At 43.3% G+C, this 131,943-nt stretch overlaps 1 protein-coding gene across 3 annotated transcripts; it reads right to left on the bottom strand.

Annotated features, from left to right (window-relative positions):
* Positions 1–30,225: 30,225 nt before the first annotated feature.
* On the bottom strand, positions 30,226–111,859 carry Jph1 (junctophilin 1). Of its 3 annotated transcripts, none has more exons than XM_050132436.1 (6): positions 111,222–111,859; positions 105,040–105,799; positions 55,416–55,534; positions 38,383–39,020; positions 32,234–32,329; positions 30,226–32,084 (listed from the first exon to the last, which is right to left on the bottom strand). In XM_050132436.1, the coding sequence occupies exons 1-5, from the start codon at positions 111,598–111,600 to the stop codon at positions 32,249–32,251; spliced, it is 1,977 nt and encodes a 658-aa protein (XP_049988393.1). In that variant the 5' UTR covers positions 111,601–111,859; the 3' UTR covers positions 30,226–32,084; positions 32,234–32,248. The 3 variants fall into 3 exon arrangements, with proteins under 3 accessions (XP_049988393.1, XP_049988396.1, XP_049988394.1); XM_050132439.1 differs by having other exon boundaries at positions 30,226–31,818; XM_050132437.1 differs by having other exon boundaries at positions 30,226–31,677; positions 111,222–111,858.
* Between the last annotated feature and the right edge of the window lie 20,084 nt (positions 111,860–131,943).

Raw genomic sequence — 131,943 nt, 5'->3', positions numbered from 1 at the left:
ATATACACACATATATATATATGTAAGAGTGTGTGCACCAATGTCAGGGCCTGTGTGTAACAGGTCAGAGGACAGCTTATACCAGTTGATTTTCTTGTTTAACCATGTGGGTTTGGGGGTTGAACTCAGGTCATTAGGTTTGGTAGTAGGCACCTAACCTATTTCCTGCCCGCCAAAGAATTTTATTCTTTCTGGTCTGTCCACTGTCTATTAGCCAGATCACACCTATTGCTGGATAGATTGTTGGGAAACCAGTATCAACGGGACAAGGGAAGTATAAGATTTATGGTCGAGAAATTTGGGGAAGCCTAAACCCTTTTTAGTAAGTTGATAGGATTGGGCAAATAGATAGTATTCTAGCAAATGGCAGAAGGTTCTGAAGCACAAGTAGTTGACAACTCTAGGACCAGCTCTCTGTACTGGGTTAGGCAATAGAATTCCAAGTTATGCCGCTTTGCAGAAGGGTGTGTATGTGTGTGTGTGTGTGCGCGCGCGCACATGTGTGGTGTGCATACATCCATGTACCCCAAATATCCTTGAGCGTTTCACTACCCAAACCTACTCCTCAGACACACATTCTCCTCTGGATTTCCATAACTCTTCCTTTTTATAGGTCGCAGCAGCATCCTTGGTTCTGTACTGTCTAGCTGGGGCATCTTGAAACTGTGCCTGCCTGAGCCCAATTCATTATTTATGAAACAAGAGGGCTGGGGTAGATGTTTGTAGCTATAGACTTATCTCTAAACTTTATTGTGAGTCTACCATACACTGGGTACCTTCGTGGTGCCTCCCTAGCAGTCCCTTTCATAGTGAGTCTCTCTGGACACACAAAGTGAAACTGTAGATAAATTTCCCTGATGAACATAGTTGCAAAAATTACTTGTAAATGTAATTCAAGACAATATCACACAGAAAGATCATTTTCATCCTGGGATACAAGTATGGTTCAACAACACACATCAATATATATAGTATAGCACATAAATAGGCCCAGGAAAAGAAATCACATGGTCATTTCAATGAGTACAGAAAGGCCTTTGACAAGGTCCAACATTCCTTTATGATGAAGTCCTGAATAGACTAGGAATAAAAGGGCCAGGCCTCAGCACAACAAAAGCTATAGATAACAAATCTAGAGACAACAATACAAAAAAAAATCAGGAAGAAGACTAAGGTGTCCACTCTCTTAATTTTTATTCAATATAGTAATTAGAATCTTATCTGGAACAATAAAGTAAGAAGTAAAAGAGAAGAGTAGAAAAGGAAGAAGCAAAATTATCCCCATTTGACTTTTTACTTAAAATATTCTAAAGATTTGACCAGAAAATGCATAGATCTGATAAATTTTTAGTAAAGCAGTGTGATTCACAATAAACATAAAAGTTAGTAACTCTTGAATATACTTGTAACACTTGGTGTGAAGGAAACTAGGAAAACATTCTACTTAGGATAGCTTCAAAACTGTCCAGGAATGGACTTAATCCAGAGGGCAAAGGACCTTTGCTGCTGTAAGACCCTGAGAAATAGACATTGAAGGAGACACTAGAAGATGTGAGGCCTTCCCATGCTCATTGATGGACTGAATTAGTATTGTGAAATGGCAAGTGATCTAACTTCAAGGTAGTGTCCCTCACTATTTCAAGGACATCTCGCCAAACTAGAAACAACAATCCTATACTTCATAAGAGCACAAAAGATCCCAGGTAGCCAAAGCAACCCTAATCTGAAAGAATAATGATATTAGGATCAGAATAGAATGCCTGATTACATATTACACAGCAAAGCCATATATGATTATATGCATATGCACTAGGATGCAGGCACATAAATGAACATACAGAACAATGGAATGGACCTAGAAATAAGCCCATACAGTAAAAACCACTGAAGTTTTTTTTTAAACAATAATATAGCCTCTTTAGCAAATAGTCCTGGCTAAACAAACTTGATACTCACACGTAGAAGAATAAAATTAGATCTACACAAAATCAATTCAAAGTAGAGCAAAGACCTTAATTTTATACCTCAAACTGAAACTGCTAAGGGGAAAATGCTTTAAGACATAGGCATAGTCAAGGTCTTTTTGAAAAGGGTTCTGATAGTTCAGGAGAAATTGCAAGACTTAACAAGTGAGGTTGCATGAAACTAAAAACAACTTTCTGCACAGTCAGGGAAAAGGCAGAGGGAAGAGGCAGTGGACAGAAGGAAAGTGGGTATTAACACTGGACAGGGTTAACGTACAGAGCTCACAAAGACCTAAGAACATTGTCAAACCTGCAAATCATCCAAATAATAAGTGGGCAAGTGAATTCAAGAGATCCTTCTCCAAAGAGGAATCACACAGTAAGTAAATAGATCAGTAAATCTATGAAAAAGTTCAGTTTTCTTAGAGATCAGTGGATGGAAATCAAGGCTAGTTTGCTAGTGAGAATGATTAACATACAGCTCAATAAAAATGAAAACAGAACCAAGAGAATGCTGACAAGGCTCTAGGTAGGGTGGAGGTGAAGGCACCCTTGACTAAGTATTTCTGATGGCAGTGTTAACTACCATAGCTGTTAGCATAGGAAAACCATGGGACCCCGACACCTGACGGGATCTAAGCCAGCGTATCACAGAGACACGTGCAGGTTGCAATAAACAAGATGTCCAGCTGCAGATCCCCGCATGTGGCACATATACGGGTGCAGAGCCATGATGGAAAATAACGTTATATGCAAGAAAATGGATGGAATTGGAGACCACATGAAACAACAACAAAAAGTCAGACAAATATCCTGTGCTTCCTCTCTCGAGTAGGATCTAGATTAAAACTGTATATGCACGTGAGGACTATATGGAAGAAGAGAGGGAGTCTCCATGGAGGTGAAGGGGAGGAAGAAAAGACGATAGGAGGGAAAAGGACACATACTATATGTTGTCTCTCATACGAGAACCTAGGTTTAATGTGAGTATAATACATACATAAGAATATAGAACATGGAAGCAGGGGCGAATTTATAGAAAGAGCAAGGACAGGAGTGGGTGGAGGGATGAAAGATTGAAGGAAAATGAACAAGGGACAATAATATGAAAGGAAGAAATTTGCAGGAAGAAGCACTTGGTTTGGGGTAGGAAGATGGCTCATTGGAAAACGTGCTTCTTGCAGAAGGGCGAGTTCTGATTTTAGCACTCACACAGAAGGCAGCAGGCACGTGGGTACCTGTAATCCTGTGCTCTGCACAAAGACACAGAGCTCCTGTGGCAAGCAGACTAGGTGAACGAGTCAGAATTGGCAATCTCTGTGTTCAGTGAGAGACCCTGTCTCAATAAAGTGGAGAGCCACCGAAAAAGACTCCACGCCTCAGCTCTGCTCCACCTGCTGCCTGTAGTTTCATCATCTATAAAGTGTGGTGACAGTGACAATTATTTCATCAGCTTTAGTAAAGGTCAGACGGCATATATGGAAATGCAGGGGCTGTGCAAAGTGCCGAGCGACGTTTGTTTGCGTTTTGTTCTATGTCCTGGGTTGTCCTTGTGGTTGGGATTAAAAATTAAAAAGGGCACAATCCTGAATACTAAAATGCCATTTCCTGGTGCCCTTGTAGGCAGAGCTGCCTCTGACTTGTGTGCAGGCTACACCATTTTCTACTTCTCAATGTTCTGTTCCTCATGATTAATATTATACATTGAGCAAACAGTTTGTCAATGGGATAACCCATTTCTTCTCATGCAAATCCAAAACCTCTGCAGATTCTCTCATTAGACTGCATTTCTGATACCTACATTCTTTTGCCAGTGACAAAGCACAGCTGGGACCTGACTCAGGGGAGTCTGACCAATTGTGGATTTACCTAGGGGTGAGAACATAGCGGACCGTCTGCTTGTAATAACTTCCTTTTTTTAGACAGAGTCCCTGCTTTTAACTGGGCACACAGGTGATAAGTTCTATTATGCCTATGTGAGTTGTGAGACTGAATTGTGTGGTGTGAAATGTATAACTTCCAGACTATTCCTTTGGGTCAGAATGTTGGTATAATGGGAGGAGCTCTGCATGCTCACCATAGCAGAGCGTCATTGAAAGAGTCTGTGTTCCTAGCCCCATGCAAACATCTTACAGGAGAACTCACTTCTAATGTCCCATAGTATATTTTCTTAGTTATGAATGCCTGGCCTTAGTTTGGCTTGTTTCTTGCCAGCATTATTTATTTATTTATTTATTTATTTATTTATTTATGTATTTTTTGGTTGAAAATATTTCTGCCTCCTCCCCACCTCCCATTTCCCTCCTGCTCCGCCCACTCCTCTCCCCCTCCCCCCCCTCCTCTCCCCTTTTTTTTAAATTGAGCTATATATTTTTCTCTGCTCCCCTCCCCTCCTCCCCCTTCCCTTTTACCCTCTCCTATGATCCTCACACTCCCAATTTACTCAGGAGATCTTGTCTTTTCCTACTTCCCATGTAGATTAGATCCATGTATGTCTCTCTTAGGGTCATCTTTGTTGTCTAGGTTCTCTGGGGTTGTGAATTGTAAGCTGGGTTTTCTTTGCTTTATGTTTAAAAGTCTTCTTTTAATTGCCTTTCTGGGTCTGGGTTACCTCACTCAATAGGATATTTTCTAGATCTATTCATTTGCCTGAATAATTATATATTTCAATGTAGTTAGGAAAGAGAATGTTCATGCACCCAAAGGAGCGGAGTGATAAATACTTGAAGTGATAATATGCTAATTGCTCCCGATTTTATCATTACATATAATATATACATATCAATACATCACACTATGCCACATAAATAAGTGCGGTTATGGTGTGTTGGTTAAAACATAGACTGGTTACACATAGAAAGTTATCTAAGGGAGAAGTAGACCTTATTTTGCTCTAGCTTCTGTTCTCTTTCACAGTGCTTGTATCCTGATAAGTTCCCAGCAAGGATGGATGCCTACCTCCATGCATAGGGAGAACCATTTGATGGGTACCATGAGATGGGGTTGTAAGTTAGTGGGAGAAGCTCAGTTGCTGATATTGAAAGACTAGCTTGGTATTGCCACATTATAATTTCCAGGCAAGGTGCCAACACCTCTGATTCTGCTCTCATACTTGTAAAATAGTAAGAATATCAAACACAATGGAGTCAAAGTCTGACATTTTATGAGCAACTAATTTGTATTGGCACCACATAAAGCTGAAATTAGATAAAATAAGAGCATTCTGGGTCACCTATAACACTATGTAAATTATTATTTAATATCACTATGCACTGGTAAATACAGTTATTTGATTTTCCCATATTGATTTCTTATTTACACAAATGCTTTAGGGAATTGACAATTCCTGAGATTTTGCATCCATGCATAGGTCTTGAGAAACCTAGTACAAAATTTAACTCAAGAAAGATACTGAATAAATATATGTTAAAGACATAGTCTATTTTTTTTCTTTCAGGTGGTACGCATGAATGTTTGCATATGTATGTAGGTATGTGAAGGCTTAAGAATATTGGGAATTTCCTTCCATTGCTTTGAGGCAGGATGTCTTTTTCATTTTTATTAAACTTTTGAGTATTTCATGCAATATGTTTTATCATATACTTTTCCACATAGTCTCCCAAGATGAGCACATTTAGTAGTCTTAAATTATTTTATCTATTAATAACTGGACAGTATGTCTAAATGTATGCTACTCTTGTGTCTAACCTGTTACAGGCCTGAATTTGTAGACCAATGTTCCATCTAAGACTTGCATGTTTGTAGCGGGTTGTAAGTGCCAGTATTGCTTCTGTCCTATGGTGGGTGAGCCAGCCATGATTCTTGCTCTCAGAGCTACATTCTAACAGGGAGATCCACAGTGAATATAACATTATGTAGGGAAACTCTACTGCAAAATAATAGCCATGGCACACAGATACAGTATGTAATTAAATAGTTACTTAATCAACACTATTTACAGTTACTTTAGCTATTTACTTAAAAGTGAAGAAGTACTTTTATCAAAGTTTACATATACTTGTTAGGAATTTCAATTTTTTCACCATTTTTTCTTTTATAAGTTTTTTCTTTTATTGAAATAGATCTTTTATATAATATATCCTGAGTATAGTTTCCCCCACCCTCAATGCCTCCCAGTTTCTCCTCACTTACCCTCTTTCTGGATCCTCTCCCTTTCTGTCTTTCATTAGAAAAGAACAGGCTTCTAAGAGATAACAACCAAACATGACAAAATAAAATATGAAAATATGAAGTAAAAACTATCATATGGGAACATGGAAACCCAACTGGAGGAGAAGAATCCCAAGAACAGGCACATTCGAGACCCACTTGTTCTCACAGTCAACAAGTCCAATAAAAATCCTGAGTTAACAGCTATAATACATATGCTGAGGAGCTGGTGCAGACTCGTGTAGACCCTGGGCTTGCTGCTTCAGTCTCTGGGAGCTCATATGAGCCTTGCTTAGTTGATTCAGAGGGCCGTGTTCCTCCTGGTGTCTTCCATCAACTCTGGTTCTTACAATCTTTCCACCTCTTCTTCCAAGGGATTTATTTAGCTTTGAGGGGAGAGATTTGATGGAGATCCCCCATTTATACTCTCTTTTCATTTAATGTGTGGTTGTGCGTCTTTGCATCTGTTCCCGTCTCCTGCTGGAGGAAGCCTCTCTGATGATGACTGGATAAGGCATAGCAGAAAACATTTATTGATTTTTTTTTAGATATAAGTAGTGTTTAGTTTCACCCTAGGTCTCTGGACTGTCTAGTCTCTGGTTCTTGGTTATCAAGCAGTGCCAAGCATGGGTTCCTTCTTGTGGAGTGGGCTTTAAATCAAATCAGATATCAGTGTCCATATTTATTTCCTTCACTTCGGCTCCACTTCTCCAGGTTCAACAACTTGTGTGGGTGTTGTCCTCTGCAATGAAGGACACCGTCAGTTTGTGGAGAGCAATTATTCATCTTAGCAACAGCATAGGTTGCTTGGGAATTTCCATAGAACCCCAGTGGCCAACAACTCAAATGCAAATCAGTCCCACCACTGGAAGCCTCCAATGATGGCTAGAGATGGCCAGTTGAGACTCTGTATTTTTTGTTATTAGGACTTATTATTAGGATCACCTTCATACATTCCAGGAAGTTTCCACTGTACTAGGTTTCCACACTATCTCCAAATGCCCCCCCCAGCTGTCTCTCCCCACATTCCCTCCCTTGCCACTAACCTGATTCCCTCACTCCTGTCCCCACTCATTCCTGGTCTGCTAATAATAATAATAATAATAATAATAATAATAATAATAATAATAATAATAATTCTAGAAATCCCTCCGAGGGAGATCCCTACATCTCCCTAGACTTTCCCTCTTTTTCTAACCTCTCTGGTTCTATAGATTGTAGCTTTGTTATCACTTAGTTAATGGCTAATATCCATTTATAAGCAAATACATACCATATTTATTTTTCTGGGTCTGGGTTACTTCACTCAGGATGCCCCCCCGCCCAGTTCTATTCACTGAGGCATGGTCTCTTAAGCAAACCTAGGCTTACCAATATAGCTAGTCTAGCCAGCCAGCTTCTTCCAGGGATACCCTTTATCATAAAGGGGTGTTGAATTTTGTCGAATGCTTTTTCAGCATCTAATGAAATGATCATATGGTTTTTTTTCTTTCTGTTTATTTATATGGTGGATTACATTGATAGATTTGTGTATGTTGAACCAGCCCTGCATCTCTGGGATTAAGCCTACTTGATCATAATGGATAATTTTTCTGATGTGTTCTTGAATTCGGTTTGCCAGTATTTTATTGAGAATTTTTGCGTCGATATTCATGAGTGAGATAGGCCTGTAATTCTCTTTCTTGGTTGGGTCTTTGTGTGGTTTTGGTATCAGGGTAACTGTAGCTTCATAAAAGGAATTTGGCAATGACTTTTCTGTTTCTATATTGTGAAATACGTTAAGGAGTATAGGTATTAGCTCTTCTTGGAAGTTCTGGTAGAATTCTGCGTTGAACCCATCTGGTCCTGGGCTTTTTTTGGAAGGGAGATTTTTGATAACAGTTTCTAGTTCTTCGCGACTAACAGGTCTATTTAGATCATTCACCTGGTCTTGGTTTAGCTTTGGTATATGGTACTTATCTAAAAAAATGTCCATTTCTTTTGCATTTTCCAGTTTTGTGGCATACAGGCTTTTATAGTAAGATCTAATGATTCTCTGGATTTCCTCTGTGTCTGTGGTTATGTCCCCCCTTTCATTTCTGATTTTATTTATTTGCGTGTTCTCTCTCTGTTGTTTAGTTAGTTTGGATAGGGGTTTGTCGATCTTGTTGATTTTCTCCAAGAACCAACTTTTTGTTTCATTGATTCTTTGGACTGTTTTCTGTGTTTCTATTTTGTTGATTTCTGCCCTCAGTTTGATTATTTCCAGTCTTCTACTCCTTCTGGGCACCTCTGCTTCTTTTTTTTCTAAAGCTTTCAGGTGTGCCATTAAGTCCCCAATGTATGCTTTCTCTGTTTTCTTTAAGTGGGCACTTAGTGCTATGAACTTTCCTCTTAGCACTGCTTTCATCGTGTCCCATAGGTTTGAGTATGTTGTCTCTTTATTTTCATTAAATTCAAGGAAGACTTTAATTTCTTTCTTAATTTCTTCCTTGACCCAGGTGTGGTTCAGTAGTTGACTGTTCAGTTTCCATGAGTTTGTCGGCTTTCTGGGGGTAGCATAGTTGTTGCCGTCTAACTTTAATCCGTGGTGATCTGATAAGACACAGGTGGACACTGATATTCTTTTGTATCTGTGGAGGTTTCCTTTGTTTCCGAGTATATGGTCAATTTTTGAGAAGGTTCCATGAGCTGCAGAGAAGAAGGTATATTCTTTCCTATTTGGGTGGAGTGTTCTGTAGATGTCTGTTAAGTCCATTTGCTTCATTACCTCCAATAATTCTCTTAATTCTCTATTAGGTTTCTGACTGATTGACCTCTTTGATTTAATTGTCCTGGGGCGATCTGCTCTTGGTGTTGCACTGGTCCCTGTCGCCTGCGTTGTCTGCCACTGTGTCAGTACCCGCCGGTCCTGGCCGCTGTGCCAGCTACGTCGCCCGCCGTGCGCGTCCGGTTCCCCTTCCAGGGATACCCTACCTCTCCCTTCAGAGACTGGAATTACAAGGGATTTGTCACACCCATCCAGTATATATGTAGGTTGTGAAGATCCTCTGGTCCTCTTGCTTGCAGGGCAAGTCTTAACCACTGAGCCATCTTCCTGACCCCAACACAGATCATTTTAAAGCAGATTATCTCTGTTCAAATAATGCTTTCTGTAAACCATTATTAAAAGATTCATGTTAAATACATAACAATATTTACTGCTAATATTTTTAAGTATAATTCAGCAGCACTATGTACAATCATCCTGTTATGTAGCCTTCACTATTATTCATTTCCAAAATTTGCTCATCATTCCAAACAAAAACTTTAGATTCACTGCAGTAAACTCATTCATTTCTTGGGCTACAGCAGGGAATCAACACTGAGAGAAAGGATTATCGACCAGTCACGACCCACTTGGTAAACTCTATTCTACTCTCTGCATCCACACATCTCTCTATTCTCAGGACCCCATTGAGGTAAACTCACTTAATATTGGTCCTTTTCTGCTTGGCTTATTTCACTTAGCTGAATGTCTTAGAAGGTTTACTTAGTTTGTAGCACATGCCAGAATTTAAATCCTCTTCTAATTCGAATTATGTTTATTTATGTAGCACATTTATTGTATTCATTTACTGGTGGGCATTCGGGTGTTTCCATCTTCTGGCTGTTTCACATAGTAATACCGCTATGAACATGGGCTACAAGTTCTTGACTTGTCAAGGCAGCAGTCTGACCTCCTGGCTCCAGCAGGCACCTGTCACCACACAGGGATTGGCCTGCAGTGTTTCTGTTGGAGCCATGCTTGGAATTTTGGAAGGCTCATGATTGCCTAGACTCAACAGCTGGTCCCTGGCACAGTGGCAAGAATGTGGACAGGGTGCTTCCATGTCCTCTCTGTGCAAGGAAGGACTCTAAGGGACAGAGAGAACAAGACAACAATAAAATTGTGCTATGGGTATAGCATACGTTTTAGCAGTGAATTTCTCTCTGTGTCTTGATACAAATTCCTGTTGATATTCCTGGCTTGAATAGAGAGGTGCTTTGGTTTTTTAAATAGAGAATCAGAGATGGGAACCTTGGAGCTAGAGGTCATGGCCTGCCATGCCCCAGCCTTGCAAAGGCTGTGCATGTGTTTGGTCGATAATCCTTTCTCTCAGTGTTGGCTCTCTGCTTTAGCCAAGAAGTGAATAACTTTGAAGTTTGTTAAGGAGAAGTGTGTGGCTATTCCTTTAACTTCTGAGAAATGCCACCATGAGGATTCTCACTTGGGTCCTCTAGGCCAGAACTGGTTCTCTACGCCTGCACTTTTTATTGTAGCTGCCAATAAATTTTAGAGTTGGTGTCAAGGTAAAAACCACTGCATGGCTTTGGAGTCTCTTAGCTTGAGCCTGCAGTCTGAGAGATCAGATTCCAGGGTGATAGGATTCTGACTGTCTCTAAATTCCAGACCAAGTCAGATGAGGACAGCCTAGGCAGTCATTCTCCTGCTCTTTGAATTTGGGGCTCTGTCCTTTTAAGTTTCAGTCATTAAGAATTCAAATCTTTTATATATTGTGCTTTAATCTTTGTGTTTTTGTTTCTTGCTAGATTCATAAGGAAAATAAAGGTATTGGATTGTGTTAGAGGAAATGGAGTTGTACTTAAAGTTTTGGTTAACCGAAGAAATAAAAAAAAATATAGACTAGGATAGTTCCAAGTTCATTTGCATAGGTCCAATTATTGCCTTTTTTTCTATTCAACTGACTTCTAAAAAAAATTAGCTGATACTCTTTTTTTTTTTTGATTTTTGAGACAGGGTTTCTCTGTAGCTTTTGGTTCCTGTCCTGGAACTAGCTCTTGTAGACCAGGCTGGCCTCGAACTCGCAGAGATCCGCCTGCCTCTGCCTCCTGAGTGTTGGGATTAAAGGTGTGCACCACCACCGCCCGGCTAGCTGATACTCTTTTTAACTGGAAAAAATCCTCAAACATATTGTCTTAGCCTAGGAAACAAGATCTGGAGAAAAGCTAAACACTGCTGTGCAATCAGACTCAATGTGTGTCGGGGGAAGGGGGGCACCTGCAGGTAGGGAAGGGTTGGACGCAAAACACAAGGTGGATGGCGCTCCAGGTGTGCCAATAGACTGCCTGATACCTCACAGATTGTTCTAGGCGCACTACAGCTAGGGGAGGGTGTTCCCCACAGCAGTCCATGAGGGAGGTCTTGGGGTGTTCTCTGCTGCAGTCCATCAGGGAGATGAGGAAACAAAGCCCTTGGCTCTTTCCTCTCTTTTACCTATCTCCCAACTCTTGTCTCTTTCCCGCCTTACTGCTAAGCTTTACCCCATCCCATGGGGTGTAATAGCTCCTGCCCAACCTGTCAAGTCACTTTACTCCTCAGCAGCTGCTGATATGGTTAGTCTTGCAGAATGGTTCTTTATCTGAGGCTGTGTTCATCTTACCTTCTGTCTAGGTCTCGCTCTTGTTGTAATAAGGGCGGTGGGCCGCTTCCTTCCATCAACACGCTCTCTTCTCCAGCTTAGGCAAGTTCATATCAGTATATTCCTCTCCATCTTCTTTACTCACTGGATGAAATATACACATCATGGTACTGGCCATTTAAAGCATTTGTGGGAGTTCAGTTCAGTGTCATAAAATAGATGTGGTGTTCTCTACCCATCCGAATGATTTATCTACCCAAACTGAAACAGCCCCGATAAAACACTGACTCACCCCACTTCCTCCAGCTCCTGGCAGTCGCCATCTTGCTTTCTGAACCTATGAGTTTGATTACTCTTGATCCCCACTCGTATACATGCAATCAATCATACAATGCTTGTCCGGTGTTCGGCTTATTCTATCTATCTGGTATATTAGTATTTTATTCAACTTTATAGCTCAGTCATATTCCATGTTATGGATTTCCTACTCACCTATCATTCTGTTGATGGACTTGTGTGTTTCAGCCTTTGGGGTAATGTGGCAAATGTTTTCATAAACATTGGTGGAAAGTTCTCTGTTTACATCTTTGCTTTCAATTTGTGTTTCTCTGTGTGTGTGTGTGTCTGTGCAGGAACAGAATTAAGTCATAGGAATTTTGTTTCTACCTTTTTAGGAACCACCATACTGTTCCCCAAAGTGGCTGCTATTATCAACAAAGCATCAGGGTTCCTATTTCTCCAAATTCCCATCAACATCTGTTATTCTCTGATTGTATGAGAACAGCCATACTAACGTGTGTGAAGAAGCATCTTAGTTTGCATTCAACTCTTGTTCCTCCAATGACAAGTCATACTGAAGATCTTTAAGTGTTTAATGATCATTGAAATATCAATCATTTTTTGAGAAAACATCTATCCAAGTCCTTTGCACGTTTCTTGAATTGAATTATTTGTGTTTGTTATTGAATCAAAATAAACATTGAAGAATATATAATCACTCAAATTGTTGAATGTCTTCTGCTGTTTACCAAAGTTACTAGGTTCCTCTTCTTATTGTCTCTTGTTTCTAGTCTTTTCAGAGGCTATCATAAGACACCAGAGAAAAGAGTAATTTTTGAGCAACAGAAATGTTATGTTCATAGTTCCTGGGGTGGGACGTCCAAGTTGAAGTCAGGGCAGATATGGAGTCTGGTGACAGCTTGTTTTCTGCTTAAAATGACCCTTTATTGTACTGTTGTCACTGGAGAATCACTGCTGCCCTTTCATCTGAGGCCATGAATACTCTCCAGGTGGGCACCACTCAGAACTTACATACCCTCAATGCTATCAAATAGGTGACTGAGGACACGAACCTCAGGGGGACACACTCAGAACTTGCATGGATGCTCTCCCTCTATTCATTCCCCCTATTCTTGAAGGAAGATGTCTTGCTTGGACTCATATAGTGCTCTCCATTGCCTTTTCTACCCTCTGATAACTCTAGGTGACTCTTCTAATTCAAATATTTCATTTTTTTTCAGAATTAGGGTTTATTTCTTATGTAACAATAATTTTGAATCAATATTGACCTTTGAAGTTAAATTTTACTCAACTTTACACATCTAAAAAAGTCTTTTTCTTTGGTTGTGGTGTGTGTGTGTGTGTGTGTATGCAAGCATGCAAATGCACACACACAGGTATGTGTGCCTCTGTACAAAGATTCCTGAGGCTATCCAATGTCCTGCTCTATCCCTCTACAGCTTCTTCCTGGAGACAAAGTTACTCCCTGAACCTAGAGCTCACTGTTAAGGTTTTCTCCCCAACTGGAATGCCTGGCCAGCAAACCTAAGCAGTCTTCCTGTTACATTTCTGATAGTGCTGTGGTCACACGTGTGTGTGGCCCAGCTTTATGTCATGTGTGTGATGTGGACTTAGATCCTAGTTCTTGTTTAGCAAATGCTCTAGCTCAGTGAGTCATTTCCTCAGCACACACACATTCATGCATCTAGAATTCACTTATGTGATCATCATATTCTTTTCTTCAACACCCAAGTCAGTTCCATGTACTAGCTAAAAGAAATAAACCCATTACTATTGAAGAAAATAATGTTTTTTGTTTGCTTTTGATATCATTATTTATAAATGTGCATACTGTTAGCATCCAGATGAACCTGGCCGCACCTCTTAAGGACCTGACCGTGTGTGTCAGCCTGCAGTACCCTGACTCTTTAACAAGGCAAAACTCAGTCTACTTTCGTCTTCTTTCTGTTTCTCTCTCTGCATCTCCCCTTCTCTCTGTCTTTCTGTCACTTCCTTTCTCTCTGTCTGCCTCTCTCTTCTACGGCTCTTGTCCCCAGAGACAGGTCACTGTTCTCCCCTTCCATCTTCTCTCAATAAACTCTCCACTTAATCACTTGCAAGGTAGAGACAGGCGGATCTCTGTGAGTTCGAGGACAGCCTGGTCTATGGAGTAGGTTCCAGGCTACACAGAGAAACCCTGTCTCAAAAAACAAAAACCAAAAGAACAAAAAAACGGTCTGTATGGCATATTTGTCTGTCTTTCACCCCCACATGGGCTGTCACCAGCTGTGGTTTGAACTCACCTGCTGCTAAAGTCCCTCTTACACAGAATTATATCACATTCTCTCTCTCTCTCTCTCTCTCTCTCTCTCTCTCTCTCTCTCTCTCTCTCTCTCTCTCTNCTCTCTCTCTCTCTCTCTCTCTCTCTCTCTCTCTCTCTCTCTCTCTCTCTCTCTCTTTGTTTGAGACAGTCTTACTATCTAGCCCAGGCTCACCTTAAATGCCCAAGATCCGCCTGCCATACTGGGATCACCAGCATTCACTCTCATGCCTGACCCATGAAATTGTATTTCAGTAAGATTTTCTTTGCACTTCCCCAACAATAAATTAGGTTGGGCAGTTTCATGTACTTATTTGTGTATTTTTCTTTAATGAAATGTATATTCAAATATGTTGCCCCACCCCCTTTTTTTTGGATTTTCGAGACAGGGTTTCTCCGCAGCTTTTGGTTCCTGTCCTGGAACTAGCTCTTGTAGATCAGGCTGGCCTTGAACTCACAGAGATCAACCTGCTTTTGCCTCCCGAGTGCTGGGATTAAAGGTGTGCGCCACCACCGCCCGTCCCCTCCCCCCTTTTGTTTTTGACAGGATCTCATATAGCTGAGGCTGGCGTGGAACTTGATAGGTAGTTGGGATGTTCTTGAACTCCTGATTCTCTTGTCTCTACTTTCAAGTGCTGGGATTACAGGCATGCCCCATCATACATGGCTTCACCCACCTCTCAGATATTAGTATATTCTACCTGAGAGAGTTAAGAGAGTAAGGAGTATATTCTGACTGAGTTAAGAGAGTAAGGAGTATATTCTATCAGCGAGTTAAGAGAATAAGGGTTATATTTTATCTGAGAGAGTTAAGACTGAAGAAGGGACGAAGAAGCTCACAGTTACTGTAGGGTCTTCATGTGGTGCTGAGCTTTTGGGAAGGTTATAGGACCTTTAGGAGGTGGAGTCTTATTGGGAGCAATAGTTGCTAGGGGCTTTGAGGGTTTATAGTGTTGCCCACTTCTCTGTTCTCTCTCTCTCTCTCTCTCTCTCTCTCTCTCTCTCTCTCTCTCTCTCTCTTCTCTCTCTCCCTCTCCCTCTGCTTTCTGAACATCCTTTTGGCAATCGAAAGCTAAAATGCCTAAATGTACCCTTTCTTCCCTGTAGCACTTGGTCATGTTATTTTAATCACAACAGAAAAGTGACTAAGGTGGGCACTTCATTCAGGTTGAGGCGGCTAAGGGAACAATAATAATTGATTATTCTTTCAGTAGCTTATGCCACTCAATGAATAATGGACAATGATAGTAACTGATTGAAGGTGAAGCTTATTGAGTAGGCAAGAGTGGTGATGGAGAGAAAGATGGTTGGCAGACCATCAAAGTCCTGTAGCCCACAGCAAGCACAGCATACCTGAGTGTGTGAAATGCAGTAGCTAACCTTAGAAACACCAGCCTGGAAAAGTGTAATAGCTACATGGCAGCACTGAGCGAAGCTGAGTAGCCCTTGCTCAGACCGGCTTTGCAGGTGAATGTCAGCATCAATCCAGCCTCAGCTAGATTCATGGGAATCCATGAATTCATGGGAACTAAATGAGGAAGTTCAATGGGACAACAGTTGGGACATAAAGTCCAGGGTGCACTCTAACAATGGCAAACAAAGAATGTTTGGGAACGTAGAATTTAAAGGAAAGGAGATTTACTACATTTGGACAGTGAAAAGGAAATGTCTCAAATACTAGATTTGGGAAGCTGGAGGCTAGGGGTATGGCTTGTGTGGTACATGAAGGTGGCACATTCAGTTAGGGACTTAAATGTGGTTTGCAAACCTCTACCTGTTTCCAGTTACCTTTGACCACGCTCAGAGTTCTGAAAGGCTTTGTGATGGTTTGAGTAAGAATGGCCCCCACAGGCTCATATATCTGAATGCTTGGTCAGCAGGGAGTGGTACTACTTGAGAGGGATTAGGAGGTGTGGCCTTGCTGGAGAAGGTGTGGTCTTGTTAGAGGAAGTACGTCACTGGGGGTGGGTTTGAGAGTTTCAATAGCCTAAACCAGTCACAGTGTTTCTCTTCCTGCTGCCTACTGCTCTGATGTAGAACTCTCAGCTCCTTCTCCCATCACTGTGTCTTCCTGCAGGCCTGCCGCCACGCTCCCTATCATGCTGATAATGGACTAAAACTCTGAAACTACACACAGGCCCCAATAAGAGTTGCTGTGATCATGGTGTCTCTTCATAGTAATAGAACAGTGAGACAGACTTCACAGAAGGCTGAATATTCGTTTTCAAAGTCCAATTCAAGTTTCCCCCATTTTTTAAGAACTCTAGATTGAAGCCAGGGCCCTGTGCATGTGAGGTAAAAGCACCCTGCAGCTGTGTTCCAATCTTTAAATCTTTAAGTGCTTAACTACGTAAATACTTAAATTAGTTCTTGCAGTATTCATGGATATAACAATCTTTAAATCCTTAAGTGCTTAACTATGTAAATACTTAAATTATTTCTTGCAGTATTCATGAATATAACAATCTTTAAATCTTTAAGTGCTTAACTATGTAAATACTTAAATTATTTCTTGCAGTATTCATGGATATCACATATCCATGAATGAGATGCCTCCCTCCCTTTTGTTTGCCTTTTTCTGTCCATCTTTTCTTCCTAACATGCTTAGAAACTTGTATGAAACCAGCCTGTTGCTGGCCAGAGAAGGAACACAGGAATCTTGACTTCCTGCCCAGCTTGTTCCCATTGCCTGCTTGAGTGTGGGTTCCTGCCTGGGCTGAAATACGATGGATGCAAAAGAATTTTCTTTCCTGATGGTTTCCCTAGTGAAACTATTACAAGGGAATGTCTCAGAGGAGGAAACACTGCTTGTTAAACTAGGAAATGCAGATCACTGGCATGCTTCCTTTTGCTTGCCAACACTGGCCTGAAACCAAGACACTGATGAGTGTGGTGGCTTGTGGCACTAAGGATCCGTTCTCTGGGAATGAGGAACAGTGATCTGAGTTTGAATTGCTTGTGGCTATGGACAGTGCAATTGCATGTGTCATCTAGGTGGCCCTCACTAGCACACTGTTTGATTGTTGGGACTGTTCAGGTGATGCTGGGCCAGCAAACGTTAATTGTTGCTTTTGAACATTTGTTGTGCACATGAGCCTCATCCTGTGGCAGGAGGCAGTTATTTTGCTGAGCTATATCAGCAATGTTTGTCTTCTTCAGTAGGTGGAGGAGGAGGGCCTGCTTCTTTACCCCGGCCACCCGCCTAGCTTAGCCCTGAAATAACCACACAGAAACTCTATTAATTAAAACACTGCTTGGCCCATTAGCTCTAGCTTCTTATTGGCTAACTCCTACATCTGTATTTAACCCATTTCTATCAATCTGTGTATCACACGAGGTCGTGGCCTACCAGAAGTTTCAGCACGTCTATCTCCAGCCGCAGATCCATGGCATCCCTCTGACTCTGCTTTCTTCCTCCCAGCATTCAGTTCTGTCTTCCTCACCTACCTAAGTTCTACCCTATCAACAGGCCAGGACAGTTTCTTTATTCATTAACTAATGAAAGCTGCACATGTACAGAAGGACCTCCCACACCAAGTAGGGTCTTAGCTATCTGATGAGAGGAGAGTTGCTCTTGTGTTTCCCATAGAACCTAGCATAGGCTTCTTCCAGGAGACTAGCTAGCTCAAATCCACTCTCTTACCAAAGCAGCCTTGTTCTGAGAAGTTAGCATGTTAACTACCTCCTTGCTCATTCTCTGGGGAGAAACTGGGGCTTCGGGAGGGCATCTCAGCTATGACCTTCAGGATCTTAAGGAGAGCAAACATCAGATCTCCCTAATTTCTGGCAGGAAGGGGTTATTGAGGGACCAGAAGAAAAAAAAAAGAGAGCATGTCTTTCCTTGAGGCCCAGGCAGATGCTGAGCTTTCCCAGTGCCCCAAGGAGGCTGAGGCTGGAGAACTGTAGTGGATACTAGTTTCATCTGGCAAGGCCCAGGACCCTTCCAGACATGCTGTGATCCCAGGACCCTGCTGGGAGAGCTGCTTCTGTGAGCCTCAGCCCAATGACTGGCCTGACACTCTCATATGTGACTAGCATGGACACAAAATCATGAAAAATCAAACCCAAACAGGATGTCTGACCCAGGTGGCTCTTTCAAACAAAGCTCCCTCTCTCAAAAAGGGGCTTTAGCAAAACAATCCTGAGGACTCCTAAGGAGATAAAATCAGAGCTTTGAAAGGGCTTTCTGAGGAAGCTAGAGATCTATTTTTTCGAAGAAATTCCATTCATCAGGTGCATTTACATACTTACCTTCATATAAAAATATCCCTAATGCCGAGTACTGTGAGGGGGGTGAGGGGCATGACGGGCCAGACCACCCCTTTTCTCAGGAAGTTTACAATACTGAGGAAGAGAGACATGAATAAGAAGACAGGGTACAAAGGAGGGCAGGCCAGGATCTTAGAGGAAGCATAAGCACGCAGCCTTTGTGCAGAGAAGGCGGCAGTCAGGGGTGCATGCATGACCAAGGGGCTCCTCTTTCAGCTGACCCTGAAGATGAGGATGCTCTCACGGGGGTACTGAGGTTTTGACATGTTATGGAGGTGCTGATGAAAAGTGGTTTTGTTCCTCAGGTGGAGAAGCATCAAGTCCCAGACTTTGGCATCAGGTGTAGTCAGGTCTTGGGGCCTGTTGTACTGTCCTCAGCTATGCGACCATCTGTAATGGCAATGTAGATTTAATCAGTACTGAGGACTAGGGATAATGTAGTTAGAGCTATTGGACATTGTGACATCTTGGTGTAGGTACGTTGGCTGTCAGAACAAGCAAACCAGAGAGGCATGAGTAGACTGTCTTCATTTGTCAGATGAGGTATTTGGAGAGGAAAGTGTGCCCGAGCTGCCCCAGAAAGTAAGGCTACTTGTGGGATTTAAGTTCAAAGCTCACCCTCTTCCTTTCCCACCACACCGCTGCTTGGAGACAAGGTAGGGGTGAAGGCAGTGTCATTAGTGGTATTTGTTCTGCTTCCAGAGAGTGTGCAGTTGGCTTTGGCTAAAGTATCAGAAACTAGACCTCAGAGCAGAAGGGCCACAGAGTTCAGATGTAAGACAGGCCCCAGGGAGCTATAGTTCTGTGCATGGAAGTGGTGTGGGGCTGCCCCGAAAGAGTGGATTTAGCTAAGAAGAGCAATCAGAGAGGGAACTGTAGATGCCCAATGCAGGACTTAGCTCCTGGCTGTGGAGTATGCTACCAGCTCCCTGGAGAGGACCACAGCTGAGAGACTAGTCTCACCCAAGGCGGCACCTCCTTCTGCCCGCCCCAGTGACTGACAGTGTCCAGGACTACTCACAAACCTGGTGTCTCTCCTAGCTTGAGCTCACCCGGAAGGCTCTCTAGGAGCTCCGGTTCCCCATGGGGTCTACTGAATCACGGGCCACCCTGTCCTAGTTCTGCCCCTGTCCCCTCTTTTGCTCAGGTGCTGGCCCAGGATCTCTCCATAGTAGATGTCTTAGGTGCATACGTCTCAGTAAGCAGAATACAGAACCCAAATGGTGATAACTGAATATTGGTTTCTGTCCCTGGTGTTATATGGCAATGAATGAATATAGATGGCTGGAGGAAACCCAAGAACCCACTAATGTTCTCATAGAATCTGAGGCTTGTGTTTCTTACCTTCCATCTAGCTTTAACAGTCTTTTTTTTATTTTTATTTTTTTATTTTCGAGACAGGGTTTCTCTGTAGCTTTTGGTTCCAGTCCTGGAACTAGCTCTTGTAGTCCAGGCTGGCCTTGAACTCACAGAGATCCGCCTGCCTCTGCCTCCCAAGTGCTGGGATTAAAGGCGTGCGCCAACACCGCCCGGCTTAGCCTTTAACAGCCTTGTTTGGAAGGGGCATACTCCATTATGGCAGGTGGGCAAGAGCTGAGAGTTTGGAGTGTACGTGTGTGTGTACACACACACACACATACAACACACACACACACACACACACACACACACACACACACACACACATAGAATGTGAGTTTGTAATGCAGTAGGCCTCTATGTTCTAAATGCCTTTATGGCAGCCCCCTGGATGAGGAGAAGAGGGAGGAGGACAGAGTATGGGGAGTCAGGAGGACTGAGGGGAGCCATGTTGAGAGGAAGGAGAATAAATGCATGTCTACTTTCTTCCTTCTTCATCCTCAGTGCTTGTGATGGAATCCAGGGCCTTTTTCACCTTGCCCACTTTTGATATATATGAAAACATTTTTAAATATGACATTTTTTCATGCATGTGATTATTTTCTATATTGTCTTTTTAAAATTTTTATTTATGGTATATTACATGATGATGTTATGAAGTCTTTCTGTATGGGGAAATGGTTATTATGGTGAAACAAATTCATATGTGCATTAAATCAAAACCCAGTGAAACAGGTTTAAGTAGGGTATCACAAAGTGTTGGGGGGGGGGAAATGGAGGAGGTACAGAACCAGAAGGCCAGTTTCCGAGAGTGGTCACTCCCTTGGGATTTCTTTTCTGTAGTTTTAATTATGTGAGAACAGTTAATCTTCAGTTTAACTTCGGAGTATGCAATGACTCTGCAAACTTGAGTGTCGCCATTGCAAGCGCTATCCTTGGAGGAAGCACAGCATTCTGGCCGTGTCCACACAAAGCAGGAACAGGGAGGTGCTTGGGTCTGCAGGGGTCTCTTACAAGCTGAGCAGCCCCTTGAACTCAGAGACCCCAGGGAGTAGTCTTGTCTCTGAGTGACAGGATGCAGGAGGACAATTCCTGAGGGCTGCCTGGCTGGCCTGTGGCTGAGTGACTGCTCTCAAGTTTCCTGTCAGCTTTCGGACTGGTCAAGGTCTCCCTGGAGTTGCTGTGGCAGAGTCCCCAGGACCAGTGCTGGCCAGTTGAAGAGGCAAGACTAAGCAGGGGGCTGACACCCATGACAGGTGACCATTCATTAGGCACCAAACACCTTGTAAGAAAAAATCAGATGTGGGGCTCAGTTTCCAGTCTCTTCTAACTGTGTGGGCAGCAAAAGAAGCCAGTGTGCATCTTTGAGTAAGTGCTGGGCAGGGTTCAATTAAAGACTTAACATGGGGCTCTGGAAAGTTACTTGCATGATTGGAACAGGAGGAAGTACAAAGACATCCATTTGGGCGTGTCAGAGATCCCTCAGCTAAGAAACTAAACTAGGGTAGGAGCGATGGAAATGGAAAGAGGGGCCCCTGGGAGACGCCAGAGGCAGAATGTGCAGAGGGAACAATGGCTCTGTCTAGAGGTTTAGTGCTGGTAACGCTGTTAAACCGGGAAACCAGTTCTCACAAACCCTATGAGATAGGCTTCAAAAATAGAATCTGGTTTCAGATTCCAGCTGTGTTACTTACTACAGCCTGTGTAGGTGCCCCTGGGGATGTAAGCCACCCTAAGCTATTTGACTGGTTTTTTAATTAGTAAAAACTGAAACGGTGATGGTTATTTCATAAGTTACTTATTGCAGTGATAACTTAAATGATCAACCATCACGAATCATTTATATATGATTGACCAGCCTAAAATCAGTACTTGGGGAATGGTACTATCTTCACAGGGTGTGGTTACTACCATTTCCAGGGTTGTAGCAGTAGCTGGGCCTGCTTTTCTAGTTATGCTGCTGGGGAAGGGCTCAGGGAGGAGGCCGATTTGGATCTTCTGTTTTAGAATAGCCCTTTGCAGCATAGACAGGAGCTAGGCCATAAACAGTTTCAAAGTAGTTTTCAGTTGGGTGCAAATGAGAAGCATAAATATGACTGATAATTCTTGTTTTTCCTTTCTATTTTAATAATAGCTAAAACTTTGGAAAAGGGGATTAGACCGCAGTGACACGAAAAGTTCCACACCAGAATTAAAAGACCCAGGTTTTTTCCAGCTTTCTGCTTCCCCAGTCTCTTAGGTTTGGTTCTACAATTGCTGCCTTGGTTGCAAGATTAACTGTCATGGCAAAAGGCACATCTCCATTCAAGATAAGAGAGGACAAAGGAAAGGAAGGAGGAGAGGGAGACAGAGAGCAAATATGGGATGGTTTAGCACCACTGGGTCCTCTGATGGTCATCTTTCTCTCAACAGAGAAACGAAATGTTTTCCAGGAGACGCAACTGAGTTTGGCCAGAATTAGACCGCATAGTCATGACCCCTGGATTCAAAGTCTGCAAAATCAAGTTACCTGCTAAGGAGGACCAGGATTACCCAGAGATGGTTCTCTACCATAGGGAGGTAATTTGAGCAGTTGAGATTCTAGCAGCTTCCCAGTGGTATCTTCTGTAGATGGTGGACTTCTTCAAGCACATGAAGAACGTGGCTCTCCTCTAGGGGTGAGAACTAAAAGGCCTTTTGAGAAGAGGAAGTTTTGATATTTTTGTTTTCCCATAGCCTGAAGGAGATCGAATTCTCTTTTCCCAACTCCTTCCTCTATCTTTCCCCCTTTTATGTGGCTAAGTTAGAGGCCCTGAATAGATGACAATTGAAAAGTACTGACGGACTTCAAGATTAAACTGCTGCTGCCTTCAGCAGTAGGCTCAGCTGCACGGGAAGCCGAGCGCACAGGATGGAGACTGTCCCCAGTCCACCTGGAGCAGGACGGAGCCTGGGCATGGAGATTAGCAGGTGCTCCTTTGAGGCCCGTGTTCCTCCGTAGCAAGAAAGCTTTCTTGACCCTTCTCAGGTCAGTGGGAGCCAGACATCCACAGCCCTTCACAGTGGCTTCATTTTCAAATTCCTTATTACAAAATGAATTAGAAAAGTTGTGCAGTTGTGTTTAGTGACAACAGCTTCAGTGATAAAAAAATAGGTTATTATAATAATTTCAAACATTTCTATAGTAATAAAAGCCTATAGTAAGTACTATAGATCTTTCTTTTTTAAGCAAAGCAATAAAGCTGGGCACGGTGGCATATGCCTCAGAGACCTCAGAGACAGGCAGGTAGTGCAGATCTTTCTGAGTTTCAGCCCAGCCTGGTCCAGACCCTGAGTTCTAGGACAGGCAGAGCTATAAAGTGAGACCTAGTTTCAAATGAACAAATAAATAAACAAAACAAAATGCAAAAAGACAATGAAAACAAACTCAAGAAATCCACTGAGGATGGATGGCGGTGACAGCTAGGAACAACATGAAAATACTCAGAACTGCAACTTGAAAAGAGTTCAAAGTGACGGTACGTCTGTGCCACCATAAAAATGTAGGCAAGCCTCAGGAAGGGACCTGCTTAAATGAGTGTGAAGGATGTGCAACAAGAACAAATAGTAGCCCTTAAATACATGCTTTTGTGCTACGTCGTCATGCTACAATACATGTCTGAATCACAGAGTCCCCTTCAACAGTGGACTTGTATAGCCAAAGGCATTCCATCTGGCTGACGTGTCTCTCAGACACCTCAGGTCCATGTCTAAAGCTGACTTCAGTGTCTTCGGTTCACTGGAGGACACCTGCTCCTCCCCTCCTGCTCCCCGTAGTTAAGGGCACCAGCAGGTTCAGCTGCTCAAGCCAGAAACCCAGATGCCCTTCTTGGGGATCTTTCTTTCCCCTTACTCTCCACACCAGATCACTCATCACTCTGATTGAGTTCTCCCCCACGTCACTTTAGTCTGCCTATTTCTCTCCAGCCCACAGTTGCCACTCTGAAGTAAATAAAGACTTGGGATCTCTTGCCTCTGAAATAAATTCCCAGCATTGATTTCACCATCTAACCGTTTTAATGTAATGTCTTTTCAGGGTGCGAGCAATCACTGTTGCAGCCACAGAGGGTGGTCTGCTAGTCCTCTTCACAACAAGTTGTTGACCAAACTAATTAGACAAAAGCACTCAGCCACACGTTTTGAAAAGTCTTAACAGGACTTTTATAAATGCTCAAGATGTCTTTCTTCTCAAGTCAACACCCCCCTCTCGACATAGCACAGGGCACTGACAATGAAAGCCAGAACTATCGAGCGAGGTCCTCAGAGCATGTTATGGAAAATGGCTACTGTGCAGTAGCCCGAACGTTTAAGGGCAGACTGTTTTATTAATGCATGCATCAGTTAGTTAATGCTGTATGTGTGTGGACTGTTGGAGACAATGGGACACACAGAACAGACTCTGTCTCTTAGATAGAAAATCTGATGATTGTTTCACGGAGTTGGGAGCCTACAGGGTACAGTAGCCAGGGGTCTCTAAGGTGGGGATTCTCCACAACCTGCAGTGACCAAAGACAGCTTCCTGGCCCTCTTCTTCCATATCTAGCTCTCTTCAGAGCCCTTTCTTTTGCAGCTAAGAATACAATCAATTTTTAACCATATCATTTATATTTCAGAATGAGCATCTTTTCCTGGTTATGGATCCCACACATTTTCCTTTCTGTATGTGGTCTGTTATCATTGGACTGTGGAATAAACATCTCAGGACCGACAGCTAATGCACTGACGCAGATGGGGAGCTTGTGTTTGCTCTCCAAAAGATTGACTTCCTAAGTCTTACACACATCTGTGGACAAAAATAAGGGTCAGGATGTTTTCTCAAAAGCAGACTCGCTTCCTGTCAGTGTCTGCCTTTCTCTGACAATGTCGTTTCCTTTTCTAGGCTGGTGGTCACTGAGGGAGGTCAGCAGGATGTGATGGAATTCGCGCACGTGGACACCGGAGTCGTCATTAATGATGTTTTGCTTCTTTAAAAAAACCAGTCGAAAGCAAGGGAGAAAACCTACACAGATGGACAGAGGGAGTTGTATGTAGGCTGGGCAATGTGAGAACTGTCTGATCAAAGCAAAAGATCTGAGCGTACAAATCTTAAGAGGATGAGGGCCAACATCCTATCTGGTTTGAGAAAAATGTCTATAGAAAAACTGCTGCATGTGTTTGAGAACGACTTCTTCATGTGCAAACAGAAGACACACCACCATCAACCTCAGATAACAATGTCATGTTGCATCAACACCAAGAGCTTTCTTGCTGAGTCTGTCTGATAGCCATCAAAAGGGCTCTGTGCCTCACATTTTAACCATTCGGTGACCAGAGAACTGAATCCGCACCGCCTGAGACACTGAGTAAGGTACACCCAGGATGTGAAACTTGGGTCTGTAACTGATCAGCTACACTCTATAAAGCAGTCCTGTCTTCTGGGTCTTGGTGTCCTCATTGGCAAGCAGGAGAAAGTTATTGGCTCCTGAAGCTACTGTAAGCACGAAGTAATATGTTACTATATATGTCTTCTTTTCAGTCTTTCCTCTTGCGTCATTTACATAGCCAAGCAAGGTCCATGAACGCAGGTACTCACTGGCACTTGCGCATAGGAGCCCTGTGGAGAACAGACTCATAGACCACTGTAATGGGATGTGCCAGAGCAGAAGTTCTCAACCTCGGGGTCGTGACCCCTTTGCCAAACCCCTATTCCCCCAAGTATTTACATTATGATTCATAACATTAGCGAAATTCCAATTATGAAGTAGCAACAAAATAATTTTATGGTTGAGGGTCATCACAATATGAGGAACAGTATTAAAGGGTCACAGCATGAGGAAGGCTGAGAGACACTGAGACAGAGTCGCCACATCACCCAGGGCACTGTTAGAAATGCAGATCTTCTAAGCCAGGCTTGCTTGTTGGTAAAGGCAACCTCAAGGTTGAGGTAGGAGGATCACAAAAATCAAGCCTGCTCTGGCCGCAGGGTCAGTCCAGAGCCAGCTGGACAATAGACTGAGGTTCTGGCTCAAAACAGAGGACTGGGAGACAGCTCATAGCAGCACACTTGCCCAGTATAGTGAGACTCCTGGGTTTGATCCCTAGTGCCTACCATCACAAAACAAAGCGAACACAACAATAACCAACACAAAAAGGAAAGGTATGAAGGCCCTCAGACTTGCTCTTTAGGAACTAAGCAAGTTCTCTTGCTGAATCCAGAACTCTGCATTTTGGCTAGATTGGATGGCCCGTGAGCCTCTGGGACCTGCCTGGCTGTCCCCATTCCCAGCTGGGTTACAGACATGTCTCCAGTTCTAACTTCTGTGCAGGTCCTGGGGATCTGAGTGCAGGTCCTCATGCTTTTGTGGCAAACACTTTACCTAATGAGTAGTCTCCCCTACCCAACTTCTTACACTTTTTTTATTCAAAGTGATATCCTCCTTATCTGACCTATAGGTCAAACTACCTTGGTGAGTTGTATGTGGAAGCATGTAACTGGCTTGGGAGACACATAAGTCACTATGGTTAGGGGCAATGCAGAGTCAGGTTCTGCAGGTTTGTATTGAACACACAGCAGAGTTAAAATTTCTGAAAAGTTGGGAGGGCTATCAAGAAGGTTGGAGTGCTTCCTTGGTTACAAGTATTCTTTAGACTGTCAACACAAAAAGAGGTGGATTGTTAATAGTTTGGACAAACCACTAGAAACTCCAATGTATGCTATAAGAAAACAATAGACAGGATTATCAGAAAACAGGGGAGGATATTTTATTTTACAAACATTTTGATAGAAAAAAATCAAACCACAAGTAAGGAAATAGTGAGGAAAGCACAGTGCGCACTAAGGAACGATGAGACATTAAAATAAATCCTTCACACCATATGCATCCTGACAAGTCAGATTCTCTTAGTACTTTTCTATTACTGTGATAAGACACCATGACCAAGACAATTTATAGAAGAAAGTTTGTGTTTACAGTTTCAGAGGTTTAGAGTTCACGACCATAATGAGGGGCAAGACTTTCATGGCACTGAGGTAGTAGCTGAGAGCACACATCTTGATCCACAAATGTGATGCAGAGAAGGGGAACAGGAGGTTGTAGGCTTCTGAAATCCCAAAGCCCACCTCTAGTGACATGCCTTCCCCTCTAACAAGGTCTCACTTCCTAATCCTTCCCAAATAGTTCCACCAACTGGTGACTGAGTATTCAAATATACGAGTCAATGGTGGGCATTCTCATTCAACCCACCACATTCTTCTCCTTGGCCCCCAGAGGCTCGTGGCCATATCATAATGCAAAAATGTGATTACTGTGACTTAAGTGATATGTGTATACTTTTATATGACTGATAGACTCGAATGTTTCTAACTCCTAGTCACTTTTTATGTGATCCAAGCATTTGACATCAAGCTGCATTTACATATTTAAAAGAACATTTTGAAATATGATTTTGCTATGTAGCTCAGGTTGGCTCTGGATTCTCTATCATCATACTTTAGTCTCCTGAGTGTTGGGATTATAGGAGCTAAAGCTGCTTTTAAAATGCCATTGGTAGTTCTTTAGTCCTGGCCTTTTATCAATGTTAGGAGAGGCCATGTACCAATTAGGCACTTGCTGTACTAGTGAGATGTAGTTATCCAAATACCCATGGAAAATGAGAACATTAGATGACCTTTGGCCTCTTCTATTGTGTTTGCCTTCACTGCACAGGATGGTGAAACTTGTATTTATTTTCTTTCTACTGTGTGCCATATATGACAAGGATGTAACATACACAGTCCTGAAATAGGACTTCATTGCTTTTCCTGGAGACAACATGAATTTTATTGAATGCTCAATATTCTTGGCATTTCTGCAGAGTTTGCCTGAGACAGCCACTCTGGAAATAAGTGTGGCAGTTCCTCAGGAAGATAGGAATTGATCTTCCTTGGGATCTCTCTATGCCACTCTTGGGGATGTGCCCAAAAGTTGCTTCATTCTACCACAGGGACACTTTCTCGGCCATGTTCATTGCTACTCTATTCATGATAGCCAAAGATTACAAATGGTCCTGCTGTTCCTCAACAGAATAAATTGATATAGTAAATGTGATACATTTACAAAATGGAGTATTACTCAGTCATTAAAAAATGACACTATGAAACTTGCAGGCAAATAGATGGAACTAGAGAAAACTTATCCTGAGTGAGGTAACCTAGACCCAGAAGGATAAATATGGTATGTATTCACTGTTATGTGGGTACTAGCTGTTTAAGTCAATGATAACAAAAGCAACAATTTATAGAACCCCAGAATGTAGTTATAGATTAAAGGGCTAGAGGATACAGATAGATCTTGTTAGAAAAGGGAAATAGAAAATATAATATACAATTATAATTATGGATGGTGGGGTGGAACAGAGCAATCAAGGAGGGAGAAAATACAAGTAGGAATAACTAAAATTTAAGGGTGCTCTAGGGGTAATATAAAAAACTAATACAGTAATAACTTCCTAAAATATGCATGTAAGAAGGTGATCTAAATGAAACTGACAAACATGGGGGAGATGGAATCACATCTTTTGTCATCAAATAAAGTTTCCAGTACTGGGATTGGGTTACATCTAATTGAGTTGTTGGCCAAAGGAGTACCATGGGAACTCCCAAAAGACCCAGAATGTTGCCAAGATGTTTCTTTCCACAAACTGACAGCAAGATCCCATTGCTGAAGACAACATCTATACAACTCATTGAACATGAAGAAGTAAGGCTGGTGCCTACATGGAGTCTTCACCCCTGGTACAGGAACATACTTCCAAAAATAAAATATAAATACTAAGCCAGCCACACACCTTTTGATCTACCATGGTGTCCTGTCTATAAGATCTGCTAGTACAATGGTGGCATAAAGTCTGTGGGAGTAACCAACTAATAACTGATTTGGCTCAAGGCCCACTCCATTAGCTGGAACCCATACCTGATACTTGGATGATCAAGGATCAGACTAGCCCAGGGACCTAGGGTAAATACTAATGGTCAAAAAATAAAAAAAAACAAACAAACAACAACAAAACCCTTAAGTGATACAATGACTTCTATTGATATTCTGCTACATTCACAGCTCAGTTTCTTGTTCAATTGTCATCAAAGATGCTTCCTCCTGCAGCATATGGGAACAAATAGAGACCCACAGCCAGGGAGTGAGAAAATTAGAACACACAGCTCTAAATGGAGTGTCTCTATCAAATCCCTCCCCTCAGAGCTCAGAGAAGCCTGAAGAAGAGGAAGCAGAAAGAGTGTAAGAACCTGAGGGTATGGAGGACACCAAGGAAACAAACTCAACGTGGGCAAAGCTCATATGAACTCACAAAGACCGAGGCAACACGCACAGGGCCTACATGGGACTGCACCAGCTCCTGGGTACTCGTATTATTGTTTCCAGTTTAGAGTTTTTATGGAATTCCTGAGTGTGCGAACAAGTAGGTGTCTGATTTTTGTGCCTTTTTCTTGGGATCTTTTCCTTCTGTTGGTTTGTCCTAGCCAACTTCGATGTGATAGCTTTTGTTTTATATCATCTCCTAGAAGCCTGTTCTGTTCTAATGAGAGACAGAAAGGGGGTGGATCTGGATGAGAGGGGAGAAAAGGGGAGGAGAGAGAAGGGGAGAAAATGGGAGAGTAGAGGGAAGGGAAACCATAATCAGGATATATTATGTGAGAAAAAAATATATTTTCAATAAAAAGAGAAAAAGTGTGGAGCGGTGTGCTTACCTTCTGCCCACTGCTGGGTTGGACATTTGGGGCCCCTTCTGTTGTTAATTTTTCAGCACCTATCTTTTGTAAATTTTCATGAGATTTCTTTATTTGGCATTTGTGTGGCAATAGAGGGCAACTGTCAGGAAGTCTGTTCTCTTCTTCCACCACGTAGGCCTGGGACTGAACTCGGATCATTAGGCTTGGTAGGAAGAGCCATCACCTGCTAAGCCACCTCTCCAGCTCCGCGGTCTCTCTTTAATATTGTCACCACTAACGATCCACATGCTTCAGACAATAATTTACTCACAAATGAAAGACGCAACCAACTTTATTAATAACCAACATTTTTATTAGAGCAGTTACAGTTGTGGAAACTGTACATTATACATTTTGGTTTCAAGGATTATAAATTAAGGAACTCACCGGTAGGGAGTTCTTTTTCACAGCAAGAAACTTTAAATAAACAAAGTCATGTTTTAAAGTACATTGGCAGACTTCATGTGCTGTCCAAAATGTAGAGTACAGTATAACAACCTATTAGAAAGATCCTTCATGGAAAATACAGCTGTGCACGTTTTAGAAAAATACCCACAATTTGAGCTTTGTTTTAAAAAAGCTTATAAATCATATATATATTTATAAATGGAGCCAACATGCTCACTTATAAACATCCTTTAGTTCTCTGTTGCCCATTATTTTCAAAGCATTACACATTTAAATAAAGACTTAATAAGATTAAATATTCTATTTTCTTAAAAAAAAAAAAAAAACAGCCTTCCCAGCATAAAGAGCTACAGGGGTAAGGAAGGATCAGGGGGAGTGTGGAAACCCACACAGGGATTTAGTTTGTTCTTGAGTAAAAACGGACTTTCTAAATTTAAAAGTCAAAGCAAAATGTAAAAAATAAATATACAAGTTGTAATATCATTTTCATTTGCTCTCTTTCTGCCTTATTTAATCCATATTGGTCACACCCAGGAGTCTTAATATATTGCACTTCTGCAGACAAAGAAAAACCACCGCTGGGTTACTGCGCTGCAGGTGACGAAGCATGCATCCCACACCTGTGCTGACACAGGGTCGCACCGTCTCTTTTGCAATGAGAAGGCAGCTAAGGGGGAGACTTGGCTGACACCATGACATCATGGCTAACATCTAGGAAGAGTCCCCCTCACGTAACACCTTCAAGACACTCAGGCATACCCTTCCTCCCCTGATTTCTTTTTAAATAATTATTTTTTATAAAGATCACATGATTTCTCTAGGTAAGCATGCTTTTGATTAAATTATATAATAGAAAAAAATTTCAACATCAGAACAAAACAGGACAGCAAGAGACAAATATTTAAAACAAAACCGTCTACATCTTTAATATCTAAAATAAAACTATAAAACAGGTTTGAAAAGTATTGAAGGCAGAGAATCGAGGAGCAGCGACTTAACAGAGCTTCACCATCTACCTGAACGCATTCACCCAAAATTTGAGGCGGGGAGGGTGAAGAAAGAGAAGAGGAGCTATTAATAGCATCTTGCTTAACTTTCATGGGAATCAACATAGCCACTGACAAGATTTTATTTGGTTGTAACATACGTCAGCAATGAAACCGAACCCTCAACCGCTGATTACTGCAGTCCATGCAACTACACTTCTTAGTATGCTGCTGTCTCTCCGCTTTTAAAATGAAGCCCCTCCTGAGGGTGCCAACCATTACCTCAGCAATGCTGAAAACACTTAAAATAAATTATTTCTTTGGAAGATATAACACCTTCAGACCACTACATTTTAAAGATAAAGAGCCTTGTACTGGTTTAGAAAGAATAAACAACATGAAAATGATGTATTGCTATTAAAATAAACACTATTTTTTTTTCTCTTTCTTGAACTAGTCTTTCGTTGTTGCTTTTCCTTGAGATGCAACCTGTGTGTTTTCGTCCAGCCAGGTCTGCGGGTGGAAGATGACTATACAACATATTTTAAAAAATACAGCAAAAAATGAGCAGAGTCGTGCACAAGCAAATGAAACGTTCCCTCCCAGGACATTCCAGGCGACGCTCAAGCAGCAGGTCACTGCAGAAGAATCACTGCCAGGTGACGGGTGATGCTGCTACCTACTTCTTCTAATGAGAAAGGAGCGAACGTTGGAACCACGCCCACCGCAACACAATCTTCAGACCGCATTCCTTGGGCCGTCTTCTCTCCCCAGCTCCCTACTAAAAACGTCAGATGGTAAAATAGTAAGGCAGCTGTTGACTTCCATCAAAAAAAAAATTGCAGGTCCATACATTTCCAGTTTAGTCACACTCTGCTAGGACAGATGGAGTAGCCGATGCCAAGGACTCCGCTGGATGGGGCTGCTTCAGCAGATTTTAAAAAAGAATCGGTATCAAGCTTTGCTCTCCAACACGGCTGCATGCTTCAGCTCTCAGAGGACCCCCAAAGACACAAAGCATTCCCGGGGGGAACTGAACAGGTCCTCTGGCTGAATTTTCCAAGTGTCATCTCTCTGGTGAGCCCATCCCAAGCCTCCTTGCCTGAGTGTGACTGGGGTGTGCCGTTTTAAGGGCTGAGGACACCACGGCAGAACTGTGGGCTAACTCCACTAGTTGTCATGACTTCACTGAAGGGTCAAAACAGTTACAGCATTAAATAACCACAGAGTCACATTCAGGCACAGTAACATGAAAGACAACTGCTAAAAATTGCAAATCGGAATCGGAGAAAACAACGCTACTGTAATTTTGTATAGAAATTAAGGCTCGTGCTTACCTCTCCTAATTCCAATCAGGTCAGAAAGTGAACGAAAAGAATGGCCAGCCCGATATTCAACAACATGACCAGGACAATCATGATGGAATTAGGGCCCTGAAGGAGAAAACAGAACAAGACAAGCCCAGTGTTTCCATCTCAGTATGACTGTTTTACCCAAACCCATTTCTAGAACCAAGTACCAGAAATATAAGCATATGAGCATGGATGAAGAAACTAAGGCATGAAAGACAATCTGCCCTTCCACAAGGTGTGAGCTAAAGGCAGTAATGCTACGCTTAGGTGGCCTCACTGTACAGCTTCCCCTTAAAATCAATCTAGAGTTGAGCTAGGTTAAAGAAGTGTTTTCAAGTTGGGTGTGGTAGCGCACACCTTTAATCTTAGCACTGGGGGCAGAGGCAGGGAGAGGTCTGTGAGTTCGAAGTCAGCCTAGTCTAGTGAGTTCTAGAATACACAAATACATCTCAAATTTTCTTTTTCTGCTGTAACTCACTCTACTTATCTCACACGGTTGGTGGCCTCACTGGGAAAGGCCTCTGGAGAGCTGGGAGCTCGTGGGACACAGATGCACAGTTGTCCTGTGGGTACAGCAGACTCAGAAGAGAAGGGCAGTCCCTTATCAAGGCAGTTAGAAAATAATAAAACCCAAAGAATTTATTCCTCCAAGGAAAAATTCAGGACAACACTCAAGAGAGGTGTATTTGTTTTTTTATAGGACTGGTGTATCCTAGCCTGGCCTTGAACCATGATGTAGCTGAAGGTGACGTGATGATCCTCCTGTCTATACATCCCTCTGTGCTGGGATCAGGTGTGTATCACCGGGCCTGGTTTATGTGGTGCTAGGGACTGAACCCAGACCTTTGCCACGCTAGGGAAATTAAATTACTAAAGGAGTTATAGGCTCAGCCCGCAGTGAAGTTTTCTTAGCTCTTGATTTTTTTTCCAGAACGTCCTCCGGGTCCTACTCCCTCCTTTAAAACCACAAATGAGAAGTTGAACACGTCAACCTCCAGAAGCTATTTTTCCAAGTCTAACTCTTTGTTTCTTGACTCATAAGCAAATCCCTGTAGAACTAAGTATACTTAACCCAACAGTGGAGTCCTATCTCGATAAACATTACTAGAATCAGTACCAGTCTGGTTCCACAGGATTCAGCAGTCAATGGTAGTTCAATCTTTGAGAGTCTGACCTTGAGTAGTTTATTTTAGGAATATTTAAGCACAGTACAATTTGGAAAAGAGTTTCCTGATGATAATGAACTCAATCTTGTATGCACAACAAAGCTTACGACTTAACCACATTGAAAAACTCTTTCTGCAACCATAAACGATGGTTTCAGTAGATGAACTGAGAAGAAAGGCTTAGGGTAAGGGTCTGGGGGAGGATCCAGTGTGGCTGCAGCCACTCAAGATAGTGCAAATGGTACCAGTCACATCCACTCTTAGCCCCCGGGCAGAAAACTGTGGATACACCTCTCCACTAAAGAGACAACCCTGTGTGTTTCACACTCCTGAGCTCCCAAGGACCTCCGTGCCACCTCCTCTGCCCATGTGTGTGCTCAGCCTGTAGATACCATAAGGGGTCATTGGATCTACTGGTGTTACAAGTAGTTATGTGCTGCCGTGTGGGTGCTAGTAACTGAACCCCTGTCTTCTGCAAGAACTGCTGAGCCATCTCTCTAAGTCAAAATGAATTGTTCTAATTAAGTTTACACAAAAGGAAGCAGTTACACTCTGTGCAATAAATACGTTTCTATTGAGACAAGGTTACAGGGGCGTCAAATGTGCCTTCTCTGACGACAGGATTGAACAGTTAATTAGGAAGTCTGGGCAAATGTTCATCTTCCAGGCCAGAGCTTAGCTTAGGTCACCCATCACTGACTGAAGGACATCCCTACCCTGTGCTCATGGCCACGGCTCTCTGGGGGAGGTCAGGGTGCCCGGTGTCACATTCTGCTGCCATCTGTTGTGGCACTGTTACCGTTCCACCTAGACTCAACACCACAGTATTTGACTTGGTCCTCACTGTGTTCTAGTGCCTGGCTCTTGGGGTGTCCTCTTCACCCATGCAGCCAGTGCTTAAGGAGAACCCACAACCTCCCTGCACCTCTCTAGGTGCTGGTGGTCTGGATGTGGAACAAAACAGGTGACCTCCCTGCATTAAAAAACAAATGAATTGCTAGTAAAGTATATGGGGACTGAAAACAGGGCCTTGTGAAGGAGGGACTGCGAGGAAGAAGTCATTCCCCCTTCTTAAGACCCAAGTAGATGGAAGAAAAACAGAGTTAAATGCCAAGCAGTAGACTAAGCATCTCTAAGTAGATTATCACTTAGTTTTTAGTTGTTCTTCACATGAGATTATTAGTTCCATTCTAGAGGGCTTCAGGAGGATAAGTGTATTAGAATATTTACAGACTATTTATGAACCAAGGATTCTTTAGAGCCAGAAGTAAATGTCAGGCTGTTCACTTGGGCGATTAAGGCTGTTTTTCTCTAATTCTGCTAAAGCTCAGGCCTTAGTTTAAAACACAACTTCTAATGAAGTTCTTCTGTGCAACATTTCCCTCTATACCCCACAGCTCTCAGAGGAAGAAAATCTTCCTAACTTCCAGCTACTCAATCAACAGGTGAGCCAGGCATGATGGTTTGTGCTTAAAATCTTAGCACTTGGAAGGCTGACGCAGGAGAAATGCATCAGTTCAAGGCTAGACTGGGCTACAGAGTGAGGCTGGCTGCAATAAAAGAGTTCTATTCTATGCAACTTCTCAACCAGGACAAGCTTAAGAGATAGACACTCGTAAGAGCTCAAAATACTGGAGGCAATCTTCCAGTATCCCATTTGAGCACAAACAATACAGAAATGTTATGGCTACTATATGCTTTGATTAGACTGTGTTCTTAAGTGTGCAGACAACTTGGGATTTGCTTCAATTTTGGGCGAGTACATTTAATTCCTCTCACAGATAGTGGGTGCATGAAGGATGAAGAAAAGTCTATTGGGTTAGAACAAAACGGTATGGAGTTCAGGATCTAACGAGGACCCAGTACAAACAGAATCAGAGTGCCTTTGAAACCAGCATCAAAAGCTGAAGACAGGGCTGGGTGTGTATTGCAGGGCAGAATTCCTACCTAGCCTGTATGTCCAAGGAAGGCCTTGGGCTCGATGCTCAGTCCCAGTAGCAGGAAAAACAAAACAAACTGAAGCTGTGCACGCATCTTTAACTCCCAGTTCACAAACCCTGGTATGGGGCTGTGAGTTTCCATGAACTCTTCTGAATTGATTAGTATTCGGCATTTGTAGACAGACTGTCTTTGGTGGAATTTAGTAACTTATTTACTATTTTTCTGCAAAGTTTGGCCCACATCGCATTGTACTTGTAATTTGGCATCAAAGAATAAGAATAAATGCTTTATCTAGAATGAAAAATACATTTGTATTTCCTACTGAACACACACATATTTTTTCCTGTGTATGCACTCACTAATACTCAGGTATAGTTAGCCTACCAATAGAGCTCCACTTAGGAAGCAATTTTAAAAGCTGACTCAGCAAAGATGAGAGTAGACCAGCAATGGAGACTCTAGCAGCAGCAGCCGGGTGAAAACGAAAACCTAGCATGCTGTGTTTAAGTAGCAGCTACCAAGCCGCAACCTTGGTTTTCTCCAGACACCTTAGGCAGGACACTGGGCGAAAAGCTTTACAGTGAAGTCCCATAAATACGGCTGTGGTGGCCAGTGGTGGCTTAAAATAGCAGAATGAAGGGAAGCTCAGTCCTGTTTGCCCAGACTGACTGCGGCAGGTGCAGCACAGACGCTAAGCACAGATCAGACGAAACCTTCAGGCAGTTAGGAAAATAAAACAGAGGATGTAAAATATGAGACGATGCCCGGCTCAAGTTGACTGTGCAGGGGCCACAAGTTTCTTCGGGAGGGCTGCAACTCCTGCAGGAGACTACCTCCTACTTTCTATGTTTGTTAAGTCATTAATTCCTTCTAAGTGTTAGTCTATGTTCCCGAAGATTTTCTACATTTCCAAGGTGAACATGGAGAAATGGAATGTACTGAACCATTTATTAACTATTTATATTTCAGCCAGTATGTTGTTGATAATGATAATAATAATGGCCCTCGAACATTCACTCTGCCCAGTACTGCATTAAGAACATAGCAATTTCCCCAGCTGCTCACCAAAAGTACTGGCTGCTTTAATATGGGCATGCTCTACATGCCTGCTTTTGTGTGGGTATTTCTGTGAATTTCAAACTGCTCAGTATAAACTCTGAACTTGTACAGTGCTCTCGGTTTCTCAGAAGAGCAGGCAGCACTCTGTTAGTTCAGTGGCCATTCACTGACGACTCTAATAGTGATGCGTCACTTCCTAACTCCAGACGAGGGCTGGCACTAGAAATGAAGGACGGCTTCCGGATGCTATTCGGAAGGCAGCATTTTCACACCAAGGGCCAAGTCCATCTTGCCTTCCAGATCTGATGGTTATTCACAGGGCAGCCTACAGTTTAAGGGAGATGCAGGGCTGCTAAGGCCATCTCATATGTATGTAGCTTGGGTTTTGATCAGTGAGCCTGAGTTGGACGTTGCATGGCTTACTTCATGAACCAGTAGATTGAACACATCAGTAAAACCTATGCTCTTTCTAAATACAGCGGTAGTGCATTTACAAACACTGCTATAGAGAAAGGTTTATAGGTAGTAGCAATATTTTTTCCTCATCACAGATTGATGAGGGAGATGTTGGGCACATGTTTCCACTGTGGCATTTGAGAAATTAAATGTCCTACTGGACAGGCAAGATGTAACATTGATGAAATGACACTGTTCCGATTTGCCCCTTGCTAATCAGGCAAATGGTATATCCATGAAGCCCAATTCATAAATATTCATGTTGCATGTCGGAGAAGTCATTGTTTCATGCAATGAATCAGCAGTGGTAGAATTATACAATCAGATAATGAGGTGTATCACTGTTTGAACATTTTTAAAAAATAAATGCTTGCTAAATACTCAAATGTCCTACATTGGTCTGTCTTAAAAGCCATTTATTTCCACAGAACTTGACTCTTAGGAAGTTATTAGTCTAGCGCGATCTGATTATATTTAACTAATGAAAAAGTGAAGAATGAAAAAAAATCAATATTATATATATATATAAGCAAAAATTAACATAAGTTCATTTGAAAGGTGAATTTTAATTTTTTAACCCTATGAACAAATGAAACACAACTAAGAAACTGATGGCTAGTCTATAATCTATCTACTTGGCCAGGATTCCAGCTTAAACTTCTGTATACATGTTTTTGAAACTGCTAGTACCCATCAAGAGGCCATGTCTTACTTTCTGTGTATTTCACAGTGAACCTGAACACCCAGAGGCATATAGGACTAAGCTAATACATTAATTTATTTAAATCAGTCACTTTAAAAAGGATTCTAAAATAATTCAGATCCCATAAATTCTACAGAACATGATAAAAATCTCAGCTCCATATAGTTCTCACCAAATCCATTTCATGTCAAAAACATGTAGTAGTCATTTATCAATAACACAAATCTTACTGGCCAAGACACATCAACAAAGACTAGTATCTATCAGACTGCTGAGTCTGGGAATACTACACCCGGAGAAAGTTATAAAGTAATTACGCTGTTATAAAAAAATTCTTATTTGGGAAGAAAAGTGTTCTTATTGCAGAGCCAGGCTAATTAAGCAAAATACAGGCCGCACATTTATAAGAATTTCCAACGGTTGCGAGTGCTGCTCCTGTGTAAAGGGCCAAAGGAAGACTCAGAGCTCCTAGCTGCTACGCAGAGAGGCACTGGCTGTGGGCAGTGGCCATGTTTCTCTTCTAGGGGCCACTGAATAGGTGATTATGAACTTTGCCAAGACATGCTCATAAATGCTTGCTAACTCTGAGACCATCCTGGGCTGGACCAATCTGAATTCTCTACAGTGGGTGGCTGAGTAGGCTCAGGATTCCTGCCCAGAGAACACTGCTATCTTGAGTTATAAACATCTTCTACTCTGCTCTAACAATCCAGTGAACCTTTGTCACCTTGGCTGTTGTTAAGATGTAAAACCACCCACCCCACACTGCTCCCTCAACCACCCAAGGGAAGGGCTCTGGCGAGACTTACTGAATTGACTTCTTTTTCTGAAGAAGGGCAGGAATCACTGCTTGCTGGGTTCTTTGGTATAGCAAGTTCAGACTTCTTGGCTTTTGGCTCAGCTTTGCTTTCTTTGGCAACTGATTTTGTCACAGATTTAGGGGGACTCCACTTGTTAGCCGACGGCCTGTGTACCAATGCTGAAGAAGACTGGCTGGCTCCACCGTCATTTTCCCCATCTTCTGGAGGATGCTGAGGCGTGTTCAGTTTCACATAGTAGCCGTGATACTGAGAGTGCAGCTCCCCGTTGCTGGGGTTGGGGACGTGATGGCGGCCAGAGAACTTGGTTGCTCCGAGTTCCTTTGAAGGAGCCTTTGATGTCAAGGGCTTATTGACAATGGCTGTCACCTGCTCCTCAGTCATGCTCCTTTTCTCTTGACTGAGTCTTGCCCCTGAGCCGGGGTTTTGTTTCTTCATGGGTTTTGGGGAGGAAGGCTGGGGGGAGTGGCTCTGTTTGGGACTTGCTTCAGGGGACCTGGGGGGTGTGGTGCCCTTGCGATAAAAATGCGGGGATTCCTTTGGGGATGGCGGCTTTTCTGGTACCTTCTCTTCTGGATTTTCTTTAACGTCTACCCCCTCCTGAAATCTTTGTTTGATATAATCAGGGCCTGGAAATGAGAAGAGAAAGGAAAGGAAGGCGATAAAAAAGTAAGTTGTAAAGGTCTACAATCTGGATGGCTATTGTTTTGCTAATGGAGATCAAGGCCCCTCCTTTTAAAGGTATTTAGAAGGTGTGAGCACTTTTCAGTGTCTAAGGAAAAGATTATTGCTGAAAAGCACTTTCAAGATAAAACTTGTCACTATTTTAGAGTTTACTGACATCCGTAAGAGGTAGAACATCTTAGACTTGTCTAATACTGCTATCATTTCTTACTGGAAGAGCGTGGTGCTTGGTGTAGAGCAGAACTCATGTTGGCAGGACTGCTAAGCTGTATAATGAAAATACAGACAGCATGAACTCGAATAAAGAAATAAACTTCCTTTCGTGTGATCGGAAGTCTAAAGGGATCTGCACTGTGCAGGGAGAGCCTGCTGAGAGGAATTTTTAACCATGACTACAACCTTCTGGTCAGGAACAAGCTCGGCCTTTATTCTTTAGAATAACTTCCGTGTAGTCCATTCACAGCAGGGACATGTTACCGGCAGTGTCCATGACAAGACGGTCATCTCTGGCTCTACACGTTCAGGTTTTGTGTAGCATTTTGTAAAATATACTTCAGGAACATTTATAATACTTTTTTTTTTAAAAAATCAATTCAAAATTATTTATTTTTGAAAGTAGAGACTAGAGAAATGCCTCAACAGATAAAGTGTTTGCTACGAAAGCATGAAGACCTAGGTTCAAGCCATCAGAACTAACATCACAAAAGCTGGGTGTGGCTGTGTGAACCTATAGTCCCAGCACCAGAGAGTTATGATAGACAGACTGGCTCCTGAGGCTTGGCTTCGCCTAACTGGTGAGCCCCTGGTACTAGTAAGACCTTGTCCCAAAAGGTGGTGCATGGTACCTGAGGGATGACATGATACTGGTCTACACACACACACACACACACACACACACACACACACCCCACACACAAATTTTATAAAAACCCAGCCCTACTCTTTCTTTCTTTCTTTCTTTCTTTCTTTCTTTCTTTCTTTCTTTCTTTCTTTCTTTCCTTCCTTCCTTCCTTCCTTCCTTCCTTCCTTCCTTCCTTCCTTCCGTCTCTCTCTCTCTTTCTCTCTCTCCTTTCTTTTCTTTCTTTTGGTATTTGAGACAGGGTTTCTCTGTGTAGCCTTGGCTGCCCTCACTCTGTAGACCAGGCTGGCCTCGAACTAGAGTGCCGCCTGCCTCTGCCTCCTGAGTGCTGGGATTAAAGGTCTGCACCACCACTGCCCGGCTCCACTTTTTCTTTATATTGAACACCCCATGAAATAATTGTGTGTGCGGCATAATGGCACAGGCTGTAAGAGCTTACTGATGCCGAAGGTGTGTGTGTGGGGGCAGCTAGGGAGTCCAGACAGCTCTCAACTGCACTGGCTTCCTTCTGAGCGTGTCAGTTCTTGGCCCTTCCCATAACCACGACATGTGCTACCACTCTAAATCTCACGAAGTGAAGTCAAAGGCACACTCAGTGGACCTGCCATCTTCTCGTAAATGGGCGGGAGGTGACACACGTTCACACATTAGTAGGAGAGAAACCAGAGCCCCTGGTTTGCCCAGCGAGTCAACCAGCTCTTGTCAATACTTCACTTTCATTCCCTCCCTGTGTCTAACCCCATCTCATTCCCAACCAACCAAAGACACACAAAGGGGCCGAAGACAAATTATCCTTATCATTAAAATACACATTTACACTTCGACGTGTTCTTCCCTGAGTTAGCAAATCATAGTGATATGGTTGCTATTTATCTTATAGTTTTTTTTTAATTTTGTTTTTCCTTAAAATGTAAAGCCTTGTCCAAGTCACAGGAAGTAACTATTATCCCCATTCTCCTGATGTGGAAACAGCTCGGATTGCTGAGAAACCAGGTCACACAGCTCCTGGGATCCTTTACGATAAAGCACAATGCCGCATGTAAGATGGCATTTTTTTCTTTTTAATTTTTTTGAGATTATAATCACAACATTTCTGCTTTCCTTTTCCTCCCTCTGAGCCCTCCCATATACCTGTCTCTAGGCTCCTTCAAACTCGTGGCCTCTTTTTTCCACAAATTGTTATTTCATACACATATGTATATATCCCTAAGTATGGTTAGATTGAGAGCTGTTAAGTCTGTATAATGTTCCTTGTGTTTATGTTTCAGGGCTGACTGTGGCACTGAACAACCAATCGCAGTGCTCTTCCCTGGGGAGGACCTATTCCCAGCCTTCTTCAGTTACCTGTAGTTCTCTGTGTAGGGGTGAGGCCTCCTGGGCTTTCTCCATCCAGTTTGGCATGTCTACTGGTGTCCCCCTTGTTCAGGACACTTTTGGGCTCACATTGGTGAGACTTTCTGAGAATGTACCCTTGCGGATGGATTCAGTCGTCATAACAATTTAACTTCCACTCTGCAGAAGATAAACCCAACCCTCAGCCTTCAATTATTCCTAAACTTGCCAACGATTGCGATTTCTTTTTTGAATTTGGTAAGTACCTTCTTTTCTTTTCTGTTGGAGACACAGTCTTACTATGAAGCCCTGGTGGCCTGGAGGTCACTATGCAGACCTCCTTGCCCCCTCTTTTGAGTGCTGGGATCAATGGTGTGCACCACTATGCCTGGCAGTTCTAATTCTCCTATTTAAGTGGGAAGGGGAACAAGTTCCTGGTCTAGAAAAGCATTTCACTGAATGAGGAAACGGGGTGACTAACCATGCAAAAGGCCACGTCTTTGTTTCTGAATTCATCCTTGGTGTCCCTGTTGCTCTACAGGGAGCACAAGCAGCCTGGGCACAAGCAATACCATTCTCCATTGACAGACTCCTGATTTGTTTATTTTAGTTGCTGAGTACTGAGCCCAGGGCCTCACGCTGTATGCAGAACTATAACCCTACAAGCTCACCTGTACTTGTCCTGCACGGAGAAACCTTTTATAATTCTACTGCATCTGTAGTTTTACAGGCCCTCCTCCTCTGTGATCTCTGCTCTGAGCCAGCCTGACTCTTGCACCCTACCTATTTTTCCCTTTGCCAACCCTCCATCCTTCTATTCAGTGTCACTAAACTTGTTTTTACTTGGGCTTCACTGCGACTCGATTTTATAGCATTCCTGAACATACCATTATAGGCACCGTAGTGAATGCACCGTGCAAGGATAATTACAATAGTCAAGATTCTTGGAGCCAACAGTTCTAATTTAATCTACACAACACGGAACGGATTATACAAATGACTAAGTACTTAGGACTTCAACCCAACAGATAAGCAGAAACTTATACTTACAAAAAGAAAACTTGCCAATATCTTGATATCAAAATTAAGGCCTATTTTAATAATAAGGCCTATTAGCATTTAACTTACATATACATACAAGAAAGAGTGGAAGATACAAGAGACACTGGCAAGCATCAGTTACACATTCTAAAAGATGGAAGGAAAACACCAAGAGTCACTCGACTTTGAGAAGTAAAGGTGTCAAGAAGTACAGGCTTCGTTTGGAAGGTGTGAGGCTGTGACACTGCCCTTAAGGACTGGATTTCTCTCAGGGACCACTGATACACTTTCATGTGTCACAGGCAGCTGATCTGATCAGAAGTAGACAAGGGAGTTCCCTGATACATCCTAGCAAAATGACTCCCCATGGAGGATGGGGTGGTGCCAACATCCACAGCTGCAAGAGACTGTTTATTGGGGGAGAAACTTGGCCCATTTAGCAATACTGGTCCAAGACCACACTTAAAGTTATATACTTTAGTTTGAGTGTGTATAATATATGGATGTATATATACATATATCCACATATATATACACGTACATATAAAACATTTGAATATGAACATATTTTCAAATGCTTTTTATAAACACTTAAAAAGCAAAAACAAAAAATGCAACATTCTTTACATTTATACTGAATTGATACCTATGAATCTTATTAGGAGGTTAGGTTGAGGAAGCTGCAATAACCGTGAAATTCAAAATGTGGACTACACTGAGTGTACTTCCTGAATTAACTCCCAGAAACCGAACAAGTCCCATCTGTCCCCTATAGAAGCCTGCCTACTGTTTCTTCAGACCGCTGTCTCGGGAGTACTAGGAAAGGTGTGTCTAGCATGGCCCCTTGAGACTACTCTAAAACTTTTCAGAGATGTTGAGCTGTGTCTATCACCTGGGCTGCTGGTGTTGCTGAAAACCTGCTGCGTTTAACGACTTAGCAGAATGGTGGAAACACATTGGGCACCAGTGCTCAGATTAAAACTGCCTAGCTCTGTGCATTGGAAAAGGACTGCTCAAGGAACACATCGCTGCAGTCCCACAGTGGTTCCTACACTCGCGTGGTCTATCAGACATCCCAGAGGTCTCAGTGTAATGGAAAGCAGAAATCTGAGCATAGACATTTGGATTTGTGTGTTCCAGGTGGTTCTACATACCAGCTACAAGTGACTGAACGCATGCAAAAATTATGGGTATCGAACAGGCCTCTACATCATGCCCGCCTTACATGGCTACATCTACATGGGAAACGGTTCCAACACGGCACCGTCATGTGAGAACTGGCCAAACGTGAGGATACACAACTAGATCTTTCCAGAGCTCTTGCTCATTTTAAACAAGACAGTAAATGCAATACAGTGGACAGAGGTGTCCCCTGGACTCTTTTCTCTTGGAAAGTACATGCTGTGCCTGCTGCCCGCTTTGTGTGATGTGTGTTACGGACTAATGCCAGCTACACAAAGCTGGTGAGTGGCGGCGGCTCACGACCAGGGCCAGCCATTATTGCCAGAGAGGGAAACTGTACTAAATGTTGAGAGTTTGGCAGTGGGAATTGGCAGTCATGGTTTTATAGGCAGAATCTATGAGTCCTGAGAGATTTTCACCCCCTTGAGGGTTCAAGGGAAAAGTCACCTAGTCCACAGCATTCCTCACGTGAGTCTGCCATGCCACTCACATTGTGGAAAGGTGAGTCCTCACAGGTGGCACACTGGCAGATGGTGGCCGCAGGGAATCCAGTTTGAACTTTAGAACTGAGCCTCGCTGGGCTGCCTGTGAGCAGAAGAAGCACCACCAAGACCAGCCCCAAACCAATGTCTACACGGGCAAGGCCCCTGCCAAAGCTTAGCTGCAGCAATAGGAATCATTCAAGAGAAACCAATCATTTTCTCAAGGCTGCCAATCAGGAAAACATGACCATACTGGAAGATTCTAAAGAGTTGACATCACCGGTGGGAAGAACGCTGTTTTCCCTATAGGACCTTGCAGCCCCCTCAACAACAGTACCGCACTGTCTGTGACCACACTCAGTGTTCTCAGCTGTGAGCCGAGGATGTCCACCCTGACACCCTGCAAGTAGCTGTCACACAAGATACGTCTTGGAAACTGAACATGCAGGAGTGTGTGGTCAGGACAACCCGAAGGCTCGGCCATCACCACTTGCACGTCCACTAGCGGGCTGCTCAGTTTCCCGTCTTCATGGGAAAACAAAAAGGTACTTAGGATTTAAGGTTTGGAAGGTGAGCTGCTCAGACGCCATCTATTCCTGGGTGCCTCCCTTTACTTAACCAAAACAGTGACATGTGAGTGACTGGTGCGGGCCTTTCATAACGAAGAATGCGTTGACTTCTAAGTCATGAGAAATGCAAGCACAGTTAACACGCAGTCATGTACACACAGGCTTCTCTTTCATTGTAAATAATCAGGGGTGCTGTGTGTGAACACACACTCAACACAAGGAGACAAAGCTTCTTGAGGATGCTGCCTAGGGACGCAGGCTGACGTTCTCCCAAGAGGGCTCCAAGTCATAAATTTACCACAGTCCAACACAGGGTTTCAATTCATTTAACTCCTTCTCAGGCTTGCTGATGAAGGCAAAAAAAAAAAAAAAAAAAAAAAAAAAAAAAAAAAAAAAATCTATGCCTTACTTAATCTGACTTGGAATTAAAAATGAGATGAGGGTATTTATGGAAGCAGCTGTGGAAATGACTCAAGGGCTTGCCACTCATGTTCAAGAACCTGAATTCGGATCTCTAACATCCATATAAAAAACTGGGTGTGGTGGCTTAGGCCTGTGAGCCTAGCACTGGGAAGGAAGAGACAGGTGGATCCTCGGAGCTTACTCGTCAGCTAGTCTTGCCAAGTTTAGGAGTCCCGGGTTCAGTGAGAGCCCGTGTCTCCAAAAAGAAGGTGGCGAGTGATGGGGGAGCTATCTGCTATCAGTCTCTAGCCATTGCTGACAAACACATGCACATATTACACTCCCCCAATCATGACCTAAAGCAATTCAGATAGTGGGAACGGAGAGCCAGGTATACAGCTTCTCAGTTGTCCCCAGTCTCTGGTCTCTTCTGCTTCTTCCTGATCACCCTCAAGACTCATAGCACAGCCCTCCTGAGTTAGGAACTTGATTTCTTAGCACACTGACGAAACCCTTTATGACATATATGCCGCACTGTAAGCCCAATTCGTTCATTTACAGTGGGGAGTATGAAGGTCACATAAGCTACGCGAATACTATTGATACCATCAGTATATGTCACTCCCGAGGGCAGAGCTTCATGACTTCCTAGTCACTGTGAAATCAGGATGAGGAATAGGAGATGACAAAATCTTATCAAAATATGAAATATGAGAATTGACTGTGTAGTGGCATCAGGTGAGCTAGCCTGAGGCATCTATTCCCTCAGTGAGAACAATGAAGCCAGTGCCTCTTGGCTATGGTTCCCTGCCTTCTGCCCCATAATCAAAACATCCTTGTCAAAGCAGCTGCACTAGTTCAAGCTCTGGCCCAGGCTCTAGACAGGGTCTGCATGGACAATCCAGGGTTTGCCTCTGAGACTCAATCTGCTTCTATACTTCCTATGCTGACTGATTCTTTAGATGTTTTCATACACCCAGCCATGCCACAGGGAGCTCCTTAAAACTGTGCTATCACGGAGGCCTCCTGACTGTTCTCAGCAATATTATGGCTCATTTGCAAGTTAAGCCTTTAGAGGGCCAAGCTCTTCCCAAATTCTTATCGGGTTAATCACTATTCTTTCACACTGATTCTAATTTAGCTTTCTCCATGTGTATGCAACACACACCTAAGAGGGTGATTTGGGGGTTAGAACTTAGCGCTTTGAGAATTTAATATCCCTATAAGGGTCTGTTTTTATCTTGCAATTTAATTGACTACATAATACCAGATTTCTGAATTAAAGCTGTGAGATTTAACAATGATGAAAATACTGCCAGCTCCTCAAAGTAAGTAATTTGCCATGAAAACACTCAAAATGTAAGCTACCAGACACCGTTCTTCCAAGGGCTGCAGCATACGCCTCCCAAACAATGGCGATATGTGTACCCGAGACGGACAAATTAAGCGGGCAGGCTTAGGAGTGGCATTAAAAGTCTTTTTGCAAATGCCTATCTGATTTGATCACCCTGTAAATGCAGATTGGAAAGCATGAGTTATGTTCCCTTGAGAAGATCCATAACACCCAGCACAGAACAGGCCTTCTATACAGCTGCTGAAGGAAGTGTTGGCTGTGGGTCAAAGGGTATTGCAGTTTCCCCCTTAGCTCTGGTCTCAAAGAGGCTCACTGTTATCTCAGGCTACTAGGATGTTCTCATTATTGATGAACAACTTGCCTATATGAATCTGCTTGAACTAAAGAAGGGTGGAATTACATTTTCCCACAATATTTCTTTTCCCTCAAATGCATTTTCACCGTACAAAGGCTTTGTAAAGCATTCAGTCTGGGAAACCGAGATGGCCTTCAGTATCATTTACCACTTGGTAACACCTAAGAGAAGCCTACGGGGACCCCGCTCCGCAGCGGAATTAACAGCATCTGCAGACAACAATGGGGAGTTTATTTGCTTGTAAAGCAGTTCAAGCCCATGGTCTCCTGAGTGTCTAGCTTCTCCAGATGGGGGCATGGCTTGCTGATTTCTTCCTGTGGGTTTCACACCCTGGAATAGCTAATCCACCAAGGTCCTTAGATACCAGGACAGAGGGAATTTATTCATCAGCGGTCACTTCAAAATATGCAAAAAGTCCCTTTCTTAGTAAAATATACATACGTATTAACTGTTTTAAAACAGATGTACGTAAAAGAAAACACCCATTATCACTGTTGAAGAAGTCACTCTGCCAAGACACATCTCAGCAAACCTGTGGGACACCTCTCCAGAACGGTATTTACTGGGTTTCTTCTTCTCTCCCACCCTCCTTGCCCTTGCTTTCCTCTCTGTGGGGACCAGGTGTGTGTGCATGCACATTTGTGCTCATGTGTGTTGAGACTGGAGACTGATATACTGACGTCTTCCTCAACTGATCTTCACTCCTTAGTTTTGGAGAAAGAGTCTCTCATGGAACCTGGAAAGTGTTAATTCAGCCTCAGGTAACGTCCTGTTTTCTCCCACTTCTTCTTTAGTATTGCTGAGATTAAAACAAACAAACAACAATGACAACAAACCCCACTGATCTTTAAAGGAAAAGATACAGCGCCGATTGCTCCCAGGGGCCCTGTGCATGCTGCACGTGGCACAGGCCTGGTCACCCTAGTGGGCTTCTCCTTGCTCCTTCCTCTTCCATTCTAGTTGCTCTGGTAGGGCAGCATCTTCCTTTTTTTGGGATTCATCCATCCTGGTCCTGACTGCTCCCAGGAACCCTGTGTTCACACATTCTGTGCTGAACACTGTATGACATCTGGAGGTGGACTACCTGTACTTCCCTTCCCTCCTCTTCCCCTGCAGTTGTCCCAACCTCCTGGCCTTGCTCAGGCTGGTGAGTTCTTGGAACTCTAGCCTGCCCACAACCTCTCCAATACCCATTCTGGTCACTCCCTCCTGTGATGTGGGATTCCCCTCTGTATGCTGTGATTACCAATAATGAATAAAGAAACTGCTTGGACCTATAGCAGGGCAGAATTTAGCTAGGTGGAGAAAACTAAACTGAATGCTGGGAGGAAGAAGACAGAGTCAGGAAGAAGCCATGGAGATGCCACAGGAGACAGATGGGTTGAAACTTTGCTGGGAGGCCACAACCTCATGGTGATGCACAGATTAATGGTGATGGGTTAAATTAAGATGTAAGAGTTAGCCAATAAGAAGCTAGAGCTAATGAACCAAGCAGTGATTTAAATAATATAGTTTCTGTGCGATTATTTCAGGGCTGAGCTGCCGGGTGGCTGAGAAACAAACAAGCAGCCTCCTTACAACACACCTGTGCTGTTTCTACCCCAGGCTCGGCCCAGTCACACATCCTGTGTGCTGATCAGTCTGCTGAGTCCCCCAGACACTAGTATGCCTGCACTATATCCAGCCCAGGCCTGGGTCACACACCTATTCAACGGTCAAGCATGTTAAGTCTCTGTAACATGACCAGCCTGCACCATTCCCAACCCATAGGCCTTGCTTTAGCTGCATGGTCTGAGAAGCCTAGCATGATGCATCACCAGACTCACAGCCAATAAAAGAAACCCACACGCCCAGGTCATATTGTGAAAATACAAACAACCTGCAAGAGCAACACTGGGTGTATGTCCCCAAGCCTACCACTCGGTTGGATCTCCACTGGGAATTACTCAGACGATACCCAAGACACAGAACTTAAAAGAACAATCTTAAACTTCATCAAATCATTCAAGGAGTTTAAGAGGCAAACAAATGGCTCAACAAAGTTAGTGAGAATACTAATAACTGTCTGAGTGAAGACCAAAAACACAACATATGGCCAAATGAGATGACAAAGACAACCTAGGATTTAAAAATTGAATTCGATAAAGAAATAGAAATATTGATGAGAACACAAGCTGAAATTGACGGTGGGATTGAAACACTCAATAGCCCAATTAGAAAACTCAGAGGTAAAGACTCCCAAGAAGAAGAGCTCAACAGAAAAAATATTGGGATGGGAGGATAAAGTAGAGAATTTATAACGTACAGGCAAGAAATATGAAAAATTAAAAAAGCAATTAAAGAAACATGCAGAAACTGTGGGATACCATGAAAAAGCCAAACTTTCTAATTATAGGCAGAGTTGAAGAAGAATCCCAGGTCAGTGGTACAGATTAGATTTTCAACAAAATCACAGACAAGAGTATCTCCAAATCAAGGAATGAAGGAAAGACAATTCAGCTAGACATAAGCAGTGAAGAGACTCTGGTCAGCTGAGCACGGCTCTGGTAGGCCTTGATCTTTCTCCTTTACTCCCTCTACCTTGCTAAAACCCATGAGATGACATTCCTAAAGCTAGCTACCAAAGTCTAGACCCTTATTTGGTCACTTCCTCCTTCTGAGGCTGACTACCAAGGTCCAGCTATCAAAGCATTGAAGTTCAGCAATCAGGAGTCCCCTTTGGCTCACCTAATTAACATGCCCAATTAAAATTAAACACCTTATCCTAACATGAGATTTCCCATTTTGTCTTTATAAATTGTCATTTTCTTTCTTTCTTTCTTTCTTTCTTTCTTTCTTTCTTTCTTTCTTTCTTTCTTTTTTTTTTTTTTTTTTTTTTTTTTTTTTTTTTTTTTTTTTTTTTTTTTTTTTTTTTTTTTTTTTTTTTTTTTTTTTTTTTTTTTTTGAGACAGGGTTTCTCTGTAGCTTTGGAGCCTGTCCTGGGAACTAGCTCTTGTAGACCAGGCTGGCTAAGCTGCCATTTTCTTATGTGCCATGTCTGCCCCCTCTCTACCCAGTGGCAGTCCTTTGTCCGTCCGGGACAAACACCCCTGCCTCTCTCCCTTGTTCCCTTCCTCTTCTCTTTGTCTACTATCTCCTGTATTTTTCTCCTATTTCCTGCCCTTCATTCCCATGGTGCAAATAAATCCCCTTTGTTCTGAGAACTTGGTCTGGGGGTCCCAAGCTGATGCCGTTCCTTTCAAAAAGCACACAGAACACCAACCTATCAGGACCAGGAAAGGAACACCCCACATCTTATCAGGTCATAAAACTAGGCACACAGAATGAAGGATGAGCACTAAAGGCTGCAAGGGAGAAAGGACAAGTCACATATAAAGGACAATAGCTAGTTTCTCAATACAAACTTCGAGCATAGAGCAATCACTCCAAGTTCTAAAATAACAAGGCTGTCAACCTAGACTACTGTGCCAAGCAAAGCTATCAGCCATAGCTGAGAGAGAGAAAAGAATTCATGATATAATCCATGTCCATCGAACCAGCCATAAAGACAATACTGGGAGCGATATTTCAGACTGAAGAGAGGAATAAGCACAGTCAAGAGACCAAAGAAAACAAATGAACTAGTAACTACTGAAACAACAATAAAAACGACTAAGAACTAAGAACACACACAAACCCAGCAAACAAGCAAAATGATTGCAGCCAACAAACACTTTAAATATTAATGCCCTCAACTACCCAATCAAAAGACAGGTCAGCTGAATGGATTAAGAAACAAAATCCATCTTTCTGCTGCCTACAAGAAACTCATCTTAGCTGTGAAGGTAGGCACCACCTTACAGTGAAAACAGAGAACGAAGTACCCCTAAGCAAATGGTACCAGGAAGCAAGCAGGTGTCACCATCCTTATATCTGACAAATGGCTTCAAACAAAACTACTTAGAAGAGATAAAGAAGGAAGGACACTACATTTTAATCAAAAGAACAATTAGCCAAGAAGACATCACAATCCTAAACACATATGAGATGTGGGATTCCCCTCTGTATGTTATGAATATGTTTTATTACCATTGGTTAATAAAGAAGCAGCTTTGGCTTATGGCAGAGCAGAATACAGCTAGCAGGAAAACTGAACTGAATTCAGAGAAATAGAAGGTAGAGTCAGGCAGATGCCATGTAGCTGCCCAAGGAGCAAGATGTGAGATAACAAACCATGAGCCTCATTATGAAATATAAAATAATTGAAATGGGTTAATTTAAGATGTAAGAGTTAACTAGGAATATCCCTGAGCCATTGGCCAAATTATTGTAATTAATATAGTTTTTGTGTGATTATTTGGGTCTGAGAGACCGGGAAATGAAAGTGCAGTCTCCATTTACATCAATGAATCCAACTTCATCAAAAGCATGCTACTGGAGTTAAAGACCCAGACCAACACTAAGTTAGTTAGCAACAGACAGGTTACCTAAATAAACAGAGAAACATCAGAATTGAATGATGCTGTACACCCAACATATGTGTACAGAATATTCTGTCAAACACCAAGAAATATGCAGTCTACTCAGCAGCCCACAGAAATTTTTCTAAAATGTATTACACAGCCTGGGACACAAATCTTAAAAAAAAATCAGAAAAATTCCATGTATCCTTTTGAATTGTAATATAATAAATCTTAGCAAAGGAATCTGTATACGGATTTCATGAAAATGAAACCACAGCACGCACGCGCGCGCGCGCGCACACACACACAACCCTCCAGGACACATTAAGCGCAATTCGACAAGGAAAATTTACACCTCTAAGTGCCCACATTTAAATATCAGAACATACCTAAGCTGGGAGTGGTGGCACATGCTGTTATTCCAAGCACTCAGGAGACAGGAAGATCTCTCTGAGGTCAGCCTGGTCAGAAAGTTCCCGGTCACATGAGGGAAATTCCCAGGAATCCAGAGGGACGACCCCAGCTAAGACCCTGAGCAATAGTGGAGCGGGTGCCTGAACTGGCCTTGCCCTGTAAGCAGATTGACGACTACCTTAACTGTCATCATAGAACCTTCATCCAGTCAATGACGGAAGCAGATGTAGAGACCCACAGCTAAGCACTGGGCTGAGCTCCTGGAGTCCAGCAGAAGAGAGGGAAGAATGATAATATGAGAAAAAGGGTCAAGACCATGATAAACCCACAGAAACAGCTGATTTGAGCTAGTGAGAGCTCACTGACTCTGGACTGACAGCTGGGGAACCTGCACAGGATTGAACCAGGCCCTCTGAACATGGTTGACAGTTGTGTGGCTTGGGCAGTTTATGGGCAGTGGGACCAGCATTTATCCCTAGTGCTTGAGCTGCTTTTTGGAGCCCATTCCCTTTAGAGGGATGTCTTGCTCAGTCTAGAGAGAGGGAGAAGGGCCTTAGTCCTCCCTCAAGTTATGTGATAGACTTTGTTGACTCCTCATGGGAGTCCTCACCCTCTTTGAGGAGTGGATGGGGGTGTAGTGAGAGAAGGTGGGGGGAGGGTGAGGAAAGGAGAGAGGGAACTGGGATTGGTATGTAAAATAAAAAAAGATTGTTTAAAATTTTTTTTAAAGATTCAGGTCAGCCAGGGCTTTGTAGGGAGACCCTGCCTCACCCCCCATTTCCTCTACCAATCTAAGAAAAAAGAAGTAAGTAACTTATGATGCAACTCAAGAATTTGGAAAAATAAAAACAAAACCCAAATCCAGTAGACAGAGGAAAAAATAATAAAAATAAAAGCAGGAATGAAACAGAATCAATGAAAAAACAACGTCCCCCCCCCAAAAAAAAAACAAGCCCAAGAGCTGGTCCTTTGAAAAGATAGAACAAGATCAATAGATCTTTGGTCTAATTAGACAAAAAAAAATCTACAAATCCCCCATCAAATTAACAGAAGAGGGAACAGGGAACTACTACATCAGGCACCAAAGAAACTGAGACTACTGTAAGAGAATACATTATGAGTCTATAGTCTATAAGTTAGCAAACCTAAAAGAAACAGACTTCTAGATACACCTGAGCTACCAAAGTTAAACCAAAAAGAGAACATTAATGTAAACAAACTCATCACAAACCTGGAGCTCAAAACAGTGATGAAAAGCCTTCTGACTCAAACAAAACAAACAAACAACCTAGGCCCAGATGGACTCAGTACAGATTCTACCAGACTTTCAAAGAGTCAACCAACTTGGAAACAGAAAGAACACTCCCAAATTCCTTCTACAAAACAAATACCCAAACCAAGTAAACACACAACAAAAGCAAGAAAATTACAGGCCAATATTTCTGATGAACAGACTCAAAATTACTCAATAAGATACTTGGGACTAGAATACAGACATACATAAAAAACAAATACATACCATGACTGGGCTTTATCCCAGAGGTGTTTCAGCAAATAAGTCAATAAAGACAAAAGCAAAACAAAGAAACCCTGCATATAATTATTCCAATAGATGCAAAAAAAAAGAGAGAGACCATACCTCAACTTAATTAAGGCTATCTATGACAAACCCACACCCAATGACATCCTAAATGGAGAAAAATTTGAAGCAATCCCATTAAAATCAAAAATAAGACAGAGCTGTCCATCTTTCCCACTCCTTTTCAGTGCCTGAAACACTAACAGAAGCAATGAGGTAAGAGAAGCAAGGTAAAGGAATACAAATAGGAAAAGAAGTCAAATTAATTCTACTTATAGATTATATTTTATACACAAACATTCCGAAAATCCCACCAGAAAGGGTCTAGAAATAATCAACAATTTCAGCAAAGTGGCAGGATACAAAATTAACTTAAAAATTATATACTAACAAGAAACATGGTAAAGGAGATGATCTTGGAGAAACTCTTATTTGTGATAAAAAATAAGAATAAACCTAATGAAGATGGTAAAGACCTCTTCATTAAAGCCCTCAAATAAAGATACTAGAAAATGGAAAGATTTGTCATGCTCATAGATTGGTACTATTAATATTGTGCAAAGGTTCTTCCTATCAAGAGCAATTTATAGATTCAATGGATTCCCAATCAAAATTCCTACAACATTCTTCAGAGAAATAAAAAAAATACTATCCTAAAATTTATACAGAACAAAAGACTCCAGATAACCAGAGCAATCCAGAACAAAAAGAACAGTGCTAGAATTATTATTCTAAATTTCAAGATATTTTACAGAACCATGGTAATAAAAGCAGCAAGGCAATGCCACCAAAACAGACAAGTTGGCCAATGGAACAAAACAGAAAACCCAAATGAGTGCGCAGCAATAGTCATTTGATAGTTCACAATGACAAACAAACAAACAAAGAAAACAACATCAGAAAACCAAAAATAAACCTCCAGCACCTCAAAATGATGGTAGGGAAACTGGGTGTCCACATGCCGAAGAACGCATCAGGCCCATCTATTATTAACATTCAGAAAAATCAACTCCAAATAGATCAAAGGCCTCAGTGTGAAACCTGAAACACTGAACTGCTAGAAGAAAACACAGGCAATGCCCACAAGACACAGGGTAGGAAATTTCTGAATAGGACTTCATTTGCTCAGGCTTTAAGGCCAACAATTGAAAAATGGGACCTCGTGAAACTAAAACGCTTTTGTACCACAAAGGAGACAACCAAGTAAAAAAGTCCATAGAGTGGGGGGAGAATTTTCGTCAACTACTCATCTGATAGAAGGCATAGTTGATAGAATATCCAGAAAATATATATAAAAAAAATCAATGAATCTAGAAAATAAACAATACAGTTAAAACATAGGCTACCGATCTGAACACAGACTAAAGGATCTCAATACACGTTCACCATCCTTAGCAAATAGAAGAATACAAATTAAAACTGAGATTTCATGTTTCCCAGTCAGAACAGTTAAGATCAAGAAAACAACTGAACTTCTGGTGCACAGGCCACCCTTTCCTGGCTAAGTGTAATGTCCACCCCTCATCGAAGAAGATTACAAGGTAAGAGAGTGTGCTACTAGCCTCCCACTAACCTAGCATAATTCCTAGCCACGCTGCAAATCCTCATCATTATTCCCAAAGGCAATGAAACTCTCACTCCTCATGAGAACAGCTCCTTTTGGAAACAGGTGGAGACCATTACAGAGGTCCACAACTGGTCAAAATGTAGAGAATAAGTGGGGATGCCCAAACACAACTGATGAAAAAAAAAATCTCAAAAGAGAATATGGAAAGGTTTTAAGAGCCGAATGTCCAGGATGTCTGCTGCTAGAGAGTGGTTTCTAGACACGTAACACCTACATATATATGGGGAATGCACCCATGAACTAAAATAACCGAGACCATCATGATGACAACAGAAGTTGACGTGCTAACAGGGACAGGGGCCATTCCACGTGGACCCACACCTAGATGAAGAGGGACCTAGATGAGGTCAATGGCTGCTGAGATTGGGGTGAATCAGTTTCCTCCATGGGTGCGCTCCCATACAGGTTGTCCAGTCCCAAGTGGCTAAGCCCTGGACAAACAAGCAAAGCCAAACAGACCCAATAGGTTATAAATATGCACGTGTACATCTATGTAACACACATTTATACATGTACAACAATAATAATTGAAGAGGTCGTGAATTTTGGAGGAGAAACAGGAGGAGTTGGGGGAGGGCAGGAGTGAAGTAGAGGTCTCGCTCATGAATGAAGTTCTCAGTGATATAAATAAATACATACATACATACGTAAAGGAAAGGGAAAGCCCCAACTGTCCCAGCAAAGGAAGGAAACACGATTTACCTGGCTGGTAGAAATCAGGCGACAGTTCTCTGGCCACGGCTCTCGCAATGTCGCACTCCTGGCGGGCAGCCAGGGCAGCCTGGTCAGCAGCGTCAGCTTTCGCTCTGGCATGTGCAGTCCTACAGGGGCACACAAAGGCTAGTGAGTAGAGAAAGCACTGTATTAGCGACCCGTGGGCAGGCAAACCATGATGTAGGGACAGACATGGTCATTATGATCATGGCTCGTCGCCTGGGAATAGCAATGGTTAGCGTCACAACGCTGAGACCTCAGCAACAGCCACATCATAGATGAACCCACCTGTGGTCCTTCCTCTAGGGAGAAGGCAATTGTGAGGAAGGTCTCTACGGTCGGACACTGTGTCTGTCTGGCTGTCAGAGCTCACTGGACCAACTCCTCTGCTGATTTTGCATCGCACTCTCCCAACTTCAAAGTACAACCGACTATGGAGAGTAGAATTTGACCATACGAATTAGCCTAGTGCTCACTGACCAAACTCCACTGGCGGAATTAAGTAAGAATTCGACTAAGGAACTTGGCCAGTGGAAGAAACGAGCAGAAGTGCTACCATCGGCGCTTGCTGATTTCCATGTGTGGAAACTCTTGCTCTAAGATCTCAGGCCATCAGCATGATGCTTTGGATGAGTATTATAATGGGAAGAGATGCACACCGCAGGTTCTCACCAGCAAGCCAAGGAGGGCTAGTGAGGTGTCTACTTAGCTAATTTAAAATGTCTTTGCCTTTAACTTTTTCAGAAAGTTATTTTTGTGTGTATATGTGGGGTGCCACTAGGAGTGTGGAGAGGTCAGAGGATAACTTGTGGACATTGGTTCTCTTTCCAAAGCGTGGGTTCTGAAGACCAAACTCAGATCATGATGTTTGTCCGAAAGTGTTCTTACCCGGTGAGCCATCTCATTGGCCCGCGTTTTACCTATTTTTTTTTTTTTTTGCATGGATCTTATATGGAACAGAAAGAACCCAGTGAAGCAGAGCTGGTGAGGATGGAATGGATCTTTCGGTCTGCTATCCCCTCCCTGGTCCACCCTCATACATTAAAAGCCTTACCCTTTAGAGGAGGGAACAAGGGTTGGGCTTCCTGGGCTGGGATGATAGCTTGCTTGGTAATGTGCTTGCCCTGCAAGCATGAGGATGTGAGTTCAAATCCCTAAGTTCACATTAAAACAGGAAAGAAAACCCTGCTACACCTGGGCACATACCTGCAATTCTAGTGCGGGGAACGCGGAAACAAGTGGGTGTCTGGGGCTCGCCTGGCAGCTAGCCTGGACTCCCTGCCATTCCAGTTCAGTGAGAGACTAGCTCAAAAGTAAGGTAGAGGTGTGTGTGTGTGTGTGTGTGTGTGTGTGTGTGTGTGTGTGGTGTTTCTTGTGCCTTTTTTTTTTTTTTTTTTTTTTTTTTTTTTTTGAGAGTGAGAAAGAAGGCATGGAGTTGGATGGGCGGGGCTGTGAGGAAGATCTGTGAAGACAGGGGGGGAAAACTGTGATCAGAATATACTGCATGAAAAAAATGATTCCATTTTAAAAATTGAGGTGGAACAACAGAGGACTATCCTCTTGTCTCCATGTATACAAGCATACCTGAACACACATGCTCACCTGTATGCACAGACACGTGTGCACACACAAGAACTGAGTCTGAGATAGCTCAGCACTATCAAGAGAACTACCTCCTGCAATCTGTGCTCTGACCTTCCTGCATGGTGTGTTACATACATACACAGACACATACACACAGACACACACACACACACACACACACACGATAGAAAAAAATTAGGCTCCTTACGGTCAGACCAAAGAGAATCTGGAGATTATAGACAGAGAACTGGGCTGTGTGTGTGTGTCCATGTTCCAAATTCAAACGACTTGTTCAGTTAGTGTTTAGATGGCGTGGGCATCCACTCTTACGCCTCTGTAGACATCCTGCCATATTCTATCAGCTCCAGGCAGGACTATGAATAACTGGTATGCAAGTCTGAAAGCAATGCTCACACTAATCTCGGACAATAGGGGAGGGCGATCCAGGAAATGGCACTATACTCCAGCTGGTCTTTGGGGAGACAAAGTGGCAGCTGGAGATGACCAGGAAACTTGGCTCACCAGGTTAAACTAGATTTAAAACGGAAAGGCAGGGTCTGACCTGAGGCCAGAGTACTAACTAGGTCCCGCTCTCCCGTTCCTCCTGGACTCTTGCGGGCTCATCTCATGCCTACCTAGAGATTTGTAAGCTTTGCAAAGACCACAATCTTTTGCCTTTTGTTCTTTGCTGCACCGAGCACCCAGTATTTACCGAGAGTCTAACTTATGTATAAATGATGATTCTTTAGGAATAGCCGGGCTGCCAGTTAATAATAAGTGAACTAAGGAATATATTGCATGAAAAAAAAAACCTATTTTCAATAAAACATTACTGAACCACAACACTATAGAAATGGTAAAGACAGAAAGGCTGCCAAGGGTTCAGCAGGGAGGGGGACAGGTAGAGGACATGGCTAGGGGAGGAAAACAACTTGGTCACACTGCAGTGGATGGATGGTACATGTGTTGAAGTTTGTAGAATAGACATCACTGGGGGGAGGTCTAATATAAGCAATGGATTTTACATAACCAGGGGTGGGCAAGAAGATGAACAATGGATTTTAGTGTAAGTGAGTCAACATTGCTTCAGCAATTACATCAAATTTACCCAAGACGCCAGAGAAGGAAGCTGTATGTGGGCCCAAGGTGGGGAGAAAATGTGTGTGAGAACTCTGCAGTTTGGCCAACTTGAAAACGGCTTCAAAAAACCATCATTTACAAGTAAAACTTACTGACTGAGAAGATTTTATATATATATATATATATTTAGGGAAACCATATGTATGTGTGTATCTATCTATCTATCTATCTATCTATCTATCTATCTATCTATCTATCTATCTATCTATCTATCTTCCATCCATCTCTCTTCCTCTCCTCTCTTTCCATACATGTATGTAACAACAAAGATGGAGGAAAATGATATTATAACTTCAAAAACCAAGAAAGCATTAAAAACAAACAGATCATCCTCCACATATCCAAAGACTATTTCTGCATCATGTGGGAAATTCCTAATTGCTTCTGTTGATAGCGCATTATAAATCTGAGATGAAAATGAAACAGGAGTCTACGAGAACAGATTCCTAAGTGCCTGGCTGTCCTGACCTTGTAAGGCACTATCCTTGGCAATTTGAGGAGGCGGATTGACTAATTCTATGTCCAAAAACCAGTGGGCACCCCCTGTTCACAGGCTTTCAGCTTTCAATTCTTTTTTCCCTTCCCAGAAGGATTTTCCATTTTATCTCCTATTCTTAGCTAGAACCTAATTATGTCTAGGTACCATAATTAATGAAGCCGTAAGGGTACAGTCATGCTGCCTTATAATGTGATTTCCTTGCTCTTCAATAAATCTACAAAACTAAACAATGTATACGGATACAACTGCAACACATTTCTGTCAAGTCAAAGAAAATGGAAGTATTATCTCTTCGCCATATTATAATCCAGCAAACTGGACAATGCTGTACAGTGTAACTCTCCTGTAAACAAACTATGGATGCTCAGAGTCAGTGAAACCTCATTCACCACTCTTGTATTATATGTCCTTGCTCTCTTCTGAAGGTCCCGACAGATGGCCCTTTTCATCTAACCTAGCTACAGCATTAGTCAGGACTACTTACAGCTGGTCAGATGAGCAAGACCACATCCACCCCTTAACCCAGGGGGTGCTGCCTGAGAACTTCTGGTGGATCTGGTCATGAGAAATGGAGAAAGGAATGTTCTCTGTGTTATGTTCCCACCAGCTTCATGGGGTCAAGGTCACTGGCATGGCTAGACTTTGGGGTTGCCCTGGTTCATGTTTGAACTCATTTATTTAAATCCCAGGGCCAGTTCCCAACCCACAGATGCCTGGTCAGACCTGACACTGTTGTTGGGGTTGGGACTGAGAACACATAATCTGAGTAAATCAGCTAAAGCCACATAGCACAGGTTCTTGCTGCAGCTGGTCGTATGGAATCTCTCTCTCTCTCTCTCTCTCTCTCTCTCTCTTTCCCTCCCTCCCTCCCTCCCTCCCTCCCTCCCTCCTTTCTTACCTGGAAGCTAAGTATTATTACAGTTAAAACTAATAATTTATTTTTTTCATCAACAACTTGAGTTTTTTTCTTTTAATAACTGAAATATTTTACAAGTTCTTATGTCACTTTTCTGTGAAGAAAATCATCTAGTTTCCTCATTTTCTTGAATGTTTTAAAAAGTATAATTCATGGCATGTTCCTTCGATTTAACAATGCTTTTACAAAAAGTACATTCAGCAGTACCCTAGGCAGGCTCAGGGCACACTCCTCTAAGGAATGCGCACGGCCCTTTAGACGTCTACCCTCTGTCTTTCATGGACAGAGTTGATGAAAATTTGACTCCAGAAGGCAACATGACTCCATTAAAGGTGAAACTACATCTAGCATTTACTGAGTTTTCTACCTGCACATCTTATTCATTTTCTTCCCAACGATAAAGTGTTTTGAAAATATGCTGCTTTTGGTATACTTTAAATTTTATTATATGCGGGGCTGGAGAGATGGCTCAGTGGTTAAGAGCATTGCCTGCTCTTCCAAAGGTTCTGAGTTCAATTCCCAGCAGCCACATGGTGGCTCACAACCATCTCTAATGAGGTCTGGTGTCCTCTTCTGGCCTGCAGACATACACACAGACAGAATATTGTATACATAATAAATAAATAAACATTTAAAAAATTTTATTATATGTGATGGTTAATTTATGATCTGATTCTTAAAACTTAATGGTAGAGCCCACAGTCTAATAGGTTCAGGGGTCTTCCTTGGGGTTTGCTATGACATTCAAATAGTTAAAGAAAATTATTTCAGGTAATTAAAAAACAGAAGCAATTGGTTGTTAGAGACCAAAGTCTTAGTTCAGGACCACACTGCTCTACCAGATGACAGAGCCAAAAGCGCTTGTCTCCCTATGCTGATTTGGCAGAGTCAGACCATCCAGTTCTCCACCATCAACACCCAAGCAAATTCTCTTTTCCTTCTGGTTCTCTTGAAAGTGCCTGGCAATAACAAGATTTTTTTTTCAGGGGGGGGAGGGGGTTATGGCATTGTGTGTAATAAAATGAAAAAAAAAAAAAAGACCTGTTAGCCTTTCTTTGGGACTGTGACATTACTCATTTATGTGAGACCTAGATTTGAGAAAACCAATTATCCCATGCAGACAGCTGCAGTCTTTTCAAAGGAGAAATTAGTCTGCCGAGCAAGGAACACTGGCTAGGGACAAAGGCAACTGGCTCTGCAGACTCAGATACAACTGGAGGCTTGATTCTTAGGCACTAGGACCAAGTAAGAAGGCCACATCTCAGTCTTGATGTGGGTCTCTGAAAAGACTGGTCCAGCGACAGTCAGCATGCCCTGACACAGAGGAGTGACTTCCGCGCTCTTAGACACTTGCTAAGTGACATGACTGATGAGGATTTCAATCCAGAAGTTAAAAGAATCCACCCTCAGTTAACCTGGCTCAGAAGACCGCATCGCAGGCGTCTCCCACCTATGAGTTCTTGAATGTTAGTGTTCTCCACAAAATGCCTTAAAAACAAACAAATGAAACAGAGTAAGACCTAGGATGGTAACTTCAGGACTGAGTTCTTAGGCTTTTATTTTAAACAAGTAATACTAACAGTGACTCACTGACACATTTTCCAGTGTTGAAGCTGACAGCTCTCTTTTGTCTGAAAATGATAGCAAGTTATTGAGATATAACATGGCCATGAAAGGGCATGCAATAGAGCTATTTAGATCTAACATGGACATGAAGGGGCATAATATTGCTAGTGAGGGTTGGTGTTTGATGTTTCCAGAGCCCAAACCTTTGTACACATGTTAGAAATCAGGCTTCGAAAGCATTAGAGTCAACCATTAGCCCAGCTCTCCTTAGAGCCTCAAGTGATCCTTGTCAGTGAGCTCACAAAGTAAAGCACATTTCCTAACAAAGAAATGCCTACACACTCCAGTAATTAGGACCATTCCCCTGGCTTCTGGTCAAGAGGAAAAAGGAGCTACGATTCATCTGAAAAAAAAGTTTATACACCTTTGACAAAATGCTGTCCATTGTGTCTTCATTGTCATTTTATAAAGAGCCAGAGGAGACAACACTCTCATTGTGTGGCGGCAGGAACAATATGGCCTCTGATGATAAACTGGTTCTGTTTCTCCTTTTGTAAAAGCTACCAGGAAACTCGGAGTGAAACGATCCTCAGTCCCCACACACAGGTACCGTCTGATGTTTCCGGGTTCTGAGCCGACTGCCCATGCCGGGAATGCTCATGCACACCACTTCCCAGCATGCCCTGTAGATGCTTTCTGGAAACTGGCAGGATATTTAATCAAAACAGCCCATTCCTCGACCAATGATCTGCTGTTCTTACTAAGGTTTCTCAGCTTTGGCCCCACAGCCTGCTGATGCCCTGGGGACAGATGTAATAATTCGGGGATCTTGGAGGTGACTGTTCGGTCTTCATTTATAAGATTTTTTTATCTCTAGAACACGTTAACGTTTATAAAATAAGTCCTCGTTATTAAGTGCTTTAAAAACTTCATTCCCTAATATTTTCCTAAAGACTTAATGAGTTGAAAGGCTGTATTATCATTTTTAATTTATGCTTGATTCTGTGAACATGTATGCACATGACAATGGCATGTTATTCCCATGGAGGCAGAGGACAACTTATGTGGAGTTGTTTCTCTTCTCCTGCCATGTTCCAGTGATCAAGCTCGGGTTGTAGGGCTTGGCAGCAGGCACCTTACCTGCTGAGTCATCTCGTCAGCGCCACGACAGACCCCACGTTCTTGATAGCCAGGTCAGAAGCACCTCTCTACTTCTCTGGATTATGTCAATCTTTCTCCTTTGCTTTTGCTGCTAGAGACTGAACCCAGGACCATGCATATGCTAGGCAAGTGCCTCGCCACTAAGCTATTTATTTATGGATTTATACAGACTCTTGCTTACAAGAGTATATAGTCTGTATACAGACTATAGTCTAGGTTGGCCTCCAACAATCCCCCTGCCGTAGCGTCACGAGTGCTGAAATGAATGTCATGCTTTACCATACCTGGTTCACTTAAAATTTTTTTGTGTGACATTTGTCTAAGATTTATCACTAGAAATCTAATACAAGATTGGGATGCTTTATTCTTAAAATTGTTTTTGAAGGGAATTCCTTTCAGTGAGGACCACTCAAGTTCAAGAACACTGTCATTAAATTAGATTAAAACACCTCTTTAAAATGCAACTACCTGAATTCCATTAGATGAAGGAGGCTACATCAAATCAAAAACAGATGCAGGCATACAGACTATATAAAGTAATTCTCAATTCAAAAAAGAAATTTTAAAAACCGATAAAGGACTTAAAGAGACAGTTCTTTACAAATGTACAAAAATAATTAAATGCGGAAAAAGACCACGCTATTCATGATGTATTTATTTTACATGATGCCCTGGCTCTACTGTCAAGGAAAAGCCCAATCAAAGCAGTATCTCAACAATTTTGTTGTTGTTAGAGCCACGATCAGAGCATCCTTTTAGTAGAAAACCACCCATGGACCAAGAGATGAATAAAAAAGCAATAATAATATAAGCACATTGTTCAGTCGTTAAGAAATGGGGATCTGTGATACTGGATGGATAAACCTTGAGGATCTTAAACAAAATGGAAGAAGTCACAAAGAGACAGTTTTATATGAGGCACATACAGTAGACAAATCCATATGAAGAAAACAAAAGATGGTTTCCTAGGGGTTGAAGGGAGGGAGAGGAAACGGGGAAGGGTGCTTTTTCTAGGTGGAAAAACCCAAAGGAGGGTTGCATGACAAGATGACTGAACTTCTATTGAACACTATACTTAACAAGGTTTACTTACACTACAAACACTTGACAATTAAAAAGAAAACCAATGTTGCGTAAGTATCTACAGAGAATCCAATGAGTCCAGAAGCTGAAGAGGGGACTCCAAGAAGGTTTTGCTATTAGTTGAGAAGTCACTGTGCTAATCCCAGCCAAGGCTAAAATCCTAAGGAGGGGGACAGCTCTGGTCAGAAGGAATCTTTAGTGGACAGGTTAGGAAAGGTATGTCGGAGCGCTGAAACACATTCATTTATCTAGCTTTGAACAGAAAGCCTGACATAGAGGTTGCCTGCAAAAACATTAGCAGAGGGGACAAACGGTTGAGGAGAGAAGCGTCAACGATTACCCTGAGATTTGCATCTAGGTGTCCGGATGAATGACTTCACCACAGGGAGACATTGTGCAGGCCCTACTATTGGTTGAAGGTGACGACAAGCTATGTTTTAGACAAGTAGATGTTTACACGACACAGGCATTTATGGCTACAAATACAGAGCTGTGACGCAAACTCCAGGTCTAAGTTACAACAGAAGTATGAAGACTATGAGGGGCTCAATGAAAGGTGGATGAACCCAAGAAAAAGTGTATCAAGAAGCTGAGACTGAACCCAGAGTGACCTGGAGACCCAATGGGGTAAGGAACAGTGTAACTGATAGGTGGCTGCAGACAATTAGATGGTGAGTTTACAAAGTAAATTCCTTACCATTTCCTTGGTAAGCCCTGTACATCGTCCGGTAATTAATGGCCACAGGCAAATCTGTCTTTTCTCTCAGGCAGCTGTAGTTCTCTCAGCCCAAGTGACTGGTTAATGAGAAGGCTCTGGGCACGAGTGTGGACAGACTCACGGGGAGGAATGGCCTGTCAATCCCGGCATGTGCTGGGAAGAGGCCAAGCAAAGGCATCTGGGCTTGATAAGACCCTTTCGAGGGGGCAGTCTGAATAAGGAGGCCACTGCTGAAGCCAGATGGGAGGGAACTGCTGAGGAACTGGGCAGAGGGAGTAGAAGAAGCAGGTGGAGGCCACAGACTAGCCGGTTCTGACCCAGAAAGGAGGGAAGAAAATTGGACAGGAAGCAGAGGAATTAGCTGGGTCAAGGGGAAAGATGATTTGCTCACATTTTACAAACGAGAGCTGTCGGGCGAAAGATGCTTGATGAATAGGAGAACATGAAGGAATTCTGAGAAGAGGACAAGTGGAGTCACCTCTCAGATGGGGTAGAAGGGTGAAGGGGAAAACTGCGATGAGCTGATCCAACATTTTACAGCTTTTAAAAAAGGGTCGTAAGGTTTAAAGAGAGGTTGTAGCAAGGGCTTTGGAACTAGACTTCATCAGTCAGCCCAGCTTACCTCATGCTAGCTGCACCTCCATGTCCTTACCTGCTTTTACAGGTGGCGATATTAACTCACAGTTGCCGTGGAATCAGGATGGAGCTATTTGAACTCTCAAGAGTGAATCGAGCGTATTTAGAATGTAAGTGCCCATTATTCCATTCTGCAGAAATTAAGAAATTAAGGGACAGCGTGGGGAAGTGGGGGCACTTAAAGAGCTGAAGATTTGGAAGGAGAAGTAGAGAAGTCAAAGGTGGCCTTTGAGCAGAGACTTGGGACAGAGATTAGGGGACAGGGTGGCACTCTCCCTGGAGTCCTGGCAGGAGAACCCATCCACAGCCACCAGCAGCAGCCTCTAGGCCAGAGGCAGTCAGGGCTGCAGAACACAAGCTGATGAATGTCAAAGTCATACAAATGCAGAGCTCAGGGTGGGGTCACTTAACTGCAGCACAGCGTCTGTCCTTTCCTATGGAAGATTTTGTAGAAACTGCTTAATTTGAACGTGGCTTTCTTTCGGAAGCTTTATAAGTTCAAATTGTCAGTCAGCAGGCTTTTAGAAACAGGTGAACTAAATTACTTTAAAAAATGAGTGCATATTCTACAAAAATCAAACTGCACAGAATCATCAAAACCATTTCCCCTTGACACTTTATACGAACATCTGGATATCCACGGTAAGCGCCTGGCAACCTTCAGAACTCAGGTAGCAGCTGGGAATTAAAATTGTCAACACGGTGTGTATTTCTACCTCAATGTTCTGCTTCTCCTCCTTTGCTGATGGTCCACTGTGGGTACAAGTTAAGGAAAGGGAGCATCAGAAGATGATATAGGTCACGAGTCAGGAATACAGGCTGGTATCTGAGAAATTCAGTCAACGACGAACTGACCAGGTGATTAGTTCAGAGTTGCCCTAGTCCCTACTTATTCCTGTTAATGCTTCTACATGCACACTCTGCAGTGCTCAATAGCTATTTAAGCATTAAAATATTATCGGCCTGGAAAATGACTCGGGCAGGCAAAGTCTAAGCATGAGGACCAGAGTTGGAATTCCCAGCTCTCATGTAAATGCGGGGAGTGGCTGGTGGCCCACCTGTAATCCTAGCTTCAGGAGTGGGTTGAGCTGGGCAGGGTATGGTCTAGTTAGGCAGACTAGCCTGATCAGTGAGCTCTGGATTCAAGTGAGAGGCCCTGGCTTAATGTATAAGGTAAAGACCAATCAGGAAATATATCTGGGGCCTGCAGAGATAGCGCAGGAGTCAAGAGCACTTGCTGCTCTTCCAGAAGTGCTGAGTTCAATTCCCAGAACCCAGATCGGGTGGCTCACAAAGCCAGTAACTCCAGCTCTAGAAGTATCCACGGCCTTTGACGTTCAAGGGTACAAGTGAGCACTTGCACACACACACACACACTTTCACATTCTCATCTTCCCTACACTGCCCACCACTTTACAATAATAAAAATACCTGTCATCTGGTAAGTAAAGGTAGGCAGATCTCTATGAATTTGAGGCAGCTTTGTCTATACAGTGAATTCCAGCCAGCCAAGGCTGAACAACGAGACCATTATTCACCACCACCCCAATAATAAAAAATAGTGAGAGAAAACCTTTCAATAAGAAAGATATCCAACATACCTATGGCCTCCATATGAACACACACACATGAAAAGCGTAAGCCACCTCCTTCTACTCTTTCAAAATGATGATTGAGAACATCTTAAGTTCACAGTTCAGATATTCTCTTAGGGAATAAAATACAGGGGCCAGTGTCCCGGCTTGCTTAGCTCCACTGAGACAGGACCAGGTCTGTTCCTGAGCTATTGAAATTAGTTACATAAAACCTTTCTTAGGCACTTAGCCCTCAGTGTTTCCAAGGCATGCACTTTGCAGCTGCAGAGTTTAAGGAAGTGTTGCCTTGTGAGAAATTCCCAAACGTGGGGTACGGTTATTCTCTCACGAACGGGTTTTTTCACTTTATATTTCCTGGTCGGAGTTGTGGTTCTGCTACTTCTATTTCACAGCTGGCCCATGAAAAGGGATCATTTGGAGGTTTAACCAAGAAGTCCTTGGCAACATTTGCTTTAAAACCCCAGCCTTTGATGTAATTGTCTTATGGAAAATAATCAAACAACGTAGAGGAATTATTCAGACATATTAACTCTGATTTTGAAACAATGCTCAAAACTTGTTCTGCTAGACATACTCAGAAACACATTTGAAAATTGGAAGGGTATCTGAGAATCCCAATGGCCGCCCCATAGACCAGGTAATTACTTTACCTTCTGTTGGAATCTGAGACTCAGAGGGCCTAAAATACATAGTCATCCCATATCTCCTGGATTCTTAAAAAGTTCTGTCTGATTTTTCTCGTGGAAATCAACAACCTTCTATTGTGTCTACATGCTTTCATCATTTGTGATGTTACTGTCTTGAGGACAATCTTTATCTTGACCATCAACAGGTAAGTTTGTCTTAACAACAGGACCAAGTTTGTCCCAAGATAATGAGAAAAGAAGGGTGGAAATGAATACATGAACAAAAGCGACCAGTTTGCTCCTCAGACTTCTAAGTGAACATAACATTTGTAATGTGGGGGGCAGAGGTAGTTTTTAAGATGAATTCATGGACATCAAAATAAAACTGCATGCTGCCTCTTAAAAGATGGCGATGAAAATGAAATTTTGTCACCTTTCTTTGTCTTCATGGGGACTGGCAGCTACTGGGGCCTGCCAGCGGGAACAGATGGACCCCTTTGTGCAGGCACAGAGGAATATGGGGCCTGCATTCTTAGACTCTGTGCCATAGTGAGAGGTGGAAAGACACTCGTGGATTAAAATTCACCCGTGTGAGAGTCAGCCCCAGTTCTCCATAACGCTCGTGAAGAATTCGAGGCACAGGATTCTGACATCCTCAAGAGCAAAGGGGAACAGACACTGTTGCTTCCATAGAGGTTAAGGACTCAGAACCTGATTCTTATCCAGCACAGATGACAAAGGTCAGATTGAACCCTGGAGAGACAGGGAGCTACTTAGCATCAAGGTCCAGAGCCAGTCTGCTTCATGTGGTACCTGACAGCTTTTCTCAGGCTGATGAATATCTAAAAAAATTGTTCATTTCCCCTAGCAATTAGGGAATACAAATCAAAACAACTATGAGATTTCATCTTACTCTAACAAGAGTGGCAAAGATCAACAACAACAACAAAAAAAAACTGACAGCAAATGTGGAGGAAAGGAACCTCTCAATCACTGTTGATGGCATTGCTATCTGGTGTAGCCACGGGGCAAATCAGAAAACCAAAAATAAAGTTACAGTATGATCCATTAAGACCACTTCTACTTCACAGATACATGCTCAGCCATGTCCATTGCTGCTCTATTCACAAGAGCTAAGAAACAGAAACAAGCTAACTGTTCTTAAACCAAAGGATGGACAGTGAAACCCAAATACGCTATGGAATATTATTCAGCTGTAAGGGAAAATGAAATCATGAACTTTGCAGATAAATGGGTGGAACTAGAACAGATAACAGAGAGTGAGGTAATCCAGGCCCAGAAACTCTAACATCACATGCTGTCTCTCATCAGAGGCTCCTAGCTCCAAATCTCCCGATGAGAACATATTCTAGAGAAACTGCAGAAACCAGGAAAGTAAAAAGGGACCAATGTCAGGGTAGGGAAGCAGGGGAGCAATAGATAACGGGATAGCAGGGAACAATGATCTTATATCAGAGAAATGGGGAAAATGGAGTAGGGGCTCAAATTACAGAGGAGGGAGGGAAATAAATACAGAAAATCGAGAATAATTTAAGAGGAGGGATGCCTGAAAAAGTCATACTATTAACTATTTACTAAAAAACAACTACAATGTAAGTTAAATCTGTGTATAAGTACACATAGATAGTTATGAAATGTTCTCATTTGGGTTAACAATGCTTTCTCCAGGATTTAAAGATCACCTAAGAAACCTCCAATCAGACACGAGAAGCCCTCTTTTGAACTGTTAATCAGGGTTGTCCAAGAGATTCCCCCAAACATTACAGGTTATGGCTACTGTACTTGTGTGCTCCTCAGAGATGGAACATGAGTCTTATTGCTGAAGACACCATGCATTTCAAACCAGTGGCCCAGAGACTGCTGAGTTCTAACTGACCCGACAGAAAGTGCACGCAAATATCCAAAGGACTGAAGACACCAACATCTATCTATTCAGCTCTGATGTCTAGGACCCAAAGACAGCCAGCACGACACGATCACCTTAAGGACGCAGTGGAGACATTAACTAACAGTTCTCTAATTGGACTTAGAAGCTCTTCAACTGAAGGGAAACCACCCCTGGTACTGGAGACATAGCCAACTATCCAGGGCTAGTGAAGTCATGGATTCTGGAGGAAAATCTGCAACCTTCCCTTTACTAAACCAGAACAATTTCCAACTACATTCTAAATATTTATCTTTACTCTCACAGATAAGTCTAGTCCTTACCCCTAAACAAGGAAACTTCTTTTTGCAGTAGATGGAGACCATTACAAAAACTACAACCAATCAAAATGCAGTTATAGAGTCCAGTCCTAACTGATATACCCATAACAAAATTCTTGCAGCTAAGTCTCAGGGGTCATCTCAGAAAAAGGGGTGGAAAGACTTTAAGAGCCAGAGAATCAGGAAGTGTTCTCCAAGGCTGTGTTTCCGAATATGTCAGGAACCAAACCCACAGTCTCATCAACATGACTGCTTTAACATGATCTGAACAAAGACAACAACGACAGACATTCCAAAGTGGACAGGGCGAGGGTGTCAACCCTACAGTAAGAACTACAGGCAACAACAGAATACTGAGAACAGGAGACACAGTCTTCTCCAGGAAAGAACACACCAACTGGTTACCCTACACAAAACAGTTCTGAAAACATACCTACCTACAAGTAAGATTATATACACTGAGCTTATATTTATGTATTTAGGAATATATATGTATATATGTAAATGTATGTAATAATAACTAATGAAAAGAAGGCCATGGATTTGAAAAAGAGCAGGGAATTATATATGGAGAATGATATAATTATAATCTCAAAAACAAACCAAAAAGAAATTATTGAAAAACCTGCTTTGTAATCATAACCGATTTAAACATATTAATTGTAACTATCAAATGCTGTAAGATAATAAATTGTTTTCATTAGACACCAGCTACTGTAATACGGGTATTTGAAGATGGTTTATTTCCATTTGGGATAATACTTAACTATATATTCTCCTGTAATAAAATGGTTTTTTTTTTTGAGTGTCAACAGAATAGGACAGAATTGGAATTAAAATTCTAACAATCAAGCACAAACATTTTAGGAATTGGGGGTCTAACCGGAAGATTCCGAGATGACTGCTCCCACGGTTCTGGCAGATCATTCAGCCAGGGCTGCTCAGACTTTCGGATTATTTCATTAGTGACAACAGTAGGTTCTTTTGTCCAATAAGTCTTCATTACAGGGCGACTGTGTAACTCAATTCATGGGTTAAGCACGTCTCCTCTGCCTGGAAACCTAAATGCAACAGTACTGCCCCTGACTGCTGATGTGAAATCATTAAATTGGAATTCAGTCATGAGATCTTATTTTTAAAATATAGCCTCGTTTTGCTCAGCTTTGGAAACAGCCTTGGGGGTATTTAAGCATGTAACCAAAGTTCTTATATGCGCTGGGAACCCATGCTGACCATAAGCAGGACCCCACCCTGCTGCGTTTGCACCCTACGATCTAGCTCAAAAGCCTGTTTTCCCATCCCTTTGCCATCTCCTGGCAGAGAGGCTCATTCCCTGCCAATTGCCACTTGTTCTGAGCTATTTTAACTCTGGACAAGTTGTGGTAGTAGGCTATATTTAAATTGGAGAAACAGCTAATGCATGTGGCACCTTTTCCCTTTTTGACATAATCCAATTGTGCTCTGGTGGCAAGTCAATTTGTGAGATTCTGTATCTTATACCCCCATCACACAAAACACCTCCACCTCTGTCCCCGCCTCCCCAGGCATTTACCCCTCAAGTGGGAGCCGTGGGAGTCTCCTGGAAAGATGAGCTGTGACAGGTACCCACAGAGTGGTTACCAGCTGCTTCCAAGAGTAAACAGAGAAACGGGCAATAACGAAAGAGAAAGCAGAGACCCACTGGCTCCAGGCTGAGTGGCTAGAACATCCGCAGAATAATTTTCCAAGGACCGAGTTCCAGATACGGATTTCATGAAATACAACGTATCCATTGGGAGTACATTTGAGGACACTGCACACATATGCAGAGCCAGCTTTCTCAAGTACCTGAGCCTTGAGAAGTGGCCATAGGGAGTGTGACTCCTAGCTTGGTTCTCTGCATCTGACCTTTTGCATGGGGTCAGACTAGGGGTCAGACTAGACTTATATGCCAGGCAGGAGCTGGACCCCCTCACCTGGAGTTACACTGTGGCTTTGTAAAGGAAAAATATTAACACTTCAGGAATGTTCTCAAATAAGTAAAAGTTAAAGAAAACATAAAATCAAGCACCTTTGAATGGAGCAGTTATTCAGTTTCAGTCCCTATCAGCCTAAATTCAGACTTAAGACTCCATCCTGAGGAATCAAGAGATGAGTTCAGCTTTCAGCAGTATTTCATAGACCTTGAGTTTTGTCAGGCCAAAACTATATGATGCTGGCATTGATACGTTAGTGTGCTTAGTGAAGTACCCCAACAGACAGATCCCCTGACAGGTCTAGGGGCGCTCAAGCCGAGATCAGGGTTTCTGCCCATTTGCTTTGGCACTACCCACTTGGACTGCTCGGGCTATGAGAATTTTCCTGCCGTAAATCAAGTTTCTACCTGGTTGGCTTTGCTGAATCAATTTACAATTAAGCTGGGATATAGCTCAGTGGCGGGGCTCTTGTCTAGCACTGATGAGGATGAGGCCTGGGTTCAATCTTCAGTACTGCCCCCACCAATATATATATAATATCTTTATATATATATATATATATATATATATATATATATATATATATATATCAACCACTTTACTACTCAAACAGGTAGTGACAATAGCCTGTGCTCTGTCTCCTAGAATACGCAGGAAAACCACTTTAAAATGTTGTATGTTAAAAGTGTTCATGCACAGACTCACCAATTAACTCCAACCACTTCTAACTGTCCTCAACAAAGGAAGAGCCATTAGCAGACTGTTTGCTTAGCCGTAGTCAGGGATACAAACTTTCATACTTATCTCTGCAGTGGCAAAACCGAGATGAAGAAAATGGATCAAAATAGAGATGCCTGTTTTTCCTGGAAGGCACGCAAGTGGTACCAAATATAATTATGATTTGAATATCAGCAAAACACAACTCAAAACAAACCCCATACATTCCTCAGTGCTCTGAGGTTCGAGATAGCTAATTCCAACCTAGATAAGATGCCATGTCTTCTTCCTGAGCGCACGTCTAGTAAGAAAGTGACCAGTTGTTCTGCTTTTCTCTTCCTTCTCTGAGGTACTATGCCAGCCTTTGCTCCTCTTATGCTGATGATAAAGCACAGGCTCACGTCGTTTGCCAGACGCTTACGTCTGAGCCACATACCCACGTACCTAGCTGCAGGCTTATTATTAAAGGCAGTATGACAGTGAAAACCATGGGGGACTCTTCCACGTAACTATGATTAGCGTTCAGCATCTAGATCAAGTCATACACTTAAGGTCTGGACCCAGAACTAGCCATGGAGGTGCTGCTCAGGGGAGATAACCGAGGCACCTTTACAACAGATGACTGGAACGTAACAGCCCTAAAGAGACCTCAAATGCTTCCAAGCAAGTTCATCAGCAGGCATTAGGCTTTCTTCAAAAAGCAAGACACAAGAGACCCCCTCATTCTTTTCTAAGAAAAGGTCTCAGGGACTTAAAAAGAAATTGAGACACAATCAAGCATGAAACAGATGGAAACTAATTCTAGTCTGGAACAAAAATGCTGGAATGATTACCATTAGAACATATTTATATGTGTGCTAATATATATGAGTATATATCTCTCCATTGATTCTAATAATTTCTTTGAGTTCACCCAGCCGTAGTTCACCTTCTATCAACTAATGCACATACACAGGTTGGTGATGATAAGGTTGGTTCACTTTTTTTAAAAAAAAAAAAGTTTATTTTCCACACAGCATCGCTTGCAATCTACCTGTTCTCTCAGTGCTGGGTAATAGGAATGGGTTTGAAGAAGCCATTGCACTCACGTGCTCACACACGCAATCTTGGTCAGGCTGTATGTACGTTTTCCCAGGTCAGTCCAGTCTTTCTCTCTACTCTAACTGTTGATACCTGAGTTTCTGGATCATCTGAATGTGAGAAACACTCTCTTCTAGGTATGGTTTTTGAGCTTTTTTTTCTTAAACTAGCATAGCCATTCTTATTATTGTCTGATTGAGTTTCCACACAACGACCTTTCAGGACTAAGCAAGTTTTAGAAGTCCAAGAGATAGCATGAGGAAATGAGTGACTGATGGCTACACTTGACTTGCCACAGGGCTTTATGTCGGGCGAAGGAGCTCACTGGCTGAAGCACCCCCCCTTTAACCTCACAAGAGGCTGTCAGTCTGGATTTCTTTTCTCCTACTGGGATGCAGCAGGTGGCACTTGGCAAACAGGCTGCAGCAGATACTCCATGCTCTTGGGGTGCCAGGCCACCCCGAGGCCAGACTTGGGTTCCATCCTGGTGTCCGCAGTGCTCAGGCCATCTGGAGGCTCTGCTCATTGGTCCCTCCCACCTACTGCCCTGGGCACAGAGCCTCAGGTGTCTCTGCATTGGTATACACGGCACTGCAAACCTACCTCCTTTTAAGCCACAGCATATTGTTATCACCATGGCACAAAGGTGATGCGGGGCTAGATTAGCGCAGCAGGAATCCCACAGCCTTGCTGGGTTTGCTCTGGGATGCAGACACATTACTTAGGAGGCACAGGTTTCAAAAACAGGCTAAACTAAAAATATCTTTCCTGCTGGAACCAACCCAGAGCTGAGCTTCCTACAGTTTGCCTGATCTGTTCCCATCCTTCTGCCTGATGTGAGTGTAGTTCTAACCATTGACAAGCCCGTGACCAGGGTTATTTAATGAGTTTCACTGGGTCGCAGATTCATCATCTGGCAACGTAAACAGCAGTAGAATCTGCTTTTCCAGTTTTTACAAGGATGGCAGGTGTTACATATAAAGTCCTATCAGATTGCACAGATTCTCATAGAGAGGATGCACCCCTCCATCAACCAATGGAAACATAAAGTAAGTTTCCAGATAAGTAAATAATTACTTACTGCATGATTCAAGAATATTATTAAAAAAAAACACAGGGTGGATAGATTCACTAATACATAGCCACAGCTAATCGGTGCTGGAAGCAGAAAACAGTGAACAAGCAAAGTCTAAGGTAATATATTGTGACAAACACAACCCTTCACCTTTATGAAGGAGAACATTAAATCTAGGGGCATAGGTAAGCAGGGCAACAGGAAGTGATGAAGTTGGAATGGGTTATCAGAATGTGGGTCCTGCCTTGCACTTTGAAAGCTGTGCAACCCTGGGAAGGTTGTTTCCATTTTAGAGGTATGGGACTGGTACTGCCAATCTAAGTGTGCGTGCAAAAGGAGACAGGCGTGTGCTCACGCCTGTGCAAACACTAATAGGCGTGTGCTCACTCCTGCGCAAACACAAGGAGAAAGGCATGTGCTCATGCCTGTGCAAACATGATCAGATAGGTGTGTGCAAACACGATCAGATGACAGGCATGTGCTCACGCCTGTGCAAACACGAGGAAAAAGGCATGTTCAAACACGATCAGACAGGCATGTGCTCACGCCTGTGCAAACACTGATAGGCGTGTGCTCATACCTGTGCAAACACTAATAGATAGGCGTGTGCAAACACGATCACATAGGCATGTGCTCACGCCTGTGCAAACACTAATAGATAGGCGTGTGCAAACACGATCAGATAGGCATGTGCTCACACCTGTGCAAACACGAACAGATAGGCATGTGTTCAAACCTGTGCAAACATGAAGAGATAGGCATGGTACTCACGCCTGTGCATACAGGAGGAGGAGACAGGCCTTTGCAAACACACAATAATACAAGTTAGAAGTTATATAACCCAAAAGATCATCTTTCTCCTCAGGATAAACCAGGATTAGAGAAGAACCCCTGATCTGTGACTCAGTAGCTGGTTAGCTAGAAGATTCCCTTATCTATAGTCACAGGTCTGTGTTTCCTTGAGCAACAAGACTTGGGTGATGGTTCTGTCTGTGTCTACATCAAACAACCATGTCGGTGTTTTAGTGTAGTTTCAGTTTCTTTGGAAACTTGGTAAGCTTTATCTGACTTTAGCTTACGGTCTGAGAAGGTAAAGAAGTAAAGCAGATCCCACCAAAGACTTCCAGGCAGCCCTGGCCAGAGTCCCGGGGAAGCTCCTCTCAGGGGCTCTCAGTGGTTTACATCAGGGCTCTTCCTGTCACTCACACCTTCTATTTACTATGAGCGACTTTTTAACCTGCCTGTGTTGTGCATCCTGCAACTGAAAACTGTAGCGTCTAGACTCAGAACAACTAATTGGCTTCTTGTGAATTTAACATAGTGTCTGCCCTCAATGTAAAAGCAGACGCAGTGCGGCTCACAAATCCCTCCTGGCCACTGCTGATCTACCTGGGAGCTCAAGCGCTTTGAAAACCACAACACAGTATTTGGATGGAGTATTGGGTCGGGTGTTGAAGATGAGGCCATCAGAGTTAGTTGAGGAGTCAACTTTATCCCATCACCACAGGGCGCGAGAACTTCATGACCCAGAATGGAGGGAGAAGCCCCTTTTAAAGCAAAAGCCACAAGTGGAGGAGGGTGCAGGGATGATATAAGAAAGAACTGTTACAATCTGAGGTGAAGTCTTGGGTGAGAGTACATTCCAGGAATTCACACCTGGTGATAACACTTGGCAACTGTAGTACAATTTGTGATAACACGGTGTTTGTACAGATCTAACGGGGTTTGCAAAAGTGTGTTCACACATGTCGGTGGTGGGCTTAACACAGCTCTCGACACAGCTGGGGTCCTGTCTTAATTGTTAACCAACTGTTCTTCTCTTAACTGCAGAGAATATGGGACAAGGGTCATGAACAGAAGAAGCAGGGTAGGTGGCTAAGGTTTTTGAATTATTGTGGACTCCACAGGAGGAAGTAGGAAGCCAAAAGTCAAGGCTGTCTTTGGTTATCCTGGGAGTTGAAGCCCAGCCTGGGCTATTTCAGACCCTATCTCCAAAACACACACACTTATACACACCAAAAACAAACCATTGGAATACTGAAAAAGTACTGAAAAGCCTTCATTTTTTTGGGAAAAATGATTTAGTATATAAACACAAGCTAGACACCCACTTTAAATGATTATCTTCCTGTTAAATGAGTCCTTTTACTTTAGTAAATAATGGAAGAGGCACTTTACGTAGGAAAATATACATTCTAATAGAAACTTCCCTGTTATCTGAATAAAATCCCAACAATGGGCCCATATACAAATAATCAAATAGTGTGGTAAATAAAAATGAAGTTATCTAAATTTAATCACTATACAGCAAAAGCTTCACAATATAGGTTTGTGTATAGGAACATTATAATAGAAAAATCACAGCTCATCACTTGGATAAGTGTGTTTTTGGTAGTAGTATAAGTCTTTATCTTGTAAGCTTCTGATTAAACCAGTATTATTACAATGAACATATTCTTCAAAATCTGGAAACCAAGGCAGAGCTCAGAAATGACTTAATTCTGATTCATTATGTAGCCCAGAAAGCTGAGGCCCAGGGCAGCTAGGCTTGCCGTCTGCCTTGTACACATCACTAGTGTCTGCATGGCACACAGTTGTCCTGTATTGGGATACAGGCATCTCAACTAAAGCTGCTCAGCTCCAGCATCCAGACAGCATGGTGGGAGCATTGCAACAGTCATGTGGGATACAAAGTACAAAGATCCCTAGTGGGCTTGGGAAAAGGCACCACTTTCTCAGCCCCAGTAGGACAGCTTGGGGGGACTTGCTCTCCCCATGTACTGTAAGCTCATACACCAAGGGTGGCCCGTTACATGACTACCAAGAACCAGCTACTCTCCAGCACACAAGCTTTCCACATAGCTGTTTTTATATTTCAACTCTATTACTAATGTATTCACCTTTCTTGTCAGTAATAGAACATATGCAGTTGGAGGAAGGGAGGGCTCAGTCTAGGAAAAAAATGGATGGTGGAAAGCTGAGGGGGAGAGGGAGAGAGATATATTGTCTCCTGTGATTGTAACATGGATAAGGGCACCCACCTCAGAAAACACTGTTAAGCTTAACAATAAAAACAAAACAAAACTATCTCAGGACCACAAAACATGAAGGTTAAAATATTTATATAACAAGCATGAAGTCACAATACTCTAATAGTATAGGGACATAAAAATACGATGCTATATTTATTAGCCATCACTCTGCAGTCTGTTAAAACCTTACGAACAAAACTATTATGGTGGACACTCACAACGATACCTCAGAGTTATTTTCCACTTCATGTGTGTGGAAACATGCTCTGGGAGGCACTGGTGTTCAGAAGAACCAGGACTGAATTCACAGGTTCCATATAAACCCACCCTCTTCTTGCCACAGCGTCCTACCAGCCAGAGAGAACTGGAATGTCACAGGGCAAATCCCATTTGCTTACAGCGGCTTCGTATTTAAGTCTTAAACATCTTACGCTTTTGCACTTAGCTCTTACAATAGAACGAGCTTTCATTACGCCGATCACTTAGATAAAGAGGATTTGAATCAATTCTAAGACTCATAGATGGAAGCTGACTAGCATTTGAAAACTCTGCCTGCCAGACCCTCCCTGGGGGAGAATGTCCCCAGTGGCCACATGGGCATGTAAGGCTTGCCTTAATATAGTAGGAGTCAAACCCCCGCTGATCCGCAAGTCAACCAATTGGGTTAAGAGGGCTGAAAATATTAAGTGGGCAGATGTGTTTGCCTGATTATTCCAGTCAACCAGACCACCCCCCTGCACCCCACCAAGCATCCAACACACTGAGGTGAAGCTCATACTTCTCTGGGAGTGTCTACCAGTGACTTCTAACCCAGGCTTGCTAAGAATGTTCTGTTTTGTGAGTGCTGGAAATCACCAAACCCGGATCAAACGATCGTGTTCAGATTTGTTCGCATCTTCACTAGGTGGCGGTGGGAGCTACCCCAACCCCGCCCCAGCTCATTCCACACTTATCCCCTCACATCCATCCTTCTGTGCTCTTAGGTCATAGGCTAAACCTTGGATTTCCCCCTCCCACACCCTGCCCTTTTATACAACCACTGGTACCACCTACTCCCAGCCTCCTCCTGCCAGCCACTGCTGACATTGTAACCGACAGGACTGTAGGGGAGGCAACACCAAAATAGCCAAGCTGACTTCAGAACTAGGGCTGTGAGGCCATCCAGCCGAACCGAGGTTAGGGACTGTCTAGTGCTTTTTAGTTACCACCTTTGAGGCTCATGACGTGACCAGTGCAACTCAAGATCCAGCTCATATAATCACCTTTCATCTCCTACAGTGAGGGCTCTTGTAAGTCTCTTACTGTTACCGGTAAAGACACCAAGGCCAAGAGAGGTTAACTCACTTTTATTTTGAAGCACACATTCCTCACACGTCCCACAACCTTAAATCACAGTGTGCACCGGCTCTCTCCTTACTTGTCTACCAGCCTAGAATCTTCCAAGTTTTCCCAAACTGTGATTAGGGAAGATGTGTGAATATTTGATTCTAAAACAGAACACCCAGGAGCCATCTGCCCAACCACAGAACACTCTCTAGAATATTTCAATATTTCTTCGTACCCTGAAGATAGAAACCTTAATAACATCTGTCAGTGCCAGTAGTCCACTGTGGGAAAACATTTTAAATTAGGAAATTTGCAATGTATATATTTGGTGTAAACATTTTACAGAAGGCACTTGAATGAATAGCATCTTTATTTTTAAAAGATACACGCAATGGTTAGTTACTAGGGTACTGTTTGGGGTAGAGGAATATTTAGGAATGTGGGTCCACTGAAAGTAAACGTGTTAAGTGAACACAGAGCATATTAATTTTTAGTATGTGACAGGTAAGATCAATGGATCAGGAGCAGACATGGTAAGATGGATAAATTTTAAACACGTTATACACAACATGGGAGTATGTGTGTATGTGTGCATGCACAAGACACACAAAAAGTTAATGAACTATTTTTAAAATCACAATCAAAGTCAGCAGGATAGCATCATGTATATAAATTAAACAATACAGAGACCACCACTATCGTTTCAGCTTACACATAGTAAGGAACCATAATAGACATATATTACTTGGAGCACTTAAAGAGAGGAAAGAAATGGGCTCTAAACGGATGGATGGCTGTGTACAGAGGTTAGGGACTGGGGGCTGTGAAGCTTTACCCTTCCACGGGGATGGTTAAGAAAGGAGGAAGCGGGAGGAAGCCAGAGAGGGGCACAATGTATGTACAAGGATGATGGAGGATGGACACAAGCCACAAGCTGGCCTGGAGCTTGAACCCACACATTCATTTGTATTGTTAGCTGCATCTGTCTTAGCAGTGGTCTACTGGAAATCTTACTGCCTAACCTTCTTTAGCAGAATCCCCATACACATATAGCAGTTCTTCCCCTCCCAGGGCCTGGCTGGAAGAGCAGGTTGTAGCTCCCACATTGCCAGGAAAATGGTTCTGGCTGGCAACAGAACCAAAGCCTTGATTTCACCCTGCACAAACGGCTCGACTTTCTTTTCATAAATACAGACGTTCAGTGAACTAACGGCTGCCTGGGGTTTGCCGTTTGTGTTTTCTTTCTCTTAGGCCCACGGCCCAGTGACTCCAGTCAGTGGCAGTGATTGCAGATTTCCTTCCCTTGATCCTCTACGTTAAGAGTTGTCCCAGGCCTTACCCTCAAGCCAGCTGGGGAGCACAGTGGTGGCTAGGGGGTGGGTGGGGGTAGGGAGGGCTTCACGAGCCAAGGCTGGTGAATGAACGCCTAAACAAACTCTCCACTGACACATCACTAAAAATAAGTATTGCTTACACGCACAACACATTTTTGGAACACTAAACCGAACTCATTCCCTTTATCCCCTCTAGAGACTCAGGTGTCGTTCTTATTCAACTTTATGTAAAATCCAGATGCCACAACTCTGTTGGGGGCGGTAAGTTTTGACGTGACAGACATCTGTTAAGATGTGAAGGGAGAGCGGAGACAGTGGACAGGCGTGGTGTATCAGCTGCTCACCCGGATTCCGGTCAAATGCTGATAAGGCTCACTGGGGCATTGCCTTATTTAGTCAGACTTCTGTGCCCAGCACAGGCGCACAGTGACAACTGCGCAGGCTATTACAGGTCCTGCTCCTTTCAGCCATCTGCTGACACACCAATGAGAAAAGGTTCTCCACGATCCAAGTGGCCGACCGCCTCTCCCACTGCAACTTTCCCACAGAGAATAACAACACGACATGCTCTGACACACCAACCTGGATACGCTGCTTAGCGACGGATCCCTCATGATGGGCAGTGATACCAATTAAGCTCTAGTTCTTAAGGCTTCCCCTAATAAACTACCATGTTAAATATTTTTTTTTTTTTTGGTACCAGCTCTGGGGATGGAACCCAGGGCTTGAGCATGCTGAACATGTACTGCATAACCAAGCTACATTCCTAGCCCCTAGGGAGTCAGTTTTAATTGTTTGTAGACTTGGGAAGCTGGTTATGTATTAATATTAGATTAACTGCAATATATATTGTTAAATAACAACAAAACCAGCGTGCAGATGGTGACTGCTCTTAACTACTCTTCTTTAGCTGTAGTCTAAAAGTAGAAAAAGGTTTAAAAACCAAACGGCCATATGTATTCAGTGCCAAAATTTCACAGCAACACCTGAATGCAGCTGACACGAAGGTGTTTACGGCTCTTCCCTCCACTTAGCGTTGAGTGTAACTTTCCATGGAGAATCAATTAATGTGTCTGATTTCTTGGCCGTACCTACAGCCCCCAGGGAACAGCAAGAATTCACGTTATATGCTCCACACTGCTTTGTGAAAAGCCAGGAAGTGTGGTATTTAAAACACAGTGCTATGCAGATGATTTTTTTAAGGTGACGATCTATGTGCTCATTTGTGGCCCAATAATGAGGATTTAATCTAGGACCTTGTAACTGCCAGGCAAGCAAGCCCTCTATCACTGAGCTATAATCCCTGCTCCTTTCTTTTAAATCGGCCTCTTTTTTCATTTTTACCATTATTTACAATGTTCCCGCACGTATACACTGTACTAGGTTTTGTTTGGATACAAGTCCCGGTCACTTGAGGGATCCCCATATTCCTGCCTCAGCTTGGGATGACAGGCTGTCAGCTCCCCCAAAATTCTGGATAGTCACTGTGGACTTCAAGTGTGCTGGTATTTATACAAAGGGGATAAATATATATAGAGAGAGGCATGAATACAAGGGAAAAGTACAAAGTACAGTATTGCTAACGACATTTGCTCCCTTTGGGGACAGCATGTGGTCAGGAGTCAGCAGCAGGGAGGACATTTAGACTTGATCTATGCCATCTGATAACTTCAAGACTGTGAACCATGAACATTACTCATCTTCAAAAATACAGAAAATTTAAACTCAGAGCACCACCACTTCCGCTCATATGGCCAGAAACTAACCTACTAACAATGCACCATGCTCGCAGCTTCTGTAGGCAAGGCTGCACTTCCACAGCCATTCCACATCAACCAAGGCTGAAGAGCCTGCCTTAAAGATTTTTAGTTGTTTTTCTTACATTGCCAGTTTATTGTGTTACGTGTGTATCTGGTTTTCTATGATAAGCCTTCCCAAACTGTGATAGTTGCTAAACTGAATCCAGCTTATAAAATACAACCACTGCCCACAAAAGCTTCAAAATAGAATAAAATGGAAAAAACAATCAAGCTAGGCTTCTAAAGACTCAATGGCCACCTGTTATTACAAACGCGTGCGCAGAAGCTGAGCCCAGGTGGAGAGGAGCTGCTTCGAGCCTGCAAGCCTACGTGCTAATATGTGCTTTCGGTGGAGAGAATCCAATTGCAGTCCGGAGCACCCGTGCACCTGAACAGGCCGAGGTAAGTTACTATGAGTTAAGAATGCATTTGATCCCCGGGAGAGTAAAGAAACACAGTAATCCTATAATTGTGATCAAGAGTCCCGAGGAACCTAAACCAGAGTCAAAATCTTTCAAAAATCTTGGGCTAGTCTGTTCAGAAATAACCCAAGCCCTTTCCTTCCTTAGAACCCCTGAACACACCCTCAAATGATTTTTGAAAAGACTACCAACTTGCATTAGTACGCATATGCAACGGAACTATTAGCTAACAATTTAATATGTGCAAACTATGCTTCAGTATACTTATTCAAGTTAACAACTTTCTGAGCAAATATGATTGCTTAAGGCAAAAAGCGGAGACTTTTGAAGCAGGATGCAGTCCCACGTGGCACAGGAAAAACTTCCTGACTAAACCTTTCATTCTAGTCCACTGTTTTGGTTTTGTCCAAAAACGAAAAAAAAAAAAAAACCGAACAAAGAAACAAACAAACCCCTTGTATTCAAAATCGTCCTACACAAACAAAACACAAGGTCCATTTTCTCTTAGGCATTAATCCCACCCAAGAGTTGCACATTGAAACCCAGACTGTAAAAACAAGAGAAAACACAGCACTTCAACACAGCTTGCAATACAAGTAGGCAGTTGCTTTAGCTGATTTTTTTTTAGCAAGAAAATTCTTAGAAATAATTCAAATTCATTGTTTTTTAACTTTACAGGTGAGAAAACTAAATCCAGAGAAATCCTTTCATTGGTTGTGCTGTTGGGGAGATGTCTTAGTATTAAAAGAACTGGCGGGATTTACTTAGAGAACAACATTCAATACTATGAGATCCAAAGTCCATTCCAAATATTAGAGAGGAAGGAATAGGGGGGTGACAGAGCAGACAGAGAACTGCCCAGTTCCACTCCCATCCTCCTCGGGTCTCTTGAGCCCCTTGCTATCACCTGCAGAATTCAGGGGCACCACTTACGCCCATCTCTTGAACAACAGGCATAAGTTGGTACTCAACACCTAGTACAGGAGCCCAATGAATCAATGACTTCATGAAGAAACAGTTACAGTAGAACTGGACATCTGGAGCACAGAGAACAGTGGAGAGAAACAGACAAAGTAAGGAAAATAGGGGCAAGGGAGGTAGACTGGGAGGAGACCAAGGAAAAGAGGATCGTGTGAATAGCTAAGGCCATGTTGGATAAGATGAAGCCATATTCTCACCTGGATAATGTCTTAGGACAGGTGGGCATGTGCATCATCGTTGAAGAATACCAAGCAAGTAGGGAGGGGAAAACCAAAGACCAACATAATTTTATTGTTTGTGTGCACGTTGAGCCTGTGTGTTCATGTGCGTACCAGAAAATGGAGACCAGAGGCCAACGCTGGATCCCTTCTTCCGTCATTTTACCACCCCACCATAGTTTTTAAAACAAAGTCTCTCATTGTTCTCACTGTTTGTTGAAGTTTCTGTTCACTGTTTCAGCTACAGTGGCAAGTCAGCAAGCCTCAGGGATGTGTCTGGCTCTGTCCCCTGCCACCAACACTGGGTTACAGTAGGGATTACATGAGGGGGCTGCCACGTTTTAATTTTTATCTGGGTGCCAGGGATCTGAATTCAGGTCTTCATGGTTGCATGCTAAGTCTATTTACCCAATGAGACATCATCCTAATTCAACTTACTTTTGTGCATGGAGCAAAACGCTTTATGTGAGCATTTACTACTGGGCAAACATGGACTAACTCACACTGTATGGAGAGTGGAAACTGACAGATTCCAGCAAATCAGGCCAAAGAAATGTGCATCTACAGTAAAGCTTAGGATCGCCTGATTATGGACCTGCCCTAAAAGAAAGGAGAATCTCTTTCCACTGAGCCTTTCTGTCAGAAAAAAGATGGAACAAAACATTTGATCTGATTTTATTCTCTCAAGATTAAAAAGAAGCAAATTTGGTGGTTTAACTTAAATGTAGCTCCTGCAGCAACCAAGGTATCTAACTGAATGCATGGTAATCACGGCCTTCCATGGTACCATAGAAGTGGGGATGTTCCAGGATCCCTTTGGACTACCTTATACCCCTCACCTGCTGTGTCTTTTCTTTTCAGCACAAGTTCTCCTCCGTATGGCTGTCTAAATCTTCCTTTGGCTTAAGATCTGACTCTTGTGTTCTTTTCCCTGGAGACCGTCTCCCTTCTCCATGTCCTCAACACCTCCCACCTCTGACAAACCCTTTTCCTCATTTAAACCCGTTGGAAAGCCACAGCATTCTACCCTGTCCCCTACTCCTCCCGGAGCATCACAGAGCATTCAACAATGGCACGACTGGAGCTCACCTGAAGCCTTTGAACACTCAGTAGTGTTTACTCATGGAAGCCGTAGAAACTGTGAGTAATAGGGCGGGGCCTTGGGCTTCTATGAACTGGCAAAACACACAACAAAGGGGTCCCACTACTAACCTCTGCCTCTGGATTTCTAAATACAAATCTCTGCTGTCATTTTCTGGATTGCAAGCTTACCCAATTATGTGTCAGTCAGTTTTAGTTACTGGTTACAAAGTTTAAGCTCATATATTTGAAAAAAAAATGATGTTCTAATAATTTGAAGATAGATACTTTGTGTTTGTTCAAAGGAAAAAAAACCCAGAAAAGTAGTATAAGGAGAATTTCTTCACACTTTAAAATTTGTCTATTTCTTCTGAGCAGGTCGAGTAGCAATACATGAGGCAGAAACCCCGACATGCAGATGTGGAAGTGGGCAAAGCCGAATTGTGTCTTGCCCTGCCAGGCAAGAGCTAGGACAAAGACGCAGGTGTGTTTCGTTCATAGCTGTTTAAACACCCATAGCAGATGGCTTGCAGTGGCAGTCAGGCCGGCCCAAGTTTTAAAAAAGAAACCTGCACCACAAAAATATGTCTCTATAACCACAGTGTCCACATACCCCAGAGTAGCCTTCAGGAACTTTCAAACAGAGGTGTGGCCATGTCTACGACTTCTGTTCAAACTTGCATGCAATGGATTAGGAAAAAGTAATTTACCCTGGACAGGATTTGGGAATGTCCTCAGTTTTCCTTCTGAGACCTGTGAGGGCTGACAAAGTCCCACTGGTCCCGAAACTAAGTATACAGCTTACCTAACACCACAGGAGCCTTACATAAAGCCTGTATAAGGCCTCGGAAGTATCACCATATTACCAGACATGCCCAGCATCGGGGGAAACGTCATACAAAATACCCTGATACGTCCATAACTGAAGCAGGAATTCACAACAGAAGAACCACACTCTAAGCACCTCACATGCACCAACCTACTGATCTGTCCTGCAGATTCATGAGGTTCTCCTAACTATTCCGTGGTACAGAGGAAGGGAAAACAAGCTTGGAGAAGTCAATCATGTGAGGTCACTCTGCTCATAGGCGACAGTGCCAGCCAATGAAGTTGTTCTGGCTTCCGAGTTTTCTCTTCCCCATCGCTACATAATGCAGAAAGATATTAAAATAATCCTCTAAGTCTCTCTGAAGAGAATGCAGCGTGTCACACTGTACATACACCACCTCTTGGCCTTTTTCAATGTCTTGGTGACAGAGCACAAGTTTACATCTTTCCTTATTTCAGCGTCCATAAATTACCTAGTTGAATGTCTATCCCAAGACCACAGTGACAAAAAGGAGCAAGGACCTTATCAGAAGGGAGACTGCAGAATGGTGCCAGACTGGGAGACATTTCCGGAAGGCAGTTTGACCTCACAGTTTGAAGATCTTGGTGGCTAGTAGATACTCCCTCTGAGGTCCCTGGATGAGGGGCCATGTACTCCTTGCAACACAGGAACCAGGAACTGCTGGAGATCCCAAGCTTCATCTCAGGCTGGAAGTTGAAGCATCTGAAACCCACAGTAACTACGCAGAAACAGCAGGATGAAGCTAGCAGGGGAATAGCAAGAATGAGCCCCCAAATCCAGGGCCTGGGGACCTCTCTGAAGATCAAGTTCCCTAGATTTGCTGTGGGCTCCTGCATGCTATGCTCCTGTCTCTGACTACTAGGCAAACAGACAGCACACTTACCCTGCTCTCCTCCTAGCCTTGGCTCCAAGGGAGCCATGTGAACATACCCAGGTGGCTGGAGAGGAGCCATGATTATGTGGGCCACAGGGATTGAAAGGTGGCCAAGAGCAGGTCTGGATGGACCTTCCCCGATTCCCACATGATGAAGCCAAAATGAACATCAAATAAACATTCTACTTTAATCTCCCTTCTCCCAGAATCCCCCTTACATAGAATAAATCCCTTGGATGACAATCCTCTACTGGCCTGAGTTCCACACAGCTCTGCTTCATGCTACATTGCTATGTTTTCATATTCGTTGCCGCCACCTGACCACACATCTTACCCAGCTCTTGCTCTGCTCTTCCTTTGCATGGAGACACTTGGGAAATGCTGGCTGAAGTGATTACAGAAGTTGCTCCAGTGCAAACATTTAGTGTCTACTTTCTGCTTTATGTTTATTCGCTGCTTTGACCTGTGCAATACTCCACTAAGCAGCTGCCACTCTCCTCCCAACCTGCAGAAGCAGCATGGTGGAATATGCAAAGGCTAAGCCACGCCCCAGGCTCAGTCTCACAGCATTGGCAGGAGCAGGATTGGAGCTCCCTGCCAGACTGCCACACTGTGGAGTGTTTGTTCCTCATCAGGAACTCCACACCCAGGTGAATGACAATAAAGGACACTTTCACGGTTTCAGAAAAGCAATCTCCTTGTCTTCCAGATTCTGTCAATATGGGTTGCTTTGCTTGGAAAACTCATCCACCCCTTTCCACTTCTGGGAAAGCTTGTCTCAAGACCCTGCTGGAGACTCTCCTGAAAGTCTCTCTCAGGCTCCTCTCACTGGCTTGGGACCATGTGCTGGGCTCCTAGATATACTACTGCCTTTTGTTCCAACTCAGCCCTCACCATCACAGACCAGCTGCTAGCGTTTCTCCTCAAGTTCTGAACTCAGAATGTGAAGTTTCTGGGAGCAAGGCCTTCCTTTTCATGGCACGTAGCTTGGACACATTCGGCCACTGTTTGTGTGATACTTCAGTGAGCAGTTAGGACCGCTGCTCACTGTAGGGACGTTTACATAGACTTAATATCACAGAATTCTCCTGACCACCCCAAGCTTTGGGCCAACTTGCTCTACTGCTTACATGGTGTGGGAGTTTGAATGTCACCGACTCCCATAAGCTCATGGGAGTGGCACTATTAGGAGGTGTGGCTTTGTTGGAGGAAGTGTGTGACTGTAGGGGCAGGTTTTGATGTCTCTTTTGCTCAAGCTTTGCTCAGTGTGACTGTCATTCTCCTTCCTGCAGCCTGCAAGATGTAGAACGCTCAGCTACTTCTCCAGCATCATGGCTGCCTGCAATGCCACCATGCTCCCAGCTGCCACGCTCTCCGCCATGATGAGAAAGGACTGAACCTATGAAACTGTAAGCTCGCTCCCCTCAATGAAATGTTTTCTTTGTAGGAGTTGTTGTGGTCATGGTGTTTCTTCACAGCAACAGAAACCCTAAGACACAACGCCGCAGACTATGACAGGATGTTTCCCACGTTAGCTCAGAGTAAAGTAGCGCCCTTGTCCCCAGGAAGATCAGGATGCTCTCATGTATTCGCCTGCAGGTGAGCCTCTGGGCTCCTGTTCCTGAGGGACTGGGAACAGTTCTGGGGTCTAGAGCTCTCCCATCTGCTCAGCTCATGTCACTCGCGGTTCACATGTGCTGAGTGTTCGAGGAAGTCACTGTCATGACTATTAAAGGACCCAGAGACGAATAGTTTCTTCCACTAAACTGATCACCTTTTCTACAGCAACCTCAATAAGGAGATTAAAAATAATTATAATACATGGAGTGCTGGACTGGTGCCCTGTGAACTGTCAGAAGCTCATTAAATCTTAGCCCCATACTGAGTATTCTAAACCTCCAAAGAACAGTCACTTGAAGAAGTTAAATTAGTTGAAACCAAGTATTTAAAGGGACCCAAATGTCTTGCCATTTGTGTTAGGGTCCAAGTAAGCTACAAACAGACTTTGCTGGCTTCTAACATAGACCAGTAAACATAAAGTCAGCCCCTGAAGAAGCAATGTTCTATCACGATATCACGATTATCACTTTCTTTCCCAGCATTGTAGGTAACTATGTTATTCTGCGGGCAGCCCTTACTGAGAAGGACTCCAGCTCACTTTAGTTCTAGCACAAAGAGGAACCTTTCAGAATTTCGATCTGGTTTGATGGGACATTACCACAGTATTTATTACCTTAGACTTCTAAAAATTCCAGAATTTCTGTGAAGAGTATTTCACATGAAAACAATGCACGGGAAGAAAAGAGAAAGTACTGGAAAGTCCGCAGAAGATCCGGTTCTGTTTAGGCCACTTCAAATCCCTACAGTTCTTTGGAATAGGGCTTACAGGTACAGCAATTCTCAATCACAGTTTTGCTTATTCTTGATAAGAATAATATCCCCTACCCTAAGAACTTTATTCAACTATAATTCCCAAATGAAAATTGTGTATATTTACAGGTAAAGTGTTTTCTTTCCATGCAACTTGCAGAATGATTAAGCCAAATTAACACATCTAAGAAACCCCTTCTTAACCTCTGTGAAATAAAAACAAACCTCTTTATCTTCGGATAATTCAAAATTCTCATATAGATCAATTGTGTAAGACATGATTTGATGCAATTTACTACTTTGCAAGAGTAACTCGTATCTGGGGAGTCTGATAAAAAACAGTAATATTTTGACTCATTTGTTCATGTTTTGTGAACTTTCCAATATACTGTTGTTGGACGAGAGAACACCTTACAATCAGTATCTTCCTGACAAAAACGATTAGGATGCCTGAAGGAGACCTCTGCCCCTCCTAGCGCTTGCCTGCTTCCGTGAAGAGTTCAGCCTGCTCAGGTTGGGACCTGCTAGTACCAGGGACCTGTGGTAAGGTGTCTGTGAGGCTGGCAGGGTTCTGTCTTCCCAGCAAGGGAAGCCGACGAAAGAGAGCTTTCACAGGGCCAGAGAGCGGACGACGATGATGTCCAGCTCCCCTCCGTTTGGCTCCCACGCTGAACCCAAGTGTTCTGTGCAGAACTTCTACCTCATCGCTCATCCCACCTACTCTGTGCCGTCACCACACACTAGGACAGCCGTCAGAGGTTCAATCCCGGGCTGTAGCGTTAGCGGTCTGCCTTAGTCGGTCAACTTTTCTTCTTCATTTAACTGTAAGACAATTATCTGCACGTCCGTACTCTCTGAAGAAAGCCCTTCGGCACAGGGATCAGTGTTAATTTTATTCCTTCCTATATATTCTTAGTCGAAAGGCTGGGCAGCATGAAGATTCAAGCTTAGAAGGTCAGTATCCTTATGCCTTACAGGAAAAGAAAATGCTAACTTGACTTTTTAGGTGGAATTACATAAATTACATTTAAACCACAAATTGTCTGCCACTTGCCTCAGTATACATTCATTTCCCATTGTATCATATCTACCTCAGAAATTTCTCTTCTGCAGACCCCGCCACATACTTTCTAAACAAACGGTTATTATGCCAGCACGAGTCTTTGATGCTGAGCTCTCATTCTTTAGTATACTCTTCAGTCCTCGTTGTTCCACTGTCTCATGATGGCCCAGTCATCGTCCACTGTGAAGGCCTATGCACATGCGGTTAGTCTGCACCCTACCATCCCAGCATCACCCAGAGTGCCATGCGCTCTTGGGCACTCACACCCTTAGTACTTTAACTTGTCTACAACTGGCTCTATCTGACTTCCCTGCTTTGAGTTTTCAGGGCTCTGGTTCTTTTCACCTGAGCTGAATCCTGTCTGGGTGTCTCCGGACGCTGCCTTCAGCCCAGCGTGTGCACACTGACTGCGTTCTCCGGAGACGCTGCTTTGCTTATGTGACGAGCTTCTTCAGAGCCTGCGTGGTGCATGCTGCCTGACCAGTGCCTTTATGGGCTTTACACCTAGCAGGGCACCCTGGACGCAACCGAGCTCCTCTCTCCTCATTGCTCAGCAGAACACGGCGTCCAGGGTTGTATGTGCCGGAAGAGGCAGTACATTCTTTTAAAATTTTTGTCTTTTAAACGTTGATTTGTGTGTAGGTGGGCACATGTGGAGGTCAGAGATTAATTCGTGGGAGCTGGTTCTTTCCTTTTACCACACGGGCTCTGGGGACTGACCTCAGGTCATCAGGCTTTGGTACCAAGCACCTTACTGCTGGGCCATCTCTCGCCAGCTCTCCAGCAGTGCATTCTTGTACGTACACTGTGACTAAGGCTTTTCAGGTGAGGTTGGAGCTCCAGATTAAACATTACAGTAAAGTTGTATCTCGTGTTTCTAGCCTAGTTCCCTATTTCAAATCAAAACATTCTTTGCTACATACCAACAACACCGATTTTTCAGAAGTTTTGGAAGCAATACCACTGTTCTCCAAATACTTGGGAGCCTAATGGGTCATGTTTCCTGGTGGCAGGACCAGGGCAGGAGGAAGATGTGTGCTTAGGAAACATCCCTGTTTCCAGCTGCTATCGGCAGTGAGCCACTCAGAAACAGTAACAGAACACGAAGGAACCAGGAAGCTGTGAAACTAAGACCCAGAGCTAGTCCACAACTAAGGCCCACAGGTGAGCTCAATGCTTTTGGTTGTCCCTTCTCCTTAAGTTACGAACCACCAGGTACAGATGGCTTCCCTCCTTGGCAGTACCTCTATCATCTCTAGTAATTCATGGCTGAGCTTCCCTCTAGAATGCTGCTCCCTCATCAACTTCCTTTTTTCTCCGAGACTAGGTTTCAATGACATAGCCTAGGCTGTCCTTGAACTCATGATCCTCCTCCTGCCTTCTGAGTGCTGGAATTACATGGACTGTACCTCTGGCTCTGTCCTGACCAAATTCTTTATGACATCATGCCCAACCAGTTCTGGTTGGCTTCAGGCACAGTTACTGTGCCAGAATTCCCAGTATTCACACCACTTTACCGGCCATTTCCTCGGGGTTAGCGCCCACCTGCCCTGGTGTCTTCATCTTCCTTTTGGCGGTTTATCCCATTCCCCTTGAAACATGTTTATTATAGGCAGTGAAGGCTCAAGCATGACAAATACAGCAGCTGAACATGAAAGCTGACTAAGTGAACTTTAAAACCCAAAATCATACAGCACAGAAGACGCTGAAGCAACAAGCAAACAAAAAACACTAAAACCAACCAATCTGCAGGTAAGGTTTTCTTACTCTTGTTTTTCCTTGTGGAATTAAATAGTAGTGATTGTCCCCTTACTTGATAATCAGGTTTCGGTAACTGCAGTAACAGGCTGAGTTGCTGGATGCTACTGAAGCGTAGAGAGTACACTTTCCTGGCTATGGATGCAGTGCAGAAGTGAGCATTTGTGTAGCGTGCGTGGGCCCTCGATTTAATCCTCAGCACTCCGAGAGAAAAACCCTTTTATTGTCAAGTTCATATTACAGTGTGGAAGAGCATGGAAGGCAAGGGTTTAATTAAAGATCTCAAGATGGAATGCAGATATGGAGGAATCAACCTTGCCTTGTTCATGCCTTCTTCATACTAGGATGCCCAGTGTTTACAGAAAGCAACACAGGAGCAGGAGCTCGGGAACATGTGCTCACAGAGATTTTGTGCACAGGAACCATCAAGAAATTCGAGACATTGTTAGAGGTTATCGATTAGAATTTGGACAAGAGTTTGGGGAGGACATTAGGCCAGAAATCTCAGAACATTTTGAATGTTTCTCCGCATGCACGTGATAGGGAGTCAGGCTGGTGAAGGGAGGCTATGGACAGATGGGTCCTACTTCAACATGGTGCTCAACACAAGAAGCTTCTCTCAACAGAAGGCTACTGTGGTGGCTATTCCAGGACGGCCAATTCCCTAAGCAGTGTGAGCCGAGAGTCTTATGGATACATCGAAAGTGGCTTGAAGATCATTTTGCACATGCCCTAAACTGCTTGCCTGCCTTTGCTGAGCAACTCCATGAGAGGCGCTGGCACAGATGAGTCCATCCTGGTCCCGACTGTAGTTACGTGAAGCCAGGATGACCTTGCTCAGATAAACAGATGTTTGCCCAGATGTATCAGAAGATCTAAGCACCAATGATTGCAAGTGACATGAACGGAGATTACAGAAAGCTGCTTTTGGCCATTGCTGGCCAGTGAGAGGGATTTTCTTCCTTTAATGAATGGAGCTATTTAGAGCTTATTCTGCCAAGCAACGAGACCTGCATGCAGCAATGCCAAACATCACACCTAGCCAGAATGGCTTTGTACTAAGGACTGGGTCAGGGTAGCATGCTTAGTTTGCACATTTTGTTATTGTCTTAAATTTAACATTCTTTCCCCTATATTCAATCAATGTAAAAGCCATATCAATGATGTCATAATTTTGCAATATTTATAAAGCTTCATTCTCACTGCTTTTTATTTTAATCAGGATTTCAAGCTGAATAAAAATCACAGTAATCGCTGATAAAATAGAAGCAAATTTAAATAAAATGGCCCTTTCCCTTTCTCCCTATCAACTTTGACTGAGGACAAATCTGGAGTCAAAAAGCAGAATATCATATTGTTCTACTCTGTTTATTGAGTAATGTAAGAAATGTCAAGTCTGGTTCAAAACCAGACAGAGAAGGGGGATCCACATTTCTGGTAAGAGTTAAGACTTGAGTTTTCTTTAGCAATCTGGTTCACATCACCGATAAGAAAAAGAACCAGAAAGATGAACTGTTTCATATGCTTGAAATAAGCCATGCAAATCCTGGAAATCTTTCTGTTAACCTAACAGAGGCATTAGGATATCAGATACACATCTTAAGAGTGGCTTCTATTTCCTCTTCACCATTTCTGGTCTACCAAGTATTGCAAATCTTATCCTGCATCTTTACCATCCCCTCCCTTGACCAGAATATTTATCAAAATTTTCACAAACGCATACATATATCATGAAGTAAAAGTGAGTGTGGGGGGGCATGAAAAGGAAGGAAGGAAGGAAGAATTCCAAAGAGATAGAAGACAAAAGAGAAAGTTATGAGGATGGGAGACAAAAACCAATCTCTCTCTCTCTCTCTCTCTCTCTCTCTCTCTCTCTCTCTCTCTCTCTCACACACACACACACACACACACACACAAACACATAATATGGGGAAAGCAGGACGGGGGACTAATGATTAAGATAAATATTTAAATATTCAAGGTACAATTTCAAGATACAATGATGTGTGTAAAGACAAAAAATTGTATTCTAAAAAACAAAAATATAAACAAACACAAAATATTATTTTTTAAAAGAAAAAATCTTTCCAGATAAGGCTCTGCTGAGTCCCTCTCTCTTCAGTGTCAGTGAGAGCATCCATCTCGCATCCTGCTGGCTTTGTTTAAATCCCTTCAAAGACTTCCCACAGTCTGCAAACCTTCAAAATCACATCTCAACACAACCCAATGTCTACTTTCCACACTTCAGTATGCCTTGAAATACCCTAGGAAGTCTGAAAAGTACAAATTTCTATCTATGCCTCATCTCACGCTCATGGTGTACCCAGTAGAAGAGGAGGAACTCTCAAGATCTCCCTGTGAGAGGCTGCAGGGGAGGAGAAACAATGTCTTCCCAGAGGCAATGCGACTCCCGTGGAAACAGTACAGTCCAAGTGCTTGTGTGAACTTACACTGTGCGCATTTCCTGTCCACTGCATCCGTTTGCATCTTCTCTGTCTCCAGCATCTCTGCCACCATCTACTTCTCCCCTCACTCTTCAGAGCTCAGTCTCATTTGTCCTCAGCGACCCTCTCTCTTATGCATTTTCTCCCCTTAGAATTTACCATGATATACTAACACCTGCAAGATTTGTGCCTATTCAAAGAATATTATCGGTTCAAGAAAACAGGGGTAAGATGGAATCCATGAGTAAACACCAAGAACTAAGTTCCTAGAGAGAGGAAAAGTCATCTCTATGTTGAAGTGTCTACAATGTCGAGTGGGTGATTATTAGAATCTCCCGGTTGTAGACTCTAGGAGCTTGGTAGATCTAGAATCAAATTGTCTTAGACTACCGTTAGTCCCCTTATTAGCCATTCACTGCTGAAGTCTGTGTCTGTCATGACACTTCTACAACGGTTCATCAAACTCTTGGAAAAGTACCCTTAGCAGGCCACCAGATTCTACCAATCCGAAGCTAAGAATGCCACCAGGCGGTATCTAAAGTCTAGGGCACTTTTGCTGCCACCTTCTTATCTGTCGCTTCCACCAATGTATTTGTAAATGCTCTGTGACTTTACCACTTGGAATGAGTGTTCATGTAACCACTTCCCCAGTGGATTACGCCATGCAAGAAAGGCACTCTGAAGCTGTGTTCCTGGGCTATGGCCACTCATATTTGACTTGGAATAAATGATCTTTTCTTCTCTGTGAGGTGAGATCTCTGTTTTGCACTGTAAACCTATTGCTCCAGGCTGGCCTTTATGAACCCAAAGAGTGAACATGGCTTCAAGAAAAAATGCCTCCCCCAGTTTCTAAAACTCAGAGAATGAGAAACACCTCGCTTCTGATGTTACATTTTGGGGACCTCAGCCTGGATCTGTCACATACTTGTTTTGCAATCTCCTGGCAATTCTCCATGCCCTACAGACAGGGTTGGTGTGGGGATTTGATGAGGTGACAAAGTCAAGGTCATGCCATAGTCCAGGAACCAGGTAACTTCTCTAATCAAACAGTTGACTTCGAAATCTCTGGATCCAAATACTGCTAAGAGGATCCTACGACCTCTCAAAATTCTATTTAATAGAATTTAAAAATAATTTAATTCAGTAAAATTTAAATTTTATTGATAATTTCATAAGGCAGGGGAAACATGGGGTGGGTGGTGAAAAAGACTCTGAGAGTCAGAGAACCAGAGTGACTGCCATCAGCCAATGTACTCTCTTCCAAATACGACATGAAATCCTATTATCAAGATTATAATCATCAAGTTCTCTTATTTTAAGAGACATTTTTAGTACTGGGCATATTGGCACACACTTTTAATCCTGCTTTTAGAACTCTAAAAGCAGAAGCAGGTGGATCTCTGTGAGATTGAGGCCAACCTGATGTACATAGTGAGTTCCATGACAGCCAGGGCTACATAGTGAGACCATGTCTCAGAACAACAACAACAACAACCCCCCCCAAAACACAAGGATGAAAACAGAGAAGGTAGGGGACATGATTCAGTTTCTCACTTAGCTATAGCCCCTATGGATTAAAATCACAAACATCTAAGAGGGGTTAGGCAATGGAAGATGATCTGATGGGAACACATTGTAGGTAGAGAAAGCTGCCTGTGGACAGTCCACAGTCAAGTGTCCGCTGAAAAACTTGATAAAGCTGTGTCATTTGCCTCCTGGGAGGGTCTTTCTCCATCCTTCTGCTCCTTGGCACTTGGATACACAGCAGTGCTCTATACTGGGGTGGGTATTTTCTTATCCACCTTCGTACTTCTAGGGCTTAGTGCCATATGTGAACAGCGCTTGCTGTATACAAATGTTTGCTCAATGGTATTTCTGTGGCATAATAATTCGCAAGAATGATATTTCATTCTAGGATGTTGCCAAGAAAAAAAAATAGCTTAACAACATATATCTTGCTCACTGGGTAGGTCTCCTGAACACAAATCTTAGAAAGCACCGTCTCACAGATCCAAATACCTGAATGAGTTGCCACAAGGCAAGAGATTTCGAGTCACCTAACGTGAGAACTGTTCTACTTGCCCCTTTTAGAAAGAGTTTTGGTGCACCCACACACTGAGACAATGGGGATGTTCTATCGGGAACTCACCAAGGCCAGCTGGCCTGGGTCTGGAAAAGCCTGGGTTAAAACCGGTCTTGCTGAGCATAGCGGACAATGAGGACTGCTGAGAAGTCAAGAACAATGGCACTGGGTTTTGATCCTACTGCACCTATTGGTTTTGTGGGAGCCTAGGCAGTTTGGATGCTCACCTTACTAGACCTGGATGGAGGTGGGTGGTCCTCGGACTTCCCACAGGGCAGAGAACCCTGATTGCTCTTTGGACTGACGAGGGAGGGGGACTTGATTGGGGGAGGGGGAGGGAAAGGGGAGGCGGCTGGGGGGAAGAGACAGAAATCTTTAATAAATAAATAAATAAAGAAAGAAAGAAAGAAAGAAAGAAGGAAAGAAAGAAAGAAAGAGTTTTGTCAGGCACACATGCACAGAACTCTTCTTTTTATGCATGCCCTATAAATACCTGGATTCCGTAAAGTTGGGATCTGAACTGTGGAAGGAAGTATTCTGCAAATTTCCCTGAGTTCTTCCCCATTATCAGATAGAAATTTGAGAAGTCAAATATCCAGACTGAGCTAGGCCTGGTGATGAATGACTGTAATTAGCCAACTTAGGTGAGAGAGGCAGGTGGAAAGCCCCTCCCCCCAGACTTTTTAAAGAATGAATGAAAAAAGATGAAACCCAATATTCTGAGTAAGCAGTGCTCCATCTAGACAGCCTACCTTGGAACTCCAGAGCTACGCTCACTCGTCCCACAGCCGCTCAACCACTTAAGATGGCCCTGGTGGGTCTGTGCAAGCACGGGCTTTTCTTGCCACCCCCACTGCCCTGCGAAGCTCAAGGGCTGGCTAGTGTCTTGGGTAGTAGTTAGCAGGTGCCCACGTCGCCTGCTCCTGCTTCGACTGCCCCTGCTTACCCTGAACTACCAGCACCCAGAGCGAGCTGTCTAAATATGATCCTGTAAGTCTTCTGCTGAACCCCTATTAACAGTATTCCCTATCTCAGAGTAAGCCTCAGCTCATTCCCCACAGAGCTCCAATCACATTCAGCATGTCACCATGCCCTAATTAGTGGATAATTGTGTGGTCTACTCTACTCCATGACTCCACCTTCTAGAAAAGATCCACTCATCCTGGGAGCCTCTGGCTAGATGCCACCCGCAGAAGCCTGCTCCCAGTCTTATACTGGAATAAAGCTCCTCCCACGTGATATCTAAACTCACAGCAATAATCGATTATTCCACAGGTAATATTCTTTAAAATTTGCCCCAACTAAAGTCTATTAGGAAAAGTCTTAGTAAAAATTGTAATTTACTTGAAAACTGATAGGTTCAAAGAATGACTAAAATTCATATTTCACTAAGAATCAAGTCTTAGAACATGGGCTGGTTAATATGTATTTTGTGCTGGTTAAATGTCAAAAACACTAGAGTAACCTGGGAAAAGGGGACCTCAACTGAAGAGCTGTCTCCTTCAAACTGCCCATGAGCAATCATTTTCTTGATTAATGATTGATGTAGGAGGGTCCAGGCCACTGGACAGGTGGTCCTGGGTTATAAAAAATCAGGCTAAGCAAGTCATGGGGATGGAGACAGTAAGCATTCCTCCATGGTCTGCTTTGGTTCCTGCCTCTAGAGTTCTGCCCTGACTTCACTCAATGAAGGACTAGTGACCTGGGAACTGTAAAATGACATACACCCTTTCCTCTCCAAGATGGTTTTGCTCAGTCTTTGACTAACTTCTGTTGCTTGATGTGCCTTTGTTCTTACCTGAGCCCTAAACTGCTGGCTTCAGTGGGGTATCTCTTCCATGTATATTCTGACTACATGGGTCCTCACTTGTATCTCAAGTCCCAATACACGAAAGCAAAAGTATGAAATCTTGAAGTTACAAAACCAAATTAAAAAATATTTCATACCAATGTAGTAAAACATAAAAAAGACTTTTGACAACTGAAACCAAAATTTGATTATTTGATACCATTAAATTTGTAAAGATTTTAACCTTAAGTCAGCAAAAATCAAACGCAAATTATGTATTACTCTCTGGCATTGTTTAAAAAATGCTAGAAAGTGACTATGTATATGTGTATATATGCATATATATGTGAACACACACACACCCGTTGTCTTTAGCTTTAATAAGTTTCTCCTGGCCCACACGGAACTCCTAAGAAGATTGTCTTCAAAAGAGTTCAGCACTTTGAAGCCAATCTTGACTCCTTACATATTAATTAAATTTCTCAGAAAGCAGCTTAGTTTGAATTTAGCATATTATACAACAAGTGTGAAACACCAACTGAAACAGAAGGTCAAAATTCTGAAAAGCTGATTTGACTTTATTCTCAGGAGGCCGTTGTACTAAAGCTGAATGACTTACATAAATACCTTTGGCATTTGCTGGATCCCGTTCCTAAACACAATGTTCATATTTCATCTATAATAAGAAAAGCATCTCAAAGATTTGCAAGGCGCTAGTCTTGCAAGCGTCCAGTTTGGTGTCTTGAGTAAAGGGAGATTGGCAGAGTCAGCTTAATCCATAATGGAAAGTCGCGATGGGGGAGCTCGGGCTGCTGGCAGCTGCTGTTGGGAGGCGACCACAGCTGTACTCACTTGCACATGGGATTCTGCCACTCGCCCAAAGACACAGCATCTCTACCTCAGAGCTGAGGTCAGAGCGCATACAGGACAGCGTTGTGCATGCCACCACAATCCCGAGGGGCTTCTCAGCGAACGCAAAAGTCCTATGGCTTTGATTATAAACACAGCTACACTTAAGATATTGTTGCCTCAATTCTTCATATTTAGAGTATTAGGAATGTGTTCTATTTCACAGTAAATAAGACAGAATTTGTTGAAATTTGTACAAAGTGAACTCCAACTGCTACAGTTGAAAGTCAGTCAACACATGACCTCAAACCTAGCTAATTTCAGTCTTTTTTTTTCTATTTTCAAAGCCAGTTCTCACTACACCAATCTCTGCAGGATTAAACACTGCCTTAAATCCCATTCACACCACATAGAACATCTTCTCCTTGCCTTGTTTAGTCAAACTGAGAGCCATGCCTATATGACTTGGGCTTTAAGAAGAATGTCTGTAATATTCTGAAAGTCTGGTTAACAGTGTGGCATTGATTTAGCCTAACACTAATTTTCACTAAATTTGTATGTGGTTACATCTACTTTATCAAAACACGCGCCTACCTCATTGTCTGAGTTTTCTGATGAGCCCAGATATGGGAGGTAGAGAAAGAGGTTTTGAAGAAGGGTCCTTAGAAGCAAGAGAGCCTAACGAGGGTATGAGAAGGCTCTCCTAACAATGTGCTCCGGAGTTGTGTGCAGTGGGCTGTTAAATAGCAGGTGAGTGATGTAACATCAGGGCTGAGGGACAGAACTGCCACAGTAGTTTCTCTGTGTCCCTGAGTTACGCCTTCCAGCACTCCAGCAGCCAAGCCTCACTCCTGGCTTGGGGGCAGGACAGAACTGTCCCTGGGAGGTCATCTTTCTGGGTCCAGCTGTTCTCTCTGCACACCCACAGAGGATCCTAGGGAAGGCTTCAGGGCCTTGAAACGGAGAAGCCATGTCTGTCATTAAATACTTCACAGATGAGTAAGGGGGAAGAAGTTAGGGCAGGCTCCTTGTTTGATCCTGCAGGAATACACATTCTTTGGCAAAGAGGAGAAACATCTCTTTAAAATGCTTAATTTTCTTGCCTCTTAAAAATACAATTGCCTATAGACTGTGCACTGACTCTATACAGATAAGATGCTTAAGATACTGGAAATGGGGTCCTTACGTGTGTGTGATGCTGAGGATCAAACCCACAGCTTCATGCTATGCCAGAACTCTACTCTGAGCCACATCCTCAGCCCCATGGAGCAGGCTGGCTCACGGGGTACGCCATCTTGGTGTAGAGTGCACAGGGCGGTGATGTGAAGAACACCCGTGCTCTGCTCAGTGGGACACGCCCGTGTGTTATCTGTTGAGTAGGCTCCTTGATCAGTTCGTTTCTAAGGCATTAGAAAGAAATCATCCTCACGCAAAAACTACTGTGCTGAACTGGAGCTACGAGTTAGTCCACCCCAACAGCCACCCTATCTATGAGCCCTTGGAGCACGTGAAAGGGACTAACCTACAGATCCAAATCAGCAGGATCTCCACGACACAGGATAACGACCCGATGTCTGGGAGGACCCCCGTGAAAGCCCATTACCAGAGGTGTGACACAGACCAGAGGCCTTGAGCCTGACCAAAGACTCACGGGAAGGGACACTTTCAAGTGGACATGAATGGACTGAAGGTTACACTGTGTCTCAACGGGCCACACTACAGCTTCCACAACATTCTCCATGGCTTTGTTGTCGGTGTTTGGTTTTGTTGTTTTAGTTTTTGGTTTTTCCTTTCAACTTGGTTTTGTTTTGGGGGGAAGTAACAAGGGCAGAGGGCGGATTCAAGGGGAAAAGGGAATAAGTGGGATTGGAATGCATGTTGTGAAATCTACAATGAATCAATAAAAGTAAAAACAAAACAAACAAGAAACTATTGTGTACTGTGCTCAGACCTAAGAATTAACTAGTCCCCCAGTAAAATAACAATAACCAAAAAAAAAATCAGAATAAGTAACATGAAATTGCTCTTGAGACTGTGTGTCTTGGCCCGCCATGCCAAGATTCTGCAGGCTGAGGCAGGAGGATTGCTAGTTTAAGTCCAGTGTGGGCAAGACAGCAGTAAGGCTGTTTCAAAAACACCGAGTAAACAAAAGTCACTAAGATAGCAGAAAAAAAAAAGCAGAACTTTTCATTTCGACTCTGAAGAGGAAGAATACTCTTCTAATAGATTCTGAGAATATTAGTGACTTGACTTTCCACAACTTGGTATAGAATGAAGAATACCTCGCCATCTAAATCTCCCCCCCCCTCCAGCTAGAATCAGTAGTAATCGGTTTATTTTGGATCCATACCATGCACTGACTCACAGGTGACTTTGAATGTTAACTGCTCACAAGTGAAGTATGAAGTAAGTGAAAGATTTTTATGAAGGACTGACCTACCTATCCTGCTTGACTTCCTATGTTAGGCTCAGATAGGATTCAGATTAAGAAAACAGCCCCCAGAAAGAGGCAGAACAAGAGAAACTTTCATAAAAATCCAATCAAATAAAGACAGCTGGCTATTCAGGAAACGTTGACTCTTGGGAGACGACAGGCTCGCTCTCTCTGGCTCACTTTGTTGCTGTCACATGCACAGAATGAACCAATGTTATTATAATCACTGTGGACTGAATTCCTGGGGGTTCCTAATCTGTAGAAGAATTACTGTTTATTACTGGACCAGCTCAGTTCCCGCGGAGAATGGAGACACCTTGTCAGCTTACAGCTCTTCCCCTAACCATACCCTGTAGTCCCACTGGTTTCACCAGGAAAGGGGGTACCGTGACATCACTTCTACATCTTCGACACTTCCTTGACCATCAGATTAAGGCACAACAAAATGTCAGCACTACACTTTCTTCCTTCAAACTTCGGTCCATTGCAAAACTATGTCAGAAGCCCTGGCAGTATTCAAACCTTGAGCGATGAAAATTTAATTCACTAACCATTGATGCCCTGATCAAAGCTCATGTTGGGACACAGAAGGGACCAGGGCTACCAGCAGGGTCAGTTCCTCCCATTCCATATGGGAAGAACATATGGAATCAACATAACCTGCCATGCAATGGCAACTCGATAAACATGGGAACTTAACCCATACTGAGGAGCATGGAAATGGGGTGGAAAGAATGGGGTCCTGTGTACCTTCCTTGTGGGTGTTTACTGACATGAGTGAGGACTGAAGAGCTGGCCAGGGGTAGCCAGGGCAAAGCTTCAAGTAGAAGGGCTTCCACTCTGAAAGAAGGATACATTCTGGTGGGAAGGGGACATGGAACTGTAAAAGTATGCCCAGCAGTCTTTAAAAGTCCTACAGACAAGTGTGAGGTGTTTTCATATTTAACTCTATAACTGGTGAGTGTGAAGTGCACCCAAGAGTTCTGAAGACAGACACAGCAAGCTGACCTGTGCATCAGGTCAACAGAACCCAGGGCCCTTCATACACACTCTGTTTCTGCACTGTTCACATCCATGCCTGTGATGACAGTCGTACATCTGGGGCTAGCAGGGATGAGAGGAGTGTTCCTCTCAACATTTCCTGTCCAGCGACTGTTCTTGTCACTAGAAGGTCGATGGTGGCCACACAAGTCCCTCACAACTACTTGTCCTGTTCCATGGTTACAGACATCTCCAGACTGCAGCCTGGACAGCTACGTACCAGTGAGCCCCACGAGCTTCAGTGAGATGTAGCAGGACAGGTGAGCAGATTGAGTCATTCCTGTGAGCTCTCTAACCTAGCTGCTTGCCTCTTCTTGAGGTGATGGGGTGACCCTGGCATAAGCGCACATTTAGGTCCTCAGTGGCTTTAGGTCAGCTCTCCTGTACTCTCACAGAGCCCCATCCCTCTTCGCTGACGGCTGTTTCCTGAGGTTTGGCTTAACACCAAACTGCTTTTGACTGCACTCATCCCTGAATATCCAGTTTCTAAAGAAGTGTGGCTCTGTAAGGATCTCTTCTCGCTTGTTCTGTCAACCAAATGCTTTCTCTTCCTTACAACAGTTTTCTCAAGTAGTAGGAGCCTCTTGAGCATCTCACCTAAGGAATTACTGGAGCCCCAATGGAGTAGATGGTGACTGGATGAGACACAGGACTGAAAGGACAAGGATGACTGAAGGAACTGCCAGGGAAGGAGTTCAGAGAATGGTCCTTGAGTGTTGGGAGCAGGGCAATCAGATGGACAGTGGGCAATCTCTACCTCTGAATCTGAGGGGAGTGTATCAGATGAGGCCTCAGAGCCATTCAAGTTCTGGAGCTATGACCTTTAGTCTTCTCTACCCAAACAGACGTCTCTACAGCAAGCACAATGTCTAAGGGATCCATTCTCAGGAACAGTTCAGTGAAGCGAGCCCATCTGGTCAGGTCCCATCAGCGGTTAAACATGGGTGAAGGAAAGACAAGGGGTCTGGGTTTGGATGCTGGCATATTCTCCCTGGTCTGAAAGTCTCTCAGAGGGCATGCCATCTACATAGCAGGGAGGCTGAGGTCAGCCATTGGCATGGAAGCTTAGGGGTGGCTAGGCGTGCTTCCTTCTTGAAATAATCCCAGCTGCTCTCCTAGCTAAGATTTCTTTAGCAGCAAAGCTGGGGCCCATGCTAGTCACTGATGGTGAATTTAAGTAGGACCCGATAGTATTTGTCCTTCCTGTCACTAGCTTATTTCATTTATCATAATGCATCGGGTATTTCTAAGTTCTTAAATGAAATCTGAGCTGCTGAAAAGTCTAAGATCAAAAGATGTCTGAACTATTACCTATATGATACAATATATTAGCATATGACACAATGTCCCCAAGCTAAACACTAGTCTCAAAGTCTTTCAGCAGAAGAATGTGGCAGTGTTTGGGGAAACATTTGATGACATCATCTCTGTGTCACAGGTGTGCCCTTCGGTTAGCTGATTTCCTCATCTCAACAAGTCATAAAAACCAATAGTTAGACTACATCGTTTGCAAGAGTGTCCCACACAGGTTTACATCCCATCCACTAAGCCTGAACTTGCCTGTAGTGTGTCACTAACTTGTAAGGAGAGGATGGAATGGAAGATTCTAGGAGTGCGTTTAAAATTAGAGATTAGGGTCCAGCAAGCAAAGGATGCAGTGTCAGCTCTAAAAGGGAGCCGAGGGCCACGGAAGCCAGCGAGACTGCAGGAGTCAAGCACCCTGAAATGCATGAAGGAACTTATCAAAGAAAAGCACTATGCCAGAGGATGCTCAGGAAAGAGCGCAGGAGAAACCCTGTGTGGAAGTTGGAGTTGAGGAAAACTGTGAGTGCTAATAGAATACAAAAAAGAGCGTTTTTCATCCAACGGTGTTCCTAAAACAGGAGCACTCAAAACAAAACAAAACAAAACAAAATGAATTCAAAATTCTTGAAGTATTAAAGAAGTTATAAAGTTGCCTTTTTTTTTGTGAATTAAAAGTTCAAATACTGGGGCTGGAGTGATAGCTCAGCCATTAAGAGCATGCGCTACTCTAGTAGAGGACCAGGGTTTAGTTTCTAGCGCCCACACAGTACCTCAAAAGTGTCTATCGCTCCTGCTCCAGGGCACCAGACATCCTCTTCTAACCTTTAGGGGACCCAGCATGTGGTACACATAACCTCACAGACACTTATACGTAAATAATAAATCTTTAAAAGATGTTCGAGTACCGTAAACCTCCTACAGTCCAACCAAAAGGGGCGAGACTACTCACAGATTCAGTTCTAAGAATGAAAACCCGAAGATGTGCTAGTATTTTGTGGTTTCAGAGGACGGCTGACTAAGGCGAATGAGTACTACTGAAGCAGAAACAGGATTTTAAATATTCTATGCCAAATTTATGTCTAAAGCACACATAACTATCGCTACTCCTTAACCCCTAAAACTAAAACCTCCCAGTAAAACCACCCTGTTTAACCAACGGTACCTATCCTTGATAAAACTCTTACCGACCCATTTCCTCCTGCATCCCTTTGTCCATCTCTTACCGACCGGTTTTCTCTTGCTTAGGCCAGCCCCCCTCTTGACTGCTCTACTTTTTTCCAACCCTGGCACAGTAAGAATCCCATCTGTCCATGTCAAGTTCTCTCTACTCCTTCCTTTTACTACACCAGGGATCTAATCTTTCCTGCAGACTGGGGCGATCCTTCCCAGCCTTGGCACCGTCTGTTCCTGTGGGGGAGCTCTGGCTTTTTCAAGGGTGCATTCCAGATTTCATCCTGATCCTTTCCGCCTTTGCCTAATCTAGACCTCTGCATCTTTCCCAAACCTGGTTTCACCTAGAAGGCCTCAGTGAACAGAATTTTAACCTACTAGGTTAGAATAATCTTACTGAGGAGTTGTAAATATGTTCAGCTTCATATTGTAATAAAAGTATATAGTCTATATTGTAGGTATGTTTCTACACAAAGGGATTTTTTTTAACACACAAAGCAGTGGAAGTATTTCAGAGGTACTTTTAATAATATTAACTTTCTGGACTTAGAAGGATCTCTGAATGAACTTTATAAGGCTGTTAAATATTAGGGACAAAATTTGGAAGAAAAAGGTTTCCCCATGTTCCTTCAACAGCTTTTGAAAATGGTTTCTCACTCTCATTTTGATGGAGTCGGTCATTTTCAGTCTTTTTCCCCCTCTAAGTGTACCGGGAACCTACTTGGTAATACCATTAGCAGACAAAGAAAACGGCAGTGTTCTGAGAACCTCCATCCCCACCTTAAGCCAAACCACCGTTCTGTATTTACATACCTTGAATTTGCTATTTCCACTTTGGTTCTGGCCATGGCGGCAGCCCTTTGTGCGCCTTCAATTGCTCTATCCACCTTCTCCCGAGTTTTTGTATTTCTGATTGGTATAAGCTGCTTCCTTATTCCACGGACTAGGATATTATTTTTGTATTTTCCCTCTTCCTTGGAGCCATCGGGAAACACGGTGCAGCCGTACCCATGCCTCTTGTTATTGGCCCATTCGCCTTCATACTTCATGCCATTGGAGCGCTCGCTGACACCAAAGCCATTGCGTTTATCATTCTTCCACTCGCCCATGTAGGTTTCCGTAGTGGTGGCATCCACGTGATCTTCCACAGGGCAAAAATCACAGTCAACGTCTCCGAAGCTGATGGTGGAGTTGGCATCACTGGAACTGATTCTGCTCATGGCCGCATCACTGCGGACCGAGCTGCGCTTGCTGGAGATGGAAGACTTGGATTCGGACTTGCGCAGTTTCATGCTGCCAAGCAGGGAGCCCCGTCGGAAGAGGCCACCCTTCTTCTTGCCCAGTTCTGTGTCCGCGTGGAAGTTAAGCACGAAGCCACCTCTGGTGCCAGCCGGGTTGTCTGCAGCAGCGGCGGCAGCGTCGTGCAGCACACTGCCATTGCTCTGCTCGCTCCGCAGTGAGGCCAGCGAGGTGCGCAGTGGGGAGCGGATCACCGTGGCCATGCCATATGGCACACTCTGGCGCACGCCGTAGCCGTGCCGCATGCCTCCAGCCCACTGGCCCTGGTAGGTACCTTCGAGAGAACAGATCGGCAGGGGGATGAGTTTTGGTGGACGGCATCTACACACTGAGAGAACAGTACCCTGGGCAGGAGGAGCCAGGGTTAAATTCAACACACTTCTTGGGGCAACTTCGTAACTTTTCTTCCACCTGTGAATGACTTTGACTCTTATGGCTTTAATGATAGCCAGACTTCTGCTTTTCATTTAAATTTTTATGAGTGGTAGGCATGCATAGAAACCATTGTTTGGTGAAGGTGTTTCTCTGGAAACTGAACCCAAAGACCTTACACATACTAGGCTAATGCTTCATCAGTGAGTTACACACTGGGAGCCGTGAACCACATTTTCCCCATAATACAAAAAGAGTGATCATTGGGAATCACCTTTCTCCTCCTGTAAGCATGAAAGATTTTAATGGGGCAGTGCCTGCCACGCATGGGGGACTGGGGCACCACACAATGTATTTTAGCCATGGTTTCAAACACAGTCTTACTAACTGAACTGAAAATGGTTTTGAGGTCCATGCCCAGGACATTTTAAAAAGCACGGAGGTTTAACATTAGTAACAGTGATCAGAATACTTGGGATATGAGTTGTGTAAGGAACTGTCTTGGTTCTTTTACTACGCGAAACATCCTACACTCGGGGAAGGGCGAGCTGTTCAGTCCTGAAGACCTGAGAGCAGTGGGTGGGGGCACAGCGGCATATTACTTGCTAGATTGGCTTTCTCCTGGCCGTGCTCTGTTTGCTCTCCCTAGCCTCAGCCAGAGCACTGACAGTCTCACCACACACTGCAAATGCCCGAGGGCAGGACCTGATTCTCGAAGGAAGGCAAATGTTTCAGACTCATTCATGGCTTATGTATCCTGTGGTCTCCAGGTGCCCGGAGACTATGTTTAAAGAGCTTGAAAGAACCGATAGGATGAAAGAAACTTTTTAAAAATCATTGAATACTTGACAGTGTCCATTAAAATTTTGCTGATCCAGATCATTTTTTCAATGAATATTATACTTTTAAAAAGTAGTCTAACTAGGGTATAAATACGTAATATAATAGGAATATAATATATACATACAAAATAAGCTTATTTTCAGTGACTTTTTCTACTTAATAACCAAAGATAGGGTTAAAAATAACCTGATAGGGGTTTTAGAATATTCTTTGGAGGAAATGAAGGCTAAACTAAGGAGCTTAGAATTTTCAAAGTCAAGGCCATTTTCTTTAGTTAAAGGCAAATTTTTATCCTTAGTATAACCCCAGAACAGCTATCTGGAAGAAAATTTAAATGTAACTACTTTGGTGTTGTTCATAACAATTTCCATTGTCACAGAAAATAAATCATGATTATAGTCTATGTTGATCATGTTCTGTCTTTTGATTATACTTCGTATTTTACATCACCTTGTAGGTTTCCAGTGGTTGGAATATATTTATTTTTAATACAAAAAGTGTTAATTCCTTTGGGAGTACTGTTATTTCTTAAGGCGGTGTCTTAGTACGTAACTCAGGTTAGCCTGGAACTCCCAATCCTCCTGCTTTAGCCTCCGACATGCAGGGATTACAAGCACGCATCACCATGCCCGTGTGAGCTAGTGGTGTTACATCGCTGTGTAAATAGGCACTGTTCCTAAGACAAAGGTCTGGATCAATTTCAAGCCCATCTTCTCTTCTCATGCTGACATATTTATATCATATAAACCAACAACAGTGGGCAACTATGAACTATGAAGGGGTCTGGTACCATGACTGCCATAGTCTAGGCAGATCTTCATACCTGTGAACTCCTGAGGGGGTGGGGCACAGCAGCTCTCTAAACAGGGTAAGACTGTTACATACAAACGTTTCAGGAGCTGGGTATGGGAATACATGCCCACAATGTCAGCAGCTGGGAGGCTGAGGCAGCAGGAGGGTCATGTGCTCCCAGCCAGTCTGGGCTACACAGCTGGATGGACCCTGTCTAAAAAAAAAAAAAGTTAAGGGTTTTTTGTTTTCCATGATAATGAAAAACAGCTCTCTCCAAACACTGCTGCCCCAATAGGAAAAGACACTGAATTATTGAAAACTTTCAACTTTGACTTTTCCTAGATAAAATCTAAATAGTATGATGAAAGTTATTTAACCTTATACACACACTAAAACAAATCACCAACATTTTATTGTTTTAAAATGGCATATTCCTATCCCATTCTAACTTTTCTACAGAATGAGTTTGCTAAAATAATTTGGAAAGATGCTCTTTGGTGTAAGTATTTAAAACATAACAATCCCATCTTAGCAGATCAGAAACACTGATGGACAACCAGTGCCCACTTTCCTCCAAATGACAGCTCCAACATCAAACCAGGACTTAGACTTTCCAAAGAGCAGCTTCAACATTCAGGCTGTTTAAAGAATAGCAGTAATTAGAAAGCTTAAATATCTTTGGGGCTATGAAATAGGGCAGGGACAAGGAACAAAGGTGCCCATCACCTTCCATGATGCTGTAAAAATCACAGTATTGGAGAGAATTACTCCAGGACGTACACAGCACCACTAGAAACCAGCTTGTTCAAATTCTAAGTAGTTGATCTGAAGTTTTAAAGAGGTTTGCTTTAGTCAATGAACCTAGAGAACAGAACCTATTTCTTTATGAAGCAGGTGATCTCCAAGTTCTTTTGTTCAAAGGGAGATGTGATTTACTATTTTCCACCCCTAAACTCCAGTGCGTATCTAATATGAAAACAAAAGATGTTTTTTCAGGTTTTATTTTACATTGTGTTTATTTGAGAACTGATTTTTTTTTTAAAGATCTATCTATCTAACTGCACAATATTGTAATGAATGGCATCCAGATTGGAATGAATTTTAGCCAAACTTGGACTTCTGTGTGTCAAACTTAGATGCTTTGAAAGGCTATATGCAGCTATAATTCTGTTAAAAAGGAAAAGAAAACAGAAACACATGGACGAGGTGAAAGTTGTCGTTCTATTGGTGATGCGCTTGTCTAGTGTGAATGATGCCTAGATTCCATCCCCACCTGGTCCCGGAGAGGTAGATGCAGAATGCTTATAGTTCAAGGTCATCCTCAGCTTGAAGCTAGCCTGGGCTACAAAGTGACCCCTCACCCAAATACATAAACAGAACAGTGGATCTTTATAGATATCTTCCATAGTCTTATAGCAGGTTTTTAAAAAAGTATAGCAGATTGGAATTTGCAGAAAAGAATCTGGGAATCTAGACTTGAATTTCATGAATATGATGCATTTGGTTCTTAATATTTAGGGAGTTTCTATTTCAGCCACACTTGACAGAAATCTCTAGTGAAATAAAGTGATACTTCTCACAGGGAATTACGACTTCCCTCTCTACTGTCACCCGAAATGCACGGGCAGGGAGGCAGGATTAAGCTAACGCTTAGGAATAAAGAAGCTGATGCTCCCACTTCCACTTGGACTAAACCTCCATATGAATAAACTGTGGCACTATAGCTCCGTTTAGACCGGCTTTTTTTTTTTTTAAATCACTAACTTTCTAATAAAATGTGGGACGTGAGAAACTGACGAGCCCAGAGAAGGCAAAAGGGAACTGCATTTGAAATTTTGTTCTGATTATAGCACACCAGGGTTTCTTGTTTATTTATTTATTTTTTTTGGTAGAAAAGGAAATCTACAGTGCTTTGGTGATGCCCAATTTTGTCTTTTAAAATGTTCAAAGTTGGTTTCAAGCAGAAGGCAGATTATTCATAGCCATTGGAGGTGTATTTGGCCTTACAAACAGCACAGCACAGCGATGACTTTTACTGTGCTCTCTGTGTTTTGATTACTAGGTATAATGGATACTCTAAACCACCAGGTTTCATTGAATGAGTTTTAACTTTTAAAAGAAGCCTATATTGTAACTAGATTACAATAAATATAAGTCTATTTTATGCTCTTTAAATAAGGGCTATACAACGATCACATTAAAAACAAATTTCCACCGATGAACATAGAAATTTGTTATATTAGAGCTAGCGCTCCCAATAAAATCCAGTCAGAAACAAACATTCATAACGCTGTTAGCAAGTTATTTTCTGCTAGTTTCAAACCCTCAAGGTCCCTGTTAACTACCAAGGCACTCAGGGTCCATAGAAAAGTATAAAGACCCTCCCCCCTTTAATCCATGAAACCCATAGCCTTTATTTATACTGGAGGGTGAAAAGATGTCTTTTTTTTTAAATCCTACCATTCTGCTGTTTTGCATTTGAAACACGGCCCAAGTGTTCTGAGCAAGTGAAGTGTACAAATTGTATAAGCTTTTATATAAGCAATCGCATAACGGGATTTCAGTGGGCTGGAGAAACTTTTAATTGGATCCCTTCACTATCCTCCAGCTCTGAAGCGGCTTAATTCCAAAAGGTGACAGAGCCTCCTACAACCCTTTTCAATTAAATATGATTCTGTTTATTATCAGAAAAATTACTTTGCCAAAACATAAGCCATTCGTCTCCCTCGACTTTGTTTTCAAAGAAATTAATCAAGTTTTGACACCTGTTTCACTAATGTATGCTCTTCCTAGAGAGAAAAAAATGAATCCTGACTTATAATATACACAGTTTACATGGCGAACATTGTTAAATTGCATTCAGGTGTGTTTAGGCCACACCCTTTAATGTATATTAGGAATATAGCATTCTCTACACTCTTTTAAACTTCTTTTCTTTTTTAAAAATGGCAATTCTGTCGCCTTTTTCCTAAAGCGCTTTTAGCAGTAATTTGCCCAAAGATCTCCAGGTCAGCAAAGATTACAGTTCTGCTAATTAAAAGTACTTCACGGAGCCAAATTAGAGAGAAAATTAAGAATTTCACCTGCTTTGGGTGGTCGCTTCGCTGCCCATAACTAGGACACTTCAAAATACACCCTCCATAAGGTCCAACTCCCCAACATCCTACTTATGGGGTTCTGGCTTCTATCTTTAGGCTAACTAGAGGACCAGAAGCGAAATACGAGACTCCGCATGAAACCAAACCGCGGGACGGTCAGCACAGACCGGCAGCCGCGCTGCCCAAGGCGTCCTTCTAACTCCACCAACAGTGGCGATTTCAAACCCGGCCCGGAGAGGGAGGGATCAGGAACGTAATGTGACGGGCTCAAGTGACAGCGTCCTCTCTCCTGCCCAGCCCTCCTGATGGCAGCGCAGCGCTGGCCCCAGCCAGGTACACGCACGCCTAACTCCCCGGGTGTGGACACCCCGCTCGCCGGGGAACCAGATCGCAGCAGACCCTGGCTCCCCAGTCGCGTACCCACGCAGTCTTCCCGAGGGGTGGAGGTGGTGGTGGTGGTGGGAGGGGTGGGAAGCTCCCCAGGTGTTTTGGCGGGTTTCCGGACACGTGCGCCTCGCGTCCTCCCCATGTCCCCGCAGCCCAGGAGAGCCCACCGCGCTAGCCCGCGGAACCGCCCGCGACGTTGCTCACCTCCGTCCCCGTAGGTCTCCATGCCGTACCCGTCCTGCAGCCCGTTACTCCAGGTACCCTCGTAGCGGGCGGGGGTGGACATGCTCTGCCGGACCCCGTAGCGCCCCTTGAAACCATGTGACCACTCCCCCCGGTACATCCACTTGCCCTTCGTCTCCACCCCCAGCCCGTGCCGCTTGCCCTGAGCCCAGTAGCCCTGGTAGGTGTTGCCGCTGGGCCAGGTGTAGCCTCCGACCACCTCGAAGCCGTGCGACCAGGAGCCAGAGTACTCGCCCTGGCCCTTGGGCCCCGTGCAGATGCCATGCCCGTGCGCCTTGCCCTCCTCCCAGCCGCCGCAGTAGGTGCCGCCATCGTCGAAGTCGAACCTTCCGCCCGTCATTCGGGGGGCAGCCCCGGCGCGCTCGCCGCGGGGGCACGGACGCCGGCAGAGCTGGGCACGGCAGGGTGTAGCTCAGGAGTGGGGGCCCGGCGGGCGAGCTCACGACTGCGCCCCGGGCAGCTCGCACCGCCGATCGGCTCCAGTCCGACGCCGCCCCCGTCCTCCCCTCCTCTTTCGCCGCCGCCCCCGCCGCCTCTCGCCTCCTCCGCCGCCGCCCCGGCCAGCGCCGCGCGCGAGAGGACAGCCCAGGCTCCCGAGCGGACCTTCAGCTGCTCCCGCCCGCCCACGTGAGCCGGGCGCCGCCCCGCGCCCGCCCCTAGTCCCCTCCCTGGGCGCCGAGGCCCGGCCCCACGACGCGCCCGCCCGCCCGCCCGCCGGGCCCTGCCCCCAGCCCCCGGAGCCGCGCTTCCCCGCCGGCTGCTGGCGCGCGAGCGCTGGACGCACGTGTGTCCGCGCAGAAGGACGTGGGTGGGAGGGCGAGTGTACTCTGGGACGTGCGACCGTCAAGCCTGTGGATGAAAGCGCGGCTGCCGGTGTTGGGGGGGCAAGCATTCGCCTGCGGGAATCTCCGGTGTTTGGGGGCTTTTCAGTTGTGTTAAATCTCAGTAAGTGAGGCCACGTGTATGGAGAGGGGGAAACTCGTATGTGTGTGTGTCGGCATGGGGTTTGTAGTTGCATTTTCTCCAGCATTCCAACTTGTGCACTGTTGGATTTGCCATGCGCAGCTGTCACCATGAATTAATATGCTCCAAATATATGTCTGCATGTGATAAATCTGTGGCAGCCTAGATATAATTGTGCAGAATGTTCTTTTACACCTACCCATTTCAGGGCACATGTTTGCATTTCTTTAATAAAGATTCCGAGAGCGAGCAATGCAGTTTGAAAAAGCATGGTGTAAATTGGTTAGGTTTTTTTTTTTTTTTTTTTTTTGTAATAATGATAGGTTTTATATCTGGCTTTGCAGGCGCATAGGGCATTGCCTTTTACATTCCAGCCCGTTCCCTCATCTGTTCTCAACTTCAAAAATTCTTCAGCCTGGAGCTGGGTACCCAAACATGCTCAGTGTGTGTATATTGTTTGAGTGCCTGGAATGTACACCTGGGACCTCTCCAGTGGTGCCCACGGTTTAAGAAAGTAAACAGAAGTTTTCAAGGGGAGTTATGGAAAGTAAAACACCCCTCTAAAGGGACAAAGAAGATGTGACCTACTAAACCCAGGGCAGGTGTCAGCTGATCCACTCTCCTGCAGCAGCACTGCCTTGCAGAACTCACTCCAGAAACCTCCAAACCTTTCAACCTTTCTCGTCATTTTCTGAACGGAAATACCAGGATTGCCCTTTTCTTTCTGTGTAGGTAAACACTTGGTATATTGTGATGATGGTAGTTCCCGGTGAAGAATTCAAGAATTAGCAATAGGGGAGTTGGGTCACTAAGTAAAGGCTCTCTCAACGGGTCTCCCTTCAATTCCCAGTGTCAGTGGGGGAAGTCACAAGCCAGGGTCTCAGAAGGCCTCTCAGAGAAACAGCTCTGCAATGCATTTCTGCTCTTCCCCTGCCTGACCAAGTGAACACACAGGATGCTCACTGGGTAGTTGATAATCAGATAAAAATGTAAGGAAAGGTGTCAAAAAGACACAAGGGAAACAGAGTCTTTCCTGAGCAGAGTGGCCTCTCTCAGATCTGGAGCCTTTCCTGCCTATCTGTCTGAAAGACCAGAAAAAAAATTCTGTTTACACTGAGCCAAATCACCAAAGAGAATCAGAAACCCTCATCCATGGTGCTGCTCGCAGTGGCCAGGAATAGTGCTTACCCCAGTGGCCTGAAATAATTAGCATCTTGCTCAGCATCTTGTCCTGGACTGGGGATTGATTTAGGCCACTGGGAAATTGAGGGCCCACGGCTTTGTAACTGAGCTACAACTCCATTCCTCTGTTATGAGAAGCACCAGAATCTGGACTAACATGGAGCGACTGAGTCCCACCTGTTCTGATGTTCGGCTCGAACTAATCTTTCTTTTCTGTCTTTCAGTTGGCTTTTTTCCCAGAGGAAGCATTCATATTTTGGTATTTGTTGGGTTTTGGTTTGGGACCTTCTCTATGTGTTAGGATCCATGTGTTCTTTAAGGCCCCTGCCCATAAGTGTTTGTTTTTTTCCGCCCCAATTCTCCCCAAATGAAAACTTCCATGGTGTGTCCTGGACATCCCACTTTTCTGGCTCCTGCTATTGTTACAAAGTTATTCGTGGTGCAGGGAAAGTATTGGTAAACCTACACCAACATTGTTGTTTACTTCTTAATCTCTGCTTGTAGCTAACCTTCCTTGCACAGAACCTTAAGGAAAACAGAGACCCTTGAGCTGGATACAAACTGTTCAATTTCAGTGAAACTGACTCTCGCGGAAGAAAGTTAGTATTGAACTTTTACTGTCTTGTCTTCCAAACAATTTTTTCAACCAACCAAGTGTGTAAGCCGTGTTTCCGCTTTCCTGATGGCACCACAGAGAAACGTTTCCGTCACACACGGCTGTATATGGAAACCTAAGCACTGAGGTTCCATGGCCCTGGTGGAAGGCCATGGAGAGAAGGGGAAGAGGTGCCGAGCGAGCATTTCCTAGCCCGGGAATAGTGGTGCAGTTTCGGAGTCAGGGTTAGAAATGTCCTTATGTTCCCTCTCTCTGAACCTTTGCCCTGGATAAGGGGGAGTTGAATTTAGCTTTAAGACTGGATTAGTAAGAAGAGAATGTGAAAGTTGGTGTGACAGGTGGGATGGGGGAGGTCAGCAAGTCCAGGGGCCAACAGCTACCACTCTGAGCAGCTTCTCCTTTGTGCATAAAGCCCCGCCGTTACATGTCTCTAAAACTTATGTACAACAAACTGTAAGCTGCTTTGGTGCATGTCCAGTTCTCACGTTGGTAAGGAGGTTTTGCTTAGGATTCAGTGGTGCTGTTATTTTTTTTACTTTTGCGATTTGATTTCATTAGAATCATTGAGAATTTTAATAAAAAGTTTATGCATGACAGAAGGGCTAATGTATGGGTGTTTATTAAGGAATATGAATTAAAGTGTATAACAAAGTACATAGAATTAAAATGATTTATTTAATTCAAAGTGAACGTTATTAGATTGATTTACAAAGTCAAGCAGCCTAAATGATTTATTTGTAATAAGGGTTCATAAAAATTTAAATTGTGCTTAATAAATAAAAAGAATTAGGAAACAGAAGCTTCCAGACAGCCTGAAATCAGAAGAATTCCAAAGTTAATGATATTCATTTTTTTATGGTAATTACTGCATACCAGAACTTGTGCTAAGGCTTTTCAAATCTATTTTTTCTATACTGGGGATTGAACCCAGGGCTAGGCAAGCACTCTACCACTTAATATATCCCCAGCCCTTTAAAAGATTTTGAAAGCGGGTTTTGTTGTCTTGGCCTGGAACATTTGATGATATACCCCCGTTCCCGAGTTCATGGATAGCAGGCTTGTGCCAGCACCATGGCTTCAGGTGGTCTTTTATTACTGGTTTTTATTGGAGAGCGCATTGAGAGCCCTCGGGTAGGAGCAGGAACCAGCCTGGATGCGAAGTAAGGATGGACGGTAGAGATGGTTTTCATTTCTTTTTTTGGCTAAATGATTTATAGTCCTACGGTCTAGAATTTGAAGGAAAAATTAAAGAAGAGTAAACGAGAGGACTTGGTTGTGGAAGGGTGTGCTCATGTAGGAGAGGATGACCCCCAAATCATGCAAATCTACCGAGACTGAGAGACTGAGGTAGCTCACAGGAGGTATGCTCGCCTAGCACACGTGAGGTTCTGGGTTTGGTCTCCTCACTGCAAACAAAACCCAAAACCATACAGCAGAGAGATTAGTAGGCGGCTGAGTAACAGGGGTTAAAAAGACTGAAAGTAAGTCATTTATTTTCCTCTCAGTAGTGCTTCTGTTTGAGACTCGAACTGTTTGCTCATGACTTCAGAGGCTGCTCTTGCCAGCATCTTTAGGTCACTGCCCTGTGCTCTTTAAAAAGGTGGCTCTTTCACTCCTCCTCATCTGTCTGGTATCCCCTGCCATCATGCCACACAACACCACCCTGGCCTCTGAGTATTTTTCACGTTTTGCAGCTTTGTGACCTTCACCTTAGAGTTCACATCTTCAGACGCAGCCTTAGACCCACCACTGGCCTAGACGTAGGCCAGTTCTGATGATGGGAACTTCACAGTTTCACTCAGTGAGTGCATTCCTCCATCTTTCCCACTGTTCCTTAAGAAGCAGTGACTTGTCAAAGACCACTCTTTGAGTCCTGTCTTGTAGGCCCATATTTCTGTACGGCACAAGAGCCATTAGCCCTGTCTGAGGTGGTCACAAACTCTGCAGACAAGCTGTCTCTGCCTAACAATAGCCAGGATCTGCTGCACCTAGTTTCTTTTGTTATAAATGTAGATCATCTGAGAAGAGATGCTGGCTGAAGCTGTTGACTTAAGAGGTTTGGTGCTTCCTTCCTTTGAAATTTGGAGGATGTTTATAGAGATGCTAATTCATGGCCTATGTGACTGCTAGTATACAGGTAGATGTGGACATGACTTGAGCCCATTCACCTGGTTGCCTAGGAGACAGCCTAATGTGTTTTCCCGCTCAATTGATGTGAGGATATATAAGGTATTTGGATAATAAACAAGAGATCTTGGAGAGAGATCTTGCCCTTCCATGATGACCGTGTAAGCTGCGTCGGTTTATTTCTCGCGACTCCGTTCCAGTCCAGTTAGGGAATCTGTGTTGGACCCACACGGGCCTCAACACTGTCTGCCTAGAAGCCTTTGTAATCATTTCTGCCTCACTGTCCCTGGCATTCAGACAGTGGCTTCTGATACATCTGTCTGTCCATCCTTAACCTGAGCCACCATTTTCTATCCCCTGTTCTTGGAAGCACCTTGCGGACACAGTCACACCATTTAATTATTGCTACCATAGATTGTGACTGAGCCGTGTGCAGAGAACCCATGCCTGGTGGCAGATCTGTTCCTGCCAGCTCCAGATGTTCATCACTGTCCTCCAACCCCTGTCAGCCATAACACTGTCCTGATAAACAGAGGACCTGTCTTTTCCTTCACAAAGGAAAGGGGTGGTGGTGACGTATCTTTAGGATTTAGCATCTGTGTTAGCTTTGTTGGTTTTGGTCTATGCTTGCTTGACCCCTTTGCCTTTGTGCCTGTGGGGAGGAAGTGCATGACAGGAGAGGGATATGTGATGGAGGAAGACTGTGATCTCATAGGAAGCTGAGAGGAAAGAGAGGAAGGACCTGGATCTCATTATCCCCCTTTGGGGGCATAAATTACCCCTCATTCATCACCCCCAGACTACAGAGAAAAGAGTCTTTACCCTCTCTAAGACGTCAGTCAGTTCCCGTTCTCTTCTCTGTTTGCTCTAGCTTTTTCCTCTTATCCAGAAGATATTCTCCATATCTCGGTTTGTCCTGGTCAAGTCCTCTGTCTTTTCTCAAAAACTTCAGACTTTCTTGATGTGTGTCACGGTTCAATCTTATCTGCCCATCTCTGATTCTCATATCACTTGATTTCAGTTGTGACTGCTCTAGTCTCTCTAAGTGCAGCTAGCTAGCCGCTGTTTCATAGATGGAATGGCTTTGTCTTTAGCTCCTGTCCTGCTACTGACAGCGACAAACCTGGCTGCAAGAATTCATCTCTTTGGCTTCTGTGAAACCCATCCTTCTTGTCTCTCCCCTTTCCTCTCCTACCCCGTTCGGTGAGCTCATTCCCTGTTTTACTTCCATCCTTTTCTAACCTCCTTAGTCTTAGGACAGTTGCTGTGTTCCAACCTTTAACATAATGGTTCCAGATTTTCAGTGCAGTTGCTGGATCCTTGTTGGCTAGTATCTAGCAGTCCTGCCCTAGAGACTAAGTCTAATTTAGAAACAGTCTTAATTCCTATGTAAAAACACCAGCTGAGCCACGTGTAAATCTCAAGGGCAGTGCTTTGGTTTCTACCCATGACTTGTCCCCGTGGCCCTCTGCCTGTTCTTCCTAATGGGGAAGACTACATGAGGACTTCTATAGCAGCATCTATATCCAATAACAAGGTCACGGTTGGTTTCAGGGACACTCTAGCATTGAAAAAGGTATCGACAGAGAAAGGGAATGAGCGGGAGTAGTAAAGTTGAAGATTAGAGTGACTCTCAGGTCTGTTTTGAAGACCAGAAGCAGCTGGGTATGATCATGCATTCCCGAAGCAGAGGCAAGAGGATTCCTGTAAACTTGAGGCCAACCTGGATACTTGCTAACTGGTACAGCCAGGCAGCCCTGCAGGAGAGGCTAAGTGTAATTTAGAAAGTCTGATTACAGCATAAAAACAACACCTGAGTCTTACAGAAATGGCAAGGGCAGAAGTTGACATGGTAAATTGTATGTATGCTAGCCAGGACAACCTTGCTTCAGACAAACAAGCAAATAAACAAATCATACGGAGACTAGACTCAAATCATAAAATGTGAATGTGCTATTCACCTTAGATTTGGAGATATGTGTGGACTTGGAGATATATGTCTGAGGACTTGGATTTTAAGGTCTTTGGAAGATCTCTAAAGACACAGGAGATAACAACAACAACAACAACAAATACTAGAAGCACACAGGAATCAGCTGTAACTAGTCAAGAAGAGCCACATACCCCAAGATCTCAGAGAACAGAGTGATCGTGTGGACTGCTGTAGTTGAACTTATTTTTGGAATCATGGCACATTGTTTAGCTTTTGGATATAGCCAAGTTCAACCTTCCAAACACTCTGGTGGAAGGAACTCCTGAAACAGAGACACCCTACAAAGTAAGGAATGAGAGGAATCCATGTCTGAGGTTGTGAGGAAAGAGACCTGCTGGACAAAGCGGTGCCTGGCCTCTGAGAAGACAAGATCTTGCCTTGCTATAATCTTTCAACTACAGCACATAGAATTACAGAGCTGGTTCTGAAAATAGTTCGGAAAGTCAACTTCCGACTTGAAATACCACAAATTGGGTATGGTGAGGGAACAGAGAAGTTCTCAAGTATTTGAGAGTGTTGGTGTTGAGACTAAAATTAGTGAAAACTGATGTGATAACCTTTTCACAAAGCATCTGACTAAAGAAGGGAGGCATCCAATACTGTGGAAAGTACAACCTGGGAGTCAGTCACCTAAATGACTCAGAGCTGAAGGAGAGAAAAAAATCAATTATTAGGTAGTAAATGAAATGTAAATTATAAATGAGGAATGAAATTAAGAGCTTGGGGATGAGGTCTGAAACAGTGAGCAAGCATAGAGAAAGCTCCCTCCAGCTGTATGACAGGGGAGCGTTTATCCTCATCAGGTGCTGTGGTCCGCCCTGTCTCCTCAGCATGACACCAAGGGCCCACATCCGTTCCTAGTCTCCATCGTGTTCTAGCATTGGGTTGTCTCTTGGGTTTCACTTGCCACTTTCCCTTGACTTGTTTTTTTTGTTTTAAATTGCTTTTTGAAAGCTCATACAGGCTTCAAAACTGTGTAGCCCTGGTGGCTCAGTGCTCAGATGTTCGTCAAAAGAGCCTACAGTGAGGAGAACGAGTGTTAGCAGTCAGCCTCCAACTGCCGGGACACTTGATCTGCTGAAGTGCGTGCATCAAGGCCTGCTCCCTCCAGCAGAACCCATAACGTCCCTCCAACAGAAGAGGAAGCTTGGTGCATCTTGTGTTTCTTAACTCGTAAAGGATACTGAGCACCAGGCAAGCCTCTTGGGCCTTGGAGCCACACTTCGAACCTGCTCCAGCTTTGGTGAGAAGTGACGTGGAAGGAGCTGTCTAACCTTGAGAGAACTCAGGAAGGACAGGGTTTTATCTGAGACGATCTGAGGCCCAGTCTGCGCTTCAAACTGCTCAGCCTCTTAGACCATAGGCTCACTCAAATTCTGAGGTATTGGACATTTGGTTAAAACATGTGTGGCAACTCCCAGTGTGTCACAGTGTAGATGGGGATGGGGTGAAATCTAGCAAGGCCAGATCATCTGTAACCGAGAATTGCATATCTTTTGAGAAACAATTCTTGGTAAGTTATTTGAAGGGACATTTTACCATAGGTAGGACCTAATGCCACTCTTAAAGAAATGTCCTTCATGATTGGGGTCTTATTGAACCTGTCACGAAAATGTTCTATGGGTTCAAAGCATTCTGTTTTAAGTTTCGTTTAATGAACATGGTATCAAGCTGAGAGGACCAAAGGGCCAAAGAAGCTGGCAGAACGGATGGCCCAGACCTCCTTGCCCTACTCTGGGGTTGTTTTAGTCCTAGTGATCTTTCTTCTGCTCCTCCTGTGCCTAGATTAGGATTCCATACTGTGAGCTAAAGCAGGAAGACAAGCTGCACTCAGCTGATAGACAGATGGGCTTTATGTATGTGAGAAGCTGGGAATGAATGGAGGTGTATCACAGTGTGAAAATCTAGACAGAAGATGGTCCAGTGGACAGAGCCGTGATAGCAGTGGATTTTGCTATATGTTTTATGTGAGTGGAAATATGACCCAATGTGCAAATATATATGTGTTCTGGGAAGTGGCCTGGTCATTGGGTTAGGGACCTTGAAGGAGAAGAACCTAGTTCTTCTGGAGTCATGAACGTATAAGGCAGCGATATGTGGATGTATGCTGGTTATGTGGGTGTGAATACTCTGAAGAGATCTGTTTGCTGCTTCCATTCAAGAGCCATTGAAATCCCAAGTAGGCTCCAGGGCCGGGACAGTTAATGTTAGCCTTCTTTATCAGCAATAATAGATCTGGAGAAAGGGGCCCATGAGTTTAGCAGCCTCAGCTAGTCAAGGCCAGCTTAACTACATCTATTTCTCTTTCTCCAGATTGCCAGAAACAGAGGCTGTCCCTGAGAACAAGTCACCTACTTGGTGGCAAGTTGACTTACCTGGTTGTTTGCAGCCTGGAAGCAGGAATGGTTCATCCTGACTGGGATAGACAATTATTCTAGGCATGGCTTTAACTCTCCTCCCTGACACTCTACAAAACTAGACAGGGGCTTATGGAATGGCCAAACCACAGGCTTGGTGTTTTGTGTGTGTTCAGCTATGGCCATTGCATAATGAAGAAGGTCCTAGAACGAACCCTGATTGTGGGGTCTACTAGCCTTATCACATACCTGTGTTATCTATGAAGAGCCAATGATGGGATGGTTTTCTCAACTTACAGCTAAAGTCCAGTTTGATGGTAATGACCTGCAGAGGTATTCCCTTTGGATGCTGGGCTGTATGTACACTAAATCAAACTACCCTTTGGGGTCATCCCTAATGGGAACACCATGTAGACTGGGGAACTGAGAGGTGAAAGCAGTGGTATCCCAGTTACTCTCAGATTCAGTGAGTTTCTTGGGATTATTCTTTTCACATGTCCTTACACATGGTATCTACCACTGAATTACGTTGCCAGCCCTGCAACTTTGGGCTCCCCCAAAAGGAAGTATTCTTGGCACAGGATAAAGGAAGAATACTGTTGAGCGTCAGACACTGGCTGCTGCCTGGAAATCCCCCTTGCCTTGTGCCCTCAGGTCAGCATATGAAAGAGCAGTCACTGTACTGGTATGGTCAATCCTCACGGACGGGAGGGGGCTTTTATACGAGGAGGACAGAGAATATGTCAGAACGAAGGTGGTATGTAGGGGTGCTTTGGGAATCCCCCTAACCCTTTGTAAATATCGGTGTATACATGCAGCAACCCTAGTCTGAGAAGGGTAAGGCTTCTACAGGGATCTGACTCTAGAAACCACCAGATAAGTCATCGGAACTTATTCATGTGGTAGCTAAGGAGGGAGAAGATGAAAATCATTTTAGCTTCAAGCCCAACTGGAGAGTCAGGGGCTGCTGATGTCCACTTAAGTTCCCATTTGAAAGCTCCCACGAGAGCTGCTCTGACTGTGCAGAGATCTTTGCAATGTAAGAGAATCTTTTGGCCATGGACACATACCTTGTCAAGAGCTGTGGGGAGGTGAGCGAATAGCTTCTCACTCATGCCTCCCAACCATAACAGTGTTTATACCACGAACACATACTTCCAAAGCTGTAGCCAGACCGTCACTGGGCACAGTGAGAGTATAAGGGGGTTGGGCCATTCCATCTCCACCTAGGCCGCCTTATGAGTGGTAGCTTCTGTATTCCACTGGTTTAGCTGAAACTCTATAAGGCTGCTGTGACCTGAGACTCCTCTACACAGTTCCTTCCTTTACAAGTATCAGGATGTAAGGCATATATATTTCTGCTTCCTGTGGCCTTCATGCTTGCCTTCTGTGCCTGCTGGTAAATCTGCTCTATGTCTCATTCTGCCCTGGTGTCTGCTTCTTTGTGGCCTGAGTTGAGATACCTTATAATTTTTGAACACACACACTTCCAATTACAAGTGCATCTTGGTAAAAATAATGGTGAAAATCTAATCTAGAACTTTATAGAGCTAAATTAAAATGAGATATTATGGTTATTGAAAACCAGTGGGGAAACTTTCTGAGTACTGGCATGGAAGAAAATCCCTGGGTTGTAGTAGGTGGAAAAAGGAAGGCACCAGACCATGCATGCAGCACAGAGACCATGCATGCAGTGTGCTGCGTCCTACTGCATTTGCATGTGTGCGGAAACATCCGAAGAGGAATCAAGGGGATGGGCCTGGGAGCTTCTCTGAAGAGCAATTTGATCTTTTATTTTGAACCTTGAAATTATATTGCTAATTAAATTGAAATGTGATCTTTAGCAGATCACCATTTTATTATTTTATTCATTTAAAGATCAATCCTGTCCACAAGATTGCATAGAACTACAAATCTGTAGATGATGCTCTAACATGGGTAAAGCCATGTGGAGGCGTGTTGAATATCAACACCGCAAAACTCACTGTCCTAAGTGGATGAAGACTCCTCGGTGACTCACCATTCCTAGACTGGGCCCGCCTGTGACAGACGTGGACACTTAGAAGCCTTCAGCTCCATGCTGACTCACATGCCAGTCCAACTGTATTTCTGGGTTGAAGTGGGTTTTGCTTTTTCTAGAAATAAGTATGAACCATCATTTCCATGTAATGGCCTACCCGCAATTATCCCTTGTTTCTGTACCTTAGACATATGTCAAATATTCCTTTAGGCCTGACTTTTCATCGAAGTGTATGTGAAGACAGTGGTGAGCATTTTCAAATGTTGTGCAGGCCCAGCCTTATCCTGAGAGACTCCCATGTGGTGGTCCTCATTCATTTTCTGATGAATCATTACTTCCTTGCTAACAGTGCCTGGGTCACTTGTTAGGTGTATACATGCTAAGTGTATCCTTTGATGGATTCTGGGTCTGTGAGTTTGTATTGGGCTCATGAACTGGCTTTAAATAAATAATCTTGAGTATTCATCAAGGAAACATTGCTGTATTGTCTTATCATGGTTTTATACACTGATCTGATACATTCAAATTGTTTCATATGATTCCTAATGCAATGCCATCATTTTTAGCACGAATTGTCTCTGCAAGTACTTAGTGAATTTTAAGTAGTATATTCATTCTTGTCATTTGAAAAGCAAACTTCTAAGGGGCTAGAACATGTCTCTTAGTGATGGATACACAACAAATGCCAAACTTTGAAAAACAGAACAAAACATTGATTAGGGAATCTTAAAGCCAGCTGATAAAAAGACCTTGAAAACAGTAGTTCAGTGGATGGACTTGTAAGGTCTTCATCTCTGGCCCAGCACCTAGAGTCTGACCTCAAGTGTGTTGTCGCTTTTACCTGGGCTAAACCCAGAGAGACCCTGCCCTTGGTTGACCACAGAACAATGTCCACGTCCAGCCCCTGGGACTCCTAGTCATTTGACAGTTGTAGCCTTGGTCTGGCTGGCAGGTTCTCATGGCCATGCCCCCGCTGGGTACTTTGTCTGCCGGGCACCTTCGCCATCACTGTTCTGACTGCCAATCACAGTCGGAAGAGCTGGTGTTCTCCCACCACTGCCACACGTTTGTGTTGGTTTGGGAGCAGGAGAAGCTCAGTTCTGAACACAGAAGAAAAGGCATCTGAAGGACCCTGTACCACTTCCTGAGAACACTTTTGAAGTTATTTAAAAAAAAAACATCTGATAAAGGAATAAATCTTTGCTACTCTTATGAGAAATTAGTTTCATGACCACTTAATCATATACACGAGTTATTCTGTATAAACAGTAACTGGCTGAATGCTGCTTTTAAAAAGGTTTTAGTCTTTGAAGTCATTTTCCTCCTGATTATGGGCATATTTTGTTGATGCTTTGTGTCTAAGTGGGCTGTCTACAAGTGGCTTTATTTTATTTTACTTTATTTTATTTTTGGAGACAGAGTCTCATGTAGCCAAGATTAGCTGTAAACTTGCTATGTAGCCAAGGATGATCTAGAACTTCTGTTCTTCCTGAGTGCTAAGATTACACGGATGCCTAATTTTTTGTAGTGGTGGCCCTTGAATTCAGGACTTCACCAGCTGAGACCCATCCCCAACCTGTAAATTATTGCATTAGTCTATAGTTTCCTTTCATTTTAATGACCACATGTTGCTTTTCTTCACATTTTAGCTGCCTCTACCCCACTTATTTATTTTCTTCTTCCTCCTTCGGTCTCTGTATGTGTGTGTGTATAGACCGTCATGTAGAGGTCAAATGATAACTTGTGGGAGCCATTCAGCCCACCATGTGTATTCTGGAGAATTGAGTTAGGATCTCTGGGCTTGGTGGAAAATACCTTTGCCTGCTAAGCCATCTCACCCCACTACATTTAATTTTTTTTTAGATTGTTCCATATCAATGAAAATATTTTAAAATGTTAAAAATGTCTTTCATTTTGTTTGTAGTTATTCAGTGATGACTATAATCTTGAGGTTTTCCATTCATTAATTTGCTTGACACTACCATATATAGCAAGTACCTTCTAAGTGGTACACCCTGTCATGGGTAGAAGATCTGTCCCCATAAAACTTACTGAGAGAATCGCCACTAAATTCGGAATACCATTGTAAACTGCTATGAGATATAAAATAAAGTAGTGTCATTAAAGAAAGAAATTGAGGAATATTTTTGTTAAATTGCAAGATTGGGAAAGGCCTTCCTATCCATCACTCTATCTATTCACCCATATACTCACTCACCCGCCATTCACCCATCCATTTATACACCCAACCATCTATCATCCATCCATATACTTGAATTTCATCTTTGCTGTAGATACTGCTCAAATGGCTTCTTTAAGGACAGGGTACTTAAGCACAGCCTTGAAGGATGAGTAGACAATAGCCAATAGCTAGACCAGCTGGAACAGAACCAAATCTGCTGTGCAAAAGACCTCTGCACACTGAAGGGAGGAAGGAAGGAAGGAAGGAAGGAAGGAAGGAAGGAAGGAAGGAAGGAAGGAAGGAAGGAAGGAAGGAAAGAAGAGAACAGATGTTCTGGCTCATTAAGCAGGGAGAGATGGTCTTGGTGAGGGATGGTGCTGGGGACGAAGGCAGAGGTGGCGGCCTGTTTGGGATTTTATTGTGAGAGCTCAGTAAGAAACCTGATAGTCACTTCCCCTATAGCTGGAAGTGAGGCACAAAAAACTAAAGAGGCAGAAGGCTAGTAGTAGAAAATTTGAGTCAGATATTGAATCCCACCTTCTCCACTGTGTCTAATATGTACTCTGAAGCAAGCTGAGGCTCCTTCCACTAGAACAGGAGTAGCTGTGGAAGAAAAATAAAGATGCATCTAGATTCCTTCCATAGAATGGTTTAAAGTTATTAATGTTGTTTCAGTACACAGTCATTGTGTAGTGCACCTCAGCACATAAATAAAATGAGCTTTACCTCTGGGTGCATTTAGTTTATTGTCAATAGAAAGCCAGACTAATTTGAAACATTGATATTAAAAGTAAGAACCCAAATTTAATGTGACAGATAATGTTTGGAATTTTCAAATGTTAGGGCACTACCCACTGAAGTGCAGCTTCCAAGACCAGCACTTGCATCCCTCTGGACGCCCAGGGACTTCAGCACGTGGTGTTTCAGGAAGACTTTGTTTTCAGTGCTCTAGCTCAGCATTTGCTCATGGCTTGGTGGGGATGGAGCAGTTCATGTTCTGCCTGCCTCTCATTAGCTAGAAATAAGAAAGACTCAGTGCTAAGGTCTGTTTGGGAATAAGTGCATAAGCAGTCCCTCAAACCAAGTATCAGCCAGTCCCAGAGAGATTTACCTGGCCCCTTAAGATCCTTGGATGGATTCCCATGGGAGACTAGACTTCTTTGTGGGAAACAATCCTAAATAAAGGATGGATTATTTCCAGACTCCCTACAAGTCAGGAGGGAAACTATTTCTTCTCACACAGTGCTATGGTGACAAGAAAATTGTTTCTTCTAACACCCTAAAAAGGATCATTAGCACTCAGAGGAGAGGCAGGAGAGACGGAGTGTAAGGACAGACCTTGGGTAAGGTCACATGTGCCTGCTGTTCTTGCCTCTGGTACCCAGGACAGACAAGATTAGAATGAGATGGAGAGGCCTTTTCCTCCCTGGCCAAATGACTGAAGAAGGTGTTGACCACCAGCCTCCAGTACCCTCACAGATTTTACAGAAAGTGTTAGGATCCCAGGGAAACCCTGGATGTGTGTTAGCTTACGCACATACAGAACAGCTCTTAAAGATGATTTGGAAAAGTCAGAGTTCTCAACACTTTATACAGTTGCAGGAAGCAGCCAGTCAAAGAAAAATGTATTTTTCAACAGAGAAAAAGGTGGTGGGGGTAATAGTTTACACCTGTATGCTGATCAGGTTAAGGTTGGTACATTTGAAATGTCAAACAAAGCTGACTTTCACCGTTCTAAATTAATATAACTATTCTAGTTCATCAACCATGGTCATTGTTTAAGAGGGAGAAGAAGACCATGTACAGAGGAATGCATTTGAAAATAGATTTTTACCCTTGGAAGAAGTGACACACAAGAGGTGAAGGCTCATAGTCATACGATTTAGGCTTTGTTCAAACAACAACAAAACAAACAAACAAAAAATATGGGTCCCTAAAGAAAATCAGTTGGAAAATTGGAATGCAGGTGTTCACTGTAAACCTGAGAGAAGGCATAGGGTGTGCCATTGGCACAGTTTGGTGAGGTTTGGGACAGATTGTGTATAGATAGAAATGTCCAGATTTATATCCCTGGATATAGTAGGAGCTTGAGGACCGAAGTGTCTTACTCATTCCATCTGCACATCTGGAAGGGTGACATCAACCTCATAAAATAGCCAGCACCAGCCCAGGGCAAAGGGGTCACTGACTGAGGTACCCCATAGTAGACCTAAAATGCTACCTAAACCTCCTTCTCCACTGGGCACTGTTTTTTTTTATTTTTTTTATTTTTTTATTTTTGCAGTTCCAGGATTTCTTATATAATCAGCTTTGGGCCTTGAGTGTGGGTCCACCCTGTGTCTGCTCAACACAGCATCCTTCACCTGATTGTGAGTGTAATCTAGCAGAATGCTTGCCAATAAGCCTGTAAGCAAATCCCATTCTGCGTCTAGGGGAGCATTAGCTCCAGGGAGCCTCCGTGGGTCACCTGAGTCCTACAGCTGAAGCATGGAGAAGCTTGGTGATCAAGTCTCCTGACCTAACATGAATAAGAATGATAGGTTGGTGGCCTGTGGTGGTGGCGTGTGAGGGAAGGGCAGAGGAAAGACATCCCTATATTTCAGAGGCACAGAGTCAAGACTGAGTCAGCTTTGATGGGGCGGATTGGACAGCCACATGCTGACCATGCCTGACTATGTCGAGAAGTGACCGTGGGTGACCTGAGATAGAAATATTTTGGCAGCAGATGCTACAGATCTAACTGGATAAGACACTAGAAGAGAGGCCAGGGATGACAAAATGATTGTTCCCAAAGCTGGTCTGCTGCCCTGAGACCAGGAAAATGCCACACCACCAGAAAGTTTGTTCCATTCTTTACTGTTGTTCCTAACTTGCAGGCTGAGAGGGGACTGAATACTTATTTACCAGCCAACAGTGATTTGTATTGCAGTGCATGTGGCTGAGATACCTGAGCAACACAGTGCCTTTTGCCTGAGAAGAACCTGGCCTCTGCAGTTAGTGGTGTTGGTTCTAGATATAAAACGGTTAATTTTCTACACATATGAGATGTGTTGAAACCAAAATATACATTTAAAAGGAGGATAAAACAATAACAAAATCAAGGCAAACAATCAAGCTTATACATGGCATCTCTTTTCACATATGTATCGCTTTAAGAGCAGGCCCCATTGTTAGGGCTTCTGTTTAAATTATTCTGTAGTGAATGGACTTCTCAGGTGAAAATTAGTCAAGCTGTTGTTGATAGTACACTTTGAATAATACTCTGGCAGCTAGAATTACCATACCAGATCTGGAGTACTGGTGGATGTATTTCCTCGTGTGTGTGTGTGTGTGTGTGTGTGTGTGTGTGTGTGTGTAAGGATTGAACCACCACAGGGCCTATACATGCTAGACAAATGTAGCACCACTGAGCTAAAACACCAACCCTGTGTCGTTCTTTTTGAGTTGGCAGACAGATAAGGATGAATGGGAACTTCCAGGCCCTAAATAGGCAAACAAATATTCTTTTTCTGCCTTTGATTTTCCAATCGTTTATAAGCATTTTTTCATGTAGTTCCCCCCCCCCCCCAATCTACAAGTTAGTTCCTGTTATCACTTCAACCTCACAGAGAGTCCAGCCATGGAGGGGAAAGAGTGAAGAGAGCCTTTCCTCCAGCTGATATGAGGAGGTGGGGTGGTGAAACTAGATTCACCCTCACCTTGCCCATGTTGTAACTGGTTATTTCTGTGTCCTAAGTTCTTCTTTTAGAAAACCTGTATATAGTTACTTTCCAGGAGCCACCACCTCTATCCCGTATCCTTGTACCCTTAGTTGGAGTGCCTGTGGCTTGTTGGTTAGTCCCTTTACATCACAAGATTATCACAGGAGGAGTGGAGAGACTGAGGTTGCGCACAGGTGAGTGGAAAAGCTTGAAGCCTTCTGGCAATGTGAGAACATTCCCAGCACCCGGCAGCGCAAAAGTCAACATTTGCCTAACTCCTAAGCTGTGTTTCCACTCCTTTCTGAAAATCCTTGTCTAAGGCAGTAGTGGGGTGCTAACAGCACACACTTAAAGAACAGGGTGGCCGCATTGAAAGCCTTTGATGGCACAACACACGTTCGTTTGGTACTGCTTAGGAACGTCTCATTTTAACTTTCCTCCTGGTGGAATCTATTTGTATCTCTGGGTTTAGCCTTGTAGACTTGGAGGGAGTGGTGAAAGATGAACGGGCAGTGCTCGGCCACAAGGGGAGAAGAACGTCATCCAGCCCTTAGAATAGCAACAGCAATAAATATGGGCATGCAGTTCTTCTGCGGAGGCTGGAAAGGCAGGCCGGATCACATTTACACACCCAATAGGCCTGCTTGGCTGCAACCGGTGGCTCGGGCTGTCGGAGTCGTGCACATAAGTCGATGCCTCCTTAGACGCTTGGTTTCTGTGCTATGACTCAGCACAGAAAGAGGGCTCAGAGGACAGAGCCCACCACAGAGCTAAAGGAGATACCAGCACTCTTTTGGCCCCAGAAGGACACTCTGAAGTGACTTTTCGGACAGCTGGCTCGGGACTCAAGAACTGAGTCCAGAACTTTCTTGCATGTTGGTCTGAGAACGTGATGTTATCTGCAGCTGCCCCAGCCATCAAGGCTCATACGTAATAGGGAAGGTGGAAAAGAGGGCTCTTGTTGGTCACCAGTTATTTAAAGAAAGCCCTTCGCATTTCAGCCACTTGATTGAACAGAATCAGCACCTTTGCCCCGGGAGGGCCAGGAGTAAGATGTCTCTCTCATTTGAAAGTCGCTCATCTTTCCTTTTCAAGACTAAGTCAGTGGACGCTGGCTATTTCTGGGACCTACATGGGCCCATTATAACTATTCTATTTCACGTGTGTCGTGGCCATCTGTGGTTGTGGTTTTGCCAACTCGACCTGCTTTTGCTACTTGAAATTGTCAAGACCAGGCTCTTACATTTTCATAAGCTGCACACAACAGGAGTCTAGGTTGCCATTTTTAGGCTAAACCTGGCAGTCGGTTCTTAACATGTGTTTCTAAAACCAAAGCGTCACCTGAATCTAACCTCCTCTCTTTTTCTGTTAAACATCTCTTCTCTGAAATGGTAAAGCCAAGCTCCTTCTCTGTGTGATGTTTGCGGTTCATTGATCTCTCCTGCCTTTCCCCACAGGGGAGCGCTGGAAGCAGGCTCATCTTGACCACATGGCACCTGTTTCTGTTATGCAGCTTTAATAGGCACAGGCTCAGTCCCCAGTGGTCATGTGCCTCAGTTACATGCTGCGCATTTATGTTCGTCTCTTCTCTAAAGATTACAATGTTGTGTTTATTTAAGAAGTACCATATTTAAAAAAATGAAGAACCAAGTGTTTTAGATGCAAGCTCAGCACAAATTCAGCACCGTATTCTGTTGTCATGGTTAACGCAGCTTCTGCGGGATCTTTTTAAGACCCAGAAGATAAGTGGCGAAGGTTTTTATAGCACCGGCTCCTGTGTTTATTCTGTCAACAGCCCTGGTGACATTAGGTGGCTAAGAAAAAAATCATGCCAGTGTGTTGAAGTTCATGCCAAAGGAACAGAGATGCCCATTTGATGCTCAGAATCGGCTCTGCCCACAACCTTATCTTGTCCTATTTTTATATTCACAAAGGAAAACTAAGCAATGCTTGCATCATTGGCGCTTTCTGTAAAGCCGTGTCTCTGAAGTTTGTGCCCTTTCCACGTGTGCCTAGAGACAGTGCAGACACAAACGAACACACAATATAAAGAACACAGACCACAGACAGTTGCAAAATAAACTCCAGTGTATGACTGAATACTCTAAATTTGAATTATGGAGAGATGTACAAATGATATTAAATCTCTGAAAAGATTCCTTTAGACATTAAAACAAAAGAAATGATAAAGTGCCTGGAAACCTCCCAAATCACTTATTGGGAAATAGTAAGACCTAGGCGCTTTCCTGGCGTTGTGTACTTATGATGAAAGGATATTTAAAATATGCAGAAGCACATTTTAAATTAGTAGGAAATCACTTTAGGAAACAACTAATTAAAAGATGCAGTTTAAAACATAGGCATTGGGCTGGAGAGATGGCTCAGAGGTTAAGAGCATTGCTTGCTCTTCCAAAGGTCCTGAGTTCAATTCCCAGCAACCACATGGTGGCTCACAACCATCTGTAATGGGGTCTGGTGCCCTCTTCTGGCCTGCAGGCATATACACAGACAGAATATTGTATACATAATAAATAAATATTTAAAAAAAATAAAACATAGGCATTAAGTAGCCTTTATGGAATACACTTGTCCCTAGATTGTATCTGACATCCCAGAGACTCTCACAGTTGCAGTCATCTCTCAATTGACCTCTTTGCTCTCAGTGGACCAGCAGAAGAGAGGTGGACGGGTGATCTTGCTAGCTTTATTTCAGCACTCTAGAAAGAGGCTTCTTTCTCCATGACTCTGATGTCTCTTACCTCCGTGTTATAAACGACATTGCAAAATATTAACACAGCCACCAGAGGTGTTTGTTTAATAATCTACTAAACCAAGCATGAAGGAACTCATGAGAAGCGATGAATAGCATTTAGGGATTTTTATCATTTATTTTCTATTTTTGTTAGAAACCTCAATTCTTCAGAGTGATTATGATGATTTCAAATGCGTTTTTGAAAATTATAAGTTGCTGAAATTTACTTTGCAAATAATATTTTTGAGACAGTTTTGCTGTATTTGTCCTTGAAGTTGTAGTGATTCTCCTGCCTCTGCTTCATGGTTACTGAGATTATAAGTGTGTGCAAAGTTTAGAATTTGTAAATATTTGTGACAAAGTAGAGCCAAAGTACATGATAGTTTCTGTCACTAAAAGTATCTACACAGAATATTTAAAATTTTCCTCTTACAATTTTGTCATTATTATGTATTATAAGTTTAAGCACTAAATATTTTGTTTAAAAAATCAGAATTCTAGAAGTATCACAATGAAGGCATCATAAATTACTTTGCATGGTGTGTAGGCAAGAAAGCTAAGCTCACGATCGCAAAGTTGAGTGGTGGCATTGGAGTTTGAATTAAGTATGGTTGTAGAGTCTAATGTCTTGTCTTCCACATTCTCGCTAATATTGTCACACAGTGGAGAGTTCACAGTGGAGTATATACTAGGCCAGTGCACTCATTCAGTATTGACAGTACTGATGGAACATGTCCAATACATCACTGTAGAGACAATTAAATGAGCAGAACTTAGACTGTCAGGGTCA

Source organism: Alexandromys fortis, unplaced genomic scaffold (assembly GCF_014885135.2).
Source record: "Alexandromys fortis isolate MF-2015 unplaced genomic scaffold, M_Fortis_MF-2015_v1.1 scaffold_416, whole genome shotgun sequence".
Classification (NCBI taxonomy): domain Eukaryota; kingdom Metazoa; phylum Chordata; class Mammalia; order Rodentia; family Cricetidae; genus Alexandromys; species Alexandromys fortis.
This window is presented reverse-complemented; position numbering and strand designations above follow the sequence as displayed.

Coding starts and splice junctions, on each gene's coding strand:
- Jph1 (XM_050132436.1), bottom strand. CDS start 111,600: ATGACGGGCGGAAGGTTCGACTTCGACGATGGCGGCACCTACTGCGGC. Junction 105,800..111,221: donor GGAGACCTACGGGGACGGAG/GTGAGCAACGTC, acceptor GTTCTCTCGAAG/GTACCTACCAGGGCCAGTGG. Junction 55,535..105,039: donor GTGGAAATAGCAAATTCAAG/GTATGTAAATAC, acceptor GTGCCCCTGTAG/GACTGCACATGCCAGAGCGA.